The sequence below is a fragment of the Chrysemys picta genome, chromosome 8 (genome assembly GCF_011386835.1).
Source record: "Chrysemys picta bellii isolate R12L10 chromosome 8, ASM1138683v2, whole genome shotgun sequence".
Lineage (NCBI taxonomy): Eukaryota > Metazoa > Chordata > Testudines > Emydidae > Chrysemys > Chrysemys picta.
Window position 1 is genome coordinate 50,338,196 of NC_088798.1, and position 144,179 is coordinate 50,482,374.

Sequence of the window (144,179 nt, forward strand, 5' to 3'; positions counted from 1 at the left end):
GATTTTAAGAGCCCTTTAAGTTGACAAAAATGGCTTCGTCGTGTGGATGGGTGCAGGGTTAAATCAATCTAACACTGCTAAATTCGACCTAAACTCATAGTATAGACCAGGGCTAAGAAAAAATATGGCTAAATCCTGAACTTTTTACTCACTTTATTCAGACCTTATTCATGTAAAACTTCCATTCACTTAAATGAGAAAAAAAGACAGTAAGAACTCAGGATTTGGTCTCCATTTCATATTACAATAGGGTTGACACACAAATGAAGACAATGCAGAAATCTAAAATTCTTAAAAGGAGCATACTGAATGGCAAATATACAAACATTATACAATGATGAGGGTGCTCCAGATTATTAAGAATAAGATCAAAGAGAAAATTCAAAAGAGAGAAATTATTAATACATAATCAAGATAGATGAACATCTGGTCAAAAATGGGGGTGGGGAGATGGACTCTTTTAATTGGTTCCATTTTGCAGGGTTTAAAAGACCCCTTTTAATTCTTTTTTAAATTTTTCTAAAAATCAAAGTTGTAATTCTAACATTATCTAAAATGTTATCAACGTGATTATCAAAAAGTTTTATTTTCCAAAACCAGGGTTTCAGTAAGTTGTTTTACCAAAAAGTGGAGATTTTGTTACTAAAAATATGTCAGTGATCATTTTGATATTTTCAATGAAATTTTGATAAATATATTAAAATAATGTCACAAAAATATTTGTTTTGATTTTTTTTTCATTTTCATAGAAAGAAATCTTCAACCAAAAAAAACCCAAACTGACACTCTGTGTTTGAAATTTTCAACCAGCTCTAATAGGTTAGTAATTAAACAGCTCACTGTAACTGTACTTGCTATTCAGAAATATTACCAAAATCAGTTACAATTAATCACATATAGGACCTTTATCCTTGAAAACATGGGAGAGGGTCAGTGAATTATTTAGAAAATATCTGTGCATAATGTGGTGATGGAATATGCTTCCATCTTCTCCCAGCTGCAGAAGATGATAAATCAGCATGGAGCGATGAAAAACCCTTTATAGCTTTATGGCTGCAGTGGAGCTGCACTTTCACAATAACACACTAATTTCCACAACCTTAACTCTGTCCCTGAATAGATAACAAAACCAAAACCTCTTTAAGCGGTAGGGAGCATAAACAGTGCTCCATTATACTGAACAGTCTTTGTGAAGTGCAATGCAGATGTTCTAATGCTTGTGGCAAGATTTGGATTGGCTGCAGAACAATAGTAAAAAATAAATTTTGATTTGTACTCCACCAGAGATTTGCTTTCTATACACACATCCAAGATGTTAGCTTTACAGTCTGTCACTGGGCACTTTGCAAAAACCACTTTCATGTTCAAAGCAGATAATTATACTTTGCTTCAAAGTCTGAAGTTCAAATGCAGAATCACTGTGTATTCTTAATTAACAAATTACATACAATTTGATATTTTCTTTAAGGTGATTTTACATTATTAAGGCCATTTAGAATATTTGGATACATACATGCATGACTAAATCATGCATTAAGACAGATTATAGTGTCATAACAGTAATACTTACAAAATAACACATTCACATCTGTAGGCTACCATCATTATGGTGGAATTTACCCCAAGTACCTTTCCAGGCCAGACATTCATGAAGGAGAGTGGGACATTTAATCAATCAATCAATCATATCTACAGTTTCACCATTAGTTGTTTAGACATATTAATGCCATTTTCGTTCTAAATTTTATTTGTAATAAAATGCACGGAGGCCTAGCAAAAACTTAGAATCTAGTCCTATAACATCAGATCCAGAGTTCAGAAGACATCCCTGTCACAACACATTAAAGCTACCTTAAAGAGCCAAAATCACAGCCAAGGATCCATGTGGTGTATGGGTGTCGTAGGCATGTCCCTATAAGTTTTTCTATGCCCCAATTTTCCTGCTGAGCTGACTACAGGGAGGAAGACTGGCAGGAGCATCCCTATAAAGCTGTACACCTCTGTGATATAACATTTGCACTAGTGCAATCTCTGTGGGCCAATTACCTAGATTTAGGACAAAGTTCTGCAACTGGTGTGGGCTAAAACCAACACAGTAGAGCAGTGGTGGGCAACCTGCGGCCCGTCAGGGCAATCAGCTGGCGGGCCGCGAGACAGTTTGTTTACATCGACCGTCCGCAGGCACAGCGGCCCGCAGCTCCCAGTGGTCACAGTTCGCCCTACTCGGCCAATGGGAGCTGCGGGCGGCCGTGTCTGCAGACGGTCAATGTAAACAACTGTCTTGCGGCCCATCAGCAGTTTACCCTGATGGGCCGCAGGTTGCCCACCACTGCAGTAGAGCATCCAGTTGCTGGTATCCAAATGAATGTGGCAATTAGCTGCTGTCCACCCTAGCAAATACTTTTAGCAATAAAATGATTGCAGTGATATAATGACAACTAGTTCATGAGAAATTGGGCAGAGAGTGGACAGACAGAAGCATACAAAAATTTAGATGCCCAAAATCACTAGTTACTTTTGAAAACCTTGGTCTAGATGTATGACAAACACAGAGAAAGATAGAGTTTCTAAGCCCATATGTAATAATTCTTTCCTTTTTAAAGCCTTTCTGCTTTTTATTATTTTACATTACAAAAGATACCAATATTCTTATCCATTTTACCAATAGGGAAACTGAAGCACAGAAAGATTAAGTGATTTGCTCATGATCACCCAACACCCGGGTTGGGAGCAGAATCCAAGTCTTCTGTATACCAGTGAAATACTGCATCCACTAAGTCATACTATATCCCAATTAGAAAAGCAAAACAACAATTTCAGACAGATGACTGTATAGAGTGTGATTTTTTTGCAGGAAAAATTATAGAGCTTTCTAATAGATTCCAAATTTATTTTTTTAGAACAGATTAAAAATATAATGGCAGAGAATCATATAAAAGCAAACAATATTTCACAGGGCATGAGAGTTGCTCTGAAAAATGTAAGTTAATATAAATAAAATACAGTATTTGTGGATACAAAGATTTCTAAAATCCATGGGTCTGATTTTTATTTACACTAGTCTGGCAGTGTAAACTGGCTTTAAAGTGAGATCAAGTGTGCTATGAAAATTGCAACACAAAAGGGATTTAGGATTACACATGCACTGTTTTCAAAAAGGATCTTCCAAATGTGTACTATGAATAACATCTGCTAGGAGCTGAAACATACTCATTTTAACTTTAACTTTCAACATGTCTTTTTGTAGTTCTAATTAATGCTGTTTGAAAAAAATATATAGATGCAAGCCATGTGTGCACACTTTATATACGGGAACTCAAAGAAGAAAAAAGTCACACCCTATTAGGGCAGGCTGCACGCAGTTCCTAATCACTAACATGGCCGGTGAGCAGTACTAAAACTCTGCTTCAGTAAAAGTTGTTTATAAGAGATACTATTTGTTCTACAACAGGGGTCGGCAACGTTCGGCACGCGGCTCACCAGGGTAAGCACCCTGGCGGGCAAGGCCAGTTTTATTTACCTGCTGACATGGCAGGTTCGGCCGATCGCGGCCCCCAGTGGCCACGGTTCACCGTCCCGGGCCAATGGGGGCGGTGAGAAGCCGCGGCCAGCACATTGCTCGTCCACGCCGCTTCTTGCGGCCCCCATTGGCCCAGGATGGCGAACCGCGGCCAGTGGGGGCCGCGATCAGCCGAACCTGCCGCGTCAGCAGGTAAATAAAACTGGCCTGGCAAGCTGCATGCCAACGTTGCTGACCCGTGTTCTACAACCTACACAGATATGATTATCTTTGAAGCATAAATCTAATTATTAGGAACTATTAAGACAACTCCTACTAGTGATATAACTTATGCAGATAATGTACTTCACCTGCTATGGGAAGGTGAGAAACTTTCCTCCCACCCTCACATGGTTCACTACATTATACAACACCAATGAAGAGTGAGAGACCTATGGCTGGAAACATTTACTGAGAGAAACTAAAATTTAAAAAAAAATAGATTTTGTTTGGTTTGTTTTTCTGTTTGACTTCCAAAGAATGCAATTAAAGACACTGAAATTGCAAACACGGGGGACACCGTAAATCAATCTTAAAAGAGCAGATTGTAGCTTTGATCAAATGGGGAGAGATATATGAGTCTGTTTATAAATTTTACAGATGAAAATAATCTGGGGTTATAAGCACTTGGAGGACAGGATTAGAATTCAAAAGGACCTTGACCATATTGGAGAATTGGTCTGAACTTCCAAGACAAAAATTCAATAAAAACAAGTGCAAAATACTTCACTTAAGAGGGGAAAAATCAAATGCATAGTGTGACAAAGTTCCTCCTCTATCTTGGTGGGTCCTGTGCTTATTGGCGGCTTTTCTTGCCTAAGAGATTTACCATGTGGGTTGGGGAACAGCCCAGAGACCTTCCCCTCTGGAAGAACCCACAGTCCAGGTCAATTAGGAGGTTTGGGGGGAACCCGGGCCCACCCTCTACTTCGGGTTCCAGCCCAGGGCCCTGTGGACTGCAGCTGTCTATAGTGCCTCCTGTAACAGCTGCAGGACAGCTACAATTCCCTGGGCTACTTCCCCGTGGCCTCTTCCAAACACCTTCCTTAGTCTCACCACAGGACCTTCCTCCTGGTGTCTGATAACGCTTGTGCTCCTCAGTCCTCCAGCAGCACACCCTCTCACTCTCAGCTCCTTGCGCCTCTTGCTCCCAGCTCTTCACACTCGCACCACAAACTGAAGTGAGCTCCTTTTTAAAACCCAGGTGCCCTGATTAGCCTGCCTTAATTGATTCTAGCAGCTTCTTCTTCATTGGCTCCAGGTGTCCTAATTAGCCTGCCTGCCTTAACTGGTTCTAGTAGGTTCCTGATTACTCTAGTGCAGCCCCTTCTCTGGTCACTCAGGGAACAGAAAACTACTCATCCAGTGAGCAGTGTATTTGCCCTCTGCCAGACTCCTGTACCCCACTGGTCTGGGTCTGTCACAATAGCTACAAAATGGGGAATCTCTGGCTAGGTAGTAGTACTACTGGAAAGAATCTAGGGGATATAGTGGATGACAAATTGAATAAGAGTCCACAGTGTAGTGCGGTTATGAAAAAGCTAATATTCTGCGTTGTATTAACAAGTGTTGTACAAAAGATGCAGGAGGTCTCACTCTATTCAGCACTGGTGAGGCCAGTTCTGCGTGCCACACTTTTGGAAAGATGTGGACAAAATTGGGGAGTCCAGAGGAGAGCATAAAAATGATAAAACATCTATAAAACCTGACCTATAAGGAAAGATTTAAAAAACTGGGCATGTTTAGATTAGTCTTGAGGAAAGAAGCCTGAGGGGGGACCTGATAATGCTTTTGAAGAATTGTAAGGGCTGTTATAAAGAGGACAGTGATCAAGAGGACAAAAACTAATCCGAGATTTAAGTTAGATATTAGGAAAAACTTTCTAACTATATGCTTAGTTAAGCTCCAAAACACAGTTGCCAACTTTCACACAGTAAATAAGCACCCCAAATTTCACAATAAAACAAAAATCAAGCTAATCCCTTTTCAAAACAAGGCCAAAATAAACTAATCCTTAAGAACCCCAACACTCTATGTGACTAGATCCCGCGGTGTGCAGTCTGGGACTGTGGTGGGCCCGCTGTGCACCCCTGCCTCTCCCCACTCCTTGCCCCTGCTTGCCACTTCTTCCCCCCTCCACCCTTGTCCTGCTTGCTGGGAGCTGATCAAAAAAAGAAGCAACAAGCTAGAAGACCAACAAGCTACAAGCCAAAAACTAGCCAACAAGCAACTCACAAGCCAATTAAGCCAAAAACAAATCCGATTTCTACATTTTTTTTTCTACAGGTTTGGCAAGTCTGCTCCAGAATAGGTTTTCAAGGGAGGTTGTGGAACTCCATCTTTGGAGATTTTTAAGAATAGGGACAAACACTAGTCAGGGATAGTTTAGGTTTACTTGGTCCAGCCTCAGCATAGGGGACTGGACATAATGACTTCTTGAGGTCCCTTCCAGCCCTGCATTTCTATGATCTATTACAATTCACTATATTGACTATAATACATTCCTTAAGGTGCCTGATGTATTTTATTGTAATACCTTGTTTATCAATTCAGGTTTAGGTCTTCTTTATTTCAAGGACTTGAACTGTTTACCTGGAAAAACACACTTGATCTCTGAAAAAAGTTATATTGTTGGGCATGGGACTATTTGTATAGTATCTACCTTCTAGTAAATGTACAATGGGCCACAAGGGATTCAAAGAGAATTGTGGGTACTTAGCATTTTGCAGAATTGAACTCATTTGGACCCTGACCCAACTACCATTCAAATCAATGAAAAAAAACCCTCCCATTCTCTTATTGATTAAAATGGTACCTTGATGCTTTCATTACTGCTTTTAAGGAGACACATAAAGGTCTTGTACCAGCTCCTATTAAAATCAATGGAAGATTCTCGCTTCCCTTTAATGAGTGTTGGGTTGGGCCTCAAGAAGGGAGGAGAATTAGAGGGAGGGTCAATGAAGTGTTTTAGAAAGAAGGGACGGAAGTCTGAAAAAAAAATCATGTCATTGTTAAAGTCAGTAGAGATTGCTTTTTACATCCTGGAAGACTCAAAGTACTTTGTCTCAGAATTCTTGGGGTTTTTCATTAACAGAAAAGCAATTTTAGTTCTAGTGAAACTGGATTTTAAAATTTAAAATTTTAGAACCTAGAGAAAGTGGATTTTAAAAGTGCAATAAGTTTCCAAGATTACTTTATTTTTTAAATCCATCATCCAAATTGAAAATTCTTCCCCCAAAAGGCAAACTTTGAAATTCTGAATGCAAAAGTTCACAAAATGAGAAAGGATGGCAACAGCAGAGATTGACAGCATGGCATACATTAGAGCCAGCAGAAACTTTGCGGGAAGCAAGTCAAATGTGTGATGTCTATGTAAATATGTTTGCAAAATATCACAGGGGTATTGTGAAGTTTCATGAGATGTTTGTAAAGTACTTTGTGATCTTCAGATGATAGGTAATATATAAATATGAAATAAATTCTTCCAGGGAAAAAACCCTAATGCATTTAAATGTTACAAACAAATGTAAGCATCTGAAGCATTATTATATTTTTAAAAATCAATTATAATTTTTAGTGTGCAATCTTTGGCCTTGATCCAGCAAAGCACTTGAGCATGTGCCTAACTCCAAGCATCTGAGTAGTCCCATTGATTTCAATGAGATTCCTCATTTGCTTAAAATTAGGTATCTGCTTCAGTGTTTTGCTAATTTCAGGTAGGTCAAGATATATTCAAAATACATAATGTCAATGTTTACAAAAAGGGCTTATTTTGTAAGGTACATACATTTTAAAAAGAAACAGTTCAACCCCCGTCCCCCTCCCAACACCTATCCTATAGCTTCATATTTCCGCTTTAAAGAGATTTTTTTCCCCCTTGCCATAACTCTTCTGATTACAAAACCCTCATTTTCTCATAAAATTTGATTCTTGTATTACCATCCCTACCCTTCTTTCCTGACTTTCTTGCTGGGCATGGGTAATTCCTGTTTTCATTTATAAATCTCTAATTTAAATCCTTGTTTGTCATTCTTTGGCCTGGTTTCCATATAACAATGTTATCTGCTCCATGTCAATTTCACTGGAACAGATTCTCCTCCATGTGAAATGATCTTGATTTTGATTTATGGTAAACCCTCCCATTCTTAGTGATGAGGAAAATTAGCCTAGTCAAGATGGATATTTTCTCTGCAGGAGCTACCTCTTTTGCATGCATATATATTATTATCCAGATTGTCTTTACAGACTTTTTTTTTTATTTGCCCTTGTTGAAAATTTTGTAGACACTGGAAAGAGTTGGATACTTTATGCCAATTTGGCCTTGGAACAGTCGTGTTTCTTGGGAACGACAAAGGCCCACAATTCCATTGTATTTTTAGTAGCTTGTAAATCATAATCACACATTAATATCACAGCTGTGACAGTAGATTCATGGGCCACATATCATAATTAAATATGCAAGCAGGCTCATGTCTGGAAACGTTGCTACTATTACTTCAGTTATAATGAGATTACAGAATACATCAAAACTTTTACAAGCTGGACTAGTGCCAATTCAGCTATAGTTTCCAGTGGGGGAGAAGCAAAATTAAATCATTTCATTCAAAAATGTTCAATGCTTAATTGTAACATTGTTTAGAACTAAATGGTCATCTTTTTCTCCAAGCCATGCTGCAATAGCCTTGCTTTGTTATTCACAATTCTTTGGTTTCATGTACTGCATACTCTGATTTATATCTCTTTGTTGTTGTGTTTTTGTTTGTTTCCAAACTGGCATCCAAACTGCTGGATCACCATGGAGTATAAAACCATTAATAGGTCAAATTAAGATGGGTCAATCCTGGTTAGTAGTTGGATGGGAGACCTTAAAGGACAAGAAGTGCTGTTGGTGGCACTTTTTCCCCATGAGTGAGAACTAGACCCATGCATTAACATAAGGTTAGAGATGTCAACTGAAAATGGTAAATTGTCACAGAAAGAGCTGCTTTACTCCTGAATAAGGAACCTTGAATAAAGAAATAGTATAATAGACAGTAAAACTATTCTGCCTCTGCTTCACTGTAGAAATTCTGCATTGAACCTCCCCGAGTTCCCCTCCTGAATTGCTTCCTGTTATAAATTAAAAGAAACAGTACACCTCCTTGCATGAGTTGCCACCTTCTGATCTAAATCTTAAAACCAAGATCTTGCCATTTGTGGTCTTTTAATATCTCATAGCACTATTGCAAGAATAGAATTATTAATGCTGATGTCCTGGTAAAATTCAATCTGAGTAATTGAATACACCATAGATAAATTCACTTTGAGATTTTAATTTGATACCAGGATTCTTCACTTTTTTGGCCTGTTGTGTTTCATTGCTGTGAAAAGCTGCCCCATTCCATCCCGTAGGAAGCTGTATTTCAGCAGCAGTAGAAGTGATTCCAACATCAATAGCTTTTAGTTTGTGAATCACTTTAAGATGAAAGGTAATAGTATGATAAATCTCCATTGATTATTATAGTAACACCCACTTTAGGAAATGTAACTTTTGGTGCACAATATAGTCTTATAGGCAGACTCGTGAATATCGCTGTTATTATTCAGCTGAAAGGCATTTAATTACCTTAAATTTGTCCTGCTGGACTGTTTCTCCCTACAGACAATTTACAAATTTGCTCCCATCTTCCTAACTTTAATGTAAAATTAAGCTTGATTTTTAACATCTTAGCTAGGTGTTGAGCATCTGCAGCTCCTATTGAATATACGAATATTATAGAACTGAATAGAGAATTTTACCCTTCTATAGAATTTTACACAAGGATTTTAAAAAAACTATGGAAATTATCTAATTTTCTTTTAAATTCTATAGGGTTTTTTTTTTAATATTTTTAATGGAATCTTACTAGTTTTACCCTGGCAAACTGTATAGCAGGGGTAGGCAACCTTTCAGAAGTGGTGTGCCGGGTCTTCATTTATTCACTTTAATTTAAGGTTTCGTGTGCCGGTAATACATGTTAACGTGTTTTAGAAGGTCTCTCTCTATAAGTCTATATTATATAACTAAACTATTGTTGTATGTAAAGTAAACAAGGTTTTCAAAATGTTTAAGAAGCTTCCTTTAAAATTAAATTAAAATGCTGATCTTACACCGCCAGCCTGCTCAGCCCACTGCCAGCCTGGGGTTCTGTTCACCTAGGCCTGCAGCGGGCTGAGCGGGGCGACTCGAGGTCAGGGCAGAGGGCTGGGGTGTGTGTGGAGGTGCAGGGCAGAAGGCTGGGTGTTGGGGGGGAGGTAAGGGCAGAGGGCTGGGTGTTGGGGGCGACTCGAGATCAGGTCAGAGGGCTGGGGGTGTGTGGAGGTGCAGGGCAGAAGGCTGGGTGTTGGGGGGAGGTCAGGGCAGAGGGCTGGGGGTATGTGGAGGTGCAGGGCAGAAGGCTGGGTGTTGGGGGGAGGTCAGGGCAGAGGGAGGGGGGGTATGTAGGGGGTGCAGGGCAGAGGGGTGGGGTGCTCGGCTCGTAGGGGTGCTCCCAGCCCCCTGCCTTGAGCAGCTCAAGGCAGGGGGCTGGGAGGGATATGCCCTGTTCCACCCCCTTCCCCAAGGCCCGTCCCTACCTCTCTCTGCCTGCTCTACGGAGCAGGGAGCACACTGCCACTCGGCTCTGCTCCGCTCCCCCTCACAAGGGCTGTCGCCAGCAGGGAGAGGGGGGAGGAGGAGGAGGAGGGACCGGAATGCACCACGTTGTGGGAAGAAATGGGGGAGTGAGGGAGCTTGGCTGCCACAGGACCAAGCTTCTGCCTCCTGCCCCTGCAGGGGAGAGCGATGGGCGGGGGGCTGAGTGGGGCGGGGGGCCAGGACCCTCCCCCCTGCTCTCCCCTGCAGGGGCAGGAGGCAGAAGCTTGGTCCTGCGGCAGCCAAGCTTCCCTCCTCCCCCTTCTTCCCCCAGCGTGGAGCTTTCCAGCCCCTTCTCCTCCTCCTCCTCTCACCAGGCAGGCAGCGTGCCACTCAGAATCGGCTCGCGTGCCGTGTTTGGCAGTGTGCTGTAGGTTGCCGACTCCTGCTGTATAGGGCTCTTCCAAAGGGTTAATTACAATGTTAAGTTAAACTATGATCCTGTCTGAATTTTAAAATGTAAGAACATAACACTGATTCAGTGAGTGTGCCTATAGGATTAGGAGGAAAAAATGCGAGGGATGCTCTGGTTGTATATATTTACCCTAAACACAACACACAATGAATAAGGATGAACAACTGAGCTATGCTTGATAAAAAACATTTCTAAATAAAAGTGCTATTTAAAATGAAATTTTCCCAAATTACAGGAAAAATCAGTGAAGTTGTTTTGGATTAACAGAGCTAGGATGTGAAGGTAAATACCCAGGAATGATGCAGCAGCTAAAAGTGATGGGATTATTCAGAACTGACACCTACTGCTATGTTCAAACTGACACTGTAGCAGCCTTTATTTTTATCCCCCATTGGCAACTGTGCCACCAAGTCACTGCAGATCATGTGTGCAGAGATTTATTTTCATGCCCCCGAGGTAAGCAGTTGTCTCCTGTATGACACAAGTAGCGAGAAAGAAAAATCTCTTGGTGGAATACAGGACCTACATGAACTATAGGCCAACTGAACTCCAGCCAATCACAGCTGAGGCTGAGTACTGAAAACTGAATCGACACTGCTCACCAACAAAGATCTCCTCTCAGATTGCTGCAGATTGTGGTCCTGTGCAAGATCTATCATACTGTATTTGCGACTCCTAGAGTCGCTAATAAGAAAGTTGCCAGTGCACTATTGCAGGTTCTACACTCAAGGACATTACCTGGCTTTCACGTTAATACTTCTCAAGGGCAGTGTTCAGCCTTTAGAATAAGAATAATATTTCATTAGTAACAAGTTTAACCCCTCACTAGTTCACATCCCATGTAGATTTGTAAAGAAATCAATACAATTAATGCAAAGGAATTAGTTATCCCTTTCATAGACTATTAGGGTTGAAGAGACCCCAGGAGGTCATTTAGTACAATCCCTTGGTCAAAGCAGGACCAACACCAACTAAATCATCCCAGTCAGGGCTTTGTCAAGCCTGGCCTTAAAAACCTCTAAGTATGGAGATTCCACCACCTCCCTAGGTATCCCATTCCAGTGCTTCAGCACCCTCCTAGTGAAATAGTGTTTCCTAATATCCAAACTAGACCTCCCCCATTGCAACTTGAGACCATAGCTTCTTGTTCTGTCATCTGCCACCACTGAGAACAGTCTCCTTGGAACTCCATCCTCTTTGGAACTCTCCTTCAGTTAGTTGAAGGCTGCTATCAAATCCCCCCTAACTCTTCTCTGCTGCAGACTAAATAATCCCAGTTCCCTCAGTCTCTCCTCATAAATCATGTGCCCCAGCCCCCTAATCATTTTTGTTGCCCTCCACTGGACTCTCTCCAATTTGTCCACATCCCTTCTGTAGTGGGGGGGACCAAAACTGGACACAATACTCCAGGTGTGGCCTCACCAGTGCCGAATAGAGGGAAATAATCAGTTCCCTCAATCTGCTGGCAGTGTTCCTATTAATACAGCCCAATATGCCGTTGGCCTTCTTGGCAACAAGGGCACACTGCTGACTCATATCCAGTTTCTCATCCACTGTAATCCCTAGGTCCTTTTCTGCAGAACTACTGCAGTCAGTCCCCAGCCTGTAGCAGTGCATGGGATTCTTCCTTCCTAAGTGCAGGACTCTGCACTTGTCCTTGTTGAACCTCATCAGATTTCTTTTGGCCCAATCCTCCAACTTGTCTAGGTCACTCTGGACCCTATCCGTACCCTCTAGCAAATCTATCTCTCCCATCAGCTTAGTTTCATCTGTGAACTTGCTGAGGGTGCAATCCATCCCATCATCCAGATCATTAATAAAGACGTTGAACAAAACTGGCCCCAGGACCGACTCCGCTTGATGCCGGCTGCCAACTAGACATCGAGCCATTGATCATTACCCATTGAGCCTGATAATCTTGCCAGCTTTCTATCCACCTTATGGTCCATTCATCCAATCCATACTTCTTTAACTTGCTGGCTTTAAATAGCTGCATTCTTTAACTCGCTTAGAGAAACAAAAAATCTCCTTGCCTTCTGGAGGCAGGAGATGGTATGTGGAGAGAGAATTATTCATTTTAATAAGTGAGCTGGTTAGGAGCATGATGATTCTTTTTCCACCTTCTTCTGAAGCATCTTGTATTGATCGCTCTCTGGTGCAAATTACTGGACTGAATAGACCACTGGGAAGGCATATTCTTAACAGTTTTGGAAATGTCTGTATTTTGTCCAAGTAAGGGAGAGAAAGTGAGATAGACTGGCCAGATTCCCACACGAACACTCAGCCCAAACCCCTGCACTAAGTGGTCTATCCTGTTCTGTGATAATGGCCCTCTTCTGATAGCTAATAACTAAATCCTATAGCTCACATGGTAGCAGTCTGTGCTGTGGTGCTGAAAGTTGAGCATTTAAACCCTGATGACACATGACTAGAGAAGAGGTTGCTATGGTGGCATGTAATTATTTTTCCCTTAAAAAAAATCTAGAAAGTTACATGCAAAAAAACATATGGTGATAGAATTGTCAAGTCAAACACTTGAAAGTTAGAAAATGCTAATTTATGATTGCCCACACATCTTAGTCCAGCTCCTATTATGATACAATATTTTATTACATAATCACACACTGTTTTTCCACAGGACCCCTACCTCATTCAGTGTACAGGATGGATGCACAAGCAGGAGAATTAAAGTTGCTTAGGCAACTGTAAATATAGCATTACCTAATTTTGAGTGCTCAGTTTGGCAGATTAAATAGTATTCTTTTACCACAGATTTGTTGGAGGTTATTTTGTTTATATACACACATGCTCTACAGTTTTCTGTAGCTAATGATGCAAAACACTATGGCTTCAGGTAGTGTTACTATAACATTTTGAACCATTCAATATTCTTCCTTTTAAAAGGATCTACTTCTAATGTTTGCCGATTGAAGAAATGGGGCGTTTCTAAAGTATAGCTAGATAGCCAGCATAATGGTGCCAAACTGTAACTAAAATACAAGAAAAGCCAAAATTATAATCTTTGCAAACTGAAATGGCATAAAAATGTTTTAAGACTTTAGAGATGTCAGTCAGATTTCAGTAGATTTCCCCTATAATTGAAGAATGATAGTAACACAGTATATATAGTTAACACAAGTTGCATATAGGTAGGATTTTTTGTAGGTTTTTTCCCCTCCTTTTTGACAATTGGGAATAAAATTTCTTAGGTCTGTATAAAATATAAATTAATCATAACACTGTTATAAATAACAGAATTCTCAAATGCCTCTCAACAAATTGCCTACAAAGAGAATTTTTAGCAAGCAGTAGATTAGTAATATATGCCAGGCTCCCATGGGGTTTTTTATTATTATTATTTGGTAGCTAAATTGTTTTTTTTTTCTCAGAGGAAAACATGCCTTAAAACATCTCTGTTATAGCTGGATAATAACTCTTCAAGCTTAGAAATGGCCAGACTGAAAGAAATACTTTGCTTGAAAAAGTCATAGAAATGATCAGAGTCAGAGGGTTTAAGGCCAGAAGGGACCACCAGATCATCTAGTGATAGGGCTGATATAATGCAGACAATGGAACAGGAACATCACATTACCAACAGCACATTAATGCAAAGCAATAATGTTAACATTACACAACAATTTTTGACTTAATAATGCGGTGTATCACGGACACAGTATTTTGCAAGGAAGTTTGGTATTTTTAATGAGAGGAGAGGAAAATTAATTAGGCAAAGGTAATAAATTCTTTTAGGGCAAGCTGCTGAAAGATGGGAAGGTGGTACATGGGATGAAACCATATACCACTAAAGTTGGGGAGCAAATCAGGCTCTGTCCAAACATCTCCATCAGCACTGAAAAATACTCTTGCACTGTAAGGCTCTTGGAGAGTACCATTCATTATAACTTTAGAAAATAAATTTCCTCAATAATATGCCTAGTGATCATTCTGAGTTATTCAAAATTATATTTGGTGGTCAGGATGCACCATTCCTCCCTCCTAGGTGTGCCAAAGATCAGAATCTAGCTCTATTTCAAAATCCAAAATAAAATAGTTATCACAAAAAGAACAGGAGTACTTGTGGCACCTTAGAGACTAACAAATTTATTAGAGCATAAGCTTTCGGATATGCATATGCATCCGAAGAAGTGGGCAGTAGCCCACGAAAGCTTATGCTCTAATAAATTTGTTAGTCTCTAAGGTGCCACAAGTACTCCTGTTCTTTTTGCAGATCCAGACTAACACGGCTGCTACTCTGAAACCTATAGTTATCACAGACTATGTGATTATGGGTAGCATTTTCAAAAGTACTCATCATTGGCCTAATTCTGCTCCTTGGTGTTTTACCACTGACTTCAATGGGGCTAGTGTTAGGCCAACCTTGAGTGCTTTTGAAAATCTCACCCTACCATTAATTCCAGGATTGTGATAATGGTACGATCTATTGCTAGTTTACAACAATATTTTTCTTTATAAATGATAGAGGTGGGAAGAATACAAGCCCTGGGAAATGAAGCCTATAAAAGAAAGGACGTTAGCACATGACATATTATATATAAAGTGTAAAAGAAAATTGTAGCTCTTCTTTCATCCATATCCTCTCCAGTACTTCAGACACAGACCACTTGAAACAGTTCTTGTAAGAAAAGTAACAGCCACAACCTTCTATCCACTTCATCAGAAAAAGCCAATTATTGTTGATTCCCATCTTGGGGTGGGGAGGGAGGAAAGAACAGGAAAATCAACCCACCTCATTTTAACTGGTTCAAAAGATATTTTTTCAGGATTTTGAAATTATTACTTTCTAGCTTGTCATTAATAATTTCAGATTTTACTGCAGGGGGAAAAAAGTCTTCCTCAAATTACTCTCCACCAACCTAATTAAAATGAAAGTCAGATTTGAACTTCTGGGGAAGATTTCTATAGTAAGGTAAAGTTCAATGGACTCTTTGACACCTGAAAATGGAAATGTCGGGGTCCAATAATGTTCTACCACCCTAACTCCCTCCCCCCCCATACACAGAGTGCCTAAATTGGCTTTGTGCAGGGACCTAATACAGGGGATGGGGAGAGTGCTGTCACTACAAAGGATACTGGGCATGTGTACATCCATTCCATTGTAGATCAGTAGGCTATAGTGATACATATCACTATACTACATACTACATATCACCTAAGGATGGGGGCCAGTGAACCAGTGCTATTTTGCTGACCTATTTGTAAAGTATCTGATCCTATGCCATTTGTGTGTGCGTCTCTGCATGGCAATAACTACTCTTCATTTTTGAAATGATTCAGACACGAACTTAGGCAGTAATACAATCTTTACTGATGCTTGCATAAATTGATACAGATGAGGCTTCATTTTCAAAGGGGTCTCAGCTTGACCTCTACAATTTTACAGCCTGTTTTGCCCAAGAAATATCCAGATAGCTAAGCATTTTTATTATGCTCATTCACCACAGCATCTGAGTACGTGTCCAATATCCTGCTTGAGGTATGATCTCTTAGAAAATTAGACCCTCTACAATTTACAAAGCCACTACGTATGTTAGATTAAGTACATGCATGCATTATGAAGGGGCAAATCCTGACTCTGCTGTCAGTGAGTGGGCCAGATGTACTAGAACAAATACAGTTTCACTGCACAGAGAAGGGACAAAATCTGGGAATGTAGAAAGAGGACACATACCCATTGCGTGTGGTGTTCAGTGACAATACAGCACCTATGGTGCTTGCAAGACCTCTATCTTATTCTGTATCTGATTCTGACTGGCTATGTATAACAACAAGAGCTTCACAATGCCCCACCCATATCTGGGACACACATCCTTAATGGCACAGTCCCCAGTACCACATTGTGTACCAAACCTTTGCTCCTCAGGATATGCCTACTGGGTTATAGATTTGGCTAGTAAGTCTTTTACTGTTAAGAGAGGAAAATACTACAGACACTCAGATGCTTGGAGGCTTAGAAAAAAATTGGAATGTTAAGAACAATTTTGGCATGATCCAGTGCTCACTGAAGTAAAGGGAAAGGTTCAGTGGACATTAGGACCGGTGAAAACTAGTTAATAATAACCTTTACAGCTTTATGGCATTCCAAACCTTTGAGTGTTTAGTGGATGATGGACAGGGTGGGCTATTCAACTACTTGTGTACATTGTTTCTGCATTAAAAACTCTGACAGTAATTTATGCTAAAAGACGACGGACAAACTACTGTATTTCTTTACCAGTTTATTTATGAGAAAAAGAGATAATCTGACCTATGAGGAAAGGTTAAAAAAAAACTGGACATGTTTAGTCTTGAGGAAAGAAGACTGAGGGGGGACCCAGTAACAGTCTTCTAATATGTTAATGGCTTTTATAAAGAGGATAGTGATCAAGTGTTCTCCATATCCACTGAAGGTAAGGCAAGTAGTGATGGGCTTTATCTGCTGCAAGGGATGGTCTAGATACATTTTGGTCCTGCCTTAGTCCAGGGGGCTGAACTAGATGACTTCTCAAGGTACCTTCCAGCCCTACATTTCTATGATTCTATAAACAACTGGTATTAAGTTTTAATAATGTCTTACTAGAGCTAGCTGAATAGTAAATAAAACTGATTCACAAATATATTCATTATTAAATCAGACTTCAGTCCCTATGATCTGAGGAGTCACATGCAATATTAAATATTTTAACAACCACTGTGAAATTATGAGAACGTTAATGAGCACTGAAAGTTAATCAAGGCTGGTTCATGAACAATTCACTAACCAAAAGGAGATGCATTTGTAACAAGTGTCATTCAAAATAAATAGTTAACCAGCTCTACGTCTATGCAATGCAACATCACAAAATTACTGCTACATCCTCTTAGGACAACATGCAAACTGAGAGGAAATGTATATAACAGCTACACGTTCTAGACCAGGCCTGAATAAAAATGGAATTGATACAGATGTCAAAAATGAATGAAGAATATACTGAACAAGTACATATACTAATGAAGTGTTTACCAGTGGTTGTACAAATCTGACTAAAATCAAGTTAAAATGAGAGGCCCCGATTCAATGCAGCATTTAATACAAGCTTGACATTAATGGGTCCTCAACACATGCCTAAGTGCTTTGCTGAATCAGGTCCAGAAAGATGAAATACTGAATATTAAAAGAAATAGAGATAGCCAAAGGCTGCTATCTTATTCATGAAAGTAGTCCTGTAGACTTCACTGGGACTGCTTGCATGAGTAAATCAAGCAGAATTTATCAGCTAAAGGTTAGTCTCAACATACAAGTGATCACACAGTTATAATGTTATACTGAAACTGCAGAGCTGGACACTGGCAGATTTAAGAATGGAAATAAAGAATATAAAACTTTTTAAATTCCAAAGCTTCTGAGAAAAAGAATGGTGCAAAACCTATCTACAAAATATGAAGATAGAGCGATGTAAACAGGAAGTATGCGAGATTCTGTTTTGCCCATGAGTATTTGGAAAGACAGAAGAAACTGTGATTTAATTTGACATATGTCAGTAGAATAAAAATACTCAAAGACAAGAGATGCTCATCACTCATGAAATGTCAATTTGCCCAAGGCAAATTCTGGGAAAGAACTTGTTCACATGGAATGAGTATTTACTTATGGCACACTGCTACTCAAAATATTTTCAATGACTCCTAGACACCAAGCAGTCATATTGTTATCATTCTCACAAATCCATCCTAGAAAAACATCCTGTGCTCAAACAGAAATGTCAGACAATGACCGCACCACACCTTAAGTGGGGACATTGCTATCTGGATTACTGGGGGAAGGGATATACCACTTTAATGAGGGGGGTATAGAGGCACGGATACTCTTCAGAAGGTCAGTGATGACGCTAACTCATCCCCCGGGCACTGAAAGGGAAGGGAGTTGAGAAAGGGCACGTCCTGCGGGAGAAACCCCCTTTTCCCCAGACCAGGTGGAGCAGCACCCACCATCCCACCTTTGCAAGTGGTGAAATATCAGGTTTGGTCAGATCTTGCATTGCATTAGCTGCTCCTTTCTGGTGGGGCTGGGAAGGAATTTTTTCCTCACCACCAGATTGGCCAAGGCAGAGCGTGTGTGTGTGTGGGGGGGGAGTCTGAGGGGGTGGGGGGTTGCCTTACCCACAGTGGGTTCGGTGTGGGGAGGGAGGGAGTGAGTTGGCTGGTGAGCAGGGAACAGGAGTTACATAATGAGTTGCAACATCATAGCCTAAGTGTGATGTGGCTGTCCAGTGCAGGTACTCCATAGGGAGGGGATACACCGATCAGATAAATGGTTTGGTAAAGGATTTAAAGGAGGTGTTTGTTAAAGGAGGAGGGGGGGGTCGGGGTCCCTTTGACTGGCACAGCAGGGAGCCAACCACACCCTCCTTTATAACCCACCTTAAGCCTCGGGGGGGGGGGGGGAGAGGAATGGTAAGGTCCCAACAGCAGGTTGTTTGGGGACCAGAATGGGTAAGGGGGAGGGCTGATGGAAACCCTCTGGGTAGGTATTAAAATAATCATGGAGTTACCTATACTGTATGCTTTTACATCTGGACACCTAAGGTTTTTTAAATGAACAGTAGTGTGTCGTATTACTGTACAAAATCAAGTGAAGCATACATAGGTTTGAGCAGGATTAGATTCACTTTAACAAGACAACATGGTGTATGTATCTATCAAACTGTGATGTTTTGGTTTTTTGGTATACTGTACCTTTAAATTTCTAAGAAGAGAAAGAACAGACATTTTGTTTTCAAAGTTATGCGGCCTCTTAAAAAGAAGACGTGAACATGTACTATCATGACATGCTGTCACAAGTACCTTACTTTTGTTGTTTTCCTTAATCTTCCACAATTAAAGTAATTTTAGATTGAATTATACTCGTGGTTGTTTGTTTATGGGGAAAAAGACAGAACAGATGACGGTATTGACACTCTGAACACTAGAAAAGTTAAAACTACTTCCTGTAAATATCATAACAATATTTTCCATAAGTGCTACTTCAATTAAATGGTGCCCAGTTTGATTAGCACTGTAGTCAGAGGTTCATAATAGCCGCCACAAGTGCTGGACGACAAAAGCTCCATAAGTTGAGCCAGTTCAGCATACGCAAAAGTTTCCTGTTATTCTGAAGGGGTACAGCTGTCAGTCACAATCCCTTCCAAAGGACAGAGTTTATCACTTCTCTCTGACAATATATTACCTCCTCCTCCTCCCTATCTGAGGTTCTCCTATTTCAAATTAAATACAGTATATATCTGGCCACTGTAGTGTTTTCTTAATTGATGTTTCTGGATTCAGTACATGTGCTTATAGATTGTGATTAGTGCATTTTAAAACTTGGAATAAATAAATATACAAAATTAATTTGGGTTTGGAGCCAGTACTACTTGTCTTTACGATGCTCAGGAGATTTACTGTTAGAGGTGAGCAAGATTCTAACAGACTGTAATATTAGGTCAAAGAAACAATCTGAATAGTAGGTGTTTAACTGAAGCTCTTTAGTCTGTGAAACAGGGCTGGAAATCCTGCATTAACAGGCTCTCGTGCATGAAATTTATGCTATGTTCTGCCCTCAGTAGAGTTCAGACTAAAAAAATGCAACAGTGTGAAAATTAACATATCCTTTTAAATTATCTTTAAATCATTTAACATACCTTCTTTTTTAAGGTTTAAATCTGGGGGGAATGTGCGGATTGATTCATATCTTATCCACACTGGTTTGCTCACTCTAATTATTACACCTGAAAAGTGAATTTACTATTAGAGAAATGTGATATAGATTGTGATTGCCTTAAGATTGACAGAGATAAACAAACCTGCAGAAAGGAGCCTTCCATTTATCTACCCACTAAGATGCTGAAACCCCATTCTGCAGGACCACCTCTAGAAGGAGTTTTTTAGTGCATGCCCAATTTATTTATTTGGATTATTCTAAGAGGAAAACCCTTTCTGATATCTAGTTGGTTTTTTTGTTTGTTTGTTTTTTAAATTAACTGCAGCCTTGCTCCCTATGCAATACCTTCCTCCTCTGCTTTTTTTTTTTTTTTTTTTTAAAGATAATGGGTGAAAACCTGACCCTACTGCAGACAATAGGAGTTTTTAATGGGCCCAGAATTTCATTCCCTTTTTTTTTTCATTAACAGACAGCACCAGTTTTAAAAGCTTGTAGATTTTATATTATTTTCTATATTATAAGTTAATAAGGGAAGGAATTTCAAAGCTGCCTACATGGTTTGAGCACCCAATTTCCATTAATTTTAATGGGAACTGAGCATTCAAATCCCTTAAGCAGCTTTCAAAAAATCAGCCTAAGTTTCCAAATACAATAGGGAATGTCTGGTGAACAAGTTCTCTGCATTTAGTAAGTTTGGTTGCTTTGCCTTAAAAGGTTAATTCTTCACAGTGTGCAGGTTTTATTAGCCACTTTTCTAAATCTGTGTCACTTTAAAGTTATTTTACATTTTCTATTTCAGTTCATTGCATGCCAAGTACCAACAAGTTGGCTCCACTTTTATGAAATGCTCTTGCTGTCTCTGCCCAGAGTGGAACTCCAGGGAGCTGTGGCAGAGCATGTTTAGTGAAGGGCTTTCGTTTCCATAACTGTGCTCTTTATTTTAGTGCTGTGCATAGACACCACAGTGATAAGCATCATAGGAATGATCCAAAACCTGTTAAATGTCAATGGAAAATACCCATTGACATCCATGGACTTTGAATCAGATCCAACTGGTTCTTGAAACACTCACCCAACCAAAGTCCTGCAGAGGCTGCGTTTGGTGGGCCACTGTGATACAACTCATATCTGCTCAGTCCAGCTCTTAGGCTATGTCTACACTAGACTTTTGTCAGTAAAACCAACAAGGTCAGGCTATGAAAAAAACACCCCTATGACCGACAAAAGCTTCACCAACAAAAGTGCCAGTGTGGACAGGGTTATGTTGGTGGGAGATGCTCTCCCACCAATATAGCTACCACTACTTGTTAAGGGTGGTTGAATTATGCTGGCAGGAGAACTCTCTCCTGCCGGGATAGAGCGGCTACACAAGAGCCCTTACAGCAGTAGAACAGCTGTGACACTGTAGGGTCCATAGTATAGTCATAGCCTTTGTCAGCAGAAACGTTACATCTGGCAGGTGAACAGTCATGGGGGGGGGGCTTGATTTTTGTAAAAAAACAGACAGACAGACTGACCACATATATATTTTGTTAAAGGCTTGGATCAGCAGCGTTTGATTAGTGCATTGTAAAATGTGGTGAAAACAGAAATCCTAAAATGAAGAAAAGATCACCATTATTTTTAAATATCTCTATTTATATACATTTATGTAGGGGTTCTTGAAACTACATAGTATCCTTATAGGAAGTCTTCATAGTCACTGCTGTTGCAAATCCATCACTCTTACCTATTCAGAGAAAAATAGCTTAGGAACACTTGACCTACTACAGGACTCCTATATGGAGACTGTAAAAGATGGGTACACAGCGTTAACTGTTTTGAAGTACTCAATATGAAAACCCATGTGTTGAAAGATACAGTGCTATATCCAGTATCACAGTTATAGGGCTTGTGGTACCTCTGACCCTTTCTCTGGCGTCTCCGAGTGACACTCAGAAATGTCAGGTTTTGTGCCTTTACCAATCCTGGGGTGAATTCTACAATTCTCCCACTCTTAGACCAGGCCATGAGTTACAGTATCCTGTGTATCAGCCGCATTTACCCAGCAGGTCCAACTGAGTTTGGCACTTGCTACTCTTCCCCACTGAAGTCCATGACCAGTAGTGTATGTAGTGATCAAACATCTTTCTTTAACCCAAAATATTATTTATTTTAACAGTGAGAACAAAGCATTTATAGAAAAAGGATTTTAAAACACACACACAGTCTAACTAAAGACGGACCATAATGCATGGTAGTTTAGGCAAGCCTAACTTCTTCAGACAGCCCAGTAGATTGTGTATGTCTGTCTGACACCCTTGAACAACTGAAACCTCTCCTGAGATAATCTCTGTTTAAACTGCTATAGTAGTTTTCATTTTCTGATTCCCAGGCCTTTTCCTGCAATGGCATTATCCTTTAACAGTCTTCAATTGTTTGCCAATAAGTGGTTTAGTTTGAACCATTAGGTTTCTTTCCTGCTTGTTTTGTTTAAAGCCCTCTTCCCAACCCTGCTTGAATTAAACCAATATATTAATACAGTAAACGTCCCAATAGCCGAGTCAACCTCCAGTATTTATACATTATTAAATAAAGCTTAATTGCTGTCATATCTTATACCTCTCCTAAAATCAGGAGGAGTGGTTCAGTTTGTATTGCTATTATTAAGAACCCATGGGGTTTTCAAAAAGACCGAGTGGAAAAAAGAGAGAGCAAAAGAAAACTCATTATGGCAGATAGCACACTACTTTGGTATTTTAGCAGGCTAGCCTGCAGGTCTTATTTCAATGAAGCGACTGTAGTACAATCTCCAGTGACACTTTTTAGGTCAGATAGTCCAGTCACAGAAATTAAGACAGGGTGTGCAGATGTGTCAGATAGGATAGTTGGTTCTCTACAGGAATTTCCCAGCAGGGGAGGAAAACCAAAGAGAATAAATTTCCACAAACTCGTACTGTTTAGCGTCTGGTGATGCTGGTGAATCAATGTCATTTTTGCATTCAGTAAAATTCCACTGCAGGAAGAATAGAGGCAGCCGTGATGCACAATCATATTACGCGTCTATGAATGCTTGTCCTAAGGATCAATTTAAAGAGAGGGAAATGAAAGATACATGGAAGATAAGTTGACAAGTTGTAAAAACAAGCAAGCAATGATGGTACTTTTAGTATAACACATTTTCCTCAGAACAAGTTTGCTAAAATATCTGTCACTCACCCTCCCCAAAATCCCTCCAAAATAAAATAATAATACTAGGTTGGTTAGTTGGTACCTAAAATAATAATCCCAAAGTAGCTGCCTGCGGTTTATTTGAGTTTTTTGACTCATCAGTAAGGCCCTACTTGAACTGTGGGATGATTGTCAAAAAGTTGTGTCTGAGTTGTGGACAAGCGATGGAAAATTGCGGAAAAGTAATAATGGACCATATTACAGTATTTGTGGTAATAAAGCCCATTATTACTTTTCCACAATTGTCCACTGTTGGCTACCCAAAGCTGAGAGCAAGGGCCCAGGGCTGACAGTAGGAACATGGAGCTGAGAGTGGGCAGCTCCCACTGTTGGCTGTCTGGGGCTGAGAGCTGGAACCCGGGACTGACAGTCAGGGCTGCAAAATTGCAGTGGAAGCCTAATATTGTGGAATCCACAATTTCTGCAATATTGCAAGTTAAATAGGGCCTTACTCATCAGTATAATTCAGCATCACTGTCACAGCATGAAGAAGAGTGCAAAAAAAAAAAAAAAGCAAAAAACAAAGCAGAGCCAACCCCCCCCCCCTGTCTAATAGTGATGCAGTAGCATTGACCCTTTACTTCTAGTTATTAGCCAACAAATATATGCAGCCATATGCTCAGGGTTACATCATAGGCAACTGAAGAGCAAGTGAGGGCTGGGGATTCAAACTCACAATTTATACTGGCTATTGACCATCTCCAAAAATATCAGTAGCAAACAGTTCATGGAGTACATTTTGATAGGAAATTTTTTCAGTCCAAAAACTTAGACTAGTTCTAATCACTAAAGCACCATCAACATTTATAAGGCCATACTGTCCATTACTCCACTCTGGCAATGTAAAAGAGCCTTAAAATGTGTACACCTGTTTTATAATCCTGGGGGAATTCACAAAGAAAAATGGGAACAGCTACATTCTGCTCTGTCTGAGGTGACAGAGCCTGCCCTACGCCACACCTACCTCTTCAGAAAGATCCCAAAGCCCTGCCCCTCTATGCTGAACATGCTGCAATAGTGAGCAAGAGGGACACAGTGTCTCTCTTTCTCCCAGGCATGACTGCCCAGCCTCCTCCTCCTCCCCCTCCCCCCGCTGCAGTGATTTACATCTCTACCAGCTGCTCTGAGTGCCCAAACAGACCTGCCTGCACTGCCAGGGAGGGGGTGCATGACCGCTCTTTTGGCTTCCCTTTGCTTCCCCGTCAGAAGTCATTTTTCTGTGGGGAAGCAAAGAAATACGCGGGAGCCATGAATTCTGTGCACGCACAGTGACACAGAATTCCCCCCCAGAAGTGGGGAAAGGAGATAAAAGGAAAGCAATGAGGCAAGAGAGCCTGTTTCTTAACTGAGCTGAGGAGTAGTACCATGCCATAAATGGCATGACATTCAGCTTTCTGTTATGTGGGTATATTCTGTTATGTGGGTATATTTCTGTTATGTGGGCATCCTTAATACCTTTTCCATACTACTTGTTTTGTGCATTAAATTGTCACTTTGAAAGAACTTGTTTTGTTCAGCCTTACAGTGAAAAGGTTCTTCTGGATGGATGAAGTTCAGGGCAGTGGCCTTTATATCACCTCAGCCCTATCTTGAGCACTTAAGCTCTGAAAATGCCCTGTTCTGGCCCTCTATGCATCAGCTTTTGTGTATACCTTAAGAAATATATTTTGGGTGTGGAAAGAAAGGGGTGCATTGTTTTAACTTCTTTGTTGCAGCTTCGGTTCTGCAATGAATAATGGGGGAAGCTTTAAAGTAAAGTGTCACATGGGTTATGTACCTGGTGCAGGGGATGGCACTGAGGACGACTTTTCCAAATATGTTAGGTATTAGCAAAGCAATTAATTAAAATAGCCATTTGTGAGCCAACTGTCACTATATTAACCAAGTTGCTGAAAAGTGATGTAGTTTAGCACCTAATGTGTGTTCAAATTCATTTTTTACTAAATAACTCTCCTATGAAATTCTTGGTTAGTCTTTAAAAGAAGAGGGAAATAACATCCTGAGGATTTCATGTGTGTTTTTTTTTCCCATTGGCTCCATTGCTCATTTTACAAGTATATGGCCAGATATATAACTAAGAATGGATACCAGGAGAGGATCAGGCCCATATTGTTACTGTTGTTTTTAATAATTGTGAGCACAGCAAGTCATCCCTGCATCTTTTCCTGCTCATGCATCATCACTGGAAATCCTAGTTCCACTAAAGTGTATAAAGGAATAGAATCTGAAAGTCAAAAACAGCCACTTTGTTCCACTCAGTGGCATAAAGGGGATGTGATACAGTTGTAAATAGCAGTAGAAATTTCCCGGTCAGAGGGGAACTCCCTGCTGGCACATATATTCTACTTCTGGGCCCTGAATCTTCCCACCAGGAAGGGGGCACATTGAAACTTCGCTCTTCCAGTCCACCACTGGCAGGGCCGGCTCTAGCTATTTTGCCACCCCAGGCAAAAAAGCCTCCCACCGCCCCCCCCCCCAGCGCGGCAGGGGAGGGCACCGAGCCCGGCCGCAGGCCGCTCTCCCCGACCGGCCAGAGTGCCGGGGGGAGGGCGGCCTGCGGCTCCGCTGGCGGCCAGAGCCCCGGGAGGAGGGCGGAGAGCCCGGCCGGGGCTCCGCTCTCCCGGCGGCCAGAGCGCCGGGAAGAGGGCAGCGAGCTGGCCGGGGCTCCGCTCTCCCCGGCAGCCAGAGTGCTGGAGGGAGGGCGGAGAGCCCGCCGCAGCTCCGCTCTCCCCTGCGGCCAAAGCGCCGGGGGGAGGGCGGAGTGGTGGCCAGAGCGCCGGATGGAGGGTGGAGAGCCCGCCGCGGCTCCACTCTTCCCGGCGGCCAGAGCGCCGGGAGGAGGGCGGCAAGCCTGCCGCGGCTCCGCTCTCCCCCGTGGCCAGAGCGCCGGGGGAAGGGCGGAGTGCCGGCTGGGGCTCCGCTCTCCCCGGCGGCCGGAGCCGGAGCACCGTGCCGCCCCCTTCCAGGTGCCGCCCCAAGCACAAGCTTGGTGGGCTGGTGCCTGGAGTGGGCCCTGACCACTGGATCTCATGCCACTGGCATTACTTAGAGCTGTCTGGCAGGAGCTCTACATGGCATAAGGGCAGGGATGGGGAACTGCAACTGCCCCAAATTTCCCACCTTTTCTACTGCACCAAGTGAAGTTCTGGTGCAGGCAAGAATCTAAGGGGATGTCTACATTTTGAGCTACTGGTGTAAAATCCAGCTCCAAGAGACATGCTTGCACTAGCTCTGATCAAACTACTGCACTAAAAGTAGAGCATAGCTGCATGATATGAGTGCTGGATGGAGCTAGTCATCCTGAATATGTACCTCTCCAAGATGATCAATCAGAGCTATCACAGGTGTATCTTCTTGAGCTGGAATTTACACCTCCACTTCGAAGTGTAGACATGTGTTACAGTGAAATTGTGGTGCAGCTGAAATACCAAGATTGCTCTTATACTTTCCCTGTCTTCTTTAATTAGGAAAGTACAGCAACAGACAGTACATGTGCATTACTTTTACATTTACACTGTAACATTCTACAGATTCTTAAACCACAATGAAAGCCAAATATGATGATAGCATATAACATCACGGATAAAATTTGCAGATGACACAAACATTGGGGGAATGGTAAATAATGAAGATGCCAGGCTCTGATACAGAGTGGTCACGGTCACTTGATAAACTGGGCACAAGCAAACAATATGCATTTTAATATGGCTAAATGTAAATGTATACATCTAGGAACAATGAACATAAGCCTTACTTACAGGATGGGGACTCTATCCTGGGAAGCAGTGACTCTGAAAAAGATTTGGGGGTTGTGGGTAATCAGCAGAACAGGAGCTCCCAGTGTGGTGCTGCAGCCAAAGAACTAATGTAATTGTGAGATGCATAAACTGGGGAATATTTAGTAGGAGTAAAGAGGTTATTTTACCTCCTTATTTGGCATTAGAGTGACGACTGCTGCAATACAGTGTCCAGTTCTGATGCCTTCCATTCAAGAAGATTGTTGATAAATTGGAGAGGGTTCAGAGAAGAGCCATGAGAATGATTAAAGGATTAGAAAACATGCCTTATATTGATAGACTCAAAGAGTTCAATCTATTTAGCTTAACAAAAAGAGGGTGAAGGGGTGACTTGATTACAGTCTATAAATATCTACATGAGAAACAAATAATTAATAATGGGCTCTTTGAACCAGCAGAGACAGGTATTACATAGTTCAATGCTGGAAGTTGAAACTAGACAAATTTAGACTGGAAATAAGGCGTCAGTTTTTAACAGTGAGAGTAATTAACCCTGGAACAATCTACCAAGTCACAGTGGATTCTACGTCACTGACAAATTTCAAACTAAGTTTGGATGTTTTTCTAAAAGATCTTCTCTAGGAATTATTTTGGGAAATCCTTTGGTCTGTGTTGTACAGAAGGTCACTGCAGATGATCACAAATTATCCCTCTTGGCATTGGAATCTATATCTCAAATGGGGATCATTTATTTCTCTTTTACCTCTCATCCATTAAATAAGAAAAAGATGAGACTGACAAGATTTTCCTCTGTTCTTCTTTTCCTTATTTTGGCTCACAAAGCTTTATTTTTCACACCTGTCTTATGTGTCTTTGATCCCCCCTTGTAGCTCATCCCATTCTGTTTGTAGCCTTCTCTCTCATTTTCACAACAGTTTCTTGGTTTGGGTTTATGTCTTCTGAACAGCACAATTACAAGCACTTTCTGTTTGGGCTATGACACACCATTAGCTACCATCAGCCTCACCACTGCTCCCTTGTACGTCTATTTATTGCTCAATAATTTCTCTTTGTACTTCGACTCTCTATTTAACCAAAGGAACTGCAGTACAGCCAACTTTATTTAAGCAGCCTTAATGGTAATTCTTATTATTGCTCCTAATTTTCTGATTTGAAACTCATTAATAATAAATTATAATGATTTGCACTTACACAACATCTTCCATCCATGATATCCAACCACATTACGAACATTAATTGAGCACCATCACAACTTTGTAAGTAAGAGATAGCAAAAGGAAATGTTGACAGCATTTGATATGATGTTGTAGCCTCAAAAGAGATCTTTAATAACTGATAAGAGATAGATATGGACAAGAGAAAGTTTCTGGATAGAAACTGATTTGCATGGAAATCACATACTGTAGATGTAAGAAATTAGTCAATTTAAAGCAAATTATTCATTATCAGCAGGAAGCTCAGAAGTGACAGGTTTGATATTAAAAATAAGGTTTAAATAAATTCTACAAACTATGCATTGTGCCTAGTCATGTTTTATCATGATAACTTTCGGGGCTCAGAATGAATGGATATGATTTCCTGAGCTGTGCAAGTGCTGAAGGTTGAGGGTGCTGGCTCTGTTGCCAACAGACCAATAAAAGGGAAATGTCAGCTGGCCATAGAAATCCAGAAGAAAAGCAGTATTTTGTTTTGAGAGAATTGTGGAGCTGTCCAGGGCAGTCATTCTCTATTCAGAGCTGGCCATCCCTATTCTTACCCCTCCATGATATAACAGCTAAGGATATGGAGGAACAATAGAGCCACCACCTGGTCCCTGCTGCTGTTCTCAGACTTCAGTAGCCTGTGCCACTCCACCCCAACTTATCTGTGTGGGGCTGTACTTGGTAGATCCCACTTTTATCTCATCAACACAATATTGCCCTGCCTACAAAATTTTGGAAATATTCCAAATATAGTGTACCCAGTCAGTTCAGCCCAGCTTTCATATATTGAATACTCATAATGAAATACGTGTGAACACCCTAGAAACCAAGAACCAGGCATGGACATTATTTGGAAAACTGTTTCAAATAAGAAATTTTAAATATTCACGACCTGTTCACTGACAACTCACACACAGAAGAAACAATAAAATGTATTGAATCCATCCAATCTGTATTAATAAAAATATAGAATATTCACTATGAATCCTGCAAACTCGTCTTACTCATCTGAATAATCTTATCACTCAGGACTAGATCATTACAGCTCTTACCCAGATGCCAGGGCCGGCTCCAGGCACCAGCCGACCAAGCACGTGCTTGGGGCGGCAGCTTGGGCCGGGGCGGCGCTCAGGTTTTTATTAATTTATTTATTGGGTGGGGGCTGGCGCGGCGCTGGAGGGGCGGGGGCTGGCGCTCGGAGGAGGGGCAGGGGTTGGCGCGGCGCGGCCTTGGGGGGGCGGGGGCTGGTGCTCGGAGGAGGGGCGGGGGCTATTGCTGCGCGGCGCTGAGGGGGCGGGGGTTGGCGCGGCGCTGGGGGGCCGGGGACTGGTGCTCGGAGGAGGGGCGGGGGCTGGTGTGGCGCGGCGTTGGGGGGGCAGGGGCTGGCGCTTGGAGGAGGGGCGGGGGTTGGCGCGGTGCTCGGAGGGGGCGTGGCTTCGGGCGGCCTGGCGTTCTGGGGGGCGGGGATTCAGGCGGCGTGGTGCTGGGAGGGCGGGGATTTCGGCGGCACTGGGTGGGGTATGGCGGCGCGGCGTGGCGCTCGCAGGGGTGGGGGCAGCACTCTTCTTTTTTGCGTGGGGCGGCAAAAAAGTTAGAGCCGGCCCTGCCAGATGCTCCCACTTACTCTACTGCTTGGTTATCCTTAGGGTCCTGGGAGGTGAAGCAGATGCCCCTTGCCTGATTCTTCCCTATTAGCAAGTTGGTGAAGGCAGGGTAAGAGATGGACAGGAAATGGGAGGAACTTTTAATGCACCCTCCCTCCCCTATTTGCTAGTCAGAGTAGCTGACATGGTGAATAAAAAGGACTAAGCTGCTCCACAAAAAAAGAGTGAAATAACCTATTCCTCTGACAAAAATAAGGCAGGGGCAGAAAGGAATTGTACCTCTCTGAGTCATGCTTCATTCTCTGGTCTCCTCTTGGGATGGTGCATCATCTATGCAGCATCACTTATGCAGGAGTGATTAAAACGTTACAATCTTATCCTCAAGTAATCTCATTGAAATCTCCCCCCGATTCCCCTTATTAGTGAATTCACAAAATTAAATGATCCACATAGGTCTCCTAGCCATTAATGTGAATTAGTAAATGTCTGTTTTAATTTAAAATGAACAGGTGATGGCATTCTGATTTTTGGTTTTAATACATTCTATCTGAGAGAATCACAGTACTAGTATTTATTATTGAGGGCTCATGAAATATAAAGAAGTACAAAGTAATTTCAGGCTGACTGGAGACATTGTTAATTTTTGTAACACTGCCTCTCTCATTCATAGACTCATAGACTCTAAGGTCAGAAGGTACCATTATGATCATCTAGTCTGACCTCCCGCATGATGCGGGCCACAAAAGCTGACCCACCCACTCCTGGAAGAATTCTCTCCCTTGACTCAGCTGTTGAAGTCCCCAAATCATGATTTAAAGACTTCAAATCGCTGAGAATCCTACAGCAAGCAACCCCTGCCCCATGCTGCGGAGGAAGGCGAAAAACCTCCAGGGCCTCTGCCAATCTACCCTGGAGGAAAATTCCTTCCTGACCCCAAATATGGTGATCAGCTGAACCCTGAGCATGCGGGCAAGATTCTCTAGCCACACTCTCTGGAAAAAGTTCTCTGTAGTAACTTTTAATATCCCATCATTGACCATTGTTGCTAATTACCAGCGATGGCACGTTATTGCCCTATTGACTAAAATCACTTTATCCCATCAAACCATCCCCTCCATAAACTTATCAAGCTTAATCTTAAAGCCAGAGAGGTCTTTCGCCCCCACTGTTTCTCTCGGAAGGCTGTTCCAAAACTTCACCCCTCTGATGGTTAGAAACCTTCATCTAATTTCAAGCCTAAACTTCCCGACAGCCAGTTTATATCCATTCGTTCTCGTGTCCACATTAGTACTGAGCTGAAATAATTCCTCTCCCTCCCTGGTATTTATCCTTCTGATATATTTAAAGAGAGCAATCATATCCCCCCTCAGCCTTCTTTTGGTTAAGGTAAACAAACCGAGCTCCTTGAGTCTTCTTTCATACGACAGATTTTCCATTCCTCGGATCATCCTAGTGGCCCTTCTCTGTACCCATTCCAGTTTGATTTCATGCTTTTTAAACATGGGAGACCAGAACTGCACACAGTACTCCAAATGAGGTCTCACCAGTCCCTTGTATAACGGAACCAGCACCTCCTTATCCCTACTAGAAATACCTCACCTAATGCATCCCAAGACCGCATTAGCTTTTTTCACGGCCATGTCACATTGCCGACTCATAGTCATCCTGCGATCAACCAGGACTCCGAGGTCCTTCTCCTCTTCTGTTACTTTCAACCGATGCGTCCCTAGCTTATAACTAAAATTCTTGTTAGTCATCCCTAAATGCATAACCTTACACTTCTCACTATTAAATTTCATCCTATTACTATTACTCCAGTTTACAAGGTCATCCAAATCTCCCTGCAGGATATCCCGATCCTCTCCGAATTGGCAATATCTCCCAACTTTGTGTCATCCGCAAACTTTATCAGCCCACTCCTACATTTGGTTCCGAGGTCAGTAATGAATAGATTAAATAAAATCGGACCCAAAACTGAACCTTGAGGAACTCCACTGGAAACCTCCCTCCAACCTGACAGTTCACCTTTTAGTACGACCCGCTGCAGTCTCCCCTTTAACCAGTTCTCTATCGACCTCTGGATTTTCATATCAATCCCCATCTTTTCCAATTTAACCAATAATTCCTCATGTGGTACCGTATCAAACGCTTTACTGAAATCGAGGTATATTAGATCCACCACATTTCCTTTATCTAAATAATCTGTTACTTTCTCAAAGAAGGAGATCAGGTTGGTTTGGCACGATCTACCTTTCGTAAAACCGTATTGTAATTTGTCCCAATTGGCATTGTCCTCAAGGTCCTTAACTACTTTCTCCTTCAAAAATTTTTCCAAGACCTTGCATATTACACATGCTAAACTAACAGGCCTGTAGTTACCTGGGTCACTTTTTTTCCCCTTCATGAAAATAGGAACCACATTAGCTATTCTCCAGTCAAACGGTACCACCCCCGAGTTTACAGATTCATTAAAAATTATCGCTAACGGGCTTGCAATTTCTTGCGCCATTTCCTTTAATATCTCGGATGAAGATCATCCGGTCCGCCCGATTTAGTCCCGTTAAACTGTTCGAGTTTGGCTTCTACCTCGGATACGGTAATGTCAATCCCCACTCCTTTATTCCCATCCGTCTCGCTTCTACTATTCCTCAGCCTTTCATTAGCCTCATTAAATACCGATGCAAAATATTCATTTAGATATTGTGCCATGCCTAGATTATCCTTAATTTCCACTCCATCTACAGTCTTAAGCGGTCCCACTTCTTTCTTTGTTTTCTTCCTATTTATATGGCTATAAAAGCTCTTGCTATTGGTTTTAATTCCCCTCGCAAGGTCCAACTCTACACGGCTTTTGGCTTTTCTCACTCCATCTCTACATGCTCTGACCTCAATAAGGTAGGTTTCTTTGCTGATCCCTCCCATCTTCCACTCCCTGTACGCTTTCTGTTTTTTCTTAATGATCCCTCTGAGATGCTCGCTCATCCAGCTTGGTCTATATCTCCTGGCTGCGAACCGTTTTCCCTTTCTCGGGATACAGGCCTCCGACAGCTCCTGCAACTTCAACTTGAAATCATCCCAGGCGCCTTCTGCCTTTAGATCCCTAAATATGTTAGTCCAATCCACTTCCCTAACTAGTCCCCTTAATTTATTAAAGTTAGCCCTATTGAAATCGTAAACCTTAGTCTCCGATTTAATTCTGTTAATCTTTCCATTTAGTTTAAACTGAATTAGCTCATGATCACTCAAGCCAAGGTTGTCCCCTATAACCATTTCCTCAACGAGGTCTTCACTACTCACCAAAACCAAATCTAAAATGGCATCCCCCCTCGTCGGTTCAGCAACTACTTGATGAAGGAATTCATCAGCTATCAGGTCTAGGAAAATCTGAGCCCTATTATTGTTACTAGCATTTGTTCCCCAATCTATATCCGGGAAGTTAAAGTCTCCCATGATTACACAGTTCCAATTAGTATTTACTTAAAGAGTTCTCTGTCCATATCCAGGCTAGATCCTGGCGGTCTATAGCACACCCCAAGCACTATCCCAGGGGAGGCTCTAGTAGTTCTTTTACCCAATGTGAGTATTGCCCAGACAGACTTGGTCTTATCCATTCCATCACTTATTATTTCTTTACAGTTTACCTCATTATTGACATACAATGCTACTCCCCCACCTTTACCTTTAATCCGGTCCTTCCTAAACAGCACATACCCTTCCATACCTGTACTCCAGTCATGACTACTGTTCCACCACGTTTCAGTTATTCCTATGATATCCGGTTTCATTTCTTGGACCAGGAGCTCTAATTCCTCCATTTTGTTACCTAGGCTTCTTGCATTGGTGTATTAACATCTTAATTTATGCCGTTTGGCCTCTCTCACATTTGTTATCCCATTTGGTATGCACACTGTACTGATAGTATGACCTTTTAGTCTAATATCCCCTCCCCCCTCCTCCTTATGTCCAATCTCGTCCCCCCGGCTATATCTGTTCTTATCTTATTGTCCTCCCTCTCAATGTTATAATCTGGTGTGGAGATTAACTGGACATCTCCCAACCATCTCCCCCAAATTCCTAGTTTAAAGCTCTTTTGATGAGATGAGCCAGCCTTCCTCCTAGAAGTCTATTTCCTTCCCTACTCAGGTGAAGTCCGTCCCGTGAGAACAGTTTTTTGTCCCTGAAAGCCTCCCAGTGGCCATACATCCCAAAGCCCTCTTTATAGCACCATTCCCTTAGCCAACTATTTATCATCACAATCCTGTCACCCCTTTGCTGCCCTTCTCTAGGAACAGGCAGAATCCCACTGAAGATGATCTGAGCCTCGATTTCCTTAAGCATCTTCCCCAGCCTGGCATAATCTCCCTTGATTCTCTCTAGCGAGAACCTAGCCATGTCATTCGTTCCTATGTGAAGGATGATCAAGGGGTTCTTACCTGCTCCTTTTAGGATCCTTTTCAGCCGCAGGTCCACATCCCGTATCTTAGCGCCCGGTAGACAGCACACCCGTCTATTCTCTGGGTCTGCCCTGGTCACAGGCCTGTCCAACCTCCTCAGTAAGGAGTCCCCAATCACGTAAACCTGCCTTTGCCTGGTGACAGTGAGATCTACTAATCTATCCCGTTCCCTCTAGTTGCAACCCCTGTCCATTCCTATTTTCCCTTATAATCCCCCTTATGCCATCCCGTATCCTCCCGGGGCCCAGATTTGGTGATGACTCCATCAACTCCTCCCCTCTTTCTATGGGACTAGCTGCTCTTCTCTTTTTCCTCACCCTGCCCACTTCAGTTACCACCTGCTGCACCCCCTTCCTCATTTTCCAAACACCCAAACCTGTTCTTGAGCTCTCTTTCTCCTTCAATGGCCTTCCTTTTCCTTGGCCTGCTTCTCACGGTCACATGCTTCCATGCTGCCCTTGTTCTCCCCCCGGCATTCCCCCCTCACATTAGCTTTTTCCACATCCTCTGTCACTAGTTTGCCTCCCCCATTCAGTAAGGGGCCCACACTTCCCCTGACCTTCTTCTTGTTGCAAACATACCTGGAGAAACCCTTCTTGTTACTCTTAACATCCCTTGCTAGCTGCAACTCCACGTGTGTTTCGGCCTTCCTGATTTCACTCCTGCATGCCTGAGCAATATTTTTATACTCCTCCCTGGTCATTTGTATGAGCTTCCACTTCTTGTAAGCTTCTTTTTTGTGTTTAAGATCAGCAAGGATTTCATTGTTAATCCAAGCTGGTCGCCTGCCATATTTACTATTCTTTCTACACATCAGGATGTTTGTTCCTGCAACCTCAATAAGGAGTCTTTAAAATACAGCCAACTCCCCTGGAGTCCTTTGCCCCTCATGTTATTCTCCCAGGGGATCCTGCTCATCAGTTCCCTACGGGAGTCAAAGTCTGCTTTTCTGAAGTCCAGGGTCCGTATTCTGTTGCTCTCCTTTCTTCCTTGTGTCAGGATCCTGAACTCGACCATCTCATGGTCACTGCTTCCCAGGTTCCCATCCACTTTTGCTTCCCCTACTAAATCTTCCCTGTTTGTGAGCAGCAGGTCAAGAAGAGCTCTGCCCCTAGTTGGTTCCTCCAGCACTTGCACCAGGAAATTGTCCCCTACAATTTCCAAAAACTTCCTGGATTTTCTGTGCTCTGTTGTATTGCTGTTCCAGCAGATATTGGGGTGATTGAAGTCCCCCATGAGAACCAGGGCCTGTGATCTAGTAACTTCTGTTAATTGCCTGAAGAAAGCCTCGTCCATCTCATCCCCCTGGTCTGGTGGTCTATAGCAGACTCCAACCACGACATCACCCTTGTTGCTCACACTTCTCAACTTTATCCAGAGACTCTCAGATTTTTCTGTAGTTTCATACCGGAGCTCTGAGCAGTCATACTCCTCTCTTACATACAATGCAACTCCCCCACCTTTTCTGCCCTGCCTGCCCTTCCTGAACAGTTTATATCCATCCATGACAGTACTCCAGTCATGTGAGTTATCCCACCAAGTCTCTGTTATTCCAATCACATCATAATTCCTTGACTGTGCCAGGACTTCCAGTTCTCCCTGTTTATTTCCCAGACTTCTTGCATTTGTGTATAGGCACTTAAAGATAACTCGCTGATTGCCCTGCTTTCTCAGTATGAGGCAGGAGTCCTTCCCTCTTGTGCTCTCCTGCTCATTCTTCCTCCTCGTATCCTACTTCCCCACTTACCTCAGGGCTTTGGTCTCCTTCCCCTGATGAACCTAGTTTAAATCCCTCCTCACTAGGTTAGCCAGCCTGCTTGTGAAGATGCTTTTCCCTCTCTTCGTTAGGTGGATCCCATCTCTGCCTAGCACTCCTTCTTCTTGGAACACCATCCCTTGGTCAAAGAATCCAAAGCCTTCTCTCCGACACCACCTGCATCGCCATTCATTGACTTCCACAATTTGACGGTCTCTACCTGGGCCTTTTCCTTCCACAGGGAGGATAGACGAGAACACCACTTGTGCCTCAAACTCCTTTATCCTTCTTCCCAGAGCAACATAGTCTGCAGTGATCCACTCAAGGTAATTCTTGGCAGTATCATTGGTGCCCATGTGGAGAATAAGGAAGGGGTAACGATCCGAGGGCTTGATGAGTCTCGGCAGTCTCTCTGTCACATTGTGAATCCTAGCTCCTGGCAAGCAGCACACTTCTCGGTTTTCCCGGTCAGGACGGCAGATAGATGACTCAGTCCCCCTTAGGAGGGAGTCCCCGACCACCGCCACCCGCCTCCTTCTCTTGGGAGCGGTGGTCATTGAACCCCCATCCCTAGGACAATGCATTTCATGCCTTCCGGTTGATGGGGTCTCCTCCTGATCTCTTCCCTCAGATGTATTATGTAGTCCACTCTCCGCATTAATACCTGTGGAGAAAACATGAAAACGGTTGCTGACCTGTATCTGCATTGCTAGTACATGGATGGTCCTTTTTCTTCTTCTGGAGGTCACATGTTGCCAATTTTCTTCACCGTCCTTCTGTCCCTGCTGCACAGCGTGCTCTGATTCTTCAGAATGTTGTGCCCATAAAAGCATATCCTGACATCTGTCCGGAAAATCTTTATTTTCTCTTATGCAACGCAGGGTTGATACTTGTTTCTCCAGACCTGGAACCTTCTCTTCCAATATGGAGACCAGCTTGCCCTTTGTACAGACAAAGTTGCTTCTGTCCTGTGGAAGAAAGACAAACGTGGCACATCCTGTGCAGGTCACAACAGCTGATCTCTCACCATCCATATTACCTTCCTTCTAAGAGCTTCCTCAGCTGTTGCAGTAACTACTCAGAGAAGCCTGCAAGATGAAAGCCTCAGTGGGCTCTCCCCAGGCAAACTCCCAGTCAAACTCCCTCTGTTAGCCTCTCAGCTTGTTCGCAACTGGCTGCCTATTTATAACAATCAGGCCCACTCGAGGCCCACCTGGAACAAAGTACTCCCAATTCACACTTTTCACACAATCAAGCAGGCGGTCAAGCACACAGTCCTGCCCTCCAAACCCCTCGATCTTAGCCCGGAGCACCCTCCTGCACCCCAAACCCAGAGCTCGCACCCCAAGCCAGAGCTCTCACTCCCACTCCTATGCCCCAATCCCCTGCCCCAGCCCTGATCCCCCTCCCACACGCCAAACCCCTCAGCCCCAGTCCACAGCCCACTCCTGTGTCCCAAACCTCTCATGCCTGGCCTCACCCCAGAGCCCGCATCCCCAGCTGGATCCCTCACCCCCTCTCACATCCCAACCCACTGCCTCACCCTGGAGCCCCCTCCTGCACTCTGAGCTCCTCATTTCTGGCCCCACCCCAGAGCCCTCAACTCCAGGTGGAGCCTTCATCCCCTCGTGCACTCCAGCTCCCTGAGCCATCCAGGTGAAAATGAGTGAGTGAGGGTGGGGAGAATGAGTGACAGAGGAAGGGGGGATGGAGTGAGTGGGGGGTGGGGCCTAGGAGAAGGGGAGGGATATGGGCATGGCCTTGGATATGTGGGGTGGGGGGGGCAAGGGTGTTCGGTTTTGTGTGAGTAGAAAGTTGGCAACCCTACACTCAATAAATTCCAAATGATTTCAGAGGAGACTTCACCATTTCCTTTAATGTTTTGGAACAGCTTGCTGCTGGGTGCTTTGTCATGATAGTGCCCTTGCCCTGAATAGTCACTTGGTGAGGTTATTGCCCAATTTCTGCATACATGGGGTAGATTGAACATTTAGGTTTAGCTCTGAGGAACAGATGTTGTGCAACTGTGCTGTCCCAGAAGCAGCCCTGGGAAAGAATTATGATTCCAAATTGCAATTCTGTCCCTGCTCTCCTCTTACTCTGGGGCAGGTGGGGGAACATAAGTTACTGCAGGCCTTGAGAGGGTGCAGCTTACTTCCCTCTCCTCTTGCCTGGTCTACTCATCCCTACCCCGCATTTTGCCCATTTTCTCACAGTGGGGAGTGTCCAGAAAGCAGGAGCTGAATTCAGCATCAGACCTGGACTCAAGATCTAATTGGATGAACAAGAGGTTAGTGGGGCACTTACCCACCAACTTAGCTGAATAAAACAAGTGCACAGTCTAGCCTCATATGAATATGGAGACTAAGAACATCTTCTAGCATTCAGCATTTTTTCCCTCTTCCACTTATCCCAGAGCCAGGAAAAAAGAAAAGCAAAAGAAAAGATTTTGTTCCTCCAATTAAAGCTGAAGCATAGAAGGAACAGCAGGAAACCAAACCCAAAGACACATGTAAACTAAACAGTTTTATGGACAGTTCTTAAAACATTTATTCGTTTTCTGACAGGCTTTAAAAATTCCATCAGTATAAAGGTTAAAAGCTCACCTATAACAATCAGATAATAATGACAAGACTGGACTTTAAGAGCAGGCCATAAATAAAATAAAATAAAAATACATCATATAGATCAGGGGTCGGCAACGTTTGGCACGTGGCTCGCCAGGGTAAGCACCCTAGCAGGCCAGGCCAGTTTATTTACCTGCTGATGCGGCAGGTTCGGCCGATCGCGGCCCCCACTGGCCGCGGTTCGCCGTCCTGGGCCAATGGGGGCGGCGGAAAGCTGCGGCCAGCACATCCCTCGCCCGCGCCGCTTCTCGCCGCCCCTATTGGCCCGGGACGGCGAACCGCGGCCAGTGGGGGCCACGATTGGCTGAACCTGCCGCGTCAGCAGGTAAATAAACTGGCCTGGCCTGCTAGGGTGCTTACCCTGGCGAGCTGCTTGCCAAACGTTGCCGACACCTGATATAGATAATCCACTGTTAAGTGGAATCAGCGCTTACATTCTATTTGCACATTTCAATGTCTGTTTAATTTCATGAGTAAACCCAGCTTTTTACAGTCAGAAAAATCACTCAACCAGTTATTAATTTATTCTTATTATGTTAAGTATTAATGGTGATTTGTCAGTTTTACAACGTCAGTGTTTAGAATAGACAGCTATTTGAAAATCAATGCACGATAGTACTGCAAAAAGCCCTTTATGCTTCTAAAGTACTAGTTTTTCTAATAACAAAAAATTCAGTGCAAAAAAAGATGCTCAACTTAACAGAATTTGCACACATTCAGCAAACAAAGAGTTACAATTATTATCATTGCAATCTTGATACTGGCTTTTTTCAAGAAATTAGTTTAACACCAGCATTTGTGCTATTCCTTAAGTATTCTCTGTACTAAGTATATTAGTGGTACTAATAGGAGTACTTGTAGCACCTTAGAGACTAACAAATTTATTAGAGCATAAGCTTTCGTGGACTACAGCCCACTTCACGAAAGCTTATGCTCTAATAAATTTGTTAGTCTCTAAGGTGCCACAAGTACTCCTGTTCTTTTTGCGGATACAGACTAACACGGCTGCTACTCTGAAAAGTGGTACTATTGACATTTGCAGAGACAAAACTGTAGGTATTTCAATGGTGACCATTGTCAGAGTCTGTCTATTGTAAATATGGGTGGAGACAGGAAAGTGTCAAACTGGTAACTCTACTAGAGCAATGATTTGTTCTGTAGACAGGGAATCCAGGGAAATACTACTGCCCTCTATCATTTCTTCTAAATGTTCACTTCCAAGTTACGGAGGGTCTGATCCAAAGCCCACTGAAATTGACAGAGGTCTATCCATTGACTTCAAATGGTAAAATTTGACTTTACTACATGTGGCTGGATTTGATCTCACCATCTTTTTGTTCTGTATTTATACAATGCCTAGGACAACAGGGTCCTGGCCCATGGTTGGGACTTCTAGGTACAATGACAATACAAATAATAATGATTATTTATTACTTATTAGTATTACCATCGTGCTTAGGAGCTGCAGTCCTAAATGGATCAGGACCCCATTATGTTATGCTCTGTACAAATACTGAACAAAACAATGGTCCCTATGCCAGAGAGAGATTACAATCTAAATAACAGAAATCAAAGACTCCAGATCCAATTATCAGTCTGCTATGCCATCCTACTTATCTACATTATAATTTTGTATTGCCTTGATCCACAGCTTTGAAACCTTTGTGTGGCTTTTCTTTTCTGTCTAGGAATTCTACAAATAAATCATCATGCTGGAAGATGTACCATTGTGTCAAAGGTGGGTCACTCATCCGTTAATATATTCATGCTGATATAGGAGCAGGAGGTCCAGCATTTGCCAAGATGCAGGACAGCTGAGACAAAACCTCCTTCCCCCTCATCACTCCCAAAGATATTGAGAAGTTCCATTCAATTACTTTCATTATTTGATTGTAGGCTCTTTGGAGGAGGGGCCAGCTTTCTGTTATGTGTTTGTACAGCGTTTAGCACAATAGAGTTCCCTGGCTGATGATGCAGCTTCCTAGGTTCTGCTGCAATTCAAATAAATAAATAAATAAATAATGATAACTATACAGTCATTTGGGAGACCAATATGTTTATCTTGAAGGCATTATTTATTTAACGGCATGACAAAGTCCTGTATGAATAATGCTCAGCTCCCATTCCACTCCATATTCTTGTGGCCAGAAAGACAAAACTACACACACACACACACACACACACACACACACACACACACACACACACACACACACACACTTTCCTTTGGGTAAATTCCCATAATATAGTATGACAGCACCATGTCCTATAGCACTTATATAAAGCTTAAAATGCCTGATCCAAATCCACTGAAGCCAATGGGAGTCTTTCCATTGAGCCCAGTGGCATCTGAACCATGTCCAGAGTGTATAATAATTGACTGGGATTTTTGTGAACTCTGAGACCATTTTATCCATCCTTCTAACAAACAAACAAACAAAAATGAAGTTCTATTTTCAAAATAGCATTTTGAATGAAAAAGATAGTTAGCACTGAAATTAATACGAAACTGTTGATATAACCTACTTACCTCACTTTTGTCAAATATGAAACTTTATAATTTATCATCTGTAGTATAAGCACTTTGAATTTTATATTTTTATAATATGAGATACACTCAGTTCAATCACTCATGCATAAATATGATTATGAGCCTCATTATGGTGTTTATTATAATAAAGCTAAATTCTACAATTCATTTTGTCTGCAAAATGCATTGTATTTGGGAACAAAGTAACACTTTTCTGCAAACAAATATATCATGTGGTCAATGGTTGAAAAGAAGCTGTTCTCCTTCATGTCATTACTGATCTGATCCTGCATTCCTTGCACACACAAAACTCTCACTAATAGGTGCCCAATGAATGTTGAATTCAGTCATAATTGCATTCTGATTTATGGATTTATTTGTTTTAATTTGTATTCCATTACACTGTTTCCTTATTTTGCTTTCTTCTAACAATTCAAATTTCATTTCCTTAATAAATGTTGGATTATATACACGTATAGTATGCCGCACAAAGAGAAGTTTTATGATTGGTACAGAGTTATTTTAAAACATGACAGTTCTTCAGAACAAATAGCATAGTTACAGTTCTAATGGACCTAATGCCCGCTTTATTTAGATTGATATTCAGTTCAGCAGACACAAAGTGTGTATGCTGAAAACTTAATTAGGATTTTTGAAATTTTCTAGGCTGAAAGGAATTTCATGTCTTGTTATTTAATGTGGCTAAAATACAGAGGTCAATGTTATTATATGGCATTAAGTAAAGGAAAACATCAAGAACATTTGAAAATACCTGTAATTCCCGGCATTTGGGATTGATGCAATACTTTATTTGCCACAAAAAGTTATTTAAAAATAGAAGCTTTCATTTGCGAGATCCTGAATGTTTCAACTTATTCTTTTTAATCTACTTTTTCGAAATCACCAAGCAATTACGGAATGGCAAAATCTGTCCATGCTTCAAAAATGCACGGACATTTATGCTGCTTTGCTAGTATGACAGCTTTGATCACACTAATTCTGAGAAATTGCCTGAGCTTAGATTTTTATGATGCCACTTAAAATGAGTTTTTAGTATTGAAAAAAAGTAAAGCATTATATAGCTTTCTATTCATTGGCTGCAATTCCAGAAAATTAACATAAATGTATGTGTTTATAGCTTCTATTAACTGTCAAGGCAATAACGAAAGCAGATCTGCTTTAAGATTTTCTAATGAGGCATTTTCTTCCTTTCAGAAATATTATTGTATTGTAATATTGTATATCATCATTGTCTGTATTCTTTTTTTCTCCTAACAGTTTTTCTTAGTTATAGTTAATAAAATCTCAACTAAACTGATTTAAATTTTTCAGATCATCTATATACTTCATGGTTTAATTAACTGAAGCAGACTGAATGAAGCACCCATTTACAGGACAAAAACACTTTACATGGTTCCTCTGCTCCTAAACACTGGGATATGAGCCAATGAAGGAGAAAGAACAGGCGTACTTGTGGCACCTTAGAGACTAATAAATTTATTTGAGCATAAGCCATACCATCTTATGTGATGGTCACATAAACACCACCCTATACCAGAAACCTACTGACCGCTACACTTACCTATATGTCTCCAGCTTCCATCCAGGACACACCACACGATCTATTGTCTACAACCAAGCTCTAAGGCCTTGGCTACACTGGTGCTGTACAGCGCTGCAACTTGCTGCGCTCAGGGGTGTGAAAACGCCCCCCCCCCCCCCGCCGGAGCACAGCGAGTGCAGCGCTGTAAAGCACCTGTGTAATCAGCGCCTGCAGCGCTGCACGCTCGCTCGCAGCACTGCAAGCTATTTCCCTCGGAGAGGTGGAGTACTTGCAGCGCTGCGAGAGAGCTCTCGCAGCGCTGGCAGCACGACTACACTTGCACTTCACAGCGCTGCCGTGGCAGCGCTGTGAATTCTCAAGTTTAGTCAAGGCCTAAGATACAACCGCATTTGCTCCAATCCCTCAGACAGAGACAAACACCTACAAGATCTCTATCAAGCATTCTTAAAACTACAATACCCACCTGAAGAAGTGAAAAAAACAGATTGACAGAGCCAGAAGAGTACCCAGAAGTCACCTACTACAGGACAGGCCCAACAAAGAAAATAACAGAACGTCACTAGCCGTCACCTTCAGTCCCCAACTAAAACCTCTCCAGCGCATCATCAAAGATCTTCAACCTATCCTGAAAGATGATCCCTCACTCTCACAGATCTTGGGAGACAGACCAGTCCTCGCTTACAGACAGCCCCCCAACCTGAAGCAAATACTGACCAGCAACCGCAGACCATACAACATAAACTCGAACCCAGGAACTATCCTTGCAACAAAGCCCGATGCTGACTCTGTCCACATATCTATTCAAGTGACACCATCATAGGACCTAATCACATCAGCCACACCATCAGGAGCTCATTCACCTGCACATCTACCAACGTGATATATGCCATCATGTGCCAGCAATGACCCTCTGCCATATACATTGGCCAAACCAGACAGTCTCTACACAAAAGAATAAATGGACACAAATCTGACATCAGGAATCATAACATTCAAAAACCAGTGGAAGAACACTTCAACCTCTCTAACCACTCAGTGACAGACTTGAAGGTGGCAATTTTGCAATAAAAAAACCTTCAAAAACAGACTCCAAAGAGAGACTGCTGAACTTGAATTAATATGCAAATTAGATATAATTAACTTAGGTTTAAACAGAGACTGGGAATGGTTGGGTCATTACACTAATTGAATCTATTTCCCCATGTTAAAATATCCTCACACCTTCTGTGGGTCATCTCGATTATCACTTCAAAGGTTTTTTTTTCCCTCTCTCCTGCTGATGATAGCTCCTCTCAATTGATTGGCCTCTTACAGTTGGCATGGCTACTCCCACCTTTTCAAGTTCTCTGTATGTATAAATATCTTCTTTCTGTGTGTTCCATTCTATGCATCCGATGAAGTGGGCTGTAGCCCACGAAAGCTTATGCTCAAATAAATTTGGTAGTCTCTAAGGTGCTATAAGTACTCCTGTTCTATTTGCGGATACAGACTAACACGGCTGCTACTCTGAAATGAAGGAGTTTACTATTAGAATAGTGCTTACCATTGTCAGTCCATGGTACTACACACAATGCTAATTATTACACCTGGGAGTGAATGTTTATAACATCAGAAGTGTTTACAGGACTGCACTGAAGGAACAATATAGTTTAGAGTCTTTATAAAGGCAAAGGCAGTTGACACTTGCCAGTTATATACAGTATACTCCCATTTATCTGAATAGTATGGAGGACCATTTTAATTTGGATAATTGGAAGATCACCTAATCAAGAGGTCATTGAATAAGCAGTGGAGGAAACAAAAATAAGATGTCAGACTATCACTTACTGTATTTTATTAAAAGAATGCACATTTACTGAAAAGTAGATGAACATGAACAAATCAGGTTGCTAGGGAATGTTAGCTCGCACAAAGCCCCTGTAAACGGAATCAAGGGCAGTCACTGTCATCAGCAACAATACAGCAAATAACTCTGTTACAGCAGCCTATTTTTTAACTGCTATTTAATTTTTTATACCGCCTGTATGTGTAACTTTAATAGGAGCAAGGTTTACAGGCAGTCAGTGTTCTCCTGACCCTCCATCCAGAGTAAGCACTTGTTAAATGCAGCAACTACTTGGAGGCTGTCAGTAACTGATCCAAAGGTGCTGCTACCTTTGAATCCTCCACCTCCTCAGCTGTGTCCATGATCTCTGTGTTGTTCTAGGCAATGTTAAAGTCTTCATCCAACAGATCACAATAATCCTTGTCCTGCACATCACAGTCAGCCCATTCCTGGACAGCCTCTGGTTCCTAATATATCTGCTCAGCAATTGCATGCAAGACATTTTTTGCCTCACTCTCCTGAGACAGTGTAACCAGCTCAGATTTAAGTTTGCGTAGGACCTCTGATTTTTCCCAACACCAAGCTATCGTTTCCTGCTGAACTTCAGACCATAATTCAGTCAAAATCTAGCAGGTTTTTTTTTTATTGTTAGCTTCTTAACTGAATGTGTCAGGATCAGCTGCTCAACCTTCAGCAAGGAATTTAGCCAACAGTTTAGCTCTGCACAAGCAGGGTTGCTAAAATTCCATCATGCATAGGTTGGAGTTTTGAGATTATGTTGACAGGCAAAAATAAACACTGGACATCTCCATTGACTGAAGTGAGCTGATTATAATAGGGGTGGATGCATGAATTGTCCATAAGGAGAATAGCACGCTGTGGGAGGTTTAATAACCACTGTTTGGTGTTCATTGTATATTTGGTCAGTATTCAGACTCTCTAACTGCATCAGTTCATAGAACTTTTTTTCTAAATGGTACAATGTTTGTAGTGCAGGCAGGCAAACAATCAGATAGTTACCTTATGCCATGCCACTTCTTCAAATGACGAAGGGATTATATATGAAATTTAATGTGGATAAATGTAAAGTAATGCACATTGAAAAAATAACCCCAACTATACATACAATATGATGGGGATTAATTTAGCTACAACAAGTCAGGGAAAATATCTTGGAGTCATTGTGGTCAGTTCTCTGAATATGTCCACGCAGTGTGCAGAGGCGGTCAAAAAAGCAAACAGGATGTTAGGAATCATTAAAAAGGGGATAGAGAATAAGACTGAGAATATATTATTGCCCTTATATAAATCGATGGTACGCCTACATCTCGAATACTGCATACAGATGTGGTCTCCTCATCTCAGAAAAGATATACTGGCACTAGAAAAGGTTCAGAAAAGGGCAACTAAAATTATTAGGGGTTTGGAATGGGTCCCATATGAAGAAAGATTAAAGAGGCTAGGACTCTTCAGCTTGGAAAAGAGGAGACTAAGGGGGGATATGATAGAGGTATATAAAATCATGAGTGATGTGGAGAAAGTGGATAAGGAAAAGTTATTTACTTATTCCCATAATACAAGAACTAGGGGTCACCAAATGAAATTAATAGGAAGCAGGTTTAAAACAAATACAAGGAAGTTCTTCTTCATGCAGCATACAGTCAACTTGTGGAACTCCTTACCTGAGGAGGTTGTGAAGGCTAGAACTAAACAGCGTTTAAAAGAGAACTGGATAAATTCATGGTGGTTAAATCTATTAATGGCTATTAGCCAGGATGGGTAAGGAATGGTGTCCATAGCCTCTGTTTGTTAGAGGACGGAGATGGATGGCAGGAGAGAGATCACTTGATCATTGCCTGTTAGGTCCACTCCTTCTGGGGCACCTGGCATTGGCCACTGTTGGTAGACAGGATACTGGGCTAGATGGACCTTTGGTCTGACGGGTACGGCCGTTCTTATGTTCTTATGTACACTATCACTTATGTCAGTATAACTTATGTCGCTCAGAGGTGTGTAGAAGCCACCTCTCCCCCCCTCCGAGTGATGTAAGTTACAGTGACCTAAGCGCTGGTGTGGACAGTGCTGTCGGTGGGAGAGCTTTTCCCGCCAATATAGATACCGTCTCTCATGGAGGTGGTTTTTTTTATGCTGAGGGAGACTTCTCTCCTGTGGGCACAGAGCGTCTTGACGAGACGCACTACAGCATTGCAGCTACATCGGGGCAGCTGTGCTGCTGTAGTGCTTCTAGTGTAGTAGCTCTTAGCTATCCCTCACTGGTACCAAAAGTGTTGGCCACACCTTTTATACTCTGGTGGAAGTGGGTAGCTTTTTTGCTTTAAGATAAGGGCACTTCCATTTCTAGACCTAACTTGATTTTGGACAACCCAAAATGTATAGAGCCTTATCCAGAGACTCCTCTCTGTGGCTCTTCATGGTTTTGCAGTGATTGGGACCATTGGAGCAATCCATGATAGAGGCATACTCTCTCAACTTTCCTCATGCACTGCAAATATTGCATAGCATGGCATTACCAATGCAGAACTTTTGGGCCACATCTACAATCCTCTCCCCATTATCTTAGCTCCTGCTCAAAATCGAGCACATGCTGTCTGTGTTTCGTCCACGTTAAGGCTATCTTTTAATCCAGTAATTTTACTGCTTTATTTTATGTTGTACCATAGTGCTTGAGTAGCCGCTAATGATCAGCAATTACTGAAGAGGCCTTTCTAAATAGCTGCTAATGTGCTAATTGTATTGTTAAGTGGCATGTGTCTCATATTAGGGAATAAGAGAGGGATTCGGATAATAGGGTTTTGGATAAACGGGAGTATACTGTAAAACAAAGTTAATGCAAGTATATATATATATTATGTTGCAAAGGGGGAAAGCCAGGCTAAAAAAAGGAGTTATGCACTTGGACTACTCATGAGGTTTTTGATTATTCTTGTCCAATTTCAATAACAGGGGTCAATTTAGGTTGATATAGTTTATGTTGGAGTTTGATATAGTTTATGTTGGAGTCTGGTCAGAACAATAATGTTAATATTCTGAAATTTCATCTAGGTCTAATGTGAGCGTAGATACCTGACAGCTGAAATTACGTGCCAAATATACATAGTAGTTTGTGTGCTGCTGGTGTGAGGTGATCCATTAGAGAGAAAGAGAGAAAAAAATCAGTATAGTTGAGAATTCTCTCTTTCACTGTTTTACTTTATTACTTTCACTAGCCCTGCCACTCATCTGCCCAGAACAGCCCTTCATGATATTGTAGTGAAGTTGAATAGTGATGATGAATATGCATTTAGAAGGTTTAAGCCCCCAGTTCTCCTACTAGAGAGATAGGAGATGGAATAACAGATTACCAGTGGGAATGTTGGTACCATGTGAGTTATACATTTCTTTATATCTATTTCTAGGGCATATATAAAATTAGTGTGGGTTTTAAAGTAATCATTTGTATCCCGTATGTTTATAAACCAGAAAGCAAACACTGAGTTAATGTGTGGCTGCAACTGAATTAAAACAGTAATGTTTTTAATTGAATTAAATGACACAAAAATGTCTGTTTTTAAGATGAGATCCAGTTCTGGGAGTTAATTAAAAAAGGTCATGTAATGTCATATCTACAGGGCCTTATAGTGCCTTTCAGCACCAACCATATTGCCAATTATTAGCCCAAACTACAACCACAGATGGAGAATGATAATGCAACTTCTTTCCCAATTAGCTGAACACTACCAGCTACAGAAAATTTTATTAAATAATTATCAGCTTTGAAAGTGTAGCCTGTGTAAGCACTTGCAGAATTGTTTTGAATAATTCTTCCTCAGAAATGGACCAGCTTAAGAACATAAGAATGGTAATGGTGTGTTAGACCAAAGGTCCATCAAGCCCAGTATCCTGTCCTCTGACAGTGGCCAATGGCAGGTGCCCCAAAGGGAATGAACAGACAGGTTATCATCAAGTGATCCATGCCCTGTCACCCAATCCCAGCTTCTGGCAAACAGAGGCTAGGGACACCATTCCTGCTGATCCTGGCTAATAGCCATTGATGGACCTATCTTCCATGAATCTATCTAGCTCCCTTTTGAACCCCATTATAGTATTGGCCTTCACAACACCCTCTGGCAAGGAGTTCCAGAGGTTGACAGTATGTTGTGTGAAAAAATACTTTCTTGTGTTTGTTTTAAACCTGGTACCTATTAATTTCATTTGGTGGCCCCTTGTTCTTCTATTATGAGAAGGAATAAATAACACTTCCTTATTTACTTTCTCTATACCACTCATGATTTTATAGACCTCTATCATATCTCCCCTTAGCCATCTCTTTTCCAAGATGAAAAGTCCTAGTCTTATTAATCTCTCCTCATACACAAGCCGTTCTATATCCCTAATCATTTTTGTTGCCCTTTTTTGGACCTTTTCCAATTCCAATATATCTTTTTAGAGATAGGGCGACCACATCTGCACACAGTATTCAAGGTTTGGGCGTACCGTGGATTTATATTGATGCAATATGATATTTTCTGTCTTATTAGCTATCCATTTCTTGATGATTCCCAACATTCTGTTCAATTTTTTGACTGCCGCTGCACATTGGAGTGGATGATTTCAGAGAACTATCCACAATGACTCCAAGATCTTTTTCTTGAGTGGTAACAGCTAATTTAGACCCCACCGTTGTATATGTATAGTTAGGATTATGTTTTCCAATGTGCATTACTTTGCAGTTATTAACATTACATTTCATCTGCCATTTTGTTGCCCAATCACCCAGTTTTGCGAGATCCTTCGCAGTCTGCCTGGGACTTAACCATCTTGAGTAGTTTTGTATCATCTGCAAATTTTGCCACCTCACTTTTTACCCCTTTTTCCAAATAGTTTATGAATATGTTAAATAGGACTGGGTCCAGTACAGATCCCTGGGGGACACCACTATTTACCTCTCTCCATTCTGAAAACTGAGCATTTATTCCTACCTTTGTTTCCTACCTTTTAACCAGTTACCAGTCCATGAGAGAACCTTCCTTCTTATCCCATGACTGTTTATTTTGTTTAAGAGCCTTTGGTGAGGGACCTTGTCAAAGGCTTTCTGAAAATCTAAATACACTATATCCACTGGATCTCCTTTGTCCACATGCTTGTTGACCCCCTCAAAGAATTCTTGTAGATTGATGAGGCATGATTTCCCTTTACAAAAACCATGTTGACTATTTCCCAACAAATTATGCTCATCTATGTGTCTGACAATTTTGTTCTTTATGACAGTTTCAACCAGTTTGCCCGGTACTGAAGTGAGGCTTACTGGCCTGTAGTTGCCAGGGTCACCTCTGTAGCCCCTTAAAAATTGGCGTAACATTAGCTATCCTCCAGTCATTTGGTACAGAAGCTAATTTAAATGATAGGTTACAGATGACAGTTAGTAGTCCTGCAATTTCACGTTTGAGTTCCTTCAGAACTCTTGGGTGAATACCATCAGGTCATGGAGACTTATTACTGTTTAGTTTATCAATTTGTTCCAAAACCTCCTCTAATGACACCTCAATTTGGGACTATTCCTCAGATCTGTCACCCAAAAAGAATGGCTCAGGTTTGGGAATCTCCCTCACATCCTCAACGATGAAGAGCGATGCAACAAATTCATTTAGTTTCTCCACAATGGCCTTATAGTCTTTGAGTGCTTCTTTTGCATCTCAAGCTTCAAGTGGCCCCACTGGTTGTTTAGCAGTCTTTCTGCTTCTGATGTATTTAAAAAAAATTGTTATTACTTTTGGAGTCTTTGGCTAGCTGTTCTTCAAATTCTTTTTTGGTTTTTCTAATTATATTTTTACACTTCATTTGCCAGAGTTTATGCTCTTTTCTATTTTCCTCATTAGGATTTATCTTCCACTTTTAAAGGATGCCTTTGTGCCTCTGACTGCTTCTTTTATTTTGTTGTTTAACCATGGTGGATATTTTTTGGTTCTTTTACTATGTTTTTTAAATTGGGGTATACATTTAAATTGAGCCTCTATTATGGTGTCTTTAAAAAGTTTCCATGCAACTTGCAGGGATTTTACTTTTGTACTTTTCCATATCTTTGTATCACATGTTTTTTCTATGGCCTGAATTCATGAAAAGGCATTCTCAAGGAACTGATATGTCTAAGAGCAACATGTAACAGGAAATAATAACACTTATTATTTCAAATGTAGACTGTTGCTCATAAGTTTGAAACTATATTGTGCTGTTTTCATACATTTGTAGGGATAGGATAACTGAAAATGATTACATTGTCACAAAATGCATACAAAATAAATGTTAACTTAATTGGAAGACAGTGCTAGTTCAGAAAATAAACATTCTCCATTTGGATCAGTAAGTAGTACTAAACTTTGGTATTCTGCAGTCTCTCCATATATACAGATCATCCACCCTCAACGTGGGAGATCCACACAGATAGGCTGAGGATAATTCAAATTTAAGAACCATCAAGTAGATATGAGAGAAGGCTTGTCTTTTCTAGAAAATTACATTGACGTATAGCATGACTTGAGGAGGTGAGTTAGCTAATATGATATTGACCACTACTTTGCACTCAGTGTAAACAGAGAAAAGTTGTGTTTAACATCAAACCAGGAGCTTGCAGGTAAACTGTGGTTTTAGTATGGTTATCCATGAACAGTTAATAATGTTGTAAAACGTGATTTATCTCTGACTATATGGACTACAAAGTCATGGCCAATATTACTTTAGTTAACATGACTCCAGTGTTCTAGTGAAGACACACCCAGTTGGAATTGATAGCAATGTGGCTGGATTTATGGATGAAGGAGGCTTAATAGAGACAACTCAGTCCTAAATGTATTACTTATAAAAGTTCCCACAACATAAAAAGGATAATGTTCAAGTTATCAGTTTCAACCATGATTATCAGAGAGTTCTTTTGTGCTATTACTTCCTAGTTTTCTCTCTCCATCAGATCTCTGTTTCAATATGATGGGGCCAAAAAATCCTTCTAGCTGCCTATTCATCACTGAGTACAGATAAATATTCATTACAGCTAGAGCTGGGCAAACTCAATAGTTTTGGTTAAGGGATTCATGTGAACATTTTCTTTGGTTTCAATCTGTGCAAACTGACAGTTTGAGTTTTGCTTAAAATGTCAACAAATCCCAAAGAAAAAAAAATAAGTTCAATAACAAGCAATGAGTTAGATTGGAGAACAATGCAAAATATTATGGGAAAGAATTTCACACCTTGAGTTCAAGGTATCACATTATAATTACTGTTCAAGGAATTGGGTTTGTAATTTCAGACAAACATGCATTTTTGTCGCAAATTCATCTCACTTTGGAAGAGGGGGGGAAGAAAAAATAAAGAACTTGGTTGGTCTCTTTCCAAGTATCCTGTGACTAATGTTATATAGGGTATTGGACTCCCATCCTTTGAAGAATATTTACTGCGGGATTAATAGACTTGGGCCAGATATTATAGGATGTTACAATGCTGGAAAAAGCTATATTGCTGTTCTACATATATACTTTCACTGACCCTCTGTGATCTAGTATCACTTCTCTCTTTAAGTAGATGATGAAAAATCATATTTATTCTAAACCTAAAATATACTATAATTCTGATTTTTGTCAAAATGGGGGGCATACAGAATCAGGTCACATTATAGGAACACTTAGCATATTGATCATTATAATGCTCCCCTCTAGTAAAAGTTCATGTTTTTTTTTAAACTGTACTAAAAGTCATCTTTCTTTTTTGAAAGAATTTAAAAAAAGATTAATAAGAAATAAAAAGGCAAAGCAAAGAGTTAAATATCAAGATCAAAGTGTATACACAAAAATCTGTAACAAGGAAGTTTGCATTGACAAGGATACTTATATAAAGAACTCTATAAAACTGTAAGAAGCGTGGGTAGTCCAAGAAGGTTAGAAATAGCCAGTTACTTCAAGCAGCTGAACCTCCCCAACATCAGTAACCAAAAATAAATCATGAATCATTATTTCCACCCTCTCTCTTTCATCACTGACTCTTTTTAAAGTTTATAATGTTTTATCTTTAAGAGAAAATGTGATTATGTGAAATTGTTTTTCTGCCCTTTACTGTATATCAACCTGTTTTCCATATTATAATTAATACTCTGCAATAAAGGTATTGAAAAGTAAAACAAACCAACAAAAAAATCCCACATTCAAAACCCTGCAAACATCACTGTAAAAATAATAAGCTACAAATTGCACATTATATCACCACAAAATCATAAATCACTCAAGGTTTTTTCAAAAGGTTTGAAAACTTTACTCTATAAAACTTTAAAAGACTTTCGTGTGAGCTGTGTTTATAACATCCTCAACTAGGTGGATCCTGTGGTTTTGCGTTTCATTGTGAATGTTCTGCACAGCTCTGCATGGAATTCACTTGGGTGTGTTCTTTCCTGCCTATAAGGAATGGGGGAATCTTGGGTGCTTCTCAGTGTGGTATATAAATGCCAGTAGTTATACAGAATCAAGCCCATAAGAACATAAAAATGGCCATGCTGGGTCAGACCAATGGTCAATCTAGCCCAGTGTCTTGTCTTCTGAAGCAGGGCCACCCAGAGGATTCAGGGGGCCTGGAGCAAAGCAATTTTGGGGGCCCCTTCCATAAAAAAATGTTGCAATACTATAGAATACTATATTCTCATGGGGGCCCCTGTGGGGCCCGGGGCAAATTGCCCCATTGCTCCCCCCTCTGGGCGGCCCTATTCTGAAGTGGCCAATGCCAGGTGCTTCAGAAGGAATGAACAAAACAAGGCCATTATCGAGTGATCCATCCTGTCATCCACTCCCAGCTTCTTGCAATTGGGGTTGCATCCCCAACCATTTTGGTTAATAGCCATTGATGGACCTACTTTCCATGAATTTATGTAATTCTTTTCTGAACTCAGTTATACTTTTGGCCTTCACAACATCCCCTGGCAACAAGTTTGTGCTTGTGTTGTGTGAGGTAGCACATCCTTTTTTGTTTGTTTTAAATTTGCTGCCTATTCATTTCATTAGGTGACCCCTTGATCTTGTGTTATGTGAAGGAGTACATAACACTTCCTTATTCACTTTTTCCACACTATTCATTATTTTATAAATCTCTATCATATCCTCCACCCCCCCTTACTCATTTCTTTTCCAAGCTGAACAATCCAAGTCTTTTAAATCTATCCTCATATGAAATCTGTTCAATAACCTTAGTAATTTTTGTTGCCCTTCTCTGTATCTTTTCCAATTCCAACATATCCTTTTTTTTTTTTTTTTTGAGATGGGACTACCAGAAGTGCACACAGCATTCAAGATGTAAGCATAAACCATGGATTTATATCATGGCATTATGATATTTTCTGTCTTATTATCTAACCCTTTTCTAATGGTTCCTAACATTCAGTTAGCCTTTTGACGGCCATCATACATGGAGCAGCTATTTTCAGAGAACTATCCACAATGATTCCACAATTTCTTTGTTAAGTGGTAACAGCTAATTTAGATCCCATCTTTTGGTATGCATAGTTGAGTCTATGTTTTCCTATGTGCATTCTTTGCATTTATCAACACTGAATTTCATCTGCCATTTTGTTGCCCAGTCACCCAGTTTTGGGAGAGCCCCTTGTAACATCTTGAAGTCTGCTTTGGACTTAACTATTCTGAGCAATTTTGTATCATCTGCAAATTTTGCCACCTCGTTGTTTACCCCTTTCCCCAGAACATTTTTGAATTTATTGAACAGCACTAGTCTCCGTACAGATCCTGTTATCAGTTCTGAAAACTGACCTCTTATTCCTACCATTTGTTTTCTGTCTTTTAACCAATTACTGATCAATGAGAGGACCTTCCCTCTTATCCCATGACTGCCTACTTTGCTTAAGAGCCTTTGATAAAGGACCTTCTGAAAGTCTTTCTGAAAGTTCAGGTACACTAGATTCACAGGATCACCCTTGTCCACATGTTTGTTGACTTCATCAAAGAATCCTAATAGATTGGTGAGGCATGATTCCCTTTACAAAAGCCATATTTCACTCTTCAAAAACATATTGTGTTCATATATGTGTCTGATAATTATGTTCTTTAATATAATTTCGACCAGTTTTCTGGTACTGTAGTTAGGCTTATGGGTCTGCAATTTCCAGGATTGTCTCTGAAGCCTTTTAAAAGAATTGACATCACATTAGCTATCCTCCTGTCATTCAGTACAGAAGCTAATTTAAGTGATAGGTTACATACCAGTTAGTAGTACTGCAATGTCATAATTGAGTTCCTTCAGAACTCTTGGGTGAATACCATCTGGTCCCGGTGATTTATTATTATTTAATTTATCATTTGCCCCCTCCCCAAATCTCCTGTATTGACACCTCAATCTGGGACAGTTCCTCAGATCAGCCACCTAAAAAAAAAAAAGGTGTGACAATCTCCCTCACATCCTCTGCACTGAAGATTGATGGAAAGAATTCATTTAGCTTCTCTGAATGGCCTCATCTTCCTTGAGTGCTCCTTTAGCACCTCAATCAACCAGTGACCCCACTAATATTTGAAGGTTCAAATCACAGATGGATAAACAAGCAAGCAACAAAATGAAGCTAGGTTTTGGGTGTTTTTTTGTTTTTTTTAAATATGTGACATCAAAACAAATACATCATTACTGATATAATTCAAGAACAATGTTCTAAAACTGAAGGTGCCCTATATTTTCAAAGTGAGGAAGAGAAAATACATATTATTAAGGCTTTGTCACAGTTTCTGAACCTTTCTAATACTGCCTGTTCCATGGGGTCTTCTCTGCAGGAGCTCTGAATATAAGCCAAGGCAGGACTGCTAAATTTTAACGGGCTTTAGTCCACACACGCTCAATTGCACAAGCAAAATACACACAGCAAGAAACTGAAATTTAAAATCTTTAAAAGCCATTTCTTTTTAATCCCTGTTATTAGGAAATTAATTCCAGTTGGGTTTATAGGCTAGCTACAGGGAGAGAAAAATAAAAGTTACAGCAATAAGTATTTCTATTTTACTTTAATGGTCACTGGATCATGTGAACCCACTCAGAAATGTTTGTAAGAATCCCTCAGCTTAAAAGAAAGTAGTTCAGATGCAGTGAAGAAAATCAGCATAGTCTGGATGTACTAGCCCCTTAATTCAAGTAGAAAACAGTAATTCATCAAACCTTTAAATATACAGCGTGCACTGTATACTATTACTTGCTTGGGGCCAAATACAGTTATGTATCTGCACATACCACTTATGTTAGGGCTAAGTTTGGCCCTTTTTGAGTATGTATTGCTTTGACAATGTATCTGTACTGCAGATGAGTATTACTATACTACTCTCTGTGGTATAGTAATCCTCCTGCAGTGCTTCTCAGTTTAGCCTATCTCTGTTTTGGAAAAGTTTGTGGAATTCTGAACATGCAGTACTGATAGGCTAGGTATTTTATCAACCATAATTTACCTTCTGCTTGGGAACTGAGGAGTTAAACAGCTACCTGTAATACATTGAGATTCATAGATTCTAAGACCAGACACTGCTTCTTGTCACAGGAATGATTTTTGTGACTTCCTAGTTCTACAAGTTAATAAGCTAAATTCAAACTGAGGTCCCAATCCTCAGCATTGCTTAAATCCTTTTGCACTGCACCTAACAGTCCATTGCAGCTGGCATAAGTTATAGCATTCTGGTGGCTTCTCTGACTTATGCCTTGGGCAGGTATAGCCCCTAACTGACCCCAGTGCTGGAGGAAGAACAAATGCCCACCTGGCTCAGGACTGGAGCTCCCCCACTCAGCAAAGCAGAAGGTTCAGCCCTGAAATTTTAATACTTCCCCTATGTTAGGAGGATATTGTGTTTTTACGGCATTAGTGGATTTGGATGGGATGAAAATTTGCATTTGGATAGTTGCATAATTAGACACTGGTTTACAAGCTATTCACAAAAGCATTACATGACCTCTATCATCCAACTACAGACTGGTCAATACGTAAATAATCTATTGATAAATAACTAGATAGCAGAACAAGTCAAAAAAAAAAAACCTATTTCAAACCACATGATCCTCAGCTGGCTTAAATCAGTAAAGCTTCACTAATGTTGGTGGAGCTAGGCAGCAGAGAACTTGGTCCTTAATTTCATTTCACAATCAAAGAGGTATAAATATTTGTTTTAAATGAAGGGTGCTTAGAAAAAATAATCTTACTTTTTAAATTATTATTAGTATAGGTGTGGGAAGGTCTCCATCTGCCTCCCAACACCTTAATGCTTCACTTGTGACCACAGTATTGAAAAGAGAACAAGAAAAAGAGAGTTTCAAATACATCAACACACCAGTTTCTTTAGGTTGTACTAGGCATGGTGTGAATTTCTGGCTGAACTTCAGCAAATAGCCCAACTCTGAAGTGAAGGCAAAACACCATCTGGTTTTGTGTCTCTGTCTGTGCACTGGGAAGGCAGGGATAGTTCACCTGCAGCTTTCTCTACTAATTCCACAAAGCTCCCACACACCCTTAGTGCAGTTTTCCTTCCAAAGAATTGCAGTAGCATTCCCATAAATACTGAACATTGATTTCATTTCACTGCTGTATCCTGATATATTATCAAGCTAATCTACCATAAGAACAAGCTTCCAATACAGTATAAATTCAGCATCTTTGCTATAGATTAAAAAGACTACAGTCAATACCGCCTTAGCCTATATAAAATTCTATATAAACAAATTGGCTCCCCATTGGCTTGAGGGGCAGTTTTTATGGCTGTTTTGATTATTTTGTTTTGAAAAGTGTATAACCCATATAAAGATCATACATATTTTTTATTGCAACTTTCTTCCTCACCCTTCATATGTTGTTTGCCTTTTTTGGTCCTAATTTGTCTAGTCAGGTGGACTCCTGTGACTATGAGAACTCCAGGTCTTTAACAGAACCTCATGCTAGTCTAGATCTACAAACATGGAGCAATTTGGACAATCAGGCTTTATATTGTAAGATTTTTGAAAGAGTGTTGCATCTTCCTGTGTGTGTGGACAGTGTCTAGCACAACATAGGCATAACTAGAATGCTGTTATTAGTACTACTGAAAAAAGATTACCTAATTTGAGAGTGTGTGTCAGGAATCATCATCTGCAGCAGAGTCACTCACCAGGCAAGCTAAGGAGTGCAGCTGGCCTAATGGGCTACACTGCCTGATTGGTTGGAAGAATCAGCAGTCCAGACTCTTATGCCCAGTTGCAGCAGGAGTTCACTGGCTGTTCAAAGCATTTACCATGGCTGAGCTAGAGCCTTTACCTGATTGCTTCCCAGTTCAGACCCTGGGCTCTGATTCCTGGTTAATAATTTGCACAAAGCAGTAGGTACAATCACCTGCATCCAACTCACTAATGGAGAGTGAGAGTTAAAAGAATGAGCTACATCTCTGTCCAGTGAAGGCTTTATGTTGCACAAAGGAGTAAAACATTCTACAAATGAATCATAAAAGGACATTATGGAGGGGTTGATTTCATGGTGCAGGGGTCTTGAGTGCATTTTCATGGGAGGATTGCTCAAAGGAAGTGGCAGAGAACTGCTGGTTGGTGATAAGAAGGAAGGAAGCTCTTTAATGGTGTTTGGAGAGTTTCAAAGTTCAGATGAGCATTTGGATGCCTCATGTGATCCATCACTACCTGCAAAGGATTTTTCTGACCAAACCAGTGAATTTTATAACTCTGCTTGGAAATTGGATAGTCATCTATAGGATGACTCTTGTTTGTTTTGTTTTCATGAATCTTTTTTAAATTAACTTAACCACAACAGTGTTAATACAGTCAGACTATGCCAAATCTGAGTTAACAAATTAACTGTAATGAGCACCCACAAATTCAGGTGACATTTTGGGTACTTAGCACTCCTGAAGATCAAGCCTACATTCAGGGACTTTCCCCAGCCAAGACTGTAATTATCAAATTAAGTTATATGACTGCCGCTTAATAAAAATGAGATTCCTTTGAGTTCAGTGATAGATCGTTATGCCAAGGAGCTGTAGTTTTGTCAAAGCTTTGTTCCCTTCTTCTTTTTCTGGGTAGCAGGCATTTTTAAAGGAGGTTGTAGGTAACCAAGGGGTTTTTTTTTTTTAATTTGTATTTTATTTGTTTCTAAGCCTTTAGTTGCCTTTCCTGGGCACAGTCTTCAGGTTCCCCCAACAGTCAGCCAAAAAGACTGTCCTCCTGAAATGGTTTTTCAGTGTTCATGTAGCTGCCCTCCATGGGTCTGCCTGCCCACTCCTGGGACTCACCACTGGTTGGGGCTTTTATTTCTGTCCTCCTTGGGCCAACCAACTCTGAAAGGTTATGTGCTGCTTCACATAGCTGAACACAGAGCCTTTCTCCTGACTTGTCTCCCATCTCATTCCAAGCTGCCTTTTCTTCTCTCCAGTTTTGCCAGGACTTTCTGGTAGAAAGTATCTTCTGACCTCTCTCCTGGGTCTGTCCTGAGTTCTCCAATCTGTTTATATAGTCATCTCTGATCTCCCACTCCCCCCGGCTGGAGTCAGTCATTAGAATTAGGTCTCCACATCACATTCAGCTGGGGGATAGCTGCCAGGACTGAGGCAAGGCTGCCTCCCACTTGCCCTAAAGGGCCAGATAGTCTGTGATATACCTACTCCATTCCCAAACCTTGTTCGCCTTCAGGGCCAACATTACCACCCACCTGGAGACTGCCCTATATATCCACCATCTCTTTTCAGGTTGTCAACTTCAGTAAGTAACTGTTCCTTTTTCTTCAGGATTTGTTGTTTGGCCTCTCATGAAGCATCAAAGTCTCTCAGGTATCCACTATGGTGAACCTGCTTGGTCCATGCACCTCACTCAGTGTCACCATCACTGATTGGTCAGCCCTGTCAGGAACTGCCATTACTGTGGCATCTGTTCCCACAACAGCTTCTGTGTCTATATCCCCATCAGCGTGATTTGCATCAACCTCTGTAGTCCTCTTCACTTCTCTCTCTCACCTTCACTTGGGTGGGTCTGCTAAGGGGCTGTACAGTTTATCACCTCTACTTGATCTGCATTTGTCTCATCCAACACTCGCATCTTCTGTTGCTGACTCATGGGGTCCCTGCATTTCTTTCAGAGGGGAACCTGTTTCTTTCAAGAGCAATGTTTTGTTTTGTTTTCTCATTAAGGCCAGCTTCTTTACAAAAAATACAAATAACCTTGTCCACATCTCAGCCGCCAATAGCATTTTGGTGCCCCCCTCCTGCAATTCACCTTAGCAAATCAGCCTTTTCCTCCCAATTTACATATGGGCAAGTCTCTAACTCACTCTATTCTTTCCATTCTTGCATTTTTGCAGTGCTACCAGCCTTCACTCCTTGAAACCTCTTCTTTGCTGCATACTTTTAATCAGGAGCTGACAGAAGTGCTCACATTCTCCACCATAATACCTTGCATCAGGCTGCAGCATATGTCTCTCTCAGTTTCCCCTTGGTCCAGCCACAAAAAAAGCACAGTAAATGTATAATGCTCCATGGAACCCTCATGGTAAAACCACTTTCCCAGTCCCCACAGTAAAACACAGAACAGTACAGTGATTTTCCATTTCTCTTTTCAGGGACTTCCAGGTCACCCACGTGAGTCCACCACCACCACTCCAGTCCCAGTTCCTTTCTGCTCTTGCTTCAGGTCCCTACTCTTCAGACCAATCCATCTGAGTGTGACCTGTCTGGTGGCTCTTCACTTAAACATAGTCCAACCACTCGGCCCTTTTCAGCATCACTGCATTGGCTCTCTGTGAGGCAAGTGAGTCACAGGTGCACTGGCCTCTTCTTCTTAAAAGTCCAGTCATCCTGTGATACTGGCCTATAGCTCTCTCATGGCCCCATTTTGTTGGGAACTCCTTTTTGGAGAAAAGCCAGGTGGCTCCTCATCCTCATGAGACAGCACCAGCAGTAGGCACGTTAGGCAGTAGCTGGTCTAGCATGGATCACCCAGCGTGATTTTTCAGCTCCTGCAGGTCATCAATCTCATCTGGGCCCGACTATATGTATTTAACAGTATTATATACTCATACAGTAGGCAAAAAAGCTTTAGGGAGTACAGCCTGCCCAAGACATGGGAAATTATAATTAAGAACAACAGACCCTTCAAAGAGGTTGCCTGACTTTCTGTACCCTGCAATGGGATTATTAAAAGGAATGAGGCTATCAAAAGATAGGACACTACACAAGAATTGCCTCTGTGGATGGGTGGGTGGTTATATTCAATGTGTTTTTAATTGAATAAAATGGTTAAATAATTAAAGGTAAAAGTGTATTTTAATAATCCCAATTGCCTACTTAATCCGGGAAACACAAAATCAAACTTTTTCTTATTAAATAAATGAGAACTTGAGGCTTCCCTGAGGAATCCAGGATTGTGAGGCACCTCACTACCACCTGCCCTTAGTATGAGGAAGCCTTACCTATATCTGCTGCGGGGTCATGCTCCCTGACTGCACAGGCCTCTGCCAACACAAGCACTCCCCTCTAGGCCTCACAGGTTCACTGTCACTCTACGTGTTAGCGCTAGGCATATTCCAACCCTTAAGCCCTCCAAGCATCTCCCTGGAGCACTTCCAGACCCTCTAGAGGTCCACTGGACTCACATTCAGTAATCACCAATTCCAAAGAAACAGTACATCCCAGTTTACTAGTTTCACCTCAGATCATCACAACGCTTACCACAAAGCTCTTAGATTAGTTTATGGCAAAATCAAGAATAAATGTATTTAACAAAGCATAGTCAAGTAGTAGCAAGTAGAAATATTAGAAACAAATGGTTACATAAAAAATCAGAACACGCACTCTGGAGCCTAGACTTAATTAGCAAGATACCCTTGAAGTCTAGTAAAGCATTGCTCACCCAAAATATTTGCAGTGCTTTACAGTGAGACAGGCTGTGACTCTTCTTTATACATGCTATCAATTTTCCTCCTAGTATGTCTCTGCACTCCAAGATAGATCAGATCAATACTTTGTCTTTATTCATAAACGGGACACTTCCCCCCTCCCCCCGCTGTTTGTTTAATCCTGTAGATTTCCCCTTTGGTAGATTTCTGAATATCTTAATTCAAACCTGGCTCAGTATGCAAATAGATGTGCAATACACAACTGGATCATACAGGAAGATAAGTGTTAGTTATCTCCTGTCTGAAAGGAATATCTCAGAAGTATGTCACCTCTTCATGACTTGCTTTACCTCCAAGACCTCAAGAGCATGATTTTCATTATAGATACATAACGCCTTAAATATTATCCTTACATACATTTCACAATAAATATGATGGCAAATGGGCTACTGGCTCTCAGTCGAGACTTCATATTATGCACATATCCAACCCAGGAGACCCCTGTAAAACCCTAGGCACCCACTGTGCCCACTGTCATTTAGCACCATTGGGTCCCTGGCTTACACTTGTGTTACTGGAAGATACTTTAAGTCTAGAGTTTAGATTAATGCTGAACTATATTCATCCACAGTGTGACCTGTGTACAGTATAATAATGTTGCTCAGGGTTTGGAGAAATTGTCAATATCACACATTTTAGAATGAAAGGAAAATTAAAGTGGAAATTACAATTTTTCCTTCCCCCCTGGGAAAAAGAATTGTGTTTAAAATAAAAACGTAAGGGACATACCCCATTTAAATCTGAGATGTGGCTTTTTATTACCTGATTAAGTCCATTATTGAGACATACAAACTTTAGCCATTAGCAATTATATTCTATTGGTCCAAAATAATTTCAAAACGTATCTGATTCACTCTTATGTTAGATATAATCTAGTGCTGTATTCATAATGGAACTATAATAATCTGATAGCATGACACTGATGATGTCATCAACATGATATAGCACAAGACATCATACATAATCTACATTATTGAAAAACAACATATGGGAATAATAGTAGTTTGTTTCTGAAGCCTTCATACAACTGACATCACTGACTCTCTCCTCCTAAAAATATAGCAGGTCTTTATATTTCTTGTTTAGACTTTAAGGGGTTGATGTAATTCTAAACTATTCCAGCTGTTTTGTTTCTATGCCAAGATTACCATTGCTCAATAGTTCCTTTGCTGCTTAATTTGCATGGATAGCCAGTTAAGAGAAGAGAATTTCACAGGAAAATAAATATAGATTTTAGAAAGGTTATCCTTCAGAAATCAAATGGTCTGCAGTAGTGTTGAAAAGGTTTCTTATACTGAGAATTTAATTGTACTACATCCTTTTTTCCACTTCTAAGAGGAGAGAAAAAATGTTTCTTTAGGAAGCCCAACTTAATATCATGAGGGGTTCTTATAAAGAATTAATTTCTATATTCAGATGAATAGCTGAAATGCTAAAAATACCAGAATTGGTACCTCTGCAGGCAATAAAGCAAACAGTCTGAACATAGAAAGGTGATATGCTAATATATTTCCTAAAAGAAAATTAAAAAAAAAAAAATCAACATCTTCAGCATACAATTTGTGCTCTGCCTAATATTTAAACTATTTAAGAAGTTAAAATGCTATTTCAGTATTTCAATGAACTCAAAGATTAAATATTAAAATAGAGTGGTTTTGTTTTGTAATATTAAGCAAATACCCTACTGAGGATGGATCCTGAGAGATCCAGATGAATTTTCCATACTAAACTATGGCTTTACATAAGAACCACAGTCCAATAATTTATTCAAATTTCAGCCATGAATTGCTATAGCTAACCATGCAATATTCTATTGTATCTCCCATTTTGGAAATCATCCACATTCAAAACATTGCTTAAGTGCATGTTTAGAGTTAAGCACTTGCTTAAGTGTTGTTCCTGATGAGTGACTGATTTAAGCATGTGCTTAAATATTTTCCTGAACTGAAGCTTGTGTAGTCACACAATAATATATAAATATTTGTTCAGCAATGTTTTAATCTTGCTTCAATTCCTGCCTCTAATGTTGTAAACTGTAACACCCTACTGAATTTAAAATATTAGCTTGGTTTTGTTCCTTAATCATTCATTGTTTTGAAATTCACCGTTCAGTACCATCACAATAATAACTTCCACAGTTAACCCTAAATATGACTTCCTTGTTTCTTTCCCAAACTTCACAGCCATCTCATTTCACAGATAATGACCCTGACAATTAAGTGGATAGAAGTTGTGATTACATAGAATGCTACTAGCATCTGTCATGATCTTTCAGGCTGTTTAAGTTGTCCCTTGAGGAGCAGTAAATAGTAAACATGGCTTTATGGCAGATATAATGGGACAGGGCTTGATGCAACTAGCAGAAACTTTTCAGTCACATCCTAATAACAGAGGACAATATTTTTACCACCATCTCTGCTGCACTGTGTAGAACAAAATGTTTTAAGTTCATACCAGTCACTTTAGGTTTTTTTGCACAATTAAATACTCATTTATTAACCTTAATTTTAAAAAATGCAGTTTTATGATTGCTTGAAGCTTAGTGCTATACTACACACACACACACACACATACACACACACCCTCTGCCTTGGTCCTAGGATATTACCTGCTGTATATGTATGATAGGATTTTAAGATTTAGTGTGCTTGCAATATGCAGTATGCCACACATTGCTTCAAGGCACACAGCAGGACCATTTGCTTTATGAACTTGGCCATGGGAGGGAAATCATTATTTATTTATTTTATATCTAACCTCAATTTTTAAATCTTCTTTTTTGGCTCAACACTCAGTCTTGACAGACACTTCTTGATATTAATTCTCAAATCTATACATAATGAAGTACAGGGAAACAACATAAGTTTTCTGCACCACAGTGGCCTGACTTCTTTCTGAGATTTGATGTATAATATAGCAACAGTCATTCAGACCATCCTCAAACAAAATACCCTGGGGATGTTTCAGCCACTGCTTGCTTGAACTGTTCACAAAGTTTGTTCACCTATAATAAAAATGACTTCTGAGACGAAAATGAAAAAGTATTCTCTGGGCTCAGACAATCCTACTTCATGGAGAGAGAGGCCACCAGTTTGTGGTTTATTCAGCATGCACAGCTTTGCAAATATCCAGCCAAAACCTTGTGTTTTTTACTTTGTGATGGTTTTGGATTCTTGGTCTAGAGAAAGAAAGACACATCCACTACTCACTCATCAAACACTAGCTGGAAATAATCAAATTTTCCTCTTCAAATAATTATTGACTTGCTTCTGGGACTATGAGGATTAAAAAAAAAAAAAAAAAAAAAAAAAAAAGGAATCATGCAAAACATTCAAATCCTACCCCCAGTAGTGGCAAAATAGTCCCAGGAGCACTACACCCAATATAGCCTAAAAACAACATATGTGAATGCCAAAAGCCGGTACCAGTCCTGTCAGAATGAACACAAGAGTGCATGGAAATAAACAGGCCCCTATGCAAACATTTTTGGTACACTGGGACCAGTTTACTGCATAGTCTAAGAAAATGTAATTAACTAGTTCCATCATAGTAAACATACATATAAATTCTTCTGATGAGGGAAGAGTTCGCTTTGGATAAGCACCCAGAGAGGATTAGGTACTTATCTAAATATAAGGCTCTCACCAACTCTGGTTAACCATCATAAACCCTGTATCCACTACAGGATCTGTCACAAACTCTTACCTTTGAGATTTTCCTGTCTGAGACACGTGGTGGTTTGTCTTTTGTGGAGACCCAGTAGCTTGTTACCCACACCAGTATATTCTGGTTATGGGGATCAAGTCTTCACTCACTTTAGCTTTTTTAGAGGAATCTCTTTCTTCTGTGCCCCTAGAGATCTTCATCTATCATGTAGCTGAAAGGCTCCATACAACTTGTTGGCCAAGGCCCATCTCCCCAAATACTTTTGACTAGAGATGGTCAAAAAATAATCATAAAAAATACTAGAAAAAATTGCTTAGGGAAAACAAAATTTTACACTCCACACACACACCCCCACCCCCCCCCCCCCCCGCTTTCATCAAAAATTTGTTGGGGTTTGGTTTTTGCTGAAAACAAAACAAAAATATGTTTTTGGTTGCCAACAACTGAAAAAAAATCCTAAATATTTTCTCCCCACAGTAAAAAACCCCCAACCATTTCCCATTCAGCTCTACTTTTGATACTCACTCTCAATCATACATGTGCTGATTTGAGAACTATACCTGTTTCTTACCATCAACAGTCCTCTGACACAAGGGTGACAGCAACTCCTCTCCCTCAGCTCCTAGATCCACGTGCTGCCTCCTCCTGCAGGCACTGTGCCTGCAGCTCCCATTGGCCGCAGTTCCCAGCCAATGGGAGCTGCAGAACTAGGGCACAGGGTGGAGTGGAGGCAGCCAGGGCTGGTGCTTCCATTTAGGCAACCTAGGCGATTGCCTAGGGCACCAGGATTTGAGGGGGCGGCATTTTGCCGCCCTTGGCGGCAATTCGGCGGCAGGGGTCCTTCTGCACTCCGGGTCTTCGGCAGCAATTCTGCGGCGGGTCCTTCACTCGCTCTGGGACCCGCTGCCGAAGTGCCCCAAAGACTGGGAGCGCGGAAGGACCTCCCCGCCGCAGAATTGCCACCGATGACCGGGAGCGCGGAAGGACACCCGCCAAGGGCGCCAAAAACCCTGGCGCTGCTCTTGGAGGCAGCACATGGACCCATGGTCGCTGCTTCCCAGGAGCAGGGGCGGCTCCAGGCACCATCACATCAAGTGCGTGCCTGGGGCGGCAAGCCGCGGGGGGCGGCCTACCGGTCGCTGTGGGGGCGGCAGTCAGGGAGCCTCCCTCAGGTGCGCTGCTGAAAGCCGCCTGACTGCCGTGCTTGGGGCAGCAAAATACATAGAGCCGCCCCTGCCCAGGAATCAGGTATGGAACTTGCCCGAGCCCTCCCTACCTTGAACACCCCGGCGCCCGCCCCCCTCCGGGCCGTGACTCCCCACCCTCGAGCACCTGAGGCACCCCCCCCAGGCAGTGACACACACTTCCCCAGCACCCACGATGCCCCCCAGACCGCGGTGCCCAAAGGGCCACCCTCCTGAGCTGCCCCCTCCCCAAGTTTTAGTCAGGGGCATTTATACACAGGGTTTATAGTAAAAGTCATGGACAAATCACGGGCCGTGAATTTTTGTTTACTGCCCATGACCTGTCCATGACTTTTACTAAAACATAGCCTTAGCTATGGGTGATATGATGTGTAGGGGGAATGTAACTGAACAGGTTCTAAACATAAAAAGGTATGAGATCTAAAAAAATATTTCATTTCCTCAAACAGATAAAGAGAAGTAAAGTCTGGGTAAGCATTAGGAACTCTCTCTGCCTTGAGACCCTCTTTCCACTTAAGCAGAGTGCTGCACTTTCCAATGCCGTCTCTAGCAGCATCGATTTACTATACAATATACGTGCGCAATATCATTATCAGTAGCAAGAGGAGTGCATTATTTCAACAGATGTTAGTTATACTGAGTCATATAATCTTTAGAGTCTCATAGGGAATAATACTCTATCTTTCCAAGGCACATCTTCAGCCCAGGGAGGTACATTACAGTATCTGCTTAATCTGAAGATGGGTCATTTCTCTCTAATGACTGTGTAGATTACTAAAAACAAACAAACACTAAAAAGTACTGTCTTAGCCTACTCACTGTGGAGTTTCACCAGCATCAGACCCAAAGGTTCTACTTTCCAGTCAGATTGTCCTGTTTGCTTGATCTTTAGCAATACTCAATTTACACAATCTTATGGAGGAGTAAAGAACATAGCTCTCCAAGAGTCTATTCCACTGATATTCCTTGATGCAGTATCAAGGAAACAGGATGCATTCTGCCATGGTTGTTGTGTACTTGAAATTTTATCTTTGTCTACAAAATGATAACCGACTTGTGACTATGACATGTTTACTCTGAAAACTGGAGCTCCCTTGCAAACCCAAAACACATTAATCTCTCTAATATTTTGAATTGCTGAAAATAATTTCCAGCTAAAAAGGCACATATCTAATTGACAGAATTTGTGAAAAAGTAATTTTCCTAGAGTACAAAAGTAGCTAATGAACTGAAATTTTTTGCATTTGCAAACTAAGGAAAATGCACATCTGCATTACAGCTGCACTCTATTTGTTCAAAGGTCATCCAGGTTAAAATTATTAAAATTGTCTCAAGACTCACTTCATATTAATCTCAGGAGAAGCACAGGTGACCCTACTGAAATTAAATCTAGTTGCTAAAAGAGCATCCACTTTTTAAAGTAATTATTTTTAAAAGGAGGTTTGTGGTTAAACGTTTCTTTCAGAATATCGTTTCATTGATGTTATTTACTTCTTAGTGTTAAGATATAGGCAATTACTACAGGAAAGTTTGCATAAGACAGTGCTTCTATATTAAAACTTTGATAAACCAGCCCATTTGTGTGCTATGTCCTTTGCTTTTTGGTTGAGCAGGGGCTAGAAGAACAGCAGAGCAGCTCCCATTTTTTCCAGTTCTGTTAAAAGTACAGATAAGCTCTTACGGGAACAGTCTTCACCTTCTCAACCATAAATAGAATTGCCACTATTGGGGATCATTGAAAGCAGTAGGAAAGCTCCTCAAAGCCAAAACCTGGGGATGATTCAGATCTGGATTCAACCTTTGTAACTTATACCTATCTTTATAATGGACTGAATACAAATTCCTCTACACATTTTTGGAGGGGTAGGTTCAAAATCTGTATATAATTTTTTAAGGTTGGTGGTATAGAATCATAGAATTGTAGGATTGAGGGGGACCTGAAGGGCCTCAAGAGGTCATCTAGTCCAGTCCCCTGAACTCATGGCAGGACTAAGTATTATCTAGACCATCCCTGACAGGTGTTTTTCTAACCTGCTCTTAAAAATCTCCAGGGATGGAGATTCCACATCTAAACAAGCAAAACAACCTAACACCTCCTTCCTTTCTTCCATCTCTGTCTGCCTTCTGCTTAAAACACATGAAAGCTTGATCCAGCAAACACAGCACTAAGTTAAATGGAGTGCACAGATGACTGAGGATTGCCAAATGCACATTTGCAGGGTTGTTCCTTAATATTTTTGTGCTGAGACTTAGAAAAAAAAATTTATAGTCTTGTACTTATGTTAGGGAAGTCCTGGATGCAACTAGAGCTGCAAACCTCAAACTAAATAGGGAGAAATGTATTTTAGGGGTTACAGAACTGACCTTTGTTGGGGACATTATTTCCAACAAAGGTTTAAACCTGATAGGATGAAGATTTCAGCTATTGAAGTGATGCCATGTCCCTAGACAAAGGAAGATGTCCAATGGTTCTTGGGAATGGTTAATTATCTTGGAAAATTCATACCTAATCTATCTACCAAAGTAACAGCTTTGAGCAAATGCCTAGAAAATAAAAATGAATAGTAGTATTGGGGTGCAGAACAGGAGGAATCATGAGAAGGTTTAAAACAGCACTGATACAAAAACCAGTGTTGATGTTCTATGCACCAGGAAGGCCTATTAAAATTTCAGCAGATGCTTCACAGTCTGGGTTAAGCGCAGTGATTTTACAGAAGCATGAAAATTGTTTGCAGCCACTAGTACATGCATCCCAGTCACTGACTGAGGCAGAAATCAGATGCACAAAGATCGAGAATGAGCTTTTAGGAATATTGTTTGCCTGTGAGAAATTCAAACAGTATATTTATGGACAGACAGTGGAAGTTGAAATGGACCACAAGCCTCTGACAGTGTTATTTAGCAAACTGATAAATGACTGGATCTTAAAGATTCAAAGAATGATTATAAAGCTACAAAAGTACGATTTGGTTGTGACCTACATGCCCAGTAAATTCATATTCACAGCAGGTGCACTTTCCAGAGCAGTGGCTCCCATGAGACCAGAGGAGATTTTAGAGACAGAGATGCAAGACTACGTAGATTTGATTGTAAAGTCAATTCCCATAGTTAATAGGAAATTGCAACAGATAAGAAAGGAAATGGAGAAAGATGAATTGCTGGGAATCCTTGAAGAAGTGAGAATTAAATGGTGGCCTGAAGAAAAAAGTAGTTGCAGTCCAAGTATAACAGACTATTGGAACTACAGACATGAATTTACTGTGATAGATGGAGTGATTTTCAAGGGCAATAAGGTTGTAATTCTAGTAAGCCTCCAAAAATAAATGTTACAGAAGATCCAGGAGGGTCATTTAGGAACTGAGAAGTGCAAACAAATAGCACGAGAGGTGCTGTATTGGCTACAGATCAATCACATTGCTAATATGGTAGGGAACTGCTTTTCATGCTTGAAAGACAAGACAAGCCAACAGGCAGAGCCACTGAGACCTCATCCAGGTCCACAAAGGCTGTATGAGAATCATAGAATATCAGGGTTGGAACGGACCTTAGGAGGTCATCTAGTCCAACCCCCTGCTCAAAGCAGGACCAATCCCCAAATTGCCCCCTCAAGGATTGAACTCACAGCCCTGGGGTTAGCAGACCAATGCTCAAACCACTGAGCTATCCCATAAATAAATCAAGGTAGGCACTGATTTATTTACATGGCAATCAAAGGATTATTTAATAGTCACATATCATTATTGTCTGTATCCAGAAATTTGCACACTGCACAATACTAATAGTAAATCAGTGATAGCCAGCATGGAGGGAATCTTCTCCAGACATGGAATTCCAGATGAAGTCATTAGTGATAACAGACCGCAATTTTCCAGTGCAGATTTTAGATTTTATTGCATATGAGTTAATTTACTTTTCTTTAAGAGGGAAGAAATATGTTTATAGATTATTATAATTTATAGATGCTCCCTCATAGGTGAGAATATTATGAACATAGGAATTTGGAGATGTGCCCTAAAGGCAGGGGTTGGGAACACTGAATGGCTATTTGCCTCAGTTCACCAGAGATGCTCTCCAGTTTGTTTTTATTAAAGTTTTATTCCTTTCTCATTTTCTGGTCTGTTATTTAATGAACCCCAGATTGTTCATTACTGTGTAACAAAACCATCACAACAGTTTTGTTACACAGTAATGAACTTAAATCAAATAAAATGAGTGCCAATCCATAGACTAGAGTTGGGTGAATGATTATAACAAGTATAGCTGTGGAATAAAACTGATCTGTCATACAACAAAGTAAAATATTTCTGAATCTGTCTGATTACCAGCCCAACTCAGCTTTAAAACTATGTTACAGCTTGAACATTTGCAAATCAATACTAGAACAATCTCTAACTATATATGTATTTAAACCCCTTGTTTACAATTGTATTGTAGGATATCCAAAGGAATGAAGCAAGACCATATTGTAAAAATAATCCAGCAAACTTTAATGCAACCCAAGCCCCTGTACAACAGGACTTGTCTCCCCGAGAGCTGACAATATGCAGCAATAATTACTCTTTCTTTATTTACCAGCTACTGGCTGAGGATCCATCTTTCAAGGGAGTACTGGAGTCAGCTACTAAATGCAGAAACTATAAAACCTTGGGTGCATTGGAGCTGCAATGCCAGGATCAGGGGTGGGGCTGAGTAAGCAATGTAGATATGGTGTAGCAACACCATATAAGAGGCATATGTAATTCTAATATCTAGATCCATAACCACTTGGTCTTCATAAATGGCATAATGGGAAGCATATTCATAAAGGTATTTCACAATTTCGACAAGAAGCCTAAGAAAATTGTACACAGTTATTAGGCTTGGCAGAATTGAATTTTTATTGTTTATAATTTCAACAGACTTTTTTATTTTTAACTATTTTTAAATTTTCACAGTTGCACAAAATTGTGGGTTTTAAGGTATTTTTTTCTATTTTGAAATATTTAAATGTTCTGATTTGCATAAAATTATGGAAAGAGGTCAGAAAATAGGAGGGGCCAAACAATAATTATGTAATGAGAGTAGACGCTGAGATTCAAGAAGTCAGAATTTTGTAACAGTTAAAACACAAATTGTTAACACCACGTTTAACCATACAAAGTAAATATTGGTAAACAAAACTTACTAACATTCTCAGGCAGCATTTTTCTTACTGTTTCTATCTGTAATTTTTTATCTTAGCTGATGGAATTTTTTTTGTTGGTTTGTGTGTGTAGAGTGAAATCAACATTTACCAATAGAAATCTAATCCTTCCAAGCCTAATTATTATTGACTCATCCAAAGATGTTAACAGTATACCTTGAATTCTGGTTCAATGTTGGTTTTTTTTCATGCTTGAGAAGAAGATTGGAATGGCTGTGGAAGATGTATTTGGCAGTTTGCATAGTGAGATATTGGCAGGATTCCAAGCATATGCTCTAACTATTTGTAATAAATATGGATTTCCCCCCTCATTCTGTACATCATTAAGAGCACATTTAATAAAGAGAGATACAACTTGACATTATTCTTAATTGTTAACAATGGACTGCTACTTTTCTTGCAATCCTCTTTAAATTAGAATTACTATAGCTCAAGTCATGTAGGGAATCTCTTATTTCAAAAAGAGAGACACTAACAATATAAAACACAATCACCAGCATATCTGAGAAGACAATTTGGCCCTCATTGATTGTTTTAAGCCACAATTTTGCAAGGAGTTCTGTGTAACCAGGATCTCTTGTACCTGTACAGAACCCCAATGAGGTAAATGTGGCGTTATTTCCTTTCCTGAAAAGATACACAAAAATATCATGCCCAGACTGTAACCATACCCATTTTTCCATCAGCTGGGATGTTTATTGTCTTTTCAGTTCAATATAGTCATATGTGCATGTTTATATTAAAATATAATATTTTAAAAATGATGGAAGACCTGAATATAAGTGATAGATAAATGACTGTAAGAGACCTCCATTTAGCGATCACTCAGCTATTCTCCATATTCTGGCCAATATCTGTGAATTTATATATACATAAACTTTCTGCCAAGTTACAGTAAGTTATATAACATTTAGCTATGAACTGATAATGGTTAGCATCACAATCCATAGCTTGCCCTTGAAGCTCTAAAATACTAATTTTTTTGACATAAAAAAGCTTATTTTCCTGTTAGGAACAGTTGCTGAAAAAGTGAAATTTAGCAAAGATATGACAAATGCAGACTTAACCCTCTTCCTCTTCCTCCTGCCCCAAATAACTAAAATAAATCCCACAATAGAACCATTATTTAAAGCACTGGGAAATCTTCTACTTCATCGACATTTGTATTAGAATAGTTTGGAATCTGTAAAATAATTTCAATAGGATTTCTATGAGCTGTTGATATATTTTGGGCCTAGTCATGAAATGTTCTGAGGCTGCATTTTCAAAGGGGTCATAGGCAGCTATGCACTCAGCTCCCACTGACTATCAGCAAACGTTTGTCCTAGCTGCCTGTTTTACCTTTTAAATTTCCAGCCTGAATGCCTCTTCTGTCATGCTAAAAGCTCCCAGCTCCCAATGAAGTCTGTCTTTTGTTCCTTTTTCTGTACAGCACCTAGCACAATGGGGTCCTGGTCCATGAACAGGGCACCTAGGCACTATAGTAATACAAATAAAAACATTAAAAACATAAAATACTAATAAATTCATTGTGGATTGATTTTCAGCACCTCTCATGACTGGGACATTGCTGAGTGATTTTAAGAAATGCCAAGGCACTCCAGCTCCCATTATCTTTGACTGGAGTTATGGTCGCTTAACACCTCTGAAAGCCAGATCCCTATAATGTCTGTGGCAGGGCTAGACGTCCCAGACCTCCAATCATGCTTCCAATAACAGTGATGTAGTGGAAAGTGGTTCCTGCTGTCTGAGTTCCTGCTGAAATTAATATTTTAATGTTGCTTTGGTTTCATTGTTTTTAATGTATTGTTAATGATTTGTTAGGGCACCTTTTCATTATTTTAAATTTAAGTAAGTAAATATCGAGTATGAGTTCTGAGGCTGAAAATGTGTCCTTGTGGCTTAAAATAAGCCCATGCAAAACTCTCCAGGAACAGAGGGGCAGTTCACACCTCATCAGGGCATGTATGAGACAAACTCTGCCCAGCCTCCACAGGAACAAAGGACACTGGCCTAGGCAGCAACAAAGGATCTATTAGACTCTCGAGTGAGTCACCCCCCTTCTTTGGTCAGTTTGTGACTACAATGAGGTAATTCTCACCTGACTCTGAAGGGGGGGGGTCAAAGCCGGGGGGGGAAGAAAGAACATGATAAAAAGGGAGAGGTGTTTGCCATGCTCTCTCTCTCTTCCACCTCCATCTATAGACATCACCACCAAGCAACTGAAGCATTGATTAAAGGGAAGAGCCTGGCTGAAGGGCAACCAGCCAGCCTCTGGTGAGAAGCATCTAAGTTTGTAAGGTCACTGAAAGTGTTAAGATCAGCTTTGAATGCATTTTGCTTTTATTTCATTTGACCAAATCTGACATGTTGTGCTTTGACTTATAATCACGTAAAAATCTCTTTTGTAGTTAATAAATTTGTTTGTTTACTCTACCTGAAGCAGTGTGTTTGGTTTGAAGTATGTCAGAGACTCCCCTTTGGATAACAAGCCTGGTGCATATCAATTTCTTTGTTAAATTAACGAAGTCATATAAGCTTGCAGCGTCCAGTGGCATAATTGGACACTGCAAGATGGAGGTTCCTAGGTTTGTGTCTAGGACTGGAGATATTGGCTAGTGTCATTAGGTTGCGCAATCCAAGCAGCTTACATCCCAGAGGCTGTGTGTGAACAGCCCAGGAGTGGGGGTAGAGGCTGGCTCCCAGTGTCGAGGATTGGAGTGACCTAGCAGATCACATGTCCAGGTAACACCAGGTGGAATGTCACAGCACCTATTATCTTCCTGTGCATCCCCCCATCCCATATTAGCACCCGGTCGCACAAATCCAGTGATATATAGTAACTGTTCCCAAGAGGACCAGTATGCAGGTAAACATTGAAGTTCCTTCCTCGCAAATGTGGTAGGGAAAGAAAAGCGGTTATGGTGTCTTCAGCACAAAATCACCCCAATCAGCCCCAGAGAAGGAGCAGATGCCATCCCCAAGGTGGCTGTAGAGGGGGAGATGGGTCCACGGATCACCATGAACACTGGTATTGCTCCTCCTCTCACCAACATCAATATTAATTACTCCTCCTGATAAAAAACAAAAACAAAAAGTCAAGAACAAATCAGAAACCTAGCAGACACCCCATAAACTTGTATCAAAGTATTATGCAGTTATGGTACTGCCACAATTTCTGTGGTGCAGCTGTGCACCCGTTGTATGGAAGGATACTGATGTCTTTACATCTGCTTAACATTTGCCTTTTTAAAGGTCATTGCACAGGAACAATATCTGTAAACTCATGTAAGTGGCCTTTATTGCCTATTGTGTATCACCACCAGTCTGTGTGTATCTTTCCTACCAGAATTTATTGCATTTTATTTGGCTCTACATATGTATTCTTGGCCAGATTTCCTGCTTCAGTGCATACAGGCATACTCTTTTGACTGTACTTCTAGGGACATATTTGTTGATAGCTCTAAATCTATTTTAGAGGAAAATTGGTTTAGTGGACTGCACCTCAGAAAATCTCAGTTCAGTATCTAGCTTTGCTAAAGTGACATTTGGCAAGTCCCTTAAACTCTCATGCCTTGGGTCCCCCCATCTGTAAAATAGGGATAATACTACTACTTTTCTCCTATCCTTTATCTGTACTGTCTACTTATGTTGTAATCTCTTTGGGACAGGAGTTATTCCTTGCCATGGGTATGCACAGTGGTTAGTACAATGAGGCCCTGATCACAAATGGGACTTCTAGTTTCTATTATAATACAAATAGTATTTTCATATATTCCTCTATTTAACTTCTCTCTTGTCTTCCCTGAATTGTGGGATAAGAAGCCAAAAGCCATTTGAGTTACAGGTGCATGGAAATTGGAATTAAAACTCATTTTAGTTTGTTCTTCCATCATTTAAATATGATTAGAGTTTTAGTTAATTTTAATAATGAAAGAAACATCCCTTCTGGGTAAAATTTGGCACACTATTTCAGCCCAAAGTGGGCTTTTTTGTGTGGCTGAGTTACCACCCTCTGAAAATAGAGGTTTGTAATGGAGATGCTGAAATAACTAACTATAACAGCCCAAATGGCACTACTACAATAAACTAGGTCATAAAAATTCAAATGCTCCTAAGGCTTATGAACTTGGATTAAATGGAGCAAATCCTTCCTTAAGTATCATCCCTTTACTTGCTCAGATTATTCAGCACATTTTGCAAACTAGCATCATAAGACAACATATAAAGGCATGCTTTCAGATACTAAATCTTTGTACCTTCTCTCAAGAAGAATTAGATTACAAAATAGAACTCACACTCAAAAACCTGAAAACAAAAGCACAAATACCATCCATTAAGTCAAATTAGGTTAATATTACTTCCCTACCTCACTGGGGTGTTTGAGGATAAATACATCAAAGATTGTGAGGGGGCCAGATACTAAGGTAATGGGGCAATATAAGTGAAATAGAAAGGATAGATAGAGACATGTAGTCATCAATGACTGAGTTAGAGTGTTGGGAAAGCAGAGGCATATGCACCTATCATTGGCCATATCTAAACATAAGAATGGAGATGTACCTGTGTCACGAATTAGAAACTATGAGGGTATGCGTGAAATTTAAATAGCTTAAAGTCCTGCATCTATGAGTCTCTCTCCCTTATGTTTTCCCCCAATTAGAACGTCTTCCAGGTATCTTTACCTATTGTAAATGAACCAAAAGAGGAAGATGTTATGAACATCTTTTTTTTAGCTATGTGTGAAAAAGGACATTACGCTGCACATTTCAAACTCACAGGACACACAATCTAGGGGACTCAAATAGGACCAGCATTTCATTCTTTCCCTAAGGCGGATATAAAAAGATATTTGGGCAGCCTGCCAAATCTTTCTGCTTGGAGTGACACCTACATCCCAGGCTCATCTCTGTCCTGCTCCAATGCCCATTGAAATCAATGGCATGTTTTTCACTGACTGGTTCATAGGATGGGGTAGGGCCCTGGCAACATCTACTACATATCTCATTTGGAGTGAAGTGTGTGCCCCAGGGAGCAGTCTCTGAATTCCCCCAAATGTAGGCATTGTGACTCAAATAGCCCTTGCACCAGGTTTCAGGGAGTGCATTTCTGTAAAGAGAACAGGAGTACTTGTGGCACCTTAGAAACTAACAAATTTATTAGAGCATAAGCTTTTGTGGACTACAGTCCACTTCTTCGGATGCATATAGAGTGGAATATATATTGAGGAGATATATATACACACATACAGAGAGCATGAACAGGTGGGAGTTGTCTTACCAACTCTGAGAGGCCAATTAAGTAAGAGAAAAAAACTTTTGAAGTGATAATCAAGATAGCCCAGTACAGACAGTTTGATAAGAAGTGTGAGAATACTTACAAGGGGAGATAGATTCAATGTTTTAATGGCTCAGCCATTCCCAGTCCTTATTCAATCCTGAGTTGATTGTATCTAGTTTGCATATCAATTCCAGCTCAGCAGTCTCTCGTTGGAGTCTGTTTTTGAAGTTTTTCTGTTGTAAGATAGCCACCCGCAGGTCTGTCATTGAATGGCCAGACAGGTTAAAGTGTTCTCCCACTGATTTTTGAGTATTATGATTCCTGATGTCAGATTTGTGTCCATTAATTCTTTTGCGTAGAGACTGTCCGGTTTGGCCAATGTACAAGGCAGAGGGGCATTGCTGGCACATATCACATTGGTAGATGTGCAGGTGAATGAGCCCCTGATGGTATGGCTGATGTGATTAGGTCCTATGATGATGTCACTTGAATAGATATGTGGACAGAGTTGGCATCGGGCTTTGTTACAAGGATAGGTTGCTGGGTCAGGGTTTTTGTTCAGTGATGTGTGGTTGCTGGTGAGTATTTGCTTTAGGTTGGGGGGTTGTCTGTAAGCGAGGACAGGTCTGTCTCCTAAGATCTGTGAGAGTAAAGGAGTTTGCCCTGGGCATCCTGCAAAATGACCAGTCAAAATCTGACCAGACAGTGTTTCTTAGCCAAGATTCTGTAGGAAGCATTAAAAAATTGCACTATCAATGCAATAAAAGAAAATTTCTGCCCAGAACTTGTTAGTTGTATGCTACAAAATTCAGCAATGAGAAATTTCTCAGATGTAGATTAGTTAGATACTGGTATTGAAAGCAAAATGGCCAATCTTAATAATTTCACTTAATACAAAGGCAACCCTAATTTGTCAAGTAATATCAGACTGACACAATGCTCCTCACTGTGAAAGACCAATGAAAGATAATAAGCCTTGGAGTTAAAAAAACAAAAAAAGCAACATGTTCTAAAGCTTAACAAATTGTCTCGCAAAGATCCTTCAACTAATTACTAGCTGTGTTTCTTTGTAACTACTTATATAGGATTTATTACTTCATGCAAACTGAGTTTATATGGTTCCAGTTAGATTCCTGAGCTTTCTTGATAGAACTATATGGGAATTTTTGAGATTTCGGATTTTGTCCCAATTCAGGATGGGGAAAAAAGTCAAATCCCCAAAATGTTACCAAACCAATAATCCAGAAAAATCTAAACATCCTGTTTAGACAATTTAGAAACTTTTAACAACTTTTTTAAAAAATGAAGAGATTTTTTTCCCCTCCTGGTGCAAGTGCTGGAAGAACCAACTAGGGGCAGAGCTCTTCTTGACTTGCTGCTCCCAAACAGGGAAGAATTAGTAGGGGAAGCAAAAGCGGATAGCAACCTGGGAGGCAGTGACCATGAAATGGTCGTGTTCAGGATCCTGGCACAAGGAAGAAAGGAGAGCAGCAGAACACGGACCCTGGACTTCAGAAAAGCAGACGTTGACTCCCTCAGAGAACTGATGGGCAGGATCCCCTGGGAGAATAACATGAGGGGGAAGGAGTCCATGAGAGCTGGTTGTATTTTAAAGAATCCTTATTGAGGTTGCAGGAACAAACCATCCTGATGTGTAGAAAGAATAGTAAATATGGCAGGCAACCAGCTTGGCTTAACAGTGAAATCCTTGCTGATCTTAAACACAAAAAAGAAGCTTACAAGAAGTGGAAGATTGGACAAATGACCAGCGAGAAGTATAAAAATATTGCTCAGGCATGCAGGAGTGAAATCAGGAAGTCCAAATCACACTTGGAATTGCAGCTAGCAAGGGATGTTAAGAGTAACAAGAAAGGTTTCTTCAGTTATGTTAGTAACAAGAAGAAAGTCAAGGAAAGTGTGGGCCCCTTTCTGAATGAGGGAGGCAACCTAGTGACCGAGGATGTGGAAAAAGCTAATGTACTCAATGCTTTTTTTGCCTCTGTCTTCACGAACAAAGTCAGCTCCCAGACTACTGCACTGGGCAGCACAGCATGGGGAGGAGGTGACCAGCCCTCTGTGGAGAAAGAAGTGGTTCAGGACTACTTAGAAAAGCTAGATGAGCACAAGTCCATGGGACTAGTTGTGCTGCATCCGAGGATGCTAAAGGAGTTGGCGGATGTGATTGCAGAACCATTGGCCATTATCTTTGAAAACTCATGGCGATCGGTGGAGATCCCGGATGACTGGAAAAAAGGCTAATGTAGTGCCCATCTTTAAAAAAAGGGAAGAAGGAGGATCTGGGGAACTACAGGCCAGCCAGCCTCACCTCAGTCCCTGGAAAAATCATGGAGCAGATCCTTAAGGAATCAATTCTGAAGCACTTAGAGGAGAGGAAAGTGATCAGGAACAGTCGGCATGGATTCACCAAGGGCAAGTCATGCCTGACTAACTTAATTGCTTTCTGTGACAAGATAACTGGTTCTGTGGATAAGGGGAAAGCAGTGGATGTGTTATTCCTTGACTTTAGCAAAGCTTTTGATACGGTCTCCCACAGTATTCTTGCCAGCAAGTTAAAGAAGTATGGGCTGGATGAATGGACTATAAGGTAAATAGAAAGCTGGCTAGCTTGTTGGGCTCAACGGATAGTGATCAATGGCTCCATGTCTAGTTGGCAGCCGGTATCAAGCAGAGTGCCCCAAGGGATGGTCCTGGGGCCAGTTTTGTTCAATATCTTCATTAATGATATGGAGGATGGCATGGATTGCACCCTCAGCAAGTTTGCAGATGACACTAAACTGGGATGAGTGGTAGATATGCTGGAGGATAGAGATAGGATACAGAGGGACCTTGAGAAATTAGAGGATTGGCCCAAAAGACATCTGATGAGGTTCAACAAGGACAAGTGCAGAGTCCTGCACTTAGGAAGGAAGAATCCCATTCACTGCTACAGACTAGGGACCGAATGGATAGGCAGCAGTTCTATAGAAAAGGACCTAGGGGTTACAGTGGACGAGAGGCTGGATATAAGTCGACAGTGTGCCCTTGTTGCCAAGAAGGCTAATGGCATTTTGGGCTGTATATGTAGGGGCATTGCCAGCAGATCGAGGGACGTAATCATTCCCCTCTATTTGACATTGGTTAGGCCTCATCTGGAGTATTGTGTCCAGTTTTGGGCCCCACACTACAAAAAGGATGTGGAAAAATTGGAAAGAGTCCAGCGGAGGGCAACAAAAATGATTAGGGGGCTGGAGCACATGACTTATGAGGAGAGGTTGAAGGAACTGGGATTGTTTAGTCTGCAGAAGAGAACAATGTGGGGGATCTGATAGCTGCTTTCAACTACCTGAAAGGGGTTTCCAAAGAGGATGGATCTAGACTGTTCTCAATGGTAGCAGATGACAGAACAATGAGTAATGGTCTCAAGTTGCAGTAGGGGGAGGTTTAGGTTGGATATTAGGAAAAACTTTTTGACTAGGAGGGCGGTGAAGCACTGGAATGGGTTACCTAAGGCAGCGGGTTGGACTAGATGACCTCCTGAGGTCCCTTCCAACCCTGATATTCTTTGATTCTATGATTCATCAAAGCTGACACTTACCTGTAAACAGTTTCAGTTTCTATGAATCAAAGTTTTCTCATGAAAAATGTTTTATTGGAAAATTCCCAATCAGCTCTACATCTAAGATCTGTTATCTTGATCACAAGTCATGCGAAAGAAAAAACAGTATTGGTCTGTAAGGGCTCGACTCTGCAGTGTACCAAGACCTCAACTGCCATTGAAGTCAGTGGGAGTTGAGGGTGCTCTGCACTGAACTGCTCAGCATCTTAAAAGACTGAACCCATAAGTAGAAATAAAACACGTTCTGATCTCAACACCTGGAAGTGATTGAAATGCATATCCTCTCTACAGTTACTTTTCAGTTACAGGCCTGCAAGCAGCACTTGATCTTGGAGGTAATGTTGTTCTGTATAACCAGTCTTTCCACTCATTGTTGCAACAAGGTGTGTGAGACTGCACATACTATTCATTCCCTCCTCTACCTCCCCACCCCCAATAGTTGTCAATTGAATTCTCCAGTTAAGGTATTGCCTACAAGACATGTATTGCTTTAATCTTAATTACTGAAATATACCATAATACTGTATGGTAAACATTAAACATTTACATAACTTCACATTTACAAATAAAGGGTCATAGTGTGTCCATTTGCTAGGCAAAGGGGAAGGGCTGGACCAAGTGTGACAGCTGCCATCTTGACTGACAGTGGGGATTGAACCCAGGACTGGTTGGAAAAACTTTGATGGAACCATTTTATATCAAAGAATGAACCGTCATTGATGATTAAATACTTTGAAAATTCATATTGCCAACATTTTGTCTGAGGAATAAACAAAAACAAAAAGTTCCAACAATGTCAAAATGTCCCATTTCAACTTTTTTTGGAATGAGATCTTTCAATTTTTCATTTTGACTTTATTTTGTATTCTAGTATCTATTGTAATATATAAAATAATTTAAAATAAAGCATTTTGACTTTGCTGAAATTAAATGTCTCGATCAACCCAAATTTTTTTCAGAATTTTCTTTCATGGATAATGTCACAGTTATTGGGTTTTATACCTAATCTAATGAAGACAGATGTCAAAATCCTTCAAAAACACAAGATTTCCATCTTCCATACAGTTCCACTTGGGAACTCCAGAGCTAAAAGTTGGACTCTTTACCACTTAAGCTAAAGAGCCAAGCTCGGTAGCTAAGATATGTAAAAGACTCATTTAGCCTCTGTTGAATGGGCATTTAGGGAGACACATTACATACAATGGCCAGTGGGTTGCCAACAGATCACTCCTGTGCAACAGTAGGCAAGTCTGCAGTCCAAGTTCCCCCTGGAAAGCAGGAACAGATCCCTCTGTGCACCCCAAAAGATCAGGGAGCGGGACAACGAAAAGGCAGGGCCAAGGATCATGTCCATTGGCAATGGCCTGCAGAATGGTCTGGGAGCATCGGGGGAGGGGAATACGATGCATCCCTTGAAGGAATGTATCAGCAATTATTCCCTTTGTGTGCTGGGAAGCTGTGAGAAGAATCCTCCTTCTCTGAGGCCTGGTCTACACTACGGTTTTAGGTCGAATTTAGCAGGGTTCGCTCAATTTAATCCTGGATCTGTCCACATGACGAAGCCCTTTTTTTCAACTTAAAGGGCTCTTAAAATCAATTTCTTTACTCCACCTCTGACGAGGGAATTAGCGCTGAAATCAGCTATGCCAGGTCGAATTTGGGGGGTAGTGTTATACCAATAAAAACTAGCAGGATCTTATTAAAGGGGACAAGATAAAGATGCCACATTTATTATGATAACAATTTGATTTATAACCAATAACTAATATCATAATTTTTATACACACACATTATACCTAATACCTATACACACACACACACACACACACACATTCACACACACACACATCCATCAGATGTTTTGCAGCTGCTGCATAGTTACCAATCCTGCTTGAGTCTGTGGCTTGAGTTTGCAGCTTGGGTTTGTAGCTTGTGGCGGCTAACTGGCCAGGAAAGCCGGGCACAAGGACGAGCTGGGTCTCTGTTGGGCATGCACCGATGCCCTTCCATGTTGGCAGCAGAATGTTACCCTCCTCCAAAGTTTTCCATCTCACCCATCCTTTTTGTAGGCTTTAGTTTCAATCCAGAGTCTATAGGTCTTGCTGTGCCACGCTGCCTCTGGGTTTGGTGATTGATCACCCGTCAATTGCAGACATGACTTTCAGCCTTGGACCGGGCTTTGATCTTCCTTCTATTGTACCTTTTCTTTTTAGGGTGGATTCTTTTTACTTTGTTAGGGCTCTTGTCTGCATCTTCAGCCGTTGGTGTTTGAACTTTATTTAATCAGGACAGGCTGGGGCTGGAGGTTGATTCCAACATCCATACATACCTCATTCACACATCTAAACTAAACAAATAAGATTACAGCAAGGTTTGCAAAAATGAAGGTTGCAGCAAGCAACCTTACAAAATGGAGTAAGCGTTTTAAAATGGGGTTTGAATTACAATATGGCAAACAGTGAACAGAAGTTACAATATAGACAAGTATAATGGATGGCAAACAGTGAACAGAAGTTACACTGTAGGCAAGTGTAATAAATGGTGAACAGAAATTACAATACTGAAACAGTGCAAGTCTCAGTCATTTAAGCAGGAATTGGATTGATAGTGAAATTTACAAAGGCAGCTAACTGAACAACTATGGCTCTTAACAAGCATCTTAACTGTTAATTAGCCAGTTATTGGGGTAACCGGTTTTATGAATGAATATTGTTTCATTCATAAAACTTTACTTATGAAGTTACATTAATAAAGTAAACAATTAAAAACAATTTCATTCATCAGTTCTACAGTAGTGTGGAAGCAATTTGACAGTATTGGCCTCTGGGAGCTATCCCAGAGTGCTCCATTGTGACCGCTCTGGACAGCACTCTCAACTCAGATGCACTGGCCAGGTAGACAGGAAAAGGCCTGCAAACGTTTGAATTCCATTTCCTGTTTGGCCAGCATTGCGAGCTGATCAGCATAGGTGACCATGCAGAGCTCATCAGCAGAGGTAACCATGGAGTCCCAGAATCGCAAAAGAGCTCCAGCATGGACCGAACGGGAGGTATGGGATCTGATCGCTGTATGGGGAGACGAATCAATGCTAGCTGAACTCTGTTCCAGTAAACAAAATGCCAAAACATTTGAAAAAATCTCCAAGGGCATGAAGGACGGAGGCTATCACAGAGACTCACGCAGTGCCGCGTGAAAATTAAGGAGCTCAGGCAAGCCTAACAAAAAAACAGAGAGGCAAACGGCCGCTCTGGGTCACAGCCCCAAACATGTTTCAGAGTAGCAGCCGTGTTAGTCTGTATCCGCAAAAAGAACAGGAGTACTTGTAGCACCTTAGAGACTAACACATTTATTTTAGCATAAGCTTTCGTGGGCTACAGCCCACTTCTTCGGATGCATAGAATGGAACACACAGAAAGAAGATATTTATACATACAGAGAACATGAAAAGGTGGAAGTAGCCATGCCAACTGTAAGAGGCCAATCAATTGAGATGAGCTGTCAGCAGGAGAAAAAAAAGCTTTTGTAGTGATAATCGAGATGACCCATAAAAGGTGTGAGGATAACTTAACATGGGGAAATAGATTCAATTAGTGTAATGACCCAACCATTCCCAGTCTCTGTTTAAACCTACGTTAATTGTATCTAATTTGCATATTAATTCAAGTTCCGCAGTTTCTCTTTGGAGTCTGTTTTTAAAGTTTTTTTATTGCAAAATTGCCACCTTCAAGTCTGTCACTGAGTGATTAGAGAGGTTGAAGTGTTCTCCCACTGGTTTTTGAATGTTATGATTCCTGATGTCAGATTTGTGTCCATTTATTCTTTTGCGTAGAGATTGTCCGGTTTGGCCAATGTATATGGCAGAGGGGCATTGCTGGCACATGATGGCATATATCACGTTGGTAGATGTGCAGGTGAATGAGCTCCTGATGGTGTGGCTGATGTGATTAGGTTCTATGATGGTGTCACTTGAATAGATATGTGGACAGAGTTGGCATCGGGCTTTGTTGCAAGGATAAGTTCCTGGGTTAGTGTTTATGTTGTATGGTGTTCGGTTGCTGGTGAGTATTTGCTTCAGGTTTGGGGGCTGTCTGTAAGCAAGGACTGGCCTGTCTCCCAAGATCTGTGAGAGTGAGGGATCATCTTTCAGGATAGGTTGTAGATCTTTGATGATGCGCTGGAGAGGTTTTAGTTGGGGGCTGAAGGTGACGGCTTCATGCCAAACATGACCCCAAACATGCTGCTTCTATGATGAACTGCATGCCATTCTAGGGGGTGCAACCACCAGTACCCCCATCCTGTGCTTTGAATCCATCAATGGAGTAGGATGCAACAAGGAAGCAGGTTTTGGGGACGAGGAAGATGATGATGAGGAGGTTGAAGATAGCTCACACCAAGGAAGCAGAGAAACCGGTTTCCGCAACAGCCAGGATCTGTTTCTCACCCTGGACCTGGAGCCAGTAACCCCCGAACCCACCCAAGGCGGGCTCCTGGACCCTGAAGGTGGAGAAGGGACCTCTGGTGAGTGTACTTTGTAAATATTAGACATGGTTTAAAAGCAATCGTGTTTAATGATTAATTTGCCCTGGCATTCACGGCCAGTACAGCTACTGGAAAAGTCTGTTAACGTGTCTGGGGATGGAAATCCGCCAGGGACATCTCCATAAAGCTCTCCTGGATGTACTACCAAAGCCTTTGCAAAAGGTTTCTGGGGAGGGCAGCCTTATTCCGTCCTCCATGGCAGGACACTTTACCACGCCAGGCCAGTAGCACGTAGTCTGGAATCATTGCATAACACAGCGTATGGTCCTGGTCTTTGCTGGCATTCAAACAACATCCGTTCCTTATCTCTCTGTGTTATCCGCAGGACAGTGATATCGTTCATGGTCATCTGGTTGAAATAGAGTGATTTTATTAAGGGGGCATTCATAGCTACCCGTTCCTGCTGGGCTGTTAGCCTGTGGCTGAACAGAAATGTTCCCCGCTGTTAGCCACGTGGTGGCGGGAGGGGTGAAGTGATCATCCCAGAGAATTGTGTGTGTGTGTGTGTGTGTGTGGTGGGGGGTAGTTGGGTTTGTGCTGCATGCTAACCCGCAAACTGCAGCCCCTCCTTTTAAATTGCCGACCCATTTAAAATGGCCAACCCAACGGCCACTTGTTATGGGAAATGAGGGCGCTGCTGTTTGAAACCATTCCCACATATTATGAAGGTTAAAGAAGGCAAAAGACTGTGGCTTACCATGGCTGCCTACAAGCCGAATTCTGTTGCCCGGCCCTGCGTGAGTGATCTCTCACACCAAACCGGCAAGCCCTCCCTCAATAAGAGGCAAAATGCGACCTTGTAAGGAAAGCACATGTGCTATGTAATGTTAACAGCAAGGTTTACCCGTGAAAGAGTGTACCCATTGTGTTATAAAATGTGTCTTTTTAACTACCACTCTCCCTTTTCTTCCCTCCATCAACTGCATATGTTTCTCCTTCCCAGAGTCTAGCGAAGATTAGAAGGTGAAAAAAACGCACTCGGGATGAAATGTTCTCTGAGCTCATGCTGTCCTCCCGCACTGACAGAGCACAGCAGAATGCGTGGAGGAAGACAATGTCGGAGTGCAGGAAAGCACAATATTAACGCGAGGAGAGGTGGTGGGCTGAAGGGAGTAAGTGGCAGGCTGAAGATGATAGGTGGCATCAGCTTGCTGACAGACGGCAGGAGTTAATGCTCAGGCTGCTGGAGGATCAAACTCATATGCTCCAGCGTATGGTTGAGCTGCAGGAAAGGCAGCAGGAGCACAGACCACCGCTACAGCCCCTGTGTAACCAACAGCCCTTCTCCCCAAGTACCATAGCCTCCTCACCCAGATGCCCAAGAACGCAGTGCGGGGGCCTCCGGCCACCCAGCCATTCCATCCCAGAGGATTGCCCAAGCAACAGAAGGCTGGCAGTCAATAAGTTTTAAAGTTTTTAAGGTTTAAAGTGCAGTGTGGCCTTGTCCTTCCCTCCTTCCCCACCCCACCCGGTGCTTCCCTCCTCCCCCACCACTCCTGGGCTACCTTGGCAGTTATCCCCCTATTTGTGTGATGAATTAATAAAGAATGCATGAATGTGAAGCAACAATGATGCAAGCGGTGATCGAAGGGGGGAGGGGAGGGTGGCTAGCTTACAGGGAAGTAGAGTGAACCAAGGGGGCGGTTTCATCAAGGGGATACAAACAGAACTTTCACACCGTAGCCTGGCCAGTCATGAAACTAGTTTTCAAAGCTTCTCTGATGCACACCGCGCCCTCCTGTACTCTTCTAACTGCCCTGCTGTCTGGCTACGCGTAATCAGTGACCAGGCAATTTGCCTCAACCTCCCACCCTGCCATAAACGTCTCCCCCTTACTCTCACAGATATTGTGGAGATCACAGCAAGCAGTAATAACAATGGGAATATTGGTTTCGCTGAGGTCTATCCGAGTCAGTAAACTGTGCCAGCGTGCTTTCAAATGTCCAAATGCACATTCTACCACCATTCTGCACTTGCTCAGCCTATAGTTGAACAGCTCCTGACTACTGTCCAGGCTGCCTGTGTATGGCTTCATGATCCATGGCATTAAGGGGTAGGCTAGGTCCCCAAGGATAACTATAGGCATTTCAACATCCCCAACAGTTATTTTCTGGTCTGGGAAGAAAGTCCCTTCCTGCAGCTTTTGAAACAGACCAGAGTTCCTGAAGATGCGAGCGTCATGTACCTTTCCCGGCCATCCCACGTTGATGTTGGTGAAATGTCCCTTGTGACCCACCAGGGCTTGCAGCACCATTGAAAAGTACCCTTTACGGTTTATGTTCTCGCTGGCTTGGTGCTCCGGTGCCAAGATAGGGATATGGTTTCCCTCTATTGCCACACCACAGTTAGGGAATCCCATTGCAGCAAAGCCATCCACTATGACCTGCACATTTCCCAGAGTCACAACCCTTGATATCAGCAGCTCTTTGATTGTGTTGGCTACTTGGATCACAGCAGCCCCCACAGTAGATTTGCCCAGTCCAAATTGATGCCTGACTGACCGGTAGCTGTCTGATGTTGCAAGCTTCCACAGGGCTATTGCCACTCGCTTCTCAACTGTGAGGGCTGCTCTCATCTTGGTATTCTGGTGCTTCAGGGCAGGGGAAAGCAAGTCACAAAGTTCCATGAAAGTGCCCTTAAGCATGCAAAAGTTTCGCAGCCACTGGGAATCGTCCCAGACCTGCATCCCTATGCGGTCCCACCAGTCTGTGCTTGTTTCCCGGGCCCAGAATCGGCGTTCCACGGCATGAACCTGCCCCATTAACACTATGATGTGCAAATTGCCGGGGCCCATACTTTGTGAGAAGTCTATGTCCATGTCTATATCCTCATCACTCTTGTCACCATGCTGCCGTCGCCTCCTTGCCTGGTTTTGCTTTTGCAGGTTCTGGTTCTGCATATACTCCAGGATAATGCGCGTGGTGTTTACAGTGTTCATAATTGCCACAGTGATCTGAGTGGGCTCCATGATCCCAGTGCTATGGCCTCTGCGCTGAAAAAAGGTGCAAAACGATTGTCTGCCGTTTCTCTGATGGAGGGAGTGGCGACTGATGACATGGCTTACAGGGAATTAAAATCAACAAAGGGGGCGGCTTTGCATCAAGGAGAAACACAAACAACTGTCACACAGAATGGCCCCCTTAAGGATTGAACTGAAAACCCTGGGTTTAGCAGGCCATTGATTTCACGGAGGAAGGGAGAGAGGGGGGAGCAAATGAATACAAAACAAATCAGGTCTATTTCTTGTTTTGATCCACTCCATCTATCTTTTACATCTTAGGCTGGCAGCAGACGGTGCGGTACGACTGCTAGCCATCATCATCTCCTGGGTGCTCGGCAGAAGTGGGGTGGCTCTGCATTGCCGCAAATAATCCCATTGTTTCTATAGTAGGACTTTGCCAATACTTTGTGAATCTTAGTTAATCCTAAGGGTAACTACAACATTTCTAAATCTCTTTTCACCCTTAAAAATATGCCCATTCTGCAATAGATACATAGATGTGGCTACCTCGGTATTTGCAGCAACATTTAAACTTTTCTGAACTTACTTATGGAATGTAATCAGTGGTTATCATCCTTCTCTATAGTGGGAACTTGTTGGCATCCCCTTACCAATAAGCTGGAATATGGTGAGACACCCTGTGACCGGGGGTCCCAGGGAGCCTCACTGAAGTTACTCAATTAGGGTAAACTGCAAAGAATGGTGTAGACAATCCCCAAAGCTGGTGGATATTCCAATAGTTAGATTTACCAAGCCAACAGCACAGTTCTCTTACAGCAACCCAGCCTTAGGCCTCCACCCAGACACCCAAGTCAAATATGATGAGGTTTACTGAAAATCTTATTCATCATATAGGAAAGATCTACCAATCCCAAATGATTGGACACATTACATCCCAGGTTAATGAATATTTCAGATCTTACCCAAATACATGCTTTCAGCCAATCCTTATTAACTAAGCTAAATTTTATTAGAAAAGAAAAGAGAGGGAGTATTGGTTAAAATATCAGTATACATACTGACATGAATACAGTTCTGAGATCAGATTCATAGTAGAGATGGTGAGCTTTGTAGTTGCAAAGAGTTCTTTCAGAATTAGTCCATATATTACAGTCTAATGTTCATATTCAGGGTGATTCAGATAGGACTGGAGATCTCAGTCTTATGACTTAAGCTTCCCCTGCATGAAGCAGATCTGAGATAAAAAGGACCAGGACCCAAGGGCTTTTTATACAGTTCCAGGCCTTCTCTTGACAGCTCGGAGTCCTTCTGCAACAGGCAATCATGGAGACTTTGAAACAGACCTATTTCCAAAGGATCACTGGTAATTAGCTACTGGGATTAACATAAGGCAATTGCCTATTTTCCACCATTCACAGGTGATTTGTTATACATTTCAAAGAGAGATGAATACAGTGATATCACTATGTTTACAGTTCATTTAAATGTTAATATTTCCTTTTGATCTCTGAATTAAGAGAATACAGCATAGACAGGGACTGCTCCATTACATAGTTAACCTCTAACAATATATATGTAAACACACAAAAACACAAACATTATCTACCAATATGTCCCTAAAGGTTGAATCTGGGTTAATTACCCTTTCTGGCTACATGTCACACACTCCTCTGCCACTTATCTATAAGGGATTGACAGGGTGGTCACAAGCCCCTGACATTTGTTTCAGAGTAGCAGCCGTGTTAGTCTGTATCTGCAAAAAGAAGAACAGGAGTACTTGTGGCACCTTAGAGACTAACAAATTTATTAGAGCATAAGCTTTCGTGGACTATGCATCCGAAGAAGTGGGCTGTAGTCCATGAAAGCTTATGCTCTAATAAATTTGTTAGTCTCTAAGGTGCCACAAGTACTCCTGTTCTTCTTTTGACATTTGTTTGTGGACCTCTCCCCCAGGTTGAGAATCCCTGGTCAAAACCCTTATTTTTATTGAGATAAAAAAAGATGGAGTTACCTGGGCAGTACCGAAGACAATGAATAAGTTTCCAAGGGTGACCATTGTATTTATACTGCTCTCACCACTTGGTCAGCCATAGAATGCCATAATATGCATTCCATGTTTCCCCCCTCTCCAGGGAAGAATCTCTTATAGCTATATATGGAAATCCCCAAATGAGTGATTGAACAATGAAGGAACCAATAATTATACTCAGAAAAATAACCCCAATAGCAGGTCCTGTGCTGACATCAGGCAGGGAAAGCTGTATAGTATGTGCCAGATATACTCCTTCTTTTTCAGTAGTGATAAGGAGCTTAAGCCACATATTGGACAAATAGTTGGCTCTGGCTAACATGAAGGATAGCTCAGCCAGCCAGGGATGAATGTTAGAGGAACTACAAATGGAAGCTTCATTATTAGTGACAGCTTTTATAGCAATTTAGACAAGCAAAGAAATTCCTTAATACTGTATTTTTTGCTAAAAGTATGTTCCTGCACATATCCTTTGTAAAGTGGACTTTCATAAAAATACCAACACTGACAGTTATTGGGTGGTAGCTGATTACATTGTTGCTGAGAAGATTATGGATGAGCCAGTTCAAAGTAGGGATGGGAGAGAAAATTAAGACTGGTCAAAATGTTTCCATTGTAACTATTTTTCTTCAGACAATGGTGGTTTGCATATTTGTATATTATACAGACATACTAGAGGTGTCTGCATATTTGTATTTTATACAGACATACTAGATGTGTGCTTCATGGGAGTTGTAATTTCCCTCATGTCTCCATTCTCGTCTATGGGCTAAGCTCCCCAGCTGAGTTACATTTCCCGTGATACACTACAGCCATGGGACTCACATAATGCATCGCATCCTCCCTCCAAGAGGTGGATACCATGATGAATCATGTGGGATATAGTCTGAGTATGGAACATGGATCATAGAGGAGAATGGGAGCATAAGTTATCAGAAATGCAAATCCTAGTAGGCTCTGTAGAAGCATTTCTGAATAGTTTGTTTGTTCACAGTTGAAATATATTGTTTTCAACTTTTTACAAAAGAGTCCAGGGTAGGAGTGCAGGGGGGTGCAGCAGGGGTGAGGCAGGGAAAAACAAACCAACCAAAAACACACACACACACACACACACACACACACACATCGCCATGCACTGTAGTAGGAAAATCCTATTTTAATAAATGTTTTGCTTTAGAATGTTGTATGTATTGAAGTATTTTATAATTATGATTTAATATGCCCTGCCAGCCACCCTTTTTGATTTCAAGGCAGGAATAGACCAGAATAGTCCTTATGCTAATTATGGTCACCTTTTGTTTTAGGATAAGATTTCATGACAGTATTTGCTATAAGGTCTTGCTTCTTGTATGCATTGCAAACTAAGTTGTGTAAGGTTCTTTTGTAATCCCTTTAGTAACCATATAATCCTTTCCAAAATGTTATCCTGCCTGAAAGTCTTTGTAAAATTGTTTGGTGTAAATGAGGAATGGGTGCATAGTTAAAAATAAGTGAAAAGCCCATCACAAATGTCCAGATGGTCAAGAAAAAGTGAGAGACTTGGAAACACCAGGAGACAATCGAAAAAACATCCCTTGTATCCGATGCTAAACATGTTAGCAGCATTAACAACCTCAGAGGTGAGGCAGGCACCCCCAAAGGTGAGACAACAAATAAGAGATAACGATGGGAAGCCCGACAATAACCATCAAATGATAACAGCAGAAAACCCCAAGGTTAACACCACTTAAGAACTAATGATTATAGGATGACATTGCAAAATGCATGGACACAAATGGGAATTTACAACTATAAAGATGGGGTGTTTTGCCATGAAACTCTGGGTTCAGTCCTGCAAAACCTCGGAGCATTGGATCGCGATCAACAGAACCCAGCTCCTCACTCGTGCCCAATCTAACTGGCCATTAGATTGACTCGAGCTACAGCAGACTGGTAACTATTAAGACCATCTGCAGGACCTGTGTGTGTGTGTGTATGAGATTGAACGTATATGCTAACTGTTATATTTTCCAATAAATGCGGCATATTACCTTTTCCCCTGAAAAGATCCCGTGTGCTTTTTTATAAGCATAACAGCACACCACATTTTCTGACCATGTCTAATCTTAAACAAGCATCCAAAAATGGATCCATATCCAAGGCCAGATCTTCAGCTTGTGTAAATCAGCAGAATTCCATTGATGTCCATGAAGCTGCCTTGGCTTACACAAGCTGAGGATCAGACCCTCAACCTTTATCGGAACCTTTTCAGGCTAAAATGTGGTGCTGGAGCTCTTGGAAGAACACATTCTCTCTGTTATTCTGGTCCCAGAGAACTGGCCAGAAATGGGAAGTGGAACAATAACAAATCTTACTTTGGAAATTCCAGACTTTCAAAAGAAGTTTATTTGAGTTTGGTTATAAAACATATGGTTTACTTGTTGCTGAAAGCCTGGGCTGTAACATGGGAGTACATTCGTGAAGTCATGTGTGTAAAAAAGAAGAAAGTGACTCAGAACATAAAAAACTGGATGGCAACAAACCATGAATCCCCCTGATGATTGAACTTGGGGGTATTCAAAACAAAAAGGACTTTCAACCATGTTTGTAGCTATTTCCATACCTTCACACTGACTCCACAGACATTCTAGGTTTCAGAGTGATTGTGATGATTCTGAGTGCAGGTTGTGCTGATTTGTGTGGCTGGGTTGTAAAGTGTGGGGTGAGCTGTCTGGATTTCTGCAGATGGTGAATGAGGGATATGGTCTGTGATCAGAGGCTGTGTTTGGGCTTATTGTGTATGCTGGTTGTGTGATGGTTGTGTTGATTTGCGTGTGGAGTGTGTTGTGATGGGAGAGTTGGGTGGGTGATGAATGAGGGGTGTGCTGCTGCAAACGACTGGGTGTTTGGGGTTATTGCATGTACTGGTTGTGTTGATGTGTGTGGGAGGTTGTGCAAGGAGATCTCTTGATTTGTGCAGGTGGAAGTTGGGCAAAGGAGTGTGACAGTTGGGCCAAGTAATTCACTTTATGTGTAGTATCCCCCATATAACAAATGAAATTGTTGCATGCATATTAGCTGTAGAGCAAAGGTAGTGATTGATTGAGTTACCTCTGCTATCACAATGGTCTTGTACACAATGGCATGGCATAGATAAATGCCTTACTGTAGCCATACAACACACAGGTATAATTCGTAAAGTCATAATGACTGGCAAATTTAAATTGAGCAGTAATAGACCACAAAATTCTGTGAGGATTTAATGACACTCTGAAGGAAGTCCCAATCATGCACATAGCTCCTGACATCACTTCATACTAATTCCACAGATATATTAGATTTCAGTGTGACATTTCTGGAATCTTATTATACAGATTATTTCTTTTAGGGTATTACATGGAGGCCACAACAAACAGCAGTGCCACATTATGATAGGCATTGTACAAATACATACACAGGAATAATCCCTCACAGAGCTTACAAACTAATTAGTGAAGACCAAAAAGGAAGTATTATCCCCATTTTGCAGATGGGGAACAGCAAGAGAAAGAGGCAAGCAATTTGCTCTATAGTCACACAGAAAGTTTGTGGCACAGTTGGGCGTTGAACACAGATCTCAGTCCTAAGTCATCCAAGATCATCCTTCCTCTCAATCACAAGACCTAAAAATAGACAAAGAAGGTTCATTGGGTTTCTTATTTTATCCCATCTCTATTTCAGAGAGAAAAATCGATCCTTCAGGAGCTTTCCTGTCCAAGGGCTGCAGGTGAAGATGGAGGAAGGAGTAAACAGCAACATGGAGAAAGAACAAATTGAGACCTGTAGAGTTTCTATTCCCCTACAATAGAATAACGCCTGGAGAAAAGTGGATTCTTATTTATTCAGTCTTCCATATGGTATTGGTAGAAAGGCAAATGTCTCTGTCTGAATGAAAAGCAGTAGTATGTCATGTAGCTCTATTCATAGGGCTACAGAGTGAGTTTCCAGTCACTCCAAAGGTTTTAAACAGGAGGAAAAAAAAACAATAGGAGCAAGATGGATGCTAAATGACTAGAGGAAGACAGAGTTTAAAGAGAACGTAGGGAGGGATGTAATAGATTCATCCATAAGGAAAGGAGGACAAAAGAAGTCCTTTCCCATGAACAATGCTACAATTTAAGGGGGAGAAGCTCAGGTGTGTCCCCTCATGCTGTATACCACCGTCATCCAACCTAGAAAATAAATACTTATTCTTGTAGCATTTCCTCCTATGTATATCCAGTGGAAGCAGCACTCCGAGCTAGTGTTTGTATAGAAAAAAGTTAGAGGGAATAAATCCCCACTCAGGGAGCCAAGAAACCTGGGTGGCTGCCCCCCACTCCCAGCAGGGAGGTGAGAAGCCTGGGGCAGGGGGGAGGAGGGCGAAGGGCATCTGGGCTCCTGGCGGGGAGCTGTGTGGAGCTAAGATCCCTGGCTCTCAGTCCCCGACACTGCCCCTCTTCAGTTGGTGGAAGCACTCCTGGTGGGAACACGCACAGCTGACAGAAGGATAGTGTTGACATCAGCCACCGCAGTAATTATTGCAGTGGCTTTAAGTTGACCTAATATAGGACAACTTGGGCTGTAGTGTACACATGCCCTTATTTAGGGACAAGCTGCTGTGTAAATCCACCCTGCACTCGCCTACCACACACTAAGGCTATGGCTACATTACAGTGTTTACAGCGGTGGAGCTGCTAGTGCAGACACTCTAAGCCAATGGGAGACAACTCTCCTTTCAACTTAATTACTCCAACCTCCATGAGTGGCAACAGCTATGTTGGCAGAAGCTCTCCCACTCGCATATCACTGTGCACATCGGAACTTAGTGCAACTAATTTCAACTCAGGAGGTGGCTTATTCACACCACTGAGTGATATAACTTATACCGACAAACTGTACTGCATACATTGCCTAAACGTCTATGCGAACCTTGCTGCCATAAAGGTCCCTAGTGCACTTTGACCTATCCCTCTTTGAAATGAGAGTAGATTAAAATGCACTAGGGAACTGTTAATGTGCAGCAACATGGTCCACATGACACAATGCACTGCAGGCTAATGCAAGGTAGATTTACACCCGAGCTGGTCATTAAGCACTTGTGTAGACAAGCCCCAAAATAAAGGTCTTTGAAGATGAAAAAAGATGCTTCTTTTATAGCATTTGATTTCACGTATTTTAAATCAATCTCATGATCATTCTCTGTAAAAGTTACTATTTTGTTTCTTAAAACAATTAAACCCTTTGTTTCTCAATATCTAAAAACATTTGGCCTTAAATAAGTCCCCTAGATTCTTGAAGACTTAAATGAGTTACTCTAACAAGCTTGCCAATTTCTCTAAGATAAAGAGATAAAGATTACTTTTGTATTACTAATGTTATCTTCCCTTCCCTTGCTGTATGAAACTCCTTGACTATTGTCCATCATGAACTAATTTATATAGCTAAGGAATTATCTCAGGCAATTGGCAAGCAACCACTATAGATATTGCTTTTTATTTTCAAAGCATTAACTACCTACCATTAGCATAGTAATTGTAGAAGAGCTATAAAACTGCTTATCACATACCAGTATAAGATACCGTTTGACTTTTATAGACATCACCATGAAAGATATTTGACTGAGAAGCTTACAGGGCACAGGGATGACAGAAGAAACCTGATAGTGAACATAACCAAATCTTGCTGCTTAGAAAGTTTATCTGCAGATTTCAGTGTATAATGTTGTTATACACCATTTAAGTATTAAGAAAAACACAGTAACTATGTATATCAAATATTAAGATTTCATAGTAACAAGCACTGAATTTTAAACCTGCACTTTGAGACTTGGGATATGAACAGATCTCTGTTGGACAGATTAAGGTGTAAGACTAGCTGGCGGAATGAGAGTTAAAGAAACTGTAGTTTGGTGTATGTGACCAAGGACTCTCTAGAGATCTTGACAGCTTGCATAGCACTTTTTTTTTTAAGTTGGCCTAATAAAAGGTGTCACTTTGCCCAACTGTTATCTGTGCAAGAAAAAGTATAGATTTACACATTGGATTGTTTGATTACAGCACAGAACTTTTTAGCAGGTATGGTGCAGTAGACAAGAGTGGAGATAAACCTACAGGTTCTCTCTCCAAAGTCTTAGCCTGTAGTAAATCTATCTCCTCTTTTGTGGAGTTCCATCTACCCAATGTTTATTGCTATTTTTAAGGGAACTGAGTATGGGAAGGTGGAGAGGTGAAGAGGAAAAGTGTCACATTATACCCACATACTGATAGTCAATCTTTGCCAATGGTTCTTTAAAAATGGACTAAAAACCCATCAGCCTAGTTACCGGCTATTCTTAATTAACAACCATACATCATAAAGTTATTCCTCTCCATTAAATATGAATATTCACAGGATTTCTAATAACAAGTAAACAGACAAAAATAATCCAAATTAAAAGAAGTGGGAAATGATGGATTATTGTATTTGATTGAACACCACTGACATTTTATTCCATTTGCTGACTACACCTAATAGGTGATGATCAGTTGATTATATTGCAAGTAATTTATGGTGACTTGATATTTACAAATGGAGTCTAATATAGGCAAAAAGGGGCACTCAGTTGGCTCAAAGTGGCAGAATCTGGCCCTAACAAGACAGATGAAAATTCTTTCAGTATAGGGAGCTCTCAACTGACATAAAGAAGGTTAAGCTACTATTATGCAAAATGTCCCTGACCCTCCCCCACACACCCCAGCACAGGGAAAGAAAGGGCATGTGTCAAAGCCGGATGAATACTTATTTTTTCCAACAGTTCTAAACTGGCCTAAAGCCTCTTTGGGACCATAGACAATTGGCTTAAGTTATAGCAACCCCTGGATTGCTCTCACTAATTCTGGGACTGGGGCAGTTTGAGAATCAGCTACTCATAATTGGCTTCCCAACCTCTAGACTGTAGCAGATCTTTAGGTGAAAGAGACTCTAGCTCTGAATGATTATGATTGGATCATCCTTCTCTTGAGGCAAACCCTGCAATGGAGATCTCTGTGGGAAGAAATATCCATGAGGAAACCTTCACAGAATTCCCCCCATACCATTCCATCAAGGAGGAAATAGAATAGGTTATATAATCTGACCAGAAACCCCAGGGTACAGTAGGAGTCCATGACCATATGCATGACAACTTGTGACTCCCTGGAAACTTTACCCCAAATCGCCTCTCTCCTGTGTCCCTGCTAGCAGGAGTCACTACTAGGTACACCACCTGACTGAAGCTTCCCCCATAAAGCCCTTTAAAGGGAGTTCCCACTGGGTAGTGGACTCTGAAGAAATATTGTTAGACAGCTTCAGGCTTTATTGCCTTTCCTTTGAGTTCCACTAGGTTGGCAGGAAAAAAAAAAGGTGTATCCCCATTCTGCCAATCCACTCCTCCTTCCAACCCTTCTAGTCCTCAGTCATTTTCTCCACATCAAGCCTGGTCTATACAGATCCCATATAGTCCTGCTCAATGTTCTCAGAGATCTGTTGAAGACAGAGGTAACTTGGCCATAGGGGTGGGTGAGCCTTCCTTCTGCATATATTATATCTATTTTTTACTCCATATTTAGAAAGTAAACAGACATGGAGCCACATTCTTAAAAACACAACTCCCATTGACTCACTCCTCAGAGCCTTCACTGCATGATCAGAACCACTCAGAATTTGTCCCATACATATTACAAAATTAAAATCCATCATAAGGATGTTATATTCTTCAAGTGAATATAGCATACCACTCAATAGATCAGTATATAATAGAATAACTTGGCCGAATCCTGAAATCCTTCCTTTGGGCCAGCTTCTGCACCCACTGAAGTCAATTACTAAGTTGCCATTTTTGTACTCTTTCCTCACTCCAATTGGCTCGCATTTTGCTTGCACAAAGATGTAGAGAAGTAGAGCTAGTGGACATCCTGCAAATTAAAAATATGAGATGAAAATTCTTCTTGAAATTTTGAATATATCAGTGAAATTTTCATTTTTTTTTCTGTTTTTCGAGCCAGGTGGAAGGACTTTGGGATTGGCCCATTGTACATAAGTGTAAGAGTAATTAAGAGTCTATAAATGTTATGGTTTAAAAGTATGTCAAGATTTAAAAGTGATCCTTGATTCTGCAAAATCTTACATGCATGCTTAATTTTACTACCTCAAGTAATCCCATGAAATCAATGAGACTTCTCATGAGCATATTGAGGGCAGCATTTGGCTCCAGAATTTTACAGGTTAGCGTATGTGTCTCACCTTGTAGCATAGAATGAGACAAAAGAAATTTATTCTAAACTTAATAAAAATCTGAAGCCAGATACAACTACAAAAATGTAATTTGATGCATAGTACCATGGACCAGCAGGGAGGAGGACATTCTGCTGGTCTCTCCAGAAGATCAGCAAATAATATGTTGGTCCATGTGCCAGCGGGATTTATCCTGGGATAAGAGGGTATAAGGTTAAGGGGTCTGCTATTGGGGCCATTGGAAGAGAAGTTAGTTTGTATTGCAGAAGATGAAAAGAGAAGAATGTCATCTAGAAAGAGAGAAATTGTTACCTTCTCCTAGGAGAATTGAAATCTGACATTTTATTGATTATTTTTACACAGGCCACTTTTCTGAACTATCATACACACTAATTCCTTCCTTCAACATTATTCACCTAATCTATGCCCCACACTGGGATTTGTTGAAGCTACTTATTAAGTTACTATTTAAATAAAGGGCCTTTATAAAGTATTTAAGCCCTCCCACAACCCAGGAATACTGGAAACTAAACACACTCTCTACCCATTTGAAATGGTATTAGAACTCTACCCTGCAATAAACTTCCCTTTCAGGATTTGAGTAGGGGTAGGAAACCCGGCTGCACCAAGGGAACCTATCTAAACTTTGTCAAATTAAGGGTTAGGATTTGACCCCTCCTCTTCTTCTCCTCCCCCCCCCCCCATAACCCAAGCATATTAGTTTAAAAAATACATGAAAAAACAATAAATTGTTACATTAAGGTGATCTCAGTTCTGGGGTGCACATGAATCTGAGGGGCAGAGGAGTGTGAAAATGTAAAAACAACACTCACTAAGAAACAAGGGGAGAAAAGTAACATTTTGCCACAGTGAATGAGAGTCAGTGAGTTATCTCTAAGTACACATCAGATTTGCAACATTTTACCTGTTCAACTAAAAGGAGTTAAATCAGAAGTCAGACACCATTTCGTAGATACCATTCCTTCCCTTCATGGTGCACTGAGGTCACATTTTTAAGCTTTTCTCCACAACCCTTAGGCTTGGAAACCTACTTTTAAAAAAATGGAGATTCTTACATAATCCCTTGACTCCAGGAGCTGCAGCTTTAGAAAAACAACAAATATTGTGAGGGTTGGTAATTTGAGTATTAGTGATATGAGATGCCAAGAAACCATGGATAAGCATCACACAGATGCACTTTAGAAAAATCTTTCCTCTAGTGGAAAACTGCAGTCAGCATCCACACGCCCAGGCCACGTGTACATACAATTTTGGCTGGAATTTGAAAGGCCTACCAGAGCTGGCCCCATAAAATGACAAATATGTCCTCAAGTAAGTGATTTTGAACATTCTGGTCCATTTCCTAGCATGAGGTACACACAAATGACTAGAATTGTTGCTTCAAGAGATTCTGTTGCTCTCTGCCTTTTGACATTTGGTTTAATGAATAACCAGCCACTTACACATGGGAAGCTGAAAAGGCTCATGCTAGAGCTTTCTAGGTGGAGAAAAAAAGGGAGGGAGGCTGGGAGGGAAAAAGGAAAATGTCACATTCATATCTATTTTATGATTTCAGGAGCTTTACATTTCTTTGTATAGAAAGTCCTTTCCCCGGTCCTCTTCTTCTTCCCAAGGATGAGTAAAGCTTCCAGGATTCGTTCTGAAATTAAACAAACTTCCCCTCTGTTAAAATCTTTATCCTTTAAAAAAATTAAAGATCCCTTAACACTATTTTTAAAATAGCAAAACAAGATAATACTTTGCTAGTGATATTGATAATACATTTACAGCTCATCAGTTCATGATGGACATTTTTGTGCCTGTACTTCATTTTGACTACAGAAGTGACAAAGGGAAACAAAAGCAGAACTGTCTTTCTAAACCAAATTTTCAAATCCTCTGTTTCTCATTATAAGTGCCTGGGTGACAGGATCACTTCCAGTAGAGTAATTCTTAGCTCTGACTTCTGAAGTCTTGTTGCCTTATTAATTCTTTTGTGCATGGAAAAGTACTTGAAATACTTACACACACTTTTCTCCTGAAATAAAAGAGCATGGACTTTGATTGAAGTAATCTAACTATAGATACAATTTAGCCTCTGATATAAAATGCTAAGCAAATGTGATTGTCTTGTTGATTTAACTCAAAAAGAGCTAACCAAAAAAGGAGGAATTTCAGGCCGATTTTGGTACTTTCCTTAATCTCCGATGTCCCAATTCTTCATTGGCTTGAGTAATGGCTGCCATGTTGGCCAACACTCTGAGTACCTTCACATTAAAAAGCATAAGTCGTACAGCTTGATTTAAATAGCCAGGGCTTCCTTGCAGCTCCAGTAAGAGTCTCCTATCCTCTGTAGATCGGGTGCAGAGTGAGCGCTGTAAGATACTCACTAGTGGATTATACTTGCACCTCGTGTGATCATTTATGCCAGTGCAAAGTGAGTGAAAAATACTACCATTCAACTTTACTAATGATTTACATCTCCTCTGCAGTGGTATAAATGACTACACCATGTCATGGGCCATGGAGAATCAGGTACTGGACATTTACCCATAAATTTAAGTTTGCTACAAGGTTCCTTAAAACCCCACCTCTTAAAGGAATCCTTCACACTTGATCATCAACAATCCCCACATGTGCCCTTACTGAAATTTAGCCACTGACCTGTGTAATATTTACTTATTTTTCTTAAATTATAATCTCTTTGGGGCTTGAAATAAATCTTCTCTATCGCCCTGATCTGACAAAGAGTTTTTGAATATGCTTAATTTTAGTCATATGAGTAATTCCATTTGTGATCTATAGGATGATTTATGTAATCAGAGTTATGCAAGCTCTTAAGTGTTTTCATGTATTGGTGCCACTGTTTGCAAGGCAGTATAAATGTATAGTTATATCACTTTATTTATAGGAATAGCAGATAGGACACGAATACTAGAAGTAAAAGATAATTTAAAACAATTTTTCTCAAACCTACTGATTAATCTGTCTTCATTTCCTATGGCACAGGTTAAGGACATATGGAGAGAAAGTAGTCAGATCCGTAATGGTAGGATCAGGGCTCAGAGTAACTTTTAGGCCATTTGTCCAGGGAATGCCATGTGAAAAGTATGCCTCATGGAAAGGACTTTGCCTTTGGAAAGATGGTACAAATTGCACCACTTAGAGGGATGAACTGCTAAAGGGAACAAATAGTGGCCTTGGAATAGATTATACAACCAGAACTCCTGGCTGGGGAAAGATATATTTTGAGTGAAACTACTGAAAAGAAAAACAGCTAGATGTCCTTGTGGACAGATCTGTTCAATGTGTAGTATAAATGAACTAGTGACTGAGAAACTAATTTAAGAAGGCATTAGAGATAATACTGACTGTCATAATGTCATTATATAAAATAATGATACTTCTCCCGCACCTTGGATACAACACAGATTTTATTATTTACTTGATCATAAAAAACATACTAGAATGAAAAAGCTCCATAGAAAAAGTGCAGCTTAGGTGGCATAAGCAATAAGAAACTTACATATGAGAAGAAACTAAAGAGAGAGAGTAGATGGCATTTTCAAAAGCCTAGTGTTGGCCCAACTCCCCCCCTCTCCCACCATGACTGGTGAAACCCCCACTGACTTTAATGGAAGCAGCATTAGGCAAATGCTGAATGGTTTTCAAAATTCCAACTAATCCAGCAAACATTTGTGAATAATTTTACACATATGAAGAGTCCCAATGAGAAGCGCTGATTCCACTGAATTCACAAAATTAGTAAGGCTGTGTGGTGGGTGCTAGTATCCTTGTGCATGGATCCAATTTTAGAATGGGGCCTTAATGATCATGAAACATGGAAGTCTTGGTCCTCTGAATCCTCAGTTGGTACTCCTTCTCCCTACAGCCCCTCTCCACTCCTCCCATCTTTCCAATTAATGTCACACATTCCATTATTGTCCTTTCAAAACATCTCTTGAATAAACAGATGTTTTTATTTCAGTCTTAAAGCTGTACCTTTTTCTCTCCCAGGCTTTAACTTTCTTGTAAACTCATAGTGAGTGAATTCATTCTTTATAGATCACTTGTTACTAGGCCCCTTTTGAAGCTTACATATTAGAAAGAAAAAAAAGCATCAAACAGAAAGCCTCCTTTTTTACAGGCCACAGAACAATGATAAGATGATAGTGGCTCTTGGTCATTCATTACTGACCTAGTTTTATTTTTGAACTAATGATCTAAGGTTAAAAGGTTCCATATCTCGTTACTAAATAGCATTTCCCTTTCCCATCCAGTTGGCCCCAATATTTCTTTTTAGGACACCTTACATGTGAATGCAGGGAATGAGTAATGTGCAAGATTACACTTCCAAAGTTTTAGTTTTGGAGGTGGTGCAATATGTGATGGCACAAAAGAGGGAAATGTTGGGGTTTCCATGTATCAGTAGGTTCTAATTGCCTATAAACTCTCATGGAGCAGGAATTTTGCTAAAGCGAGATATCCTGCTAGTTCAGTGCAGTATGTCCCCGTGGACTGGGCACTGAGCTGGGATTCAGAAGACCAGAGTACTTTTCCCAGGTCTGCAATGAACTCTGTCTGTGATACTGGACAACTCATTTAACGTCTTTGTGCAACCCATCTGTGAAATGGAGCTAAAAATGCTAACCAGTATTTGTAAAGTACTTTGAGGTAAATTCTGCCACCCTTACTCACACTGAGCGTGTATTATCTTACTGTACAAAAAGTTCCTTTTATTTCAATAGGAGTACTCAGGGAGTAAGGTACTACTTATCATGAAAAAGGGTTGCAGAATCTGACAGAAATCTATGAATGAAAACCTCTACATAAAGTATTATTCTACCCGATACCGTTTCTTCCTCTTTAATCACTCATTCTCATTATCTTTTTACTCTTTCCTGCCCCATAGCACCAGTAGCCATTTCCCAAAAAATATATATCTGGTATCTGTACCAAGCTTTGGAAGGTATTTTCTAGTGCTTAGCAACTTGGGTGGCAGAACTATTGCACACTTGTCCATAGCTGAACTACTCCACTGCTATTACATATTATAATAAAATATTTTCGATTCCATTTTCATTTGCCCAAGTGTTATTTTTCAAGAAATGTTGTTTGAGAATACAGGACATTATGTTGAGCTCTCTTGAGAGTTTCATGCAATTCAAATTAAAACAAAATATTTCCAAAAGATCTTGTATTTAACCTCATTGGTACTCAGGGCCCACTAAGAGTTGGCCCATATACTTCTGTTCCCATGTAAACTATGCTTTTCTCTCAAATAAGAGGAGTGAATTGGAAGGGATAGGGAAATAGAGACTGTTTGCTACTCACACAAGATAAAATCCATCTTTTTGTTATGTTTTGTTTAGCCTACTACTCTGTATGGAATTTCTGAGAACAGGGTCCTTCAAGTGGAACTGCTGCTGCTCTACAAAATAGGCAGTTCAAGGATGCTGTTGCTAATGTGCTATTCAAAAAGCATAAGGGTGCTGATCTCCCTTTCTATATTTTATAATTATTCACTGTTATACAACTTTTTTAAAAAAAAATATAGCACATAGCATGGAAAAATAAAACTGATGGCAGGCAAATATTTGTCAGGAGATAATTAATTCAGGGAGGCACACTCTATAGCTCATTAAAGTGCAACAGATTGATGACATCTGTTTATCATTGAAGTATATATCCCCAAAGCAGTATTATTGTTTTTTTTTATCCTTTTTCTCCAATCAGGCACTGCAGAATTTTAAAAAGACCCTGAAAACAAATACTTCCAATCCAAATTAGGAGTGAGAAGATTAAAATTCCATGGTGTTTTGTTCATAAATTGGATACAGTTTTCTTCCCTGATAAAATTAGGAAAGGGTGAGTGGTAAGATGACTCCTACTACTCAGTTAAATGACTTAATGACGACTACCAATAAATCAAGGCACTACTAGTAAATACAAGGCACAATTTAGTTTACAAAAATAAATAAATAAAAATAAAACCAGACTACAAGGGAGGGAAGGAAGGCAGGTAGGCAGGCTAGTCTCCAATATCGAAGCTTCTCCAAGGCCCAATCCAAAGTCCACTGAATTTAGTGGAAAGACTCCCACTTACTTCTATGGGCTTTGAGCCAGATCCAGAATGGTACCCCTATAAGTTCCCCTCTTGGGCTCACAGCCTCAGTATGGCAACCTGAGAACCATCTAGACCAGTTGTTCTCAATTGATTACACGTTGTGGGCTGCATATTTGGCTCACACTGTGTAACCTGGGCCGCAGGGGCCAGGTGGCAGGGCAGAGGCAGTTCCAACCCCACCCTTGTTGTGTGGAGCAGCCGGCTGCCCACCCTGGACCACGCAGGGCCAGCTGGCTGCCCCGGACCCTGCAATGTGAGGTAGCTGGCTGCCTTGGACCTGGACCCCATAGCTTGCAGGGCGAGGCGGCAGCCACGACTCCGGACTCTGCCTACATGGAGCTGGCCAACAGCCCCGCCCCCACCATACTGGGCAGTGAGGCAGCCCGACTGGACGCCTCCATGCCGGGGAGTAGGGCAGCTCGGACCCTTCCGCACCAGGCAGCTGGGAAGGTGGTGGACTCCAGGCACGCAGGCTGGCCTTTAGCACACAGCTGAGCTGGGCCACAGCTGTGTGCTAATTGGGCCGCATGCGGCCCATGGGCCGTGCGCGCAGAACCGCTGATCTAGAAAGCATGGCAGCCAGCAAAAGTGTTTGGTTTGAGGTGAGGTAAGGGACTGTTACCATATTTGGTAATACAGAATGCCACAAGAAGATTCCAAAGCAGCAAGGAACAGGTGTAGGTTAGCAGCATTTGGTTGAGGCAATATTCTCAAAGAACTTCAGTAACAGGTAAGTTTCTCTTCCTTGATAATTGCTTCAGAAGATTCTCACTCCTGGGAGACCAATTACCAGTAAAAAGCTGTACAAAGGAACTGAAGAGTACCTAACTAAATAATGATTGAAAGATTGTTCTGCTACCATGACCATCAGTTCTTGCTCCTAAATCAAGGCAGTAGTACTGAATAAAGGTGTGTGTTGAGAAATGTCTCCGTTTCTGAAAACTCACCACATGAAGGTCAAGTCTATGATAAACTGTTTTAGACCTAGTAAAAAGATTTTGCACTGGTCTTGTGAAGTGAGTTATAGGTAACCTCAGTATACTTCATAGGAGACTGCCTTACTTATAAAAAGAAAAACACATAGAGTTCATGTACTGTGCAGTGGGAATAATAAGAGAGGACTCCATGTTTCTAAAACTAAACCAGCTCTTTATTAAGAGAACTATTTACAGAGATGCTGCAACTACAGCTAGCATTCAAGCCATGTATACACCGACTGATTTCCTGGTGCCCCTTCCAAAGCGGTCCTCACTGCGACCTCTTCTCCCTCCTCCATGTTGCATGTCTATTGCTTGCTACATCTTTTTTGTTTTTAATTTTGTTGTTTTTGTGTCTTTTGTGCAAGTGTTTACTCGCTTGCTGAGTCCAATGGTTACTAGTAGATAGCCTACTGTAAGACATGGCCTTTACCACCAGCCTATTGTGGCCTGTTAGGCCTCATATTTCTTCAGCTATGCTGAACTTTGAACCAGTCTCTCACTTCTTGTTTGTGTTATTGCTCTTGGTGGGAGACTCCTTTCCACTACTTCCTTGCTTGTGCAAGGTTTTGTGGGTGGAAACCCAGCATTCCAGGTTGTCTGAGCCACTCCATGCTTCATTCCAGTTCCATGCAAGCAGCCACACACACACACACACACACACACACACACACACACACACTCACACTCACACCTGGCAGTCTCAGCAAATACTCTAAGGCAGAGATGACCCATACCTGCCTATAGTGGAGAGGCAGAGTGATGAGAGTGGCTTCAGCAGATGTTAACTGAGCATACTCAGTACCAGCCAAGCAGCAATTCAGGGAGGGGGGGCACATGACCCCATGTGGCCCCCCCTTCACCCAATGTGGTATCTGAGCAGAGGACTGAATGTGCATAGTGAGTGAACTACCTACTCATTCCTAAAGATGGTCCCTCTAGGTTAGAATTAAGGCACCCTGATAGAACACTGTGGAGAAGTTTGCTCTGCCATTACTCATGCCATATCTGTTTTGTTAATAGCAGGCTTCATTCTCTAGGATTGTCAATTTGACATAGTTCACAGGCATTAAATAAACAGGATGTATAGATAGTACAGGGATAAGAAGAATCTTGACTCAAAGGTATAACAAACAGCAACATTTCATTTTTGAAACATTAATGAACAGATGCCATTCTTATTGACTGAATTTGACATTCAGAAAAGTAATGGATAGTTCTAATGACAACTACAAAATGCCTATGTTTATGGTAAAATGGCACTTTTCAGAAATATTAAATTGTGCTTTTGTCTGCATAGATATGGTGGTTTTCTAATAACTTAGATATTCTGTTATTACCACTAGCCCTATTTGTTTTTTATCTAAAACCATACTTTAAAAAAGAATTATGTTTTTCAAATTATTATTTTTTAAATGAAAAAAAAAAAACCTTCTGATGAACCAGGCTCTCAGGTGACAAAACTTGGTAAATACTTCCTTTCTAAACCACTCTTTTAGCAAATAAAAGTAATTTTTGGAGGTTGTCTTTCAAGTATCATATAATACTTTACAATTCAATACAGTCTATATAAATACACTCTGTAGGTGAATATCACATGCAGGTGCCATTTATTTAGCAGGGGACCTTTTATTGTCTTCAGCCCCCTTATTAAGTTGATTCAATGGGAACTAATGCCAGCGTTGATCACTGAGGCTAAAAGGACAAATAAAAACTACAAAACTACTCTCTTTAAAACTCCCCCCAATTCCATTGTTAACCCTCTAATCAGAGTATTAACTCCTGCTACCTATGCTTCATAGGGTAGCCAACCCTCCAGGATTGTCCTGGAGGCTCCAGGAATTAAATCTTAATCTTTAATGAAAGGTAATGCCATGTGATGAAAGCTCCAGGAATTGATCCAAGCAAAATTGGCAACTCTAATGCTCTAGTCATGGTTTTCTGCTCTGAAGGAGAAATGTAAACCACTACCAGCTAAGCCCTCAACAGCACATACATAAAAACCAGGCTTAAGATGCATACACCAAAACAGGGATGTGTAATTCTGGATTTAAAGCTTCAAGTCCCTATCTTCCAGATCATGCCCATAATGTCTCAATTGCATGCGGACAACTTTAAATGCATACACACTTCAAATTGCGCCATCTGAAAATTATATGCATTTCTGTGTTTGGTTTTACACCAGCAGATGCGCACATACACTCACCCCCACCCATTTGCACATGCACAAGTCTTTAGACATCTGGACAAACAGCAGCAATAACTCAGACTAAGTGTCCTACTTCCTAAGAAGCAACAGAGAGTCCTGTGGCACCTTTAAGACTAACAGATGTACTGGAGCATAAGCTTTCGTGGGTGAATACCCACTTCGTCAGACGCTTGGATGAGGACTTATAGGTCAGACACAGAGTGATCACTTTGTGGGGAAAAAAAGGGTTCACTTATAGGTGATGTGTTTTTGTCTTTTATCATTTTCTGGTGAGCTCATTCAAGACTGTAGTAATTGTCTTGTTTCACCATTGAAATGTGTTATCTACTTATGCTAACCAATCTGTTCCATGTTGTATTGAGCTGTGACACTCTGATTATGTTTCCCAGACTTGAAGAAGAGCTCTGTGTAAGCTTGTCTCTCTCACCAACAGAAGTTGGTCCAATAAAATATATTACTTCACCCATCTTGTCTCTAATATCCTGGGACCGACACAGCTACAACAACACTGCATTCTGACTTTAATGGCATTTGCAATTAGCCCTTTAGCTCTCAAATTAGTCTGTCCTACTAGTGAGTCATCAAGGTCAAATCACACACTTTCTGTGGATAAATACAGGAAGTTATGTTCCTAAACCTGCCAATCGTTACCTTTTCACAAACAGTAATTATCATTGTTATTTGTTAGGTTTACAGCATACATAAATCTGATTAGCTGTACTGTAAAACATTTAAGAGAGCAATCTGGCAATGGAGAGCTATTTTTTGGCTTGACATAACAAAAAGGTAGGAAAGAACAGAGAAGAAATGAGAGAAGACAAACCAAGTTTTCAACTGAATAGTGTGGACCAACAATATTCCAATTGTAGGTTGCTCACAGAGTACTCACTGGAGCTATTTTCTGTTCATTATTTATGTTGTGTGGCTGACATCATAATGTGACAGGTTATTTGCTTCATAAGTGGTTATGAAACATTTAAAAACAGAAGACTAATGGAAAACAAACAGCAAATACTGAATAACTAATTTCTGGAATGAATTTTTAGATGAGAAATATTTGAGGTAAATTTTGTTCAAGAATCCCAGAAGTTTCCTATTTTTAAGAGTGGCCAACAGCAACAGGAATACTCATGAACAACAACCAACATGAACTTTCCATACACAGCAAGTAAAACATGCTGGTTTTGTTCATTAAAATACTGGGGACTCTCTACAGGCATCCTGTTCAAGCACCCCAAGAATATATTGACTTAGGGTGGGAGGGATAGCTCAGTGGTTTGAGCATTGGCCTGCTAAACCCAGGGTTGTGAGTTCAATCCTTGAGGGGGGCCACTTAGGGATTTGGGGCAAAATCAGTACTTGGTCCTCCTAGTGAAGGCAGGGGGCTGGACTTGATGACCTTTCAAGGTCCCTTCTGGCTCTAGGAGATTGGATATCTCCTATAATTAATTAATTAGAAAGGAGCTTCTTATAGGAATTGAATAGTATACAAGATGTGCACCACATTCTGACTGTACCTTGCGCTCAGCAAATAGAATTGCAATAGTCCAGCTTCAAATCCACTGCTGTTGGCTAGCATTTCCACAAATGCCTGAGAGGAAAAAAAGAATATACTCTAGCAATGTTCCTAAGGACAGCGATGGAGAACACATTTCAAGACAGATTAAATGTATTCCTGTACAGAGTACCCAGAATCAAGGACAATACCATTCTTAACAGATTAAATTGAAGCAAGGCTGCACTCAATAGACAGCAGAATCATAAAGGAAAATAATTTAACAAGTATTTGGTATCAAATGCCAGTATTTCAGTTTTATCTTAGCTTATGTTTAAAAACATTGTTTGTCATCCAGCTTCCCACTTCTGAGAGACAGGCTAGGTCTACACTACGGGGGGGGGGGGGGGGGGGGTCGACCTAAGATACGCCACTTCAGCTATGTGAATAGCGTAGCTGAAGTGGCGTATTTTAGGTCGACTTACCTGGCTGTGAGGACGGCGGCGAGTCGACCGCTGCCGTGCCGCCGTCGACTCCGCTTCCGCCTCTTGCTGCGGTGGATTTCCGGAGTCGACGGAAGAGCCATCGGGGATCAATTTTATCGCGTCTTCACTAGACGCGATAAGTCGATCCCCAATAGATCGATTGCTACCTGCCGATTCGGCGGGTAGTGAAGATGTGCCCATATTGAAGTCTTGCCACGCCTCTGCTCTATTCCCCCCCCTCTCTGCAACTTTCTCATTCATGAAACAATACGCAGAATAAGGTGACTCTACAAATATATTCCAATAGCTTCAGTGCTATTCCCTATCCCTTAAATATTGCACCTGTTGTAAGTTGTTGGCTATGTGTGTGTTCTCTCTGCGTGCCGCACTGGCTTTGGCCAGATAGCCTGTATAGCAGACTTTGATTGAGCTGCTGAAGAAGACCATAGACTCAGTTCAGTGGCAAAGGTGCTCAGCCAGGTTTATTGTTAATAAAACACAGTTCTAGTGCCCTGGTGAATGGTTACAGGTACAGTAACACATGTATGCCCGTTACAATGGACTAGCTCCCACTACGGCCAGACAAAGACACCTCTTCTATGACCTCTCTTTTATACACTGATACAAAAAAATTATATATTGCTTGCTCCTCTGATATGGTTAGTTACCACCCTTTACTTTATACCTGTTGGTCAGATCAGAATATCTCTATCACCCTGTTATCCTGACCTTATCATTAGGAGGGATCAGTGTGTCCCTATATCGTCTTCTGGGATGTTCTGGTACTACCCTTCTGGAATGTGTTTACATGAATACTTAGTGCCTATGAGCACTTGTGTTGTTATAACGCCAGCCCTGTTCTTGCCAATGTATCGGACAGTGAAGCTGCAAGCAGGTATTTGCTTTGTAATAGGACCTGACTTTTGCTCATTTTAGTTCAGGCCTTAGGCCTTATACCAGGCCCCATGCTTTAGGCTCTCTCTTTCTTCTATAGCACACTACTATTATTTTGCTTTTTCAGCTGCTGCTGTGGATTGGTCAGATATTTTCACTGAGTTGTCCATGACACCCAGTTGTTTGCTTTTTTCCTGGCTGCCATAAATTTAGAACCCATCAATGAGTATGAGTTCAGATTCTTCATTCCAGTATCAGAGGAGAATTCATTCATAGAATAAATCATTTTAGTCTCTGAACAATTTATACTACTAGGTCAGATTCTGCCACCTGTATTTATGTTGAATAGTGACTTTAATGCAAAAAATATTCCCACTGGTTTCCATGGGATTACTTACTTAGCAAGATACTACTATATCTGAGTGAAACAGAATCTGGCCATGGTAAATATAACAAATCCTCTTTTCCGATAGCAAAACTCAAAGGTGTAATTGCTTAAATCTAATGGCAATTTTTATGCTAATTTTAAACTTTAAGCAGTAAGAAAAAAGTCTCTGTAGACACACACTCTTCTGGTGTCAAAGATAATTATTAAGACAGAATGAGCAGAAATATATCATAAAATTCCATTATCCTCATTAGTTGTCATATCTTGTCATAAAGTGTCACATTTTGATTTTCATAATATCAATGAACTGATATAGTTGTCAGCAACAATACCAAGGTATCTAATTACAACCAGTATATTACTAGAAAATTGCTATGTTGTGTCACAAAAGCCTCATATATGACAGCTTAAATAGTAAAATGAGAATTTTTATTTTGTCCTGAAATTAGTTCTCTACAAAAGTGTTTTTAAAAATGTTCTTTTATCTTTAAAAAGAAGTCATACTGCAATTAGCATTCTACTATGATCTGTACTATGCCACAGAGGGCAAATGGTATCTTACCCTTTAAGCTCAAGATGTTCATGATATACTTTTGTTACTGCTTTAAGTCTTAACTCGTGCTTTTATTCCCTCTGTGATGGCTGTATTCCAGTTTCTACAGAAGTGAATGACTTCTGTGTTACAGTGTAATCGCATAACTTTATGAAGCTGGGACACTAGTACTGCTCCAACAATAGAGGAAATAGGTGGATGACATTTTGAGGAAGAAAATTCCCCAGTTATAAACATGTGGCAACAGAGGGAGTCAAGTTTACAGCAAAATAGTACTGGTCTGTAATGGATATTATGGCTACTTCTGAACTAATGCCAATGGGGAATTGTGCTGCTAAATCTGAGGCTTCCAGTTTTCTGCCTATGGAATTAGGTTCACTAGCTACAGCTGTGTGTCTCCAAAATGGAAGGTCTAAATTCTGCAAGCCAAAAAGCAGCCTAATGTCAACTGTGACAGCCTTGAGATGACATTTTGGTGTTTCTAATTTATTCAGACTGAGGTGCATTATGTGTCGTTTCCATTCTTGGGTTTAAAGTGATGTCTTTAGAACTATTTAAACATCCAGCTTGACCTAAAAATCATCAAAAGGGAATGCTTCAAGGAAGGGTCAGGCAGCAGGTCAGAGGGGAGAGAGAGAGAGGAAGCTTTCCCAATGCAAGCTCCCCAAAGCAAGCAAGCTTGCAGCAACATAAAGCTTCAGAATTTTGATGAGGTATATAAAATAGTGAGTAACATTATGAGTTGTCTCTTCATCTCATATTTGGTTTTCAGTGTGATGATAGTCATATCTCATTTTGATATTAATGCACATCCATGGTTCAGTCACATTGTCCCAAATTCTCTTCGGCATTCAGGCCATTTTGTGCTGTGCTGCTGGTAAAAAGCAGACCTAAAGCCATCAATAGGGATCCTCTGATGACATTGAGCAATTAATATATGTTCTCTTGCTGCTGGTAAAGAAGGCTTAGCTTGAGTACAGGGAACATGACTATGGCCTCCGTCATGCCCACTGATACACCAGCTGCCCACTGGTGTAAGAGGCCAATATGGCAATGGACTAACGGCTGCTCTAAGGTAGGAGAAGAGACCAATCCATCACATAGCCAGAACAGGATCAGGTGAGCTTTAAACCACATTTGACACCATCTCCTGAGGTCTGCTGTGTATGCTCTTTGACCACAGCAGGCATCTAGCAGAGTCTTACTACCTCACTAGCTGGCAAAAACTGCTATTCCCATGTTCTATTGCTAGAACTCAATTTCCTTTAATTTCATTAAACAGAAAATTCTACCAATGTTTATGAAAAACAAAACAAAAAACCCACAACACCCCCCCCCCAAAAAAACACGCCCACACACAACACACCATAAACACCTTATATTTAGAGATACTGATGCCTTCTTGATCCAGTTCAGAATACACCTCTACCTCGATATAATGCTGTCCTCGGGAGCCAAAAAATCTTACTGTATTATAGGTGAAACTGCATTATATCGAACTTGCTTTGATCCGCTGGAGTGTGCAGCCCTGCCCCCCTGGAGCACTGCTTTACCACGTTATATCAGAATTCGTGTTATATCGGGTCGCATTATATCGGGGTAAAGGTGTATCTCCAGAGATGTCACATTTTTAAACAGCCTGAATTTTGCTAGTGGAAATATTCCAGAGTTCACAGAGCGTAAATGCACACTGATTATATGGATGATTTTACATCCACAATATCAAAACATTCAAGTTCATTTGATTTCTCATTTCTTCACAAATACAATAAAATAAAACATTTTCTATTGCAATAGAGTTTTGGTAGCAGAGTGACAGTGGTATTTCAGAAGACAGGTTACAGCACAATGTTGTATTGAATTCCCAAATAAAATTTACATTAATATGGGATTGAGAGTAAAGAGCTGTAATTTAGGATTAAAACCTTCACAGGGATGTTGTAATCAATTTAAAAACAAGCATTATGAACACAAGAAATTCAGAGTTAAGGTTATGTAAAAGATATCCAAACATGTTAATGTATGAACATTCTCAGATAAGGCACCCAGACTTAAAAGCTTATTCTGCCTTATTGTGCCACCATGCAATAACTATACAATTTCAGTTAATGCGTTTCAGTGCTGTGGTCCCAGGTTAGATTAGACTGATTTTAAAGAGACATTTGATTTATATTTTTCTCCTCACGAATATTCCTGCACCTCTACTTTAGATTTAAGCTTAGAAAAATTATAACATGATATACAATAGTATCAACAACACCGCAATATGGCTTGCATGATGCCAGTGAACCTAAGGTGATCAGTTTTGTTAAAATAATTTCATTATTATTAAGATATTTATATGTTAAGGGTACACAGAAGCTCTTCTATTTACAGTGAATCTTCAACTGCACGATCTATTCAGTGATGATACAATTGTATAAATTTTTGGTACCAAAGATAATTCATTGCCCTGGAAGCCATTGTGAGATTACAAAAACTGACTTGTAGCATCACATGAATCAAACAAAATAAAAGGCAAAATAGTGCACAAAAAATATACCATACTGACAAACTATGTTGTTAAAAAGCTTAGTGGGTTACAAACCTAAATCTCATTTCTTGCCTGAGAACTTCTTGGTTTCCGCATCATGTGTCCATCATCTACACTGAATGCAGTATTCAGGGACAAATGTTTCTTGTTTTTGAAATCCCTGCCCTTCTTAATGTGAACAGATGGAAGTTGAAAGGATATGAACAATTCATCATTTAGACCACAAACCTTCAAACACATGTGTAGTTGACTTTGAACACAAGTAATCCAACTGATTTCAGTGGGATTATTTGCATGCTTCAATGTAAACATGCACAGAAAAGTTTGTAGTATCAGGAGCCTTAAATGGATTTTCTGAAACTTCACTAGGCCTTTTTAAATCATGGCTCAGAAGGCAACACATTCTACTCTTCTTAACTAGTCCCTCTTCCCTTCATACTATATAGAAGCTACCTGGGAATATTCTTGCAAACATAAAATTTATGAATTATCCATGCAGCAATTGATCATGGGATTGATTGTTTCTTGACAGCTTCATGTCCTGGGCAGATTCAACAGCAAAAATTACCAAAGTATTTTTCATTAAGGATGGGCAAATATGTTCTGCCTAATTCCAGGAACACCCTAGTCTTTTGAGTGCAGAATTATGTGCCATTTGACATTTCATTTGGGGTGATTATTGCACATCCTGAAGTTTTGCTTTTCTGTGACATTTTGGCCAAGTGGCTTTTCCCTGCACATTGAAACATTCATAGATGAGATTCACTCAATGTCATGTTTTAGCAGTAGAAACCCAATTCCTCCTCCCGACTTTCCTGCCCACCCAAAAAAAAAAAAAAAAAAAAGACTGGTTCCAGACCCTCAACTAGTATAAATTTACATTGGAATCAGTGGAGCAGCACTGATATACCCCAAGTGGTGATATGGTCATTAAGTGTATAAAAGCAATGCAACATGGACAAACCTGCCATCATGCCCTATACATAAAAGATTGGCTATCTGTGATCACAAATGAAACAGAAGTAGGAGCTAGTTAACTATTCTTTTGTTGCTTTCTTCTGTTGCTGCCTAGCAGACTTTCAACCCCCACTTTCTTTCCTTTTATTTTTTTTTTCAAATTTGAAGCACATTTCAGCCCTAAACCACCATGCTTCAGGTTTATGTCCTTCTTTATTACATCTGTAAGATCTTTATACATTACCATTCCACTAACACTAAATGCACAAATAAAATTTCACTCTGCATCTCTCTGCCGAGTGCCCTCTCCCTCTGCTCTTTCAAATCACACATCTTCCAGGAATCCTTCCTACCTTGAATTTCTGCTGAAACAACAGCTAACAGAATTGGCTGTACATATATCTGACCTGCAGTTTCAATTCATATCTAATGACTGAGCCCATTGTGTGTGTGGTGGGGTTAAACATTAGCTCATCTATTAAAAGTAAATGTTTCTGGATGTTGTTCCTTACGCCAACACTGAATGTGTCACAAAGAATTACTTAAAGTATCTGAAATCACAGTATTCCAATAATTTCTTTACCGTATCTATGTAAGTGCGGATGCTTTCCCTTTCCCACTTTCATGCTTGTGAAATCTGAATCTTTCTGATGTTACTATATGCTTTGGCGCTAAGTGGTTTTGCAACATATCTTCTTGGTCTTCTAATGTCAACTTTTTTCCTGCCTCACTTACTATTGATCTTAATATATGTAAGTTATATATAACTGTAGATTCCCCACAATCCCTTTCTGTTATTAGGTTAAGCTAAGCAGATTATTTTTAATAAATGCTAGTAGGAAGAAACAAAGTGTTTTGGTCTGATTTTCAGAGATACTAAGTAATTTCAATTCCAGCTAACAACAAGGAAGCTACAGGAACTTCTGAAACATCAGGCTACAGTTCCAAGAACTCACCTTTTCCTTCTTATTCTTTTATTATTAGATGTTGGGCATGGTTATTTACTATCATGCTCACTAAGCTACATGGCTGGGAGAGGCTCACTGGCCTCACCATGTTCCATAATCTATTCATCTGGAATTAATGAACAACAACCCTACAGCCAGAGATCCAGGAAAGAGAACCTGCTAAAGTCTAAGGAGCTATTTATCACCACATCATAGGCTTAACACCACAAAAGCACCACTACATGACTTCATTAACATGCTACCTAACTTCTTAGGATCGACCCAATCCAATACTCATTAAAGTCAATGGAAGTCTTTCCACTGACTCCAATGGACACTGGGTGAGGTCTTTCATCTATTTACTGGCAGGTCTCTTCAGAGGTTCTTGGTGAAAAGGCCACTGCAGATGTACACAAATTCCAAATCTGGTGATGTTTACACTTTCTGGAGATAAGTGACCAGTTTCATTGGTGTTTCCACTTTCTGCATCTTGCAAAGATGGATACTGAGATTTTTGTGTATGATAGCAATAGACTGATCTATGCCTAATGACTTCAGGATTTCTCAGGACAATGCTTTTTTAAAACAGTCACAATACTGTAAGGTGATCAATAAACATACAGTTTGGAAACAATATCACATTGTGATGTGGAAGGGTAGATGAAATTATCATAATGGCCCCTCTTTTTGACTTTCAAATCCCTGAAATACTATGAGTATATAAAGGTGCCTTTTGCAGCATGATTTTACATACAAGAATATCCCTGAGAGAAGATCTGAAGTAGCCTCTGTTCTTTCACGCTGATCCGTACACGTGGACCACCAATTCCCTGTCGCAGGGGGGCAGGCCCCTATGAATTAATCAGGTCCAGCCCCTTGTGCCAAAACAGATGCTTCCAGCTTGGCCAGTGAAGATGGAGGGGCAGCACCTGTGGCTGTAAATGATCAGGGAGACCTGTGGTAGGAAGTGGGGGCAAGGGTGGGTGTGAGAGAGAGAGAGAGAGAGCGCACACATGTATCAGGGCTGCAATCAGGAAAGGGCATCTCTGGGGAATTCTCTGCAGGTCCTCTCTGGAAAGAGGGAGGAATTATGAGGAAGCCAGTGGAGGAGTTGGCCTGTTGACTTTCAAGAGCTAAACCAAGTTTCAAGAGTCTGAAAAGAGCTGAGGACCAGAAAGCCAGTGGAAGGTCTAGCTGCCTATCCATCCAGAGCCAGCACCACTGCTGGGAAGCTGAAAAGGGCTAGGGAGCCAATGGATGGGCTAAGTCTGCTGCCATTACTAAGGAAGAAAGCCATTGCCAGAGAAGACAGAGAGCTGAAGACTGAGAGCAGCAGAGGGAGATGCCTGAGAGCCACAGAGAGGACCAGAGGCTGGGATTGAGACATGGTGAGGGATGCTGGAGGGGTACCAGAGAGCTGGGGCTCTACTCTAATTGATGTATTGTCTGGACTATATTTATGGGACATGGGTTATGGTTTATGTTCACAGGGCTTTCATTCGTAATAAGTGTCACACTGTCTGGAATCAGAGGGGTAGCCGTGTTTGTTGCTTTTTACAGATCCAGACTAAGAGTCCTGTGGCACCTTATAGACTAACAAATATATGGGAGCATAAGCTTTTGTGGGTGAATACCCACAATGTCTGATGACATGGGTATTCCCCCATGAAAGCTTATGCTCCAATACATTTGTTAGTCTATAAAGTGCCACAGGACTCTTTGTTGCTTTTTACACTGTCTGGAGTGGCTCACAACTGAGTGCCAACATCAGGGCAGATGGTCAAAAAGCAGGGCAGAAACCCCAAACTGGTTGTATGTTGTATAATTAGATGTCACCAACCCAAGAGCAAGTTGAACTCCTAAAGCACTATAACAGTCTCCTCATGTAGTCACAGAGAGTCCCCTTGGGCATTCCAGTCTATCTTACCACCCAGGCAAGCTGGACTGTGTGACAGATGGTCACTTTACACCAGAAATCACAATATTGAGGGTACTCCCAGTATCAAAGGACCAGTCGCTTACCCCAGGTCATTTGTACTCAGATCTCAAACTAAAGACAATGCCTGTAGCCAATCTTGTAATAAACTAACTAAAGATTTATTAACTAAGACAATAAATGAGTTATTTACAAGGTTAAAACAGGAATCATGCACACACAAATGAGTTACCGTCTTAGATTTAAAAAGGAAATATAAACTTCTATAATAAGCAGCTGTCCTGCCTTTGGGCTGACCCATGCCAAGCAGCATGGGGGTCTCTTGCTTATGTTTAGGAATCTTTGCCCCCTCAGAGTCCTGACAGCACAAAGCTCCCAATTTCTCCTTGTCAAGGATTTTTATCCCCTTCCCCCCAGAATGTAAGCGGATGGGATGATTTCATGCACAGGTTTCCCCATCCCGGAAGGTGTAAGGAATGCAATCCAGGTGGGGCTGTTTTAGGACACTTCCATTTCTTGTCCACCAGGCTGCAATCTCTCCTTCTTCTAGTCTCTCTTTAAAACTTCTTTGTTTAACTCTTCTCATAATCAGTGCTCTCCCCCTGTAGCAGGGTGGACACCCACTCCTGCCTGGGAGGGCTGTTGGAAGGAAAGCCTGGGCTGATTGGGGAAGGCAGTAACAGCTGGGGCCATGCCCCAATCAGGCCCAGCTGGTGCCTATAAGAGGCTGCGAGCCAGAAGCCCAAACAGTCTTTCTCTGCTTTCAGAGAGAGAAGGGCCTGGCTGCTGGGAAGCTCAGGGTGCCTAGAATGAGGCAGGGCTGGGGAGCTCCAGGCTGGCAACTCCCCAGGCTGCAGGGCCTTGTCCAAGGCCCCAGAGAGGCACTGGGTTCCAGAGAGGGGCAGCAGGTCCAGACCCAACCTTGCCTAAGATGTATGGCTTATACTCCAGTCAGCCTCAGGGAGTGGGGCTAGATGGTGACAGGAAGTAGCCTTACACTGAGACGAGGTGGGGTTAATGAGTTGGGGGTCCCTGGGGAGGGGAGACCCAAAAAGAAAGGGGTTTTGCCAGGGGGCAGCCCACTAGAGAAAGGGGCACCAGAGTCCTGGGAGGGACACGGGAGCCACTGGATAAGGCAGATCACTGGCCTTCAGAGGGCATTCTGGAGCTGGGATGAAATAATTCCCTGCGAGATCAGCAGGAGGTGCTGCAGGAGTGAGTCCGCACCCTTACACCCCCCCTCCATTAATTACAACAGTCTCCCATGTATTGTCTATTTGAGACTGTAAACTATAGTAGAATATCAGTCTGTTTTGTAAACTTTCATATGTTAATACTGTACAAATGAATAATAATAATGCTAGGGGAAAAAATTTAATTAATCACATACAACAGCCTTCCTTCTAATTACATGAATATTTTCCATTTGCAACACTTGTTTGTATCCAAAAGTGACAGAACATAAATATCTTGGCACTGCCAGACTAAGGCCATGTCTACACTACAAAATTATGTCAACCTAATTTATGTCAGCATACAGCCACCATGATTATTAAATCTCTTATGTGTGTGTCTCCTCACCAGGAGCACTTCTATTGACTGTATTGTCAGTGTGGGGCACTTTGGGGTAGCTCCTGAAAGCCAGTAACACTCAACAGATGCAACACAGTGATTCTCTGGCACTCTGTTACTAAATTGGCGTAGAGAGGCATTTATACTGACGAAGAAGCACCTTACATGAACCTAACTGTGTAGTTTAACCCGGGCCTAAGACAGATCACATTGCTGAGAGTAGTTACAAGTTCTGAAGTAAAGTTTTCACCTGAATAGCTCCTTAGTATTTTAACTACATAGATAATATTGCACATAATACATTTCTTGGATTCCTCCACCCCCAGTTTCACTACATAACATTTTTCCCACAGTACATTACAAAGCCTAATTATCTAGCCATGTTTCAAGTATGTTCAGCATAATATATGATGACTGTCACCCTCTACCCCTATCCTAGTTTTGCACCAGCTAATTTCATCACTCTTCTGTTCCCTTTTCCTGGCTATTAATAAAGAGGAGAAAATTGGAGTGCACATAATACCTGTGATACTCCATTAGTGACTTCCATCTATTCTAAACTGCTGCCACCTCCCTAAGTACTTTACAAGAGATTTAACACTAATTTTAAGTTTCTGCAGCACTTTCATCATGACTGTTCCTTAAGTAGATACAGAGTATACACACACACACACACACACACACACACACACACACACACACACACACACGAATCACTTTGACTTGGAGAAACAGAGCTCAATTCAGTAAGGAACCTAAACACACAAGTAGTTCCATTTCTTCAGGAGAAACCCTCTTCTGCTTAAAGTTAAGCATGTGCTTAAATACCTTGCCAAATCAGGGAGATATAAACAGTGTGATATAGAAGGCCTTGAAGATAAAATAGCCATCTTAATTGTTTTATGATCTCAGTTTAATCCTACATCTAACATAAGTTTCTACTGTCTCACTATTTCCTACCATCATATTTTATTATACCTCAAGACTAAAATAATAAATTCATCCATTTCTAGTTCCCACATTAAGTACTGAATAGGCATTAACAAGAGCAATCCCATGTATATAAATATTTTGCTCTATTTACTCCTTCCTTTTAAGGTGTCCCACTTTAATTGGCCAGCTGAAAACTCCATAAATGCATCTTTGCCCTTTCCACAAACATATTAAGTTTCCAATATCTAATGTTGCTTCTTTTGATCAGGGGATTGATAGAAAATTCCTTCTAAAATACCTTTATCCTATCAAGATATTATCCTAAAATTCCAAGATGTAACATTTCTACCCCACTGTATTCATCCAGGACACTTAGTCTTATTTCAGTTACTTCCAAACCTCAGAAAGGCTGCTAGTTCACCTTTGTTTGTCTGATTTCACATAGTCATCCAACATAAATCAGTGTTGTTGTTGATGTGGTAGCACCTACAGACCTCAATCAGGTCATTGCACCAATGTATCTATCATCCACTGATGGACTGTTGTCTGGCATCCACTAATTTTTCACTGTCCCATTCATTGTTGCATAAACCTTTAAGACAAAAATTGTTTTAATTGGTTAAAGGAGGTGGAGGGGGTTTAGAAATAAAAACCCCTTTCATCCTTCTCACCCCACATTTTTTTTATATGGAAATATTTACCCCACTCTCCAGTTCTTTGTTATTCAGGTTTTTGTTTTAAAAAATGCTTCAGAAACGTGCTCTGACTGACCCTGTTGCTTTCAGGACTTTTAGCCTTATTTTCTAAATGTAATTTCCCCCCACAAATATTCTTGTGTCCTCCAGGATCCCACCCAACAGTCTCAGTGCCCAGCAATGCTTCCTCTAGCTGAGGAAAAAGCCAAATCAGAGGTAAGGCAAGAGTCTGAGCGCCAATGGCTAGGCTGAAATTTTATAGCCCTGCAGCCTGAGCACTGAGAGCTTGTCTCCTATTGCTCATGGTAGGCAATCAAGACAGCCCTGTCAAAAAACAGGCTGCCTTGTTAGAATGTGTTTGGAATGCACTAGTGCACTCCAACAACACATCTTTAAATCTTAGTCTAGACGAGGCTTAAATGTCTCATGTGGTTACCTTCAGCCTCTCTGGACAAAATCCGGACCAGCTGACCCCAGTTGAACTCAACTCTCAACAGCTTCCAGGTGCTTGAAGAAATGTCTGGCATCAAAACTACACTTCTCCTTAGGTTTCTCTAAGAATATTTAGGGCTTTCAAAATTATCAAAACAACCACTGTAAACCAGAAATAAAGATATTTATAAACTTATCCCTTTTAGTATGAGTACTCTGAAGTCACGATTAGATTTAGAAACGGGAGTCAAATGGGAAGATCCATTTCTTTTAAGAGACTACAGCACATCAACTCTGAAGTGCTTGCCATTGAAAAAGTAGGCTAGCATTGTATATAAAATCTGATCAGAGCCTTTCATGCAGTGAAGAAACAGGTCATCAAAAATTCAGGCAGAAGAAAAATTACTATAAGCAGTTCTCAATAAGCCTGTGTGCCTTAACATTGCTCTGAAAATTGCTAGGCGCTCTGCAACTGTCTTGTACAGAAAAATAGCTAAAGAGAAATGAGTCAGACTCAAAATGGCAAGACTAAAAATTTCCTTAAAAAAAAAAATTAAGTCTAGGTTGAACAAAAAGCTTGTCAGAAGCTGCAAGGTAAGAGAAAACAATATGAAGTACTGTATACTTATTTTGAACAGCACTGTTGAACCTTTGCTTGCTGCCCTGAGTATGGGATAATGTATAGCTGTACCATGCAAGGAAGACTTGGTAACAATATTCCTTTGTTCCTGAGGGAGGGAGGTAGAGAAGTAATTCATTACAGCCTTTTTGTCACTATAGTGTAAACTCCTCTTTGCACTGGATCAGATGTGCTGGCCAGCATACTGGTGGCAGAGCCAAGATACCACCTATTCCTCACCCCCTCCAGTCACTCCTGAAGTTGGAAGAGTATTGGATGCACTACCCTGCTGAAGGGAAGGATGTTCCAGTGGCTAGGGCACCAGCCTAGGACGAGGGAGACCTGGTTCAGTTCCTTGCTCTGTCAGACTACCTGTATAACCTTGGGCTTGCCACTTTGCTTCAGTTCCTAATCTGTAAAATGGAGATAATAGTACTTCCTTACCTCCCAGGATTGTTGTGAGAATGAATACATTAAAAGATTGAGAGACACTCAGATATTACAAGATCTGTGGGAACCTTAATGCAGCTGGAGAGGAGTAATGCAAGCTGTATTAGACTCAGTGACAATCCAGCTCCTGGCTTCTTATTCTTTGCACTACAGAATTGCAGCCAGCAACAAGGTTTTTGTTTTGTTTTTTGTTGGTTTTTTGTTGTTGTTCTGTGAAAGCCGATACTGTGGCCCCTGCTTATAGGAGGAATGCAACAAAAATCATCAGCAAGTCATGTTATTTCAATAGCGACTGCTTCCTTTCTGTATGGAAGGGCTATCTTGCCAGGGCCAGCTGAAAGAGAACATTAAAACAAAACCAAAAAAGGCAATTTATTCTCCCAGAATGTTTCTGCTTCTACCCTGGTTATTACTGAAGCTATTTGTGTTAGAATAAAAGCCTTCCCTCACTCTGCAATCCGGCTTCTCCTGCTGCTCTATCCTGCAGGGAAAGTCTAATTTTCTATTGTTGATATCAGTCTGTTGCCATAGGAGAGAGTGCTAATGTCACAAATTTGAGATCATTACTTCACTTTAAGACTATGTAGGAGTAAGTAGGCTACAGAAATAAAAATCGTGTTTAAACAGTGATCTATGTAGTGGTGTGTGTCAGTCACACTGGAGAACCTCCTTATGGTCAGGCATAGCATAGGGGCTCTCCACCCTTTTGGCACCTTCTGCTAACAGCTATTCTGGTCTCCCAGTGGGCCGCCTCTTCCCTTGACTCAGCCCTTCAGACAAGTCATGATTAACATCCACCCATTCCAGGGGAACAGCCCCAGAAATAAGCATCCTGTGTCCTTATATCAGGTTTCCAGCCCCAAATCTGGGCCCAGGAGCCCTTGCAAACCCTTGTCCTTGGGTTTTCAGTCATTCTTATCTCCTTCTCAGGGGCATCACACTACCCTGTATATTGATTGTTAGGAGAACCCAGGCCCTCCTACAACACTGGGTTCCAGCCCAGGGACCCTAAAATCAGGAACCAAGGTCTGCTCCTTCAGACTACTGACTGCTACTTCCCTGGGCTTCTTCCTATTGTGGCCCTTCTCTCCTCCCCTGCCCCCAACCTCTCAGGGATTTCCCTGGAATCCCCTAACAAAACCCCCAAACTAAAAGTATAAACTTAAAAACAATTTCTGCCCTTCTTGGGCTTGAGTTTCTCCCCTTTGCCCCCCACTCTGTTCCTCAACTGAGGCCTCCCTGGAATTCCAAATCCTGCCCTTTTATCAGGGCTCACCACTGGAGCCTCTTCAACTTCCAGTGACTTCTTTGCCTGTCTGCAGACTTCCTTACTTGGGAGAGGATCCCAGGGACATCTGTCTTCCTGCTCTCTCCACTCTAACCCAGAGAGTCACTGCAGAGTTCCTCCCTGAAACCTGCTTCTGCACCGAACTTCCTGCTTTTATATTAACTATCCAGCTCCTTCCCCAGCTAGGACTACTGCTCAGTTAAATCTGTCTCTCCCTCCAGGTGCAGCCAGGTAATAGAATTGGCCTCTCAGGGCATGTGTGGAATACACATCCCATCACAGTTTCATAACTGGGTAGAAGGGAAATTAAGAAACCGTATGAAGGTTATATCTATTGACATTTTAAGTTTTAACCAGCACGAAACTCCCACTTTAAAGGCCACTGTTAATATTACAATGGAAGCACTGGCCATGGTTCCATAATTAAAGCATCTATTCTAAGCCTTATTGTGAACCCTTTGCCCTCTCTAACATTATGTTAGAGTGGTTGCCAAGTGTCTGGTTGCCAGGCATCAGGTTTTCAATTGGAATGCCCAGTCAAAAAGGACCCCAGCGGCTCCAGTTGGCAGCACAGTGGGGGTCCGGGGCTAAGGCAGGCTCCCTGCCTACCTTAGTTCTGCGCAGCTTCCAGAAGTGACCACCAGGTCCCTGCGGCCCCTAGATGCATGGGCAGCCAAGGAGGCTCCATGCGCTGCCCCCGCCCTGAGGGCCATCTTTGCAGCTCCCATTGTCCATGAACCACGACCAATGGGAGCTGCAGGTACGGAGCCTCCCTGGCCGCCCATGCATCTAGGGGCTGCAGGGACAAGGCAGCCACTTTCTGGGAGCTGCGGGTAAGTGCTGCCGTGACCCCACACCTTCTCCCACACCCCAATTCCCTGCCCAGAGTCCCCCCCCAATCCGCCCCCAACATCCTGCCCCAGTCATCTCCTGCACCCCAAACCCCTCATCCTTAGCCCCACCCCAGAACACACACACCCTTCAGTGGTAATCAAACTTCCTTCACATTGTGAAAGCTCCATGGGGCACTGACACCTACTGGGAACCTAGTCTGCTTCTGAAAGATTTGGGGAAGTAGAAGGAAACTGGCTCATAGATGAATCAGTTAAACTCTTCTGTGCTGAAAACTTTATACAGGATATTCTATAGTGTTCATCATCAACCTAACGTCCACTGAAGAATTATTTTCTACCTGATAGATATTTAAACATCTGTGAGCAAAGGCAAGACTTTGTAGGTTATTTTGTGATACAAGTTGTGACTAGTATTTTATATATCTTGATATGTAATATGACTTGGACTATGCCTGTCCATCCATGTGTGACCTTGGGTCTGGGCCTGCAGAACCACAGAGGGTTACATATTCCCTTGCCTAATTACTCCACAGAACAGGTGGGTGTGGGGAACAGTTAGAACCTTGGCTCCACCCTCCATTCACTGGACAGCACAGTTGAGCTGGCATAGAATGGGTAGAAGTTTACTGCTGGTATAGGCCAGAAAGATTACTTGCCCACGGAAAGGAGTGAAAAGGAAGGGAATTAAGGTTTACCATGGGCTGCATCCTTGTGAAAAAAACCATCCCCATTATTTCTGAGTTTGTAATAAGATTTTTTTCACAAAATTATATATTAAAAGGTGTGATTTTTCTCAAGCCAGTATAATGTAAGTTAATTATGTTCTGGTTTTTGGAATAATACAGATTCATCAGTACTGTCTCTGCCACCATGGAAAGTACTTGTGCTCATATTTCTAGCATATTCTTTTTCACATTTCCCCCCAACACCATTTTTTCCAACCATCACATCCTACCTATTAGACACCTGGCATTAAAGTTGATATGATGCCACAATTTGCTCATTCATCTAGGGAAAAGAAAATGTTGCTGTGTGAAAAGCTAGGAACAGCAAACCCTTCAAATCTGGCATTTTTTCCCCATGTTTAAGAAAGTGTGGGGATGTGGAGGACTGGTGTGGGGGAGGGAAATACCTTCATGATGATATTCATTTTTGTTTTGAATAGAAGTTTTGTACTGAAATAAAATGAAGCCTTAGAGGTACTGAAACCCAAATGCAAATTTTTGCTTGCTAACAAAGTTTCCCCCCTACAAGATAACATCCCCAATGTTCCCTAGCACTGAGACTCAGAGCTAAAAGGAAATGTTGAAGCCCATTGGAATCATTAGAAGCTGGTTTTTGTTGTTGTTGTTTGTTTAAACCAAGCAAGCAGCAAATGACTCCTGATAAGATAAAAGTGAGTGAACAGACAATTTGTAAGCAGTTAGTACAGCAACCCCACCATATGTGGAGATGAAGTTGGCCAATGAGATCCCTCCCGGCTAGGAATCAGTCCTTAGGTAAGTAGGCCCTTGCTATGACTGAGTTCAAGGCTGCCTCAATGAACTGTATGGTTTGTGAGGATGTTAATATGGACTAGTCTAAATTCACTTGAAGTCCTAGGCAATGGAAGAGTTGAAGAGCAGTGTTGGTGGTTGTTTGTACTTCCTGGTATGACCAACCCACGAGCAGCCATTTTTCTGGGTAAGGAAATATTGCTTTCCCTTGTCTGGGGGGGTATGTGACCACCACTGCAAGGGCTTTTGTAAATACTCTTATGGCTGTAGAGAAGTAGAAAGGAAGCACCCTGTATTAAGTGTTCCTGGCTCATTGTGAAGTGCTGGAACCTTTTGTGAGCAGGGTAACTGTCCAAATGAAAATACACTTCCTTCAAATCAAGGGTTGTAAACCAGTCACCTGAGGTATTAGAGAGGCCAAAGTGGTCATTCTGAACTTTGAGTATCATATAAAGACATTCGACTGTCTCAAGTCCAGAATGGGTCTCCAACCCCAGTTCTTTTTGTGAATGAGGAAGTAACTGGAGTACAAGTCATTCCCTTTTAGAGAGGATGGAATGTGTTCTATTGCCCCACTTGAAGGGAGTACACCTCTTTCTGAAGAATCCTTTCATGACAGGGGTCATGGGGGGGGGGGGAAAGGGTGAGGAGGGAGGAAGTCATTCTAGACTGTAGCCTTTTGATATAATACCCAGCACCAATTTGTCCATCATGATGTTCCACTACTTTAGGAAAAAATGATCAGGTGGTCACCAAATGGGATGGTATTAGCCATTACAGAGACTGGCTGTGGACCCTCAAGTGCCACTTTAAAATGTCTCTTCTGGAGGTGGTGGACATGAGAAGTGCTTACTCCACTGGTACTTCACTGCTTCTTGGGAGGTTCATATGTCCTCTGCTGAAAAAAAGACTAAGGCAGTGGACGATGATGAGGTAGAGGCAGTCTAGAATAATTTCTCCTGGGTGCCAAAGTATAAATACCCAAAGAGTGGGAAGTAGCTCAGGAGTTTTTGAAGGTATACAGAGACTCATCAGTGTTTTAGCCTAATAAGTTGGTACCCTCAAGGGGAGATCCTCAATGGTGGTTTGGATCTCCTTGGAGAAAACCAGACTCCTGTATCAATGACACTCTTCTCATGACTATTGAGGTAGCCATGGAGCATGTGCTGCTGCATTGGCTGTAACAAGGGACTCTTGGAGGGAAGTTTGTGCAACTTGCTTTCCCTCATCCAGGATGACCTGGAACTGGGGTCTGCGTTTTTGTGGGAGCTGGTTCACAAATTACAATAGCTTATTGTAATTTAAGAAGTCATATTTGAATATTTGATGTCCTCCTTGCTTCTTCAGGCTGTGATCTCCAGCATGCACATTAATGTTCTGTGCAGAGTGTGAAGTGGCTGGGATGAGAATGAGAACCTCCAAATTGGAGGTCATGATCCTCTCCTGCAAGAAATTGGATTGTTCTCTCCAAGTGAGGGAGGAGCCATTGCCCTTAATGGATGAGCTCAAGAATCTAGTCTTGTTCACTAGTGATGGTAAGCGGAAGTGTGAGATTGACTGACTGACGGATTGGTGTGGCAGCGGCAGAGATGTGCCTGCAGTACTGATCTGTGGTGCTGAAGCATAGGGTGACCAGATGTCCCGATTTTATAGGGACAGTCCCGATATTTGGGGCTGTCTTATATAGGAACCTATTACCCCACACCCCCATCCCAATTTTTCACACTTGTGGTCTAGTCACCCTACTGAAGTAGGAGCTTAGTTCTTGGATGAAGCTCTCAGTTTATAGGTCGATGTATGTCCCCATCCTCGCCTATGGTCATGAACTATGGGTAATGACCAAAAGGACGAGATCGCAGGCACAAGCAGTGTAAATGAGGCTTCTCTGCAGAGTGGCTGGGCTACTCTGAGACAGAGTGAGGGGCTCAGCAATTCAGGAGAGCCTTGGAGTAGAGCTGCTACTCCTCCAGATTGAGAAGAGCCAGCTGAGGTGGTTCGGACACCTGATAAGGATGTGCCCTAGGAGGTTTCCTTTAGAACTCTACCGGGCATATCCTACTGATAGAAGGACCTGAGGCCAACTCAGGCCACATTGGAGGGATTATATCTCCTGGCTGGTCTGGGAATGCATGGGAATTCCCTAGGAGGAGCTGGAACTGTTGCTGAGAAAAGGGAGGTCTGGTCCTCCCTACTCTCCATGATGCTGCTGCAACCCTCACCAGGAAAAGCAGCATAAAGGGGAAAAATATGATGAAATTTGAATATTAAAGCATGGTGGTTAGCTATCCAGAATGCTAAGGTAGCCAAAGCAAACAGCTTCCTTCCAAAAAGGTCTAGTCACTTGGTGTATATCTGGTGGGGTGAAATTGGGCTGGTGTAGCTGACTTTGTTCTGTAACCACCTGTATACAACATCAGGGAATTAGGGTTTGGGTGGAAAGAAATATTCCACTATCTTGGAATGGGGGAAACAAAGTAATATTTCTCAGACCACTTTGGGGCTGGGGCACAGGACACAGATGTATGCCATAGTACTCTGGCAGGTCCCCAGAATGCTTCATTAAATTGGAAGTGCCAGTTTATATGGACCTGTAGCCTGAAGTATGTCTGAGAGCTTGTGGATTGAATCCCAGACGTCCTCTAGAAGGAATCTGGATAGTGTCTGCAATTATCCTGAGAAGTCCTGGTACTGCTTAAATTGACTAGAGGAGAGGTGGAGGCTGGTGATAATGCCTTTTCTGGAGAGGACAAGTACAGTACTGCTGGTGAATCCGTTGGTACTGGTTGATCTTCCTCCATCAACTGCTTCCATGGAGATTGTGCTTCTTCACCTGGTAGTGTCCATTGCTGGGTGCAGAATGCAGGTTCCTCATTCTTGGGTGCCTAGAAGTATGGATTCCATGGACTCTAATAAGACTGACATAATGGATAGTAGGGGAATGGAAGTAATCCCCATGGTGGCTACCATTGATGCCTGGGCCAGATTGCTGTTTATGAGGGTGGGGAGGTAGAGTGGATCTGGAAGCCTTGACTGGACTGATAGTCCTATTGGCTAGCTGGAGGGAGGGTAATGGTTCATATTTATCCGATGAATAGCCCTCCTCATTCCATCATTGAGGCTGGAGATACCATAGGATCTGGACCCGTCAGATCAGAAGTGGGTAGAAAAGAGACTGAGGCCGAACCTCCAGTTCCAAGTAGGCCCCCATATTGGCAAATGTTAGGTTGATTGAGTGAGGACTTCCTGTAACAGTATTATATTTGCAGAAATTACAGGTCTGCATAGATAACCAGGTCCTCCAGGAAAGCATATTGAGGTAACTGCCCAGTTCTTGACTTTGTCAGGACTATTGATGCAGCCTTAGAGGCAGAAGGTCTGTGTGTGTGTATAGTACAGGCAAGCAGGGGTAGAATGGTCCTTCCTGCCCATTTGAGGCGGACATTGTTCATGGCCTGTATATACATGGTTTCAGGGCACTGAGAGCTCTCAGTATCTTCAATGTTGTCTTTGCTGTACAGGCTCAGACTGCATCCATTCTAGGGCATGAAGTCTCTGGTGGTGCTGAGGAAGGGATGAAGTGGGCCTCTTTCAGGACTTATGTGGGGATTTGTCCCATTTCTTATGGGGAAGTTTGTGTCTTTTTCATATCCCCACTTCACAGAATCCTTGTGTTTGGAGGAGATTTGAATGACTGGTACCAGACACTGGCAGTGAACTGCCTGATGGTTTTGGATGAGAGGGAGGGTCCAGGATCCAAGGCGGACCTCATGGAAAGCTCCATAAGGTGCCTGAGGAGCCTGAAATCATGAGCTTTTGTGGTGCATGAAGGGAAGGTGCAGCAGATACTGTACTTTGAGGGCATGTGCATTTCTCCAAGGCAGTAAAGACAAATTTCTTGAGGTTCACTCACTGGGAAAACCCTGGGGCATGACAGGTGATGTTTAAAACCTGGCACCTTGGATACAACAACCAATGCCCTAAAGAAAAGGGGGCAACTAGCAGGGGAAGTCCCCCCCCAATCTCCAACTAACATACTTTAAACTAACTAAGAATACTTTTTAAAATTTACAGCTCCTAGATGAAAACCAGAGAGAAGAAAGGGATACAGGAGCTTTTATCCCAGACTGCAAGTGCCCAAAAAGCAACTGGGGGCAGTTGGTCTACACTACTGTTTATGCCTTTGGGTGTAAGTATGAGCAGGTATAGCATGCAGATGTGGACCAGCAGACACTGCTGTTGAAGAATTTCTGGTCCCAGGTTCATAGAGCATGCATGCATTCACAGTGAATACTTATTGTTTCTACTTTGAGTGCCGGTCCCTATAGCTTATCCAAAAACTGTGTACAATTGTGAATGAGGTAGTAGAGCCAAAGTTTAACCCCTTAGCTATGGAATAGATTTTTTGGAGACTGAAATAAGAATAAAATAAAGAAAAACCAGCAAGAAAAGGTATATAAGGAAGCAGCTAGAATCACTAAACTTGAAATGTGAAACAGCAACAGCTTCATCTGTGCCTCTGGCAAAGTGATATCAGATATGACTAGAGTAACATCATAGTCCAGTCAGGGGACTGGTACCTCCTTCTGTCCCATCTGCCTGCTGTCTTACTGAGCACTTGAAAGCATGTTTGGGTCACAAACACCTTAAAGAAGTAGCAGTTCTACCATTAGAGCACTGTCTGCTCACAATAATAAGCTCTTATGTAGTGCTTTTCATCTCCAGACACTTTACGAAGGAGGTCGGTATTATTATCTTCTTTTAACTGATCGGGAATCAGACACGGAGAAGTGAAGTGACTTGCCCAAGGTCAGCCACTAGGCAGGCTAATAACAGAACTCAGATCCCCTCAGTCTCAGTCCTGTGCTCTATGCCACAGGCCACACTATTTCACTGAAAGTGAGGAATTATAATTACTGTTCTATTCACTGATCTTCATCCAAGTTTGATCTGCCATCAACAGCAGTTCACTTAACAGAACAGATCTTCTAGACATAGATATCTATGCAGGGTCAGATGCTGTGGTGCTGCAGTCTGTACCGGAGAGTGCATTTAAGTACTGAACGCCAAAGCAGTACACAGCTAAACAGCCCAACAGCAGAGGTGCAGGACATGAATGCATATTCAGTCAAGGTGGGTTCCAGTGACCCAACGGAAAACTGTGAATTAGAGATGCCACTACCACTGAAAAATATTTAACAAAAAGGGGAAAAGTCTTTACTGGTTGAACTTAAATATTTACATAGAAAGATTTAGCTAACGAACAATATTTAAAATACCTGTGACTAATATATGCTGACTAGCATATAAACATATACTGTACAGGGATATAGCCTGAACTGGCCTATAGCATACGTGAACAGGATTATGGATAGTATCCCATAACTCCTCACATTTGATGAAATAAGCATTTGGCACAAGATGATAGGAAACTTGTTAAAATCAAGGTACATTCACCCTCTCTCATAGTACAAGCCAGGGATCAGTACCTGGAATGCTCCAGGTCTCCAAAACAAATATAAGGAAGGAACAGAACAACAGGTTAGGGAACTGGAACAAACTGATGGGTTGAATTTTAGTCATGTGTAAAGAAATGTGTATATAAATAATACCAACTGAAGTTTGCAACTTGGAGAGCACACCTTCTACGTAAGGTGAATGTGACATCACTGCAAGGGACTGCTCTTCAGAGACTGCTGTTGTAAAGAACCTTTCCTCCTGTATCATATTAATAAACCTGACTGACACAGGTTATTTGGTCTCTTGAGTATGTTTCATAACAAAATAATGAACTAAAGTGTGATCAACTGATTGACTATATAATTTATCAACACCTTAGTTAAAAATCTAAGTTGTGGCTGTCTACTTGATGTGAATAATGTCCCTTTAAGGAGATATATATTCGTGATAAAGAAATAGTGAGGGATTTTTCCACTCATTTCTAAACCCCTTTTTCCCTAACTGATGAATGATTTCAAAGATCAAAAGGCCAGTTCTTATTTGCTATTTTAATATTTAAAAAAAAAAGCTTTCTAACATAATGATGAGCCCCTGACCTTCAGAAGGTCCTATTCATTTGGCTTAATAACTTCCAGTCTAGTAGATAAGCAAATTTCAGATAACTACTAATTTCATTCCAATGAAGTCAGACATTTCAGGCAGAACTCCATTCGTTGTATACAGCCCAGTAGCATGAAAGTTCAAACGGCAAGAAGTACTTACTTTCCATGAATATGCTGTTACAGCTAGTGATTAATGTCATTAATCTTGGTGGGCACCTTGTTGTGGAAAAGTGATGTCTCATATACTCTTTAGAACCCAGGTGGCAGAAGCTGTAGAAATGAAAAGCACAATTAATAATGAATAGATGAGTAACTCTCTAGTGATCGGAGGCTTAGTTAACATTTTATTATAGCACTGCAACTAAGGAAGACCTTGAAGTTTTCTGGACAAAGTGGAACCTAGTACACCCTGGCATGCAGCTTGTATTGACATTTACCTCTGTGCAATATAGAGATAAAACATATATCTGAGTCTGCCAAGGACATGTGTGACAAAGAACCAAAATGAGGGACACAAAAAATTATTCATTCAGGACACAAAGTGTGGTATGATTCACTTGATTTAGTGTGAATAGCTCTTCCATAATCTCTCAGGTTTCTTCATTTCAGCAATAAAAGTGACAGGACACTAAATGTGTGAGGAAACTAAATAACTGTAAGACAAAAAAAAGTGATTTCCCTTCACATGAGGATCATTTGAGAGGAATGGTGTAAAATGCTACTAATCAGAACTCTTCACTCATTTATACTACTAATAGTATTTTACATGCATTTTGTGCACGTGTAACTATGGTTATCCCTTTAGCCCAAGCAGCTAGCTGGTATTTGGGGCCTTGTGGGTTGTTTGCATTAGCAGGATAAACTGATGATAGAGCCAGATATTCCTTTGATGCAACTGTATTTGTTAATAAGGAATATACAGGAAGTTCTGTTTCCCTGAACACAGTAGAGCTCAAACAGCAGCAGTTGCTTTGTTCACAGTTCAAAACCTCTTTCTAGCCAGCACCCTGCCCTAAAATTTCTCTCTCAGAATTCACTCAGGGCCAAACTACAAGTTCTTCTCTATGTCCTTGACTTTTTTGTTTCTCTCCCCTGTTTCCTAGCTCTTCTCGCTCCAACTGACACACACATATCAAAGCAACCAAATCAATCCCAGCCTCTGCGTTTGTATTCAGTCAAATCAAGCCCAGGCTCTGCATATGTATTCAGTCTAATTTTTGGGCAATGGCTTCCAGTGTTTCTGATATCACTAATGAAGGGACATTTAATTGTCCCCTAATTTAGCTGGAATGAAAGCCATCATACACAGCAGCTTGAATAAGGTATCTGGATGCCCAGAGATCACATCAGGATTCTTGGGACTCACTCAATCTCCAACATGACACTACAAAAAGGCAGTGGAGAGTCAGACTCACAGGTTAAAGGTTGAATCCAAAACCCAATAAAGTCAGTGGGAATCTTTCCAGTGAATTCAGTGTGCATTCATTTTGACTGCAAATAGAAACAACTCCCTGTCACAATTGCCAATTTTCACATGGTAAATAAGCACCCGACATTCACAATAACCCAAAAATCAAGCTAATCACATTTCAAAACAAAGCCAAAAAAAGCCAATCCCTAAGAACCCCAACACTCTATGTGACTAGATTCCCCCCAGCGTGTAGTCTGGGACTGTGGTGAGCCTGCTGTGCATGCTGACTCTCTTCCCCCCTTGTCCCTGCTTGCCCCTTCCCCCCCCTCCCTCCCCCCCGCTTGCTGGGAGCTGATCAAAAAAAAAAAAGAAGAAGATGACGCCGCTACAAGCCAAACAAACAACGAGCTACAAGCCAAAAAATAACCAACAATCACAGCACATACATAGTAAGAGGCAGTCCCTGCTGTAGAGAGCTTACATACTGAATAGACAGGACAAAGGGTGAAATAAAGGAATTATTATTATCCCTATTTTACAGATGTGGAACTGAGGCACAGAAAGCTTATAAAACCTATTCAAGCTCACGAAGGAAGTTTGTGGGAAAGTTGAAAATGGAATACAAATCTTTTGAGTCCTAATCCAATGCCTTCCTTAATCACAACACTTTTCAATAGTTATTTAAGCTGATGGAGAGTGTTTTTCAGTCCCTTTTGATACTGTTGAAAATCACTAACAGCTGCCAGTATCTCTAATAATAGGATGCGTTTCTTTTTACTTCTTCCTTTCAGCAAGCTGACTATCCTCTCCCAGCAGGCTTAGAAATACCCATTTTAATTACAACCTTTTATTTTCCTGAAACACTTCAGAGTTTATTCCTGCTGAGAAATGCTTCTTGCCTGCAAACTTTCTAAGCACTAAAACAGGGCAAAAATGGGCAGAGTTTGCTTTTAGAAATATGTTCTTGGTGTTGATTATCAATCTCAAAGCTCTGCTAAAAAAAAGAATTTTCAGGTTCAGATAGTTTTTTTTATTTCCCTCTCCCTTAAGGACTACCGAGGTTAGATTGGTGGAGCTCAGATTTATGGTTAAAATTCTTGAAACAAATGCAGACAGCTCTCACGTTGAACAGTCCTATTTAGGGATGAAAAATTCTGGGAGAAAAAAATAAAACAAACAAACAAACAGTGCTCCTGTTAAAAGGAGAATGTTTGAGTCCATTGTTGTTGAAAACAACAAAATTAACAGGAGGCAAATAAAAGTGCTATGAACCAAACATAAGGTAGCCAAGTCAATTACAGTATGTGTCAAGCTACAGATATATTTGCTGTGCCCATCCACACAGAGTGGCAGATGGTGACTATCTTTAGCCTGTTTTAAAATAGCGTAAAGAGTATAATGCAAAAAATTCTCCCCTCTCAGGCCATAATACAGTTGTGGAACAACCCAGGGATCTTCACTGCAGCCTTTGGGTTGCAGTTGTTTCTGCTCCTACTGTGTTTTATCCTGTGCATTAAGAATGACTGGTGGATTTGTGATGGTTCTGGATTCACTGCCTCCTCTTTCTCTACATGCCTGGGAGTAAGATGCCCTTGCAGAAATGTGCCTTACATCATACAGAGTGCAGATTCCTCACACACAGAGCTAGATCAGTTCTGCTGTGTCTCTGGCACTTTGTGCTCATTATTTTGGAGAAACACAGGACTAGGAATGAGAAGACCTTTGTTTTGCTGTGGATACGATACTGGATAAGCCACTCGGCTCAACATCTTCAAACATAGATGCCTAAAATCAGGTACTTAATTCCCCAAAGTTAGATTATGCCTATGAAGCTCAGCTCTGCATTGAAGCTGTACAGAGTTGCACCACACCAGGGCATGGCTGGAGAGGGATTGTATTTTCCTTCTGTCTCTCCCAGATACACATTTGCATAAGGGCCAGGAACAATCAAGTGCTTAAATATGGCTTGAAGTGGCCTGATTTTTAGAGATGCCAAGTACCTGCTGCTCCCATTGACTTACATTTGGCAGTGTCACATCATTTCAATGTTTTTGAATGTGCTTTGCTTTCAATGTTTGCAGTTGTCTGAATTCAAGACTCAAAGCATGGGGTGAAGGGAGTGTGAGGAGAGGTACTGAGAAAAAAAGTGAAACCAAGTGAAGTCAATGGAGCTATGCTAATTGGAGTAGCTGAGGATCTGGTCCTAAATTTTTGGTGAAACCCCAGTGAACATGCACCATCCAGATTTGCAAACTTCAGCTGTTGGTTAGGGTTATATAAAGCAGAATAAAGAGCAGCTTGTTTAAAATGGAAGGTTTGAAACTGCATGTGGTCAACAAGCCTTCCTACCTATCACTTCTGAGATACTTAAAATACTTATCTGCCCAGAAAGCTGTGCCCATGACTTAATTTTAGATAACCACACTCTGTATTTATCACTCAAAAACATCAGTACTGTGTACTTTAGACCAATATATTCCTCTGCACCCTTTTGGTAGAGGCCATGCTCTCTTAGGTCAAACATCTTATCAGCAAGCAAAGGCAATAGACTTTAATCAGGTCACTGCAACTCAAAAAGAGGTTAAGGAAAATAAATTGAAGCTTTTCACTCTAATATTGGCAGAACATACAAAAAACAAACAACAAGGTTGATTATCCCTAGGTATGTCTTGTAATTTTAAAACTTGCAGTGCACTTGGTATGTATGTTACTTTGAAATACTTTCAGTGAAGTTTGAAAGATGTTCAATTAGACAATAAACAATAAGAAAAATATCAATGTTATTATAGACTATTATTATGGATCACCACTCATTTACCAAAGGATCTCCAGCCACTTAACACTAAGCTTCACAATGCCCCAGTGATGACTGGTATTCTTTAGTTTGATCTCATTGAAGTTTTAAAGATGGGTAACTGAGATGGAAAGAGATAAAGAACAATGTTTTCATATGAAGTTGGCTAATCTCAAAAATCTAAATCCCTAATTAGGCACCAAAATAATAAATCAGATTTTCAAAGTTCTGGAACATCAAAAACTCCCACTGGTTTCAAATAAAACAAACAAACAACCCTCATTAAAACTCATCCACAATTATTGAAGTTCACCTCATTTTGCACAGAAAGTATGCAAACTGTCAAATTTCACATAACCAGGACAGGAGAATTTCATGTAAAACTTTGCCCAGGTTCACCTGAAACTCAGCTAAGCTTTGCCCGTGTTAGTTTGGAAAAGCAGATTTGCAAACAGGAACAAATGCTACAGTGCTTGATGACCATTTAGTGATGGTGAGTACATAGTACATTTGCAGTCGGGGATGAACCATGAGATCACTAAAAGTTTTTGAAATTGAATAGACAACATCCAAGGAAAATCTGCCACTAGTAGGTTTTCATAGATGCACCAACTGCTTAGTCATCTGCCATTTTACTACACTTTACCTGCTGTACAAAACTTTTGACCGTTTTATATAATGGATGGGACTGCAGTTCTTTTAATGACAAGTGAAAAGGCAACCAATCTTATCAGCTCAAGCCATGTTCATATTTTGTTAGTTTGCATCATCACCTTCCACCACTAAAACACATTGTGGCTGCTTCATGTATTCCTAACACGAAACCATGATAAGTTTTGTAAGGATGGGGATGCCTTTTAATTGTGCATTGTTTGTTTTTACAGTGACTAGGTTGAGCTAAATGAGGCTTGAAGCAAAGAAGCAGCTTGAAAGGCTTCTGTTAATTTATCATTTCAGGTGTTATGTACTGCTATTAGAAGTCCAAATGGATGGCTAAATAGCCAGATGTACTCAACAAAAGCTTCAGAATCAGACATCTTTCAAACGCTTACCATGAAAACCCAGTTTAGGAAAATAATTTCTTCAGCATAAATCCATGCACTTGAACAAGCAGTTAACACTGATGTGCACCTGCTTCCACTGACATTAAATTGATTGAGCTGGTAAAACCATGCTTGAATGGAGGCCAAATATTTGATTCTTTTAAAATAGATCTGTGCTTCTAAGTAAGAGTCACAGTACCATAACAGTTTGTTAACTGGAAACAATAGATTACATGCTACTCTCTGTTCCATCTTGCTGAGAGAAGCAAAATATGGGAGCAAAAGCCCCCATAAGGTGTAATGAGGAGAAGTTTCTCTATTGCCTACTCTTTCCTGCTTCCAGAAACTGCAGGTCACCTATTCTCCAGTCCTGCAAGATGAGAAGTCACTCAGTGGGAATGGCCTCCAAACTCCTACTTTCCTTAAAGGATTCACTTGACATTCTCTCCTAAGGAGTGAGGCAAAAGTATGGTGCAGTTTTTCTTAGAACTTTTTCCCTTAGGAAGGAAGCACGTGGCTCAGTTTACCCCATTTTACCACTGATTGCACCTATTAAAATATGTACTAGTATTTCATGAGGTGTTTAAAAAAAACCAAAACAGCTAGCAGATCTGTGGGAAATTGTTCTACCTTTGGATGATTGTTAACACTTAGACTAGTAGAAACCACTCCGGAATACACGGGGAATCTAAATTACTTTGCAATTAGAGATAGTCAGCTTCTTTGATAATTTGCTAGATGAATCAGCAGGCCAATGTTTTGGTTCTCTCTGTGTATATAATTTTATTGAACGTATCCTTTTACAATAGCTGCATGCTCCCCAACACCAGCAACTTCCATGTTAAAAAATGTACAACCTACTTTTAAAAGGAAAGCTTTTATTAGTTCAAGCTACTTCTGCAATCACTCATATTGCTGAAATCATCAGTAGGAAAGTTACTTGCTCAGCATATTCTACTCAGCACCGAAGGCTTATGCAGAATTCTGAGCTTTCAGACATTAAACATAATAGCTTCTCCAGCAGCATTCAGTGGCAATATATTGGTAGGGAGCTCAATAAGAATACTTTTTACTATGACTCTCTCTACTCATCCTAATGAAGAATGTTTCATCATTTATTTTCAGCAGGAGGAAATAAAGGATCCCCCCCACCTTACAGTACAGCTTCAATCTTAAAATCTGTATCCTTACCTTCCCCATAAAGCCAGCCCCCAGGAGAATCTGTTATTCCCGCTAAATAACAGAATGCCTTAACAGAATTCTGCTTTTAAATGTTGAGATGGGATGAGAATAAAATGCTCCATTCCACACCCCTGTCAAGAATTCCTACACAGCTGTGCTCTGACTAGAGCAATGTAAAGGTTATCTCTTTAGGCTTAAAGGGGGTCCAGTGTGCTTTCCTTTTTGCCTTTGGTTTATATAGGAATGCATTTCTTGAGTTTCAGTCTCAAATCTGAAAACTGACAGAGTAAAGCTCAGTTCAAAGTGCCAAATTTTGATGTAAGAGTTGAAAGCATGTGAAATTCATCATGTTTACAATTTCCACTCCAAATCAGATATTCATCCTCAGCAACCATATAAGGATGGTAGTGTTTGAAACTCAGTTCATATACAATGAAAATTTCATATAATTTGGTGCATCATGGAAGTGATCAAAAGGTAAACTTCAGGTTTCTAGAAAAAACACAAATTTTGCTAGGTTTTAATACAGAAGTTCTGCACTGTTTTATTACATAATGACCACAATGATAGACTATCTGAACATTTCTGAAACTTCATTGAAATTCCTAGAATATGACTATTTGTATGTGTCAGTGGGTACTAAGACCATCTGCTCTTGCTACAGAGATTAAGCAACTTTATTTCTTGTCTCAATTAGATTTATGTATTCTCATGTTCCAACCTGAGAATTTTGACTGCCCTTATTCCACTTCATATACACCCTTCATTTCTTCTCACCTTGACAACTGTGTGTTTTTCTTCTATAGTCCCACCCACATCCAGCTCCTCACTGTCAACAAAAGATCATATCCTAAAGTATTACAAAGAGAAGCCAGTGTCCAGGCTAATTTTATGGAAAGTATTGATGATTCAATTGGGGTCTCTTGGTACTGGTGTAATACAAATAAATAATAATGTTAGTATTTGGGAAGAAGGATGTTGTTTTAGTTAACTCATATGAGTGGACCTAAGGAGATTTGGATGACTTCCCATATTTCCCACAGATTTCCTGTGTGACCTTAGACCAGCGACAAACTCTGTGCTCTCCATCTATATCTGTAAAATAGGAATTATATATCCCTACCCTTTGTTATCTGTCTTGTCTAATTATTTAGATTATACACTCTTTAAACAAGGACTGTTCATTATTATGTGTGTGCGCAGTGCCTAGCACAATGGGACACTGCTGTTGGTTGAGACCAATAAGCACTCGCAGGAGGCTGTTTGGGAACCTCTGTGCTAGGAATGGATCACTTGATGATTACCTGGGATCTAGGGCAAAATCAGTACTTGGTCCTGCTAGTGAAGGCAGGGGGTTGGACTCGATGACCTTTCAAGGTCCCTTCCAGTTCTAGGAGATGTGATATCTCCATTAATCTAATAAAAAAAAAACCCTGGTCTGTTCATTCCCTCTAGGGCACCTGGCATTGGCCACTGTTGGAAGACAGGATACTGGGCTAGGTGGACCTTTGGTCTGACCCAGTATAGCCGTTCTTATGTTCTTAGTGCTTGGAAACAATTACACAGCTGACTTGGGGTTTCTCTGAACACCAAATGTCATGACATCCTTCTAAACAAGGTCTCCCTCATCTCAATGTGCAAAAAATTGACCTCACTTACATGACTGGGAAAGTCAATCACATCTTATAAAAAAACAAACAAACAAACAAACAAACAAAAAACAACCACCAGCCACAGTTTGTTAAGACAGTCAAAATGTTTTTTTTTTTTACTAACTGAAAAATGCTGGCCACATTTCATTATGTGGAAAATATTGGCCATGTCTAAAATGTGTCAGCCTTAACACAAAAACTGAAAAGAACCTAAAACTAACTGAAAACTGTCAGGTTGGAGTTGCCATCTGAAAAGAAGGCACTCTTGACCCTTTCCAAGTTGCTGAAGAAATGTCAAATATCATTTTCAAAGGTGGTGGGGAGGAAAAATTGAGTGTGTCTCATTAACTGGAAGTATCTGGCATATTTCATGAACTTAAACCTTTCTGCCACATATCCAAAAGTTTGTCTCACCAGACAAAAGACTTAAAATGTATCCTGCACCCAAACATTACAAAAATCTGAGTAATTTATGAGGCAAGAATATTGCAGATCAGCTTGAATACTAATTTGCTTGACTCAGACTTATTTCTTGTGATGTTTGATGGGGAGTGAGTTTGTGTACAAAACAAACAAACAGCAAAACCTGGACTTTCAGCCTAGATGATCTATTGTAGATTAAGGATACACAAAGAAACAAATACAAAGGGATGGATCCATTGATTTCAATGAAGGTATGCTGATTTTCATCAGTGGAGAAAATGATACGAAGTCTCTACAAGAAAGTCAAGCAACTCTCACATTCTGTAAGAGCTTCCATCTTCGATTGTCTCAGCTGCTTGTCCCATAACAGACAGGGAGGTAGATTTCTTACATTTAAGGAATCATTACTTGGAAAACAGATTTGTAAATGCCACAACTTTATTACACCCTATGTGATTTATTAGCATCAACACTAAATGCTCTGATTGAACAGGTTCGGTGTAGACTTGAAGCTTCTTGAGGGATGAAACGAGCCTTTCCAGATCATGAAGCATAGGCAGAATCACTCTGCATCTCATTGGATATACTAACCTATCTGGCAGTTGTGTATCCCCTAAACTGGTGGGTTTAGCTGGTGAACTGACATAGCTGTTGATGCCCCTCCCTCAAATTACTCCTCTATGCTGAGCTCTGTGGTGCACAGTGGATGTGCCCATTCTGCTGGATGGGTTCTTCACATACAGGCACCTCCCTCATGCAAGGAAACTACTCTAGATCCATGGCCTATCAGGCCTTTGAACACGATAGCAGTAATGGTGGTAGTATGGGAGGGAAATTTATCCCTACAGAAAATTACTTCATGAATTGGTTCCTGTGCATTGCAATAGGCCTTTGGACACGATAGCAGTAATGGTGGTTGTATGGGAGGGAAATTTATCCCTACAGAAAATTACTTCATTAATTGGTTCCTGTGCATTGCAATAGGCTGGAAATCTGGTCAGATGCCATTTGCCATTAAACAGACGCTAGTACTAGAATACTACTAGGATACTGGGTGCCTAGTAGAACCATCAATTCAGTATAGTCTACACTGTGTAAGCTCAACATACATACTTCTGTGTATACGTGTTCCACCAGTCAGAAGTTGGCAAAAGGGATTTGGCCAGGATTCCACAAACAAAAGTAATGTGTTGTCTTCTGTAGCCTGGACTTCATGGCATGGATTCTACTGCAATGAGTATCAGCAGTGTGACTGAGCAATCGCATAAGTCACCATCAGGAAAACTGGGATCTGGGGTTGCAGTGGGACCCATTGCTCAGCTAAGTTTGGAAGCTTCCATCACTATTGGGGAAGAGAGTAAATGAATAACTATTAGAAGTATAACATAGTAGATTCAAAAAGCTCTCATCCTTTCCCCCCACCTGATGTTTTTGAAAGGGTCTCCATAGGGGAAATGAGTGAAAGTGTATTTTAGGTACATCTTGTTAAACAAAAGTCTGTTCCCACCTCCTTAGCTATTTAATCTTTTCCTTGCAGGTGGAGGTAAGGACTCTAACTCTGAAGCATAAAGTTGCTGTAGTTGATAGAGACTTGCTACAGGAAAGTCACTTTTGGTCGGTCTATAATTTGACTATTTTGTAAATATAGTTTGACCTCAGACTGTTTGTAAGTAGCTGTTTTGTATATAGTTTGTATTTAATTATAAAAATGAATCTTACTGTCTGTACTTGTAAATAAATCTGCACCTAAGGATAACTGATTCTGATTACTATCTACATCAAATGTCAGTGGAGTTACACCAATATAAAACTGGTAAAAGATGGATAATAGTCAGGCCCTTTGTGCTACTTATGGAATTTCAGTCACCAGAAACACCCCCCATCCTTGCCACAAGCTAGTGTAATATAAATTAAGTAATATTGAACCTTATTCTAAGGCACACAATTTTCCATCTTGCAAAATCTAGCCCCTTTTAACCATATTTTTTTAAATAAATATATTTATTCAATAACTACGGCAGAATTTTATTATCAAAAGCATTATGATACCTTAGCCTAATAGTAAAATCTATGGAAGTATAGATTTCACTATACTTTTATTAGAGCATTTTTCTCCCCATGGACATAGCTAGCATTTACTATACAGACATTGCATACTAGAAAATATTTGAGATACTTATTCTACTGCTATACTTAACAACATGTAGACTTTTGCTGGGCTAGACACTGATTTCCAAAGCTTAGCTAATAAAACCAGTAATGGGAACTATAGCAGTTCTGCAGAAATCTTATACACAAAGACTGAAAAACACTATTTAAAACTAAATGCCATTGTAAAGGTTGGAAATGGGGAGAAAGAACCTTATTATTCAGTCCATTCCCTTATATATGGGGAATTGTTCTCTATAGTACAGCTTCCTGTTTTCTCCAGTTCTGCAGTCTAGTTTCAAGAGTATTAAGCAGTGAGATTCTACCAGTTCCCTTTGGAGACTTTCCTACAGCTCAAAACCTCTCACTGTCAAGGAAAGTTTCCCTTATATTTAACTTAAGTTTTTCCTTTTGTTATGTTACCCTATTACTTCTAAGAGTCCCAGAAAACCACCCTCTCACTTCATAGCTTTCAGATATTTGTGGACTGCTATCATGTTCTCAGACTGGTGCACAGTTGTGTCTTAGGCTAGGTCTACACTACCCGCCTGAATTGGAGGGTAGAAATCGATTTCTCAGGGATCGAATTATCGCGTCTCGTTGGGATGCGACAATCGATCCCTGAATCGACGCGCTTACTCCACCAGCGGAGGTAGGAGTAAGCACCGTTGACGGGGAGCCGCGGAGGTCGATTTTGCCGCCATCTTCACAGAGGGGTAAGTCGGCTCCGATATGTTGAATTCAGCTACGCTATTTGCGTAGCTGAATTTGCATATCTTAAATCGACCCCCCCCCCCCACCGCTAGGGAAGACCTGCCGTTAGTGAAGCTAAAACAAAATTGACAGCTTTTTAGGCTGGGATTGTCAAGGAAAGCCAAGTAAGTGATGTATCCAATTCCCAATGGCATTCAAGCACTTAACTCACCTATGCTCTTTTAAAATCCCAACCTAAATATATAAGTTGAAAGTAAAATCTTCATTACCCATTGTCATTATGAAAGATCTTTTTGTTCCCCCCCATGAGCTAAACATCAACAACAAATTGCTACATGTTATAACTACTGATCTAAATCTCATTAATTTTCACTGGAAAAAAGTATATTGATCCAGAGACGATGCAACCAAATTAATTCTATATACTA